This window comes from Cricetulus griseus, assembly GCF_003668045.3.
Source record: "Cricetulus griseus strain 17A/GY chromosome 1 unlocalized genomic scaffold, alternate assembly CriGri-PICRH-1.0 chr1_0, whole genome shotgun sequence".
NCBI lineage: Eukaryota > Metazoa > Chordata > Mammalia > Rodentia > Cricetidae > Cricetulus > Cricetulus griseus.
In genome coordinates, this window is record NW_023276806.1 from 240299392 (window position 1) to 240443570 (window position 144179).

The 144179-nt window shown below is 36.5% G+C and overlaps 1 long non-coding RNA gene across 4 annotated transcripts; it reads left to right on the forward strand.

Moving 5' to 3' along the window:
• The first annotated feature begins 23577 nt into the window (after positions 1 to 23577).
• On the forward strand, positions 23578 to 106468 carry LOC107979401. Of its 4 annotated transcripts, XR_004771814.1 has the most exons (7): positions 23578 to 28968; positions 33392 to 34851; positions 39148 to 39259; positions 48864 to 48926; positions 70239 to 70303; positions 82277 to 82347; positions 103692 to 106468. It is a non-coding gene; the product is annotated as an uncharacterized LOC107979401 (long non-coding RNA). The 4 variants fall into 4 exon arrangements; XR_003480919.2 differs by lacking the exon at positions 23578 to 28968 and having other exon boundaries at positions 31546 to 34851; XR_003480921.2 differs by lacking the exons at positions 23578 to 28968; positions 82277 to 82347 and having other exon boundaries at positions 31546 to 34851.
• Positions 106469 to 144179: the final 37711 nt, after the last annotated feature.

A 144179-nucleotide genomic window follows, 5' to 3' on the forward strand; every position in this document is an offset into this window, starting at 1 on the left:
GATCAACTTATGTTGAATATTTAAGATGCTGGCATTGTAAGAACCACATTATTTTTCCTTGATCTTGCTCAAGAGCTCACACTTACCTGAGGTATCATTTTCTTAAAGTATTTTAAATGAAAAGAATGGTTCCTTGCTGGCTGACCTACTGAAATCAATGCTTAGGTTCAGTAGATTTTCTCAGTGTTGTTCAGTGCTATTAAATAATGTAAGAAAGTAAAGCACAAGAAGGATTTTAGGTAGAACTATGAAAAATAAGGATAATTATTTAGTTTTGAACTACAAATGATTTTTTTACTCTTACATCTAAATAAACAAATGTAATCACATAACAGATTTTTTATATAGTAAAAGAAAAAATCTATAGACTGAGGTCAAAGTTAATTAACAAATTAGAAAGAAATTTGAAGCACTAATGATTCTTAGAATGTATAGCTAATATTAATAAACAATCCCTAGGTATTTCTAAGAACAAGTGAATATATGCAAAAAGTTAATGAATTAAAGAATAAAAAGATCTAAAAGTAAATAAAAGATCTGTAAGGAATGTTTAAGAAATTCAAATTTCCACACATGAATATTTAAAGGAAATAAGAACAATGATTTTTACCTAGTCATTTAGCAATAGTTTTAAAGGTGAAAATTAAAATCAGTGTTCACTTGGGATCCAATATCACAGTGTTAATAGAATTATATAGTATCAAAATTTCCAGGAAGGTTGGTTGTCATCAGATCTTAGAAGGTTGCCCTCTTTTACCTTAAGATACACATTGTTAAATTTTGTTTCATTGGAAAATCAAATATGCTTCTTAGTTAAGAGGAGAGAAGGAAGCTGACTCCTCCTTTTGTTAGTTTTTTCCTTTTCTGTTTTCTCCACCTTTCCTCCTTTTAAAGTGTACATGTGGACCCTGTCTCTGTGTTTCTAACTGTTAAATATGGAAACATGTACACCCATATTAGATCATGACATGTGTGCAAAACCATTATCATTTATCAATCTTTATAAGTTATAGAAGTCAGGATTTAGTGGGTGGGTAATATTAGCTGCTGTGCATATTAGGCTGCACAATCATGAGGATCATAGATGAATCTCAAGTGTGTCTGCACTTTGAACAGTCAATGTATTTGCACTACAGCTCTAGGGCATTCAGGTTAGCTTTGGTTGGTTGTTTCACTTTTGTAGTCAAGATTGGAATAACAGTGACCTCTTTGGGCTCTCAGGTGTCACACTGTGAGTAAAACCTTTAGGATAACATGGAAAATAGATTGCCACATCAGCATTCTACCTGCACCAACCTCTGCATTTAGCTTTTGATGATATTCAGAGAGATATTTCCAGTGCACAAGTGTTCCAGGAGTGAACATTCCACCACAGAGACAAGTTCCCAAGTAAGGTGGATGAGTTATGTGTTGCATTCTAGCCTTTCACTTAAGTGTGAACCCTGAGTCAATGTCTACTTTATCAGAAACCCCTTTTCACTTAACACATTAGATATGCAGGCCTAACTGCTGATACCTCTAGAGCTCCATAATATCAGTTAACCTCAAGAAATGGGGACAAGCAGAAAAACACTGGTCAAAAGTGACTCATCAGATTATGCATAGCTCAATCCAGTGAAGCAGCCAAAATTGTTAATGTATTGGAAATGCAGAGTCATAGAAGATGTCTTTGGATGTTGCTGGTCCAAAGCCCCACTGCTCTGGAGTTTTGCAAAGAATATGATCAGATTAGTCAGCTTATTTGACTTCCAGAGTTGATATCTGCACATATTAATAGTATGAAGTCATCCCTCCAAGATTTTTACCTTGTCCTGTATGTGTGAGTGTGTTGTATGTCTGTGTGTGTGTTGTATAAGAGTGAGACACAAATGCACACACAGAAACACAGAGGTAGAGAGAAAGGGAGAGTAGGGAGAGAGGGAGAGTGCATATGTATGTGTGTGTTTGTGTGTGTGTGCCTGTGAGAGAGAGAGAGAGAGAGAGAGAGAGAGAGAGAGAGAGAGAGAGAGAGAGAGAGAGAGAGAGAGAGAGAGTCTTCACTTCCAAAGTTAAGTTTACATCAATGTGAGGAGGATTCATCCACAAGAGTACTGGGACAATAGATGTGAAGCATTCTGGAAACTAAAATTTTAATCAACCACTGGAAATAAACTAATCCCAGTGAAACCAGATACACTTTAAGGTTGTAAAGGTATGTTTTCAAAGGTATGTTTTGTTTTTAATTATGTATTCCTCATGGTGTTTGTTGCTATACAATTATATTTTATATATCATCTTGGTGTCTTCCTTGTTGTTGAGTTGTTGTTATTTTGCTTACTTATTTGTTTTTATATTCCTCATACATACATGGAATTCATACCAATTACAAACTCCTTACCATCTACTCCTCCCACCTCTCCTTTCTAGATCCACTGCGCCTAGGTTTCTGTTCAGAAAACAGCTGGTTTTCCAGGGCTATTAACCAAATATGGCATCACAAGATGTGATAATACTAGGAACAAAATCTCATATCAGTGCTGGACTATGCAAACCAATAGGAGAAAAATACCCCCAAAGCAGGCAAATCAGTAAGAGGCACCAACACTCCCATTGTTAAGAGTATGAAAAGAAGTCCAAACTAAATAGTCACAACATCTATGAAAGGAACTAGTATAATCACAAGGAGGCCCAGTGATTGTAGCTTCAGTGTCTATGATCCCTGCTTAGTTGATCCTGTGGGTCGTGTTCTCTTGGTGTTCTTGACCTCTCGGGCTCTAAAATCCATTCTTCCCCTCTTCCATGGGATTCCTTAAGCTTTGCCTTAAGTTTGTCTGTGAGTCTCTGCATCTGTTCTCATCAACTTCTGGAGGAAACATCTCTGATCATGATTGGGCTAGTCACTGATTTGACCTTTGAGTATTGCAGTGTCATTAGGAATCATTTCATTGACTTTTTGCCAGCTGTGTTTGATTTTGCTAGTCATGTTTGGTTCTACACCAGCCTCTCTCACAAGTTCTGAGTCACCACTGCCCTACCACATCTCACACTCAGGACAGGGTGTAGGTCGAAGATTCTGTGGTTGGGTTGGTGTGCCAGTCCCACCAATGGAAGCCTTGCCTAAGTACAGAAGATGGACAGTTCAGTATCTGAATAATCTGTTATTAGGAATCCTAGATAATTTCACCCTCATAATTTCCAGGAAGTTTCCACTGCACTGTTTCTACATTGCCCACCAAAGTACCCTCAATTCCAGTTACCTCTCTTCCTCATACTCTTCCCCTCCTTTCCTCTATCCCCCACCTGCTCCCTCAAGTTCCCATATATACTTGCCCCCACTCTACACACAAAATTGATTCGATTTCCCTTTCCAGGAGAGATCCATTCATCCCTGTAGCATATTGGTGTGTGGTTTTATTTTTGTATCATTAAGTTTTTTTTAAACAAAAACTTGTTCATATCTTAGGAAAATGAAATGCAAGCATTCCAAGAGTGGATGAGGTCGATTACCATTCATGATGACAAACACAGAATTAACGAACTGCTTTGTGTTACAAGTAATTTTTTTCCCTCATACCCTCATGTTTTTAACCCCTGAAGGGAGTTTGAAAAGTCCTGTTAATAACTTGCATTTGTAACACTTTCACATGAAGCCTTATTGCAATGTCTTTATTAGAAGAGAATTTAGATTGTAAGAAGTCCTTTCAAAACAGGCTACCAAAATTTCATATTTCAGTTGCTAACATTTAACAGGTCATTTTTAAAGAATATTTCTTTGTGTATTTGTACCACATTTATTTTCTATATCCATTCCTCAGTTGAGGGACATCTAGATTGTTTCCAGGTTCTGGTTATTATAATTAAAGCTGCTATAAACACTGTTGGGCATGTCCTTGTGGTATGATTGAGCATCCTTTAGATATATGCCCAAAAGTGGTATCACTGGGTCTTGAAGTAGATTGATTCCCAATTTTGTGAGAAACTGCTATTCTAATTTCCAAAGTAGCTTTGCAAGTTTGCACTGCCACCAGTAGTCAAGGCCTGTTCCCCTGACTCCACATCCTCTCCAACATAAGCTGTCTTCAGTATTCTTGATCTTAGCCGTTCAGACAGGTGCAAGATGGTATCTCAGAGTCTTTTTGTTTTGGGAGCCAAATCTTAGGGCTTGGCATGAGATCCTAGGCCATGCCTGGCAGGCCACATAGTTAACCTTTACATAGCAGCTAATTAAAACCTCAGCTCAAGAAAAGAAACAACTTAACCCAGTCCTCCACCCACAAGCTCAGTCACCTAGGCAATGCCTTCCTGGACCTCTTACTCATGAACTCTTTATCTTGCCAAACATCCTCTTTGTGGCTTCCTAATATCCTGCATATAACAAAACCTGGTGCACAAACAACCCATTCTGCCCCTCCCCATATCCTGACTATATAAGCTAGCCTGAGAAAAGTAAAGTTTGCCACTTGATCAGAATCCTGTCTTGTGGTCATTCTTTCTGCATCTCTTGTCCCCATTTCTTATCCCTGACTCTCTTGGCCCAGGTTGACGTCCTGCAGGTTGGGACATTTTTGATTTGCATTTCCCTCATGACTAAGCATGTTGAGCAATTCCTTAGATATCTTTTGGCCACTTGGGATTCTTCTGATGAGAATTCTCTGTTTAATGAGATTATTTGGTATTTTGATGTCTAATTTATTGAGTTCTTTATGTATTTTGGAGATCAGTCCTCTGTTTGATGTGGGATTGGTAAGAATTTTCCATTCTCTAGGTTGTCATTTGTCTTATTTACCATGTATTTTGTCCTACAGAAGATTCTCAGTCTCAGGAAGTTCCATTTATTAATTGTTGATCCTAATGTCTGTGCTACTGGTGCTATATTTGGGAAGTGGTCTCCTGAGCAAATTTACTCAAGACTACTTGCCACTTTCTCTTCTATCATGTTCAATATAACTGGATTTATGCTGAGGCCTTTGGTCCACTTGGACATAAGTTTTGTGCATAGCAATAGATATTGATCTATTTGTAATCTTTTACCTGTTGACATCCAGTTATGCCAGGACCAATTTTTAAAGATGCTTTCCTTTTTCCACTGTACCATTTTGGTTTGTTTGTCAAAAGTCAGGTGATCTTAGGTTTGTGGATTAATGTCAGGGTCTTTGATTTGATCCATGTGCCCCTCTTAGGGTTCCACTGATCTACCTGTCAGTTTTTTAATGACAATCCCAATTTACTTTTATTACTGTAGCTTTATAATAGAGTTTGAAGTCAGGGATGATGATGATGCCTCTGATAGTTACTTTATTATACAGGATTGTTGTATCTATTCTGGTTTTTTTTTTTGTTTGTTTGTTTTGTTTTGTCTTTCCACATGAAGTTGAGTATTGCTCTTTCAATGTCTGTGAAGAATTGTGCTAGGATGTTTTTAAATGGGGATTGCTTTGAATCTGTAGATTTCTTTTGGTAAGATTGCCATTTTTATTATGTTGATCTACCTACACAACACCATGCTGTTAAAAAAAACAAACAAACAAAAAACAATAACATCATGAAATTTGCAGGCAAATGGATGGAACTGAAAAAAAAAAAAAAAACCCTGAGTTAGGTAACCCAGACTTGGGAAAAAAAACATGGTATGTGCTCACTGATAAGTGAATATTAAATGTAAAGGAGAGGATAACCAGCCTACAATCCAAAGATTGAGAAATGCTTGGTAACAAAGAGAACCCTAAGAGGGACACATGGATCACTTTGGAGAGGGGAATTAAACAAGACCTCCTGGGTAAACTGGGGTGGTGGTGGTAACAGGGAGAGGATGGGGAATGAGAACATGAGGGAATGGGATGGTTGAGTTGGGGGAGTGATGGATTGGGAGAGTAATCAAAGAAATTTCTTGATAGAAGACCCACTATGGGGTTAGGGAGAAACCTAGTGCTAGGGAAATTCCCAGGAATCTACAAGGATGACCCCAGCTAAGACTCCTAGAAATAGAGAAGAAGGTGTCTGAATTGGCCTTTCCCTGTAATCTGATTAATACCCAACCTAATATCATAGAGCCTTCATGCAGAATTAAGGGAACCAGATGCAGACATCCTCAACCAAGCATCAGGCCAAGCTATGAAAATCCAACTGAAAGAGAGGGAAGAGGGAATGTATAAGCAAGGGAGGTAAAGATCATGAAGAGAAATCCACAGAGACATCTAACCAAGCTGATAGAAACCCATGAACTAAAGACTGACAGTGGTGGAACTTCCATGGGTCCAAGCTAGGACCTTCTTATTTGGGAGACAGTTGTGAAGCTTGGACTATCTGAAGACTCCTGGCAGTAGGACCAGGATCTATCCCTGGGGTGTGAACTAGCTGATTGGAGACCATTACCTAAGGTGTGATTCCCTGTTCAAGCTTGATGCAGTAGGAAGAGGCTTGCTCCTGTCTCATTTTCATGTGCCAGGCTTTGTTTACCCCCATAGAAGCCATTACCCATGGGGAGGAGTGGATATAGGGTGGGTTAGGGTCAGGCAGGGGAGCAGGAGGATTTGTGGGAGAAAGAATGTGATTGGAATGTAAAATGAAATTTCAATAAATAAATATGTTATTAAAAGAAGAATATTTCAAACAATGGGTGAGGATGTAGTTTAGTCGGTAGGTTGCTTACCTAGCATGCACAAAGTCCTGTGTTTGATCACTAGTATTTTATAAACTGTTCATGGTGGTTCATACCTATTATTCCATCAGCCAGGTGGTAGATACAGGAAGATCAAATCAGGCTTTAGTACATATACAAGACTCTGTCTGGATTATTTAAAATATTATATATATATATATATATATATATATGTATGTATGTATGTATGTATATATATACATATATATAAAAATATTATATATATGCTTTATATATATTCATATATAGAGAATGTATGTATTGAATTTAATATGCCCAACTCCCTCTACTGTGTCTGCAGAAATGCCAAAGCTGAGAATTATCATACATGCAGAATAAGGAAGAAGTGTGACATTAAAATGTTTTACTTAAGATAGTAGAGCAACACTCCAGAGGGTTTTAGCTGTCCACTCTTTTGACCAAAATCTCTGGAGTTTTTAAGGGTAGAAACAGCAATACTGGTATACTTAGCACTTTGAAAAAGTACACTGCAAAAGACTAGGGAAATAACTAAGAAGGAGGAACAGCTGAATGTGTAATATGATTGCACAGTCACTGAAGAGACAAGTAGGAAGAAGTGATAACATGTTAATTATTTAAGACTGCTTTAAGTGGACTTGACAGGTAATTACTAATGACATACTTCAGGCTATGGCCCCATGGGAATATGGATAAGCTGATGCAAGTCATTTGTCTAAAAACATCTGGTTAAAGATCATTGTGCTTTGACCGAGTTGGATCATTATATTAATTAAAAAAACAAAAGGATGAATGTGTCTATATATTATCAAAGCAATACACTAGGTAGACCTTTCAAATGTGTAATGTGCCTCATTGGTTCAATCTCATCTTGCACTGCTTTAGTCCTAGTGAGAAATTAGCTTCAACAACACTCAAGGGGAAAAATGTCAATTTTCTAAACCAAAAATCTGTGCATTTATGATACCATGGAGGGAAGCATATCTTCATTCACAACAGTGGTTTTTACCCCTTTTGTGAAAGATGACAGACCTATCACAGAATGTGATAAAAATATGGCAACATTCTTTGTTGATTGTAATAATGTACACACACACACACACACACACACACACACACACACACCCCTTCAAAGTTTTGCCAACTTCTTCTTGGGAACCATGTACACTCTGAAACCAAGAAGCAAATACAAGTTAAAAACAGACACAAATTTTAAACTCTGGAAAATATTAAGGGTTTTTTAAACATTTTATAATGATATAAATATTATTACAACCTCAAAAAAGAATAATTTTTCAGGCAAGCCCAATTTTGTTTTTCAAAAATTCAATGAATCATGCTGACAAGAAACAAATAAATTTAGTTCAGAAAAGATAGGTATGTGTTGGTAGGATTATGGGGAATAACAAATATACTCAATGCTTTAAAATATATAGTAGAATGTATATATATATATATATATATATATATATATATATATATATGGAGAGAGAGAGAGAGAATTTGGCAATTTTAGAAATTAGAATTTCATATTTTATTAGATGTCCTCATTTGATTATATATTTTTAATTAATATAGATTCATAACACATAGAAATAGCAAGGTAAGAAGACACGTTTGTACATATTTAAAATCAAAATAGAAAACAATTATCTTCTGTTTTCTCTCATCATTGTTAATTTGATACAAAAAATATCATGGTTTCTGTGCACATATACATTTACCTTGACAATTTTTTAATTCATTTTACATAATACAGACATAGAATTTATAAATTATAGTTAGATATTGTTTTGATTACTAATATTTTATTTACAGATATTAAAGTTATTATTCTTATAATTGCAAGGTAATCAACCATACAACTAAGAAAATGTTCTAATGATTTTCCTAATTATGTTTGACATTATGTAAACAAAACAGTATTATTTTTCTTTCTATGTGTTTTACCCACAAAAAATGAAATGTTTTGTTTAATAGCAATATCTTTCCTAATAAAAGAAATAATATCTAAAGTTTAGGTATTATGAAGTTTAGGAAGTAAGACCTGAAAAAGTTTCTGAATATACAACATCTCTGAACTAATTATTCATAAATAAGTTAGTTACAATCATTAAATGATTAACAGGAAGAATTTGTCATCACTTACATATTGTTTACAAAACAGAACTCTAGATAAATGTCCAACTCAGGATTCTGGCCCCCACAGAATGCAGAGAGTACAAAGGTGAGCTGCTTTGGCCCCTGCCTTGGGCCCAACTTCTGCCTGCCCACCCTGGCAAATCCCACCCCTGGTCTGCAGACAGGACTACTCAAACCCTGAGGACCAAGCAACCCAGAATCTGCTGACATATCTGCACCAGTGCTGCTCTCACCCACATGGAGAGCGAGTGCCTCAGAGCTGCCTCCACCCAACTTGAGACCCATCAGAGCATCGGAGTCAATTGTACACACCTGAAGAGAACACCTGACCCATACACACCAGGAAAGGAAGTGACACCACTTGTACCCACTGGAAGAAGAGATGGGAAGATGACAATATAAGAACATATCCAACAACAGGAACACAACAATAAACACTGAGGGTAACAGCAAAGGGATTAAACAAGGCAGGTGGTGCTTGAGGAACAACATCTGAGGTTAATTCCTGACCTCCACACAAGCATGCACACATGTGTGTATATACCCCTAGCCCTCACATATGACCCATACAGACCCTTAATATTCTGCAAGCCAGAATAGCTTAAGGAGAGATTTTTCAACCAGTAAGCAATCATATCTCAGAAAAATCTAGGCACCTTTGAAAAACTGGTTCCACACATGCCTTTGTAAACATAAGCATACACATGCACACGCACACATACAAGAAAGAAATTATCATTATGTTCAGAAATCTCTATTTTCCTCTTTTAGTTTTAGAGGATGTAACTTCATGTCTAATAAAAATGCATTATATTTGTGAAAGCAGATATACATTTTTGTAAGGAAATTTTGTATAGTTTGTTTTTGTTGTCACTTCAACCTCAGATCATCATTAAAGTATGTCAGAGTATTCTATTCTAAGATTTTCCTTTTGGAATATAGATTATTATCATATAAATGCACCAAGAACCAGAAGATTCAGAAAATCTGCTATTTTCCTTTTCCAAACTGCATAAATTTAAGATACAAATTTCACCACTTCCATTTATAACTCAACTATTATTTGGTAAACCTCTCCATGCCAGCAAGAACAACTCACAGAAACAATATTTACCATGTGATAAATTCTCTTTTTCAGACAATTTGGCATGCATTTTTCCTCTGAAGTTCTTGTTGATTTCATCCTGTTCTACACAGACCTCCTTACCTTTGATGAGCCTACAATGCTAACTGCATTAACATCATATGTCCATCTCTAAACTTGACATTTTTGGGACTCCCTTCACACTCACATATATAATTAAAACTGCCTTTTGATTGTTTGCCTGCCTTTTAAGGATTTAATTAATGAACCTTAATCATGTACTCCAGGAAGAGAATAGGAGAACATTATGTGTGGAGGAGGGCACCTGGGAAGAGCAAATGATGATGTCAGCTGTCTTGCTTTATCATCTTCCACCTTATTCTATTGAGGATTTCTTAAGTAACCAAAAGCTATGGTGGAGACCATGAGTCCCTAGTGATCTTTTTGTCTCCATTCTCCACAGTATTAGGATTACAGGCACATGACTATAGCTAATTTTTCATGTGAGTGCTAGGGATCTGATCTCAATATTCTCTTGGAGATCTCTTATGCACTGAGCTATTTCCCTATATCAGAAGATCTATTTTTTTAACCTCCTCTAGGTCAGGTAGAAACAGAATAACCTGTCTGTCTTTAATTCTTCATTAAACTTCTAAAAACTCCAATGTGCTACAAACCTCAGACATGAACAGGAATTGCTAAGAATTCAATATAGGATGTCAAATATGTTTAGCGTCAATACCACTGATGTCTGTAATCTGTGGTCATATTGGAGACAATGTTGAGTTTCATGATTCGTGGTGCTGCCGAAAAGCATGTGGATGTCGATGGCCTGGGATGTCACCTGTCCATGATCCTGTGCTTCTGCCTGTTCCTGATATATTCTGTCCCTAGATGCCATGTTGATGTCTATGAGCCATGCTGCTGCTAGCTGCTATGGGAAGGGAGGCTTCTTTTCCAGTGGTATCGATGATGGCAGACTCATAATCGAGAGTACGAGACATTGAAGGCTGTTGTGCCAATCTGTTGCCATCGACAGAGAAAAGTATAGATATGAAGCTCTTGAAGAGAGTCCTTAACATTTGTGATAAAGATGCTGAAGAGTTTCTCTTTCCAGATGGTGGCGTCTGGTGGGGGTGGGGTGGGAAGGACTAGGTTCTCTTTAAGGGGCTGGCCACTGGGTGATTCACCAGGCTATGGTGACTATATGGACAACACAAATTGGACTTGTTTTATTTATCTTTTTTTTTTTTCTGGGAAGAGCACAAGGGTAGGAGGATGGATCTGAAAGGTATGGAAAGCAAGTGTGATCAGGGTACATGTATGAAATTCCCAAATTATTGATAGAAACATTATGCTGGGGAGACAAAAGAAATCTGCGTATTGATCCCCATCTCTAGGGCACCTCACTGAGTTCTTCAGGCTCCTGGAATTTTCATATTTTGTTACATACATCATACTGATTTGTAGATATACATTGTATCCATGAAAATTCCTGCTTGCATAGTAACTGTACCTTGGAGGAATACAGCCTCCTTTGCCTGTACACAGTGTTAGAGAAGGAGTTAGGGATGACAAGTTGAATTTTATGTAAGTCTGGTGCTACAACAAAACAAGGACAATGAAAAGACTTACCTTCTTCCAACCCTGTTTTTTATTCTAGGGGAAATCATACTATGGCCAGCCTCATCCCTGACTTTGCAAAATGACTTTGACAAATTTCATGGATGACCCCTTGTATACCAATGCATGACAGGACCAAAAACCATCAGATCCCCATTTGTTAGTTTATAAATGATTCCTTGAACTGTCTTGTACTGTTAAAGATAATTTTCATAAATGTAAGATGCTATAGGGATGACTTTATTCAAGGATCGACTGTCACATTAAGATAAGGGACCTTCATTGCAATGACCTCTTGAAGCATAAGAGAAATATTGAGCTCAATTTCAAAGGTATCATGGGCAAATAAAAGTGTGTAGACAAAGTGAAAGATTAATACCCAGGAGGGAATTCATGTATGGTACTGGAAACCTGGCATAAAAAAATACCTATGGTTAGGGAGAAGTAAGTCCTAGAGGGACTGTTGAAATTTTGCTAAATGGCCACACTTTCATATAGTTTTTTAAATATTTAAGTTAGTACCAATACACTTATTCTACTCCCAACACCAGGCAGAGACGTTTGCTTGTTGCCTTGGGTGGCAGTGAATGCAGACTCATTACTTTTAAATGTTCTGGGAACAAACATTTGTGACTCCTTTAGCCATAGACATCTACATCCCCTGTCTGTCTCTAAGGCTTTGGGGGTATATCTCTGAAGAAAAGGAAGAAAGACTGTTATAATGGGAAATAGGAAGTGGTCAGAAAATGCATGAGTATACGGGAATAGTATTGTGATCACAGGCACATGACCACACCCGATTATTTTTACCTGAGTGCTAGGATTTGAACTCAGATTCTCATGCTTGTAGAGCAAATATTTTTACACAGTGAGTCATTTCACTAGTCCAGGAAAATTCTTTTATCCTCCATCAGCACAGCAGCCTCATACATGAACTCTTGGCAGCTGCAGCTGCCAGCACAAGATCAAACCAGTCAACATTCTAACCTGAGGGGGGAGGGAATTCTGGAGGCCCCACCCACAACCCTAGGTGGTGGAGATACCCTTTTCTTCCAGGGTGTGGCCACTAGCAGGTTGCCCCATTCCTCAGTGCATAACTTGATTTAGTGAGTAATAGGAAACAAACAAGAACAAAAACAAAATGTGGGGTTAGGAGAAAGATGTGTATAGGACTGGGCAGGTAGAATGGGTAGAGGAAAGTGGGAGTGCAGATGATCAGTTATACTGTACACATACATGAAATTTTCAAGTGATAACAGAGTATTAATAAGCAAGTTAGGCACATTACATTCATTAAACAGTATGTGGATGGATCTTTATCCAGTGTGCCCCCATGAAGTAGCTCACATAGCCAGTTCAGTTCAGTCTTACCCAATCTGGACCATCCCCAGACATGTCCTGGTACTATTCATTCACAGAATTGAATAGTGAAACAAAACTACAATTCCTTAGAAATGTAGGAGAAAAAAAATGCTATGGGATCAGTGGATAGAAAGTTACTAACAGGAAACATGAGAGGAAAGAAAGGAATGAGTGACAGTGCCTTACCAGGCCAGGTAATCACCCATACCCTGGGGGAGACAGGATTATGAACAACTGTCAGATCAATTAGAGGCTCAGCTGGAGAAGCTCTGCTTAACTGAGCTGAGTGAGCACAATTCTTCCAAAAACTGTGCAACACAGAGATTTCCCCAGAACACCAAAAATTGAGAGCTAGTTCATTAGTGACTGATGACGGAGGACACCTTTATGATTCTACAGATCCATGAGAATTTGACACCTGGTAAGCAAACCATCTTCTCTGCTTTCTCCAGGCCCCACACTTGGAGCCTTGTAAGTCTAAGGTTGATGGCAGCCCATTCTCAAGCTCTCTGCAACCCTCTGCCAGAGAGCTGTCAAGGTCTCAAAACAAAGCCAGTGGCTCATGCTGCCTCAGCTACAGAGCTTCCTCTTTGCCAGTTCATTCTTCTGTGTAAAATAGTTGTAGGTCATGCTTAACAGTTATAGGTTTTATTTCATAACATTAGTAATGCAATAGCCCTCTTCTCTGTTGTCCCACCATACCTTTGAAGAAAATTCTCTCCTTACAAAATCTAAACTTGTGTTTGTCACCTGAGATGTGAGACTAGTATGAGACTGAAAAGATGACTTTCATATTAATTGTTTGTATGACATTTTTAAAGGCTGTGTAAAATTTTCATACATCCCCAACTGTAGATCTCATCAACAGCCCAAAGAGTAGTACATGCTGGTTCTGTATGTCCAAGTAATACTCCAATATTGTTACCACGAACAACCAAGAAAGCATCATTCTTGGCTTTTTATTGTTTGAAATGCAAGGGAGGATACCATGCTCAATCTACTTTACTGCCATTTGTTTTACCAGAGGAACTTTTAATCTCTTACACTTGTCCGTGGCTCCCAGTGACTGTGATGTAACACTGAGCTTTCTGTCTGTCATTGAATCACCTTGCTTTTCCCTTTGTGAGAATTAGAATAAGAAACAACAATTCAATGAATGTATTTTCTAAAACAATTCCTCACAATCCTGCACTGCATGGATTTCTTAAATATGTAGGTAGTATTGCAGATGATGGAAGTGTAAAGCAGCACATGATAGTAATGACCAATATCATTTTTAGGGGACTCAGGCTCCGGTCTCAAGCCTCCTGCACATCCTTCTCTACCTCTTTGCAGGGGTTAACTTCTTACAGCGATTTGTTTTTTTGAACAGTTCAAGGGTTTCTTAGGACTTTTACAGATTCAATTTAGGGGGAGGCCACTGGTAACAAATGTAATAACTCATTAATGGTTTTTTCAAGCAGAGATTCACTTACAGGAGGATCCCTTTAGCAACACAATGCAAGCCAACCATTTTGGAATTGAAATGCCTCAGCAAAGACAAAAGTATTGCTAATAAGCTTCAGGCCCTTGTCAAGAGATAGCCTCTACTTTAACATTCAGCACAATAGATTGCAACTTGGCATCCTTATTATATAGACAAAGTGACAACCACACACACACACACACACACACACACACACACACACACACACACACACACACACACACTGTTTGATACTGAGCAGGAGTGTTTCATTCAACTGCAGGTAACCTGCATATCTTATCAATTCTGCCTCAGGTAAATGCTTGTTCACAACTGTCAAACTATTTCTTCACCATCAGTGGTGCTCTGCCCACTTTCATAGGTTGGTAACTTCTGTTCCTTGTGTGAAAAAGGGCCTAGAACATGGGAGGATTCAAATCTTTCCTTGAACCCCTGATGTTTTATCTTTCACTGATATGAATTGTGGATCCTTGTTCTTTTCCTGAAATCACCGTAGTCTGCTTGAAGATGTTTAATATTGAGTGGCACACCCAGAGCCAGGGTACCATCATCTGCCTCTCCTAACCAAATCTTTCTCGCCAGAAAACTCCCATGAGCTAACATCTTCCTGACTTCTTAAAGTTCCGAAGAGCCAAGAATAAAAATCCTCAGGACTTTTCTCTTGAGAGTTTCTCAGCAACCCTTACTTGGTTGTCTAGCTTGGCCTCTTCTAATGCCTGTTGTCAGTAAATGGAACATTACAACTTCTACCTATACAAGGAGCATGAAGCAGAATAAGATCTATCTTTGTAAAGCGGTGTTTCTTGGCACTGGCTGTATAATGCATCACATATTTATATGTACATAATAACATACATACCTAAATGTGTTTGTAACTGTCTGATTAAAATGCTAATACACTATCTTAGTTAGGGTTATAATTGCTTTGATAAAACACCATGGCCAAAGCAGCTTGAGGAGGAAAGGGTTTATTTGGCTTACAGTTCAGTACTGCTGTTCATCATATAAGAAAGTCAGGACAGGAACTCAAGCAGGATAGTAACCTGGAGGCAAGAGCTGATGTAGAGGTCATGGGAAGATGTTTTTTACTGGCTTCCTCCCAATGGCTTGCTCAGCCTGTTTCCTTATAGAACTCAGGACCACCAGGCCAAGAGTGACCACACCCACAGTGGGCTGGGCCCTCTTCAATCCATCATTGGATAAGAAAATGACTTACAGGCTTACCTGCAGTCCAGTCTTCAGACAGCATACTCTCAGTTGAGGCTGCTTCCTTTACAGTGACTTTAACTTATGTCAAGTTGCTATAATCCTAGACAGATATTTAATAAGACAAGCAGAAAGTTCAAAATTTACAGCTCAATCTGACAAAATATTTCTTTTATCTAAGAAAGGCAGCTTTTTTCTTTTATCTAAGAACTGCAACCTACTCCTCCCTTCACTCAATACAATTTAATCTTTTTAACATTAATCTACTGTGGCCAGGGCCTGGAAAACAGGGATATGCAGTCCCCCACAATCTACTAAATTTGTTTAAGAAACTTTTGGTCTCCAGGTTTTTTTCTCCATTCATTAGGAAACAATGCTTTCTTTTTTTTATAAGGCAACCCAAAGTGTAAGTTGCTGTTACAGTGTCTACTTTCTCACATAGCACATTTTTTAACTTTATTAAATCATTTTGGAAAACATGGTACAAAATAAATGAGCATGACATTATAATAAATTTTAGTTGTGTTGTTACTTTGCTTCATAATTTCTATTCACTCTGTTTGCTGTGAAAACTTATCACTTTGCAGAGAAAAAAAATGAAGGAAAATACTAGATAGTTTCCCAAGAAAAAAGTCTACATATTCAAGCATTTGTATGTATCATGTATCAGTCTTTGAACTAATCACTTCATAGCTCATCTGTTAGAGGCATCATAATCAACTGAACTGCTGGATATGTGGGTGATACTAATCGACAGGAAAAACAGAGGCCTTATGAAGACATTACATTTTTAAAAGTCTCTCTTGCTGTCAGAAAAAATCCTCTAGAGATACATTTGACAATAATACTCAGTTCATTATGAGCTTCTTCCAAGTCAATTCTGTGAAGTCTTTCTGTATGCTGCACAGCAATTACACATTAACAAGTGGGGATGGCACTCATCAACATGGTGACAGTGGTATCAATGGTGACAATAATGTTTCAGCCTTGCAATGTTAATTTGCTGATGCAAACAGAGCTGTTTCCCCTATTAGATGTCACAGCAGACTAGCTTAGCACTGTAGATAGCTATGAGAAACAGTATATTTTCTGCAGTATTGACACCTTGCATAACTCCTGGTCTTACTCTTTCCACCTGCACTGAGGAGTGGCACAGAATATTTAAAAATAAATATGTGACAATAATCTGTGAAATAATCTAGGTCCAGACTAAACACAGAAGCTGGTGGGAGAACTGAGGGGAAGAAGTTATATAAATACAATACTCATGCATGGACTACCAACTAAATAAATAACTTTAAAGATATACAAATTGGAAAGGAAGTCAAAGTATATTCATTTTCAGACTATAAAATATATTGATGTATATAATTGTATACATAGATAAATGTTGTTATCTATTTATCTATTTAATATCCTTTAATATCCTTTATTAATATCATTATATCTACTGGGAAAATCCTATAACTGATAAAAATTTTCAGAAAAGTATCTGGACACACAATTAACCCACAAAATTCAGTAGACCTTCTGCATACAAATGACAAACAGACTGAGAAAGAAATCAGCGAATAGTAACTTTTACAATAGTCTCAAACTATACAAAAAATCTTGGGGTGACTTATTCCAAGCAAGTGAAAGACTGTATGATAAAAACTTCAAGACACTGAAGAAATTAAAAAGGATATTAGAAGATAGAAAGACATCCTATGCTTATGCATCCTTAGGATCAATATATTAAAAATGGAAATATACCAAAAAGCAATATACAAGTTCAATGTAATCCACATCAAAATGATAACACAATTCTTCACAGATCTTTAAAGGACAATTTTGAGCTTCATATGTAAATACAAAAAAATCTAAAACAACAACAAAAAACAGGATAGCATGCCAGCATAAGTGGTGCACACCTTTAATCCCAGCACTCAGGAGGCAGAGACAAATGGATCTCTGTGAGTTTGAGGCCAGCCTGGTCTACAGAGTGAGTTTCAGGTCAGGCTCCAAAGCAATACATAGCAACCATGTCTCAAAAAAAAAGGAAAAACAAAAACAAAAACAAAAACAAAACAAAACAAAACCCCCACCAGGATAGCTAAACAGAATCCTGAATAATAAAAGAGAGAAACCCTGTCTCAAAAAAAAAAGAAAAAAAAGAAAAAAGAAAAGAAAAAACCAAACAAACACATACCCACCAGGATAGCTAAAAAGAATCCTGAATAATAAAAAGAAATATGAAATCATTAATGATTTCAAGTTGTCCTCCATAGTTATAGAAATAAAAACAACATAATATAGTGCGGGGGGGGGGGGGAAGACATGTGATCACTGGAATAGAATTGAAGACCCTGACATAAAATCACCCATGGATATCTGATTTTTGATGAAGAAATCAGAAATACACACTTGTGAATAGACAGCATCTTCAACAAATATTGCTTGTCTCGTTGAATACCTGCATGTAGAAGATTGCAGACAGATCCATACCCTACAACCCCACACAAAACTCAAGTCTAAGTGAATCAAAGACCCCAACATAAAAACATGTACACTGAACTTGATAGCAAAGAACATGGGGAATAGCCTTGAAAGCATGAAAACAGGAAACAACTTCCTGAACAGAATACCAAAAATGCAAGCAGTAAGACTCACAAATAAAAAATGGGACCTCACGAAACTTAAAAGATTCTATAAAGCAAACTTCACCATCATATGGGCAAAGAATGGGAAAATATTGTTACAATTATACCTCCAACAAAGGGCTAATATCCAAAATACACAATGAAGTTAATATAAAACAACAAAAGCACAAATGCCAAAAAATAAATTACTCAATTAAAAAAATGGCATATGGATTTACAATAGTTTCAAAAGAAGATATTCAAATGTTTGAGAAACCTATAATGTTTAACATCCTTAGTTATCAGGGAAATATAAATGAAAGCAACTCTGAGATCTCATCTTAAACCATGAGAATGGTTAAGATCAATAAAACAAGTGACTGTTCATGCTGGCAATGATGGGGAACAAGGGGAATACTAATCCATTGTTGGTAGGGGTGAAAACTAATACAGATAAGATGGAAATCAGTGTAGTGATTCCTCAGGAAAATGTGAATCTATCTCCATCAAGATCAAGCTGCACCACTATTGGAAATGTACTCAAAAGCTTCACACCACCACATAGACAGTGGCTCAACCATGTGATGGGGAATGTACTGTGTATGTTTATCTTATTGATTGTTAAATAAAATACTGTTTGGCCAATTGCAAGCAAGGACTAGGAGTCAAAGAGGATTCTGGGAAATGTAGTAGAGAAGAGATGATCAGGCAGGAAGTAACATGGCAAGGAGACTCATATCTAAGTGAGGAAACAGGAAGTGTATCTCTTTTTTCCCTCTGCTCCTGCTTCGGGGGCATGATGTGATCCACCGGCAAAGAGGGATGCCAATAAGGCATCCTATAAGATAAGTTGTATAAAATATATAGGTTTGTGATAGTTAAGACTGAGCTAACAGATGAGAAGTCATTGGCCTAGCAGCTTTGAACCTAATATAAGTTTCTGTGTATTCATTTGGGCTCTAACTTGGGCAAGCGAATGGCATAAAACTCACAAGTGGCAGTGGGGCTCGGCGGCTTTTGACAGAAAGATTTATTGTAACAGAATGGTTTCAGGAATGGGATGACCCCATGCTCCAAGGTTTCCAGAGAAAGAGATAAACCTGCCACCACAGCCTGCCCTGTCAGAATGTTGAGAGGCATCGGTCAAAATCCATATGCTTGTGCCATTGTGGTGCTCTTGGGCATTGGACTTGGCACTACTGAGATGATAAAGACAGACACAGATAAAGAAAAACCTCTAAAGGTTTACACTACATTTTAAAAAAAGCCACATAAAGATGGAAAATACACAGAGAATCTGGATACTATATGCCATATTGTTGTCTTTAAATTGTTTGATTGCCGAGGAAAGACTTATTGCTGCTAAAATACATTTGATTATAAATGCTGCTAAATTAATCCAAGTTATACATTTTAAAAATGCTTTGACTTCAAAATTTAAGTCTAAGAACAGGCTACTTATAAATAAAGATTTTGCTTGTATTTCCACTGAAAATGAAAAGCTGTGGATTCCTTCCAGACTAATATGGTTTGATCAAGCAAGACCCCCTGAAGCTGAGACGATACAGCTTTACAGACTACAAAAACATGGACTTGGTCAGGTTTCTATGTTTTATCATGATCCCTATGGTGTAATGAACATTGCCCCAAAGCAGCAGGAAGCAGTTTAGAAAAAACGATGTCCATATTCCCAAATATTGTTTATAAATGTTTGTTTTCATTTAAATGGGGTTAGTTATAAATGATAATGAGCATAGTCAATCTCTTTTTAAAGAAAGAAAATGGGAATAGGATATAGGAATGAATACTTTGCATTGGTATAGATTTTCATTTATTGATACAACTTTAAGGTCAATTTTGTGATAGGTGTATGTCTCCTCTTGTTTAGGTATTGTGTTTATACAGATCTTTTACCTATAATAGTCAGACCTCATAATTAGGTTAGTTAGGTTTTCTAGATATACAGAGATATATTTGAGATGGATAGGTATTCTTCAAACCTTTCAAAGACCTACAGAAATATGGCATTTAAATGGTTTAGGGTTTTTCTTGGCAGTAAGACACAACTGCTCCTGGCACACCAATTATGTCAGAAAGGAGGATGGGCATCGAAGAAACTCCTTATGGAGTTTGCTTTCAACATGGCAAGATTAGCCATTTGGGTAAGAAACTGCTCTTGCCTGGACTGTTTGTTACTGAATAAACTAGACATGCAGGACCCACAAGAAAATGACTCCTGAACTTGCAAAACAAGAGAGTACTGAAGGGTTCCTGTTGAAATGGAGAAGTGTGCCAGATACACTGTGGCCTATGGGCTGAAGATGGATGCCCCAGAGTTACAGAGGAACTTTGGGTGACTGTCCAGGTAGCCAGATGTCTCTGTCAATTCTAGAGTTTATATATTATCTTTCTGTGGTCTTTGATAGAGTTGAAGACAGATAGTTATGGTTATAGTTTTCTTCAGTTATTATAAAAGATAAGTTATACTTCTTTTTATTTAGACAGAAAAGAGGAGATTATGGGGAATGTACTGTGTATTATTGATTGTTAAATAAAATACTGTTTGGCCAATGGCAAGCAAGGACTAGGAGTCAAAGAGGATTCTGGGAAATGTAGTAGAAAAGTGATGATCCAGGCAGGAAGTGACATGGCAAGGAGACTCATAACTAAGCGAGGAAACAGGAAGTGTATCTCTTTTCCCCTCCGCTCCTGCCTCAGCTGCACGATGTGATCCACCGGCAAAGAGGGATGCCAATAAGGCATCTGATAAGATAAGTCTTATAAAATGTATAGGTTTGTGATAGTTAAGACTGAGCTAACAGATGAGAAGTCCTAGTCATTGGCCAAGCAGCTTTGAACCTAATACAAGTTTCTGTGTATTCGTTTGGGCCTAAATCAGGCAGGGGGCTGGCATAAAGCTCACGCATGGAGGTGGGGCTCAGGCAGCATTTTCGTGGAAAGATTTATCGTAACAACCATTCTCATTGCTGCTATGTTCATAATAGTCAGAATCTGGAAACAACCTAGATGCTCCTCAACAAAGGTTAAATGAATAAAGAAAATGTGGTATAGTTACACAATGGAATATTACTAAGCTGCTAAAAAATGAAATTCAAAGTTACATGGATTGAACTAGAAAAAATGTCATCTTGAGTAACATAACCAAATCCCAAAAGGATAAATATGCTATGTATATGCTTATATGTGAATATGAACTGTTAAGACAATCATAACCAATTTACAATCAATAGAGCTACAAGGGATAGTTATAAAGTAAGTGACTATGGCAAACTATAGGTCTCATTAGGAAAAGGAAATAAAGTATTTATGGATATATGGAGGGACTGGAATGGAGGATCAACTGGGGGTGGGGAGGGTATTAAAGAAGAACGAGGGAATATGGGAAGACAGCTAAATTTTAGGGCTGCTCAAGGGTTAGTATGGAAATATAATGAAGTAGAAATTTCATAAAATATGTACAAATATGTAGGTGACCTAAATGAAGTCACCAATCAATGGGTGAAGTAGAGCCCCTTATTGTCATCTCTTGTCATTAAATGAAGCTTCCAGTCCTGGGAATTGTGTTATATCTAATTGAGTTGTTGGCCAAAGTGGTCCTGTGAGAATTTCAAATTTTCCAGGAGGTTGCCAAGACTATTGGTTGCTCTATAAAAACTGAGAACAATATCGCATTGATGAAGACAATTCCTATGCAACTCATTGAACATGGAGAAATAGAGCTGTTGCACACATTGATCCTGAAGGTGAACTCTTACATTTTAGTGTCTTTGGTACAGGAAGGTACCCTTCATGCTACCAAAGGAGAGATGTAAACATTGCCCAAGGGCCTTAAGACCTTTGGACTATAATGGTGTCCTACCTGAAAGTCATACTAGAACACTTGTGGTCCAAAGCTTTTGTACTAATTAACTAATTAACCAATATTTCATGGGACTTAAGACCCACACCACAAGATTAAATGCATGCATGATATAGTTTGGGTGACCAAGACCAAGGTACTAGGGTAAAACACAATGCTACTTTTATAAGAAAAAACAGAAAATGTATTAATAAAATGACTTCTAATGACAAACAATATGTATATGCATATAAATATGTTAAAATTTTAAACAACATGATGGAAATTAATAAAAGAGAAGACAGGAAAGTATTTGAAATAAATGAGCAAATACCCACACACTTACAATCAACAGGAAAAAGGTAACAGTGACGGTACTTCTGACAAGCTACTTATAAACAGGGTGTGATAGGATTTAGGCCAAAAAACAGAGGCAGGGGGCTGTCGTAAAGCTCACACATGGAGGTGGGGCTCAGGCAGCATTTTGTTGGAAAGATTTATCGTAACAACCATTCTCATTGCTGCTATGTTCATAATAGTCAGAATCTGGAAACAACCTAGATGCTCATGTGCTCATGTCATCACCTGGTAAAGTCACTTAAATTTTCTAGAAAAGGAGATGCCTCCATCAATGTGAACTATCAGGCCTTGCTCACTTACTTTCCCTGGAGTTACTAGCAGTAGATCAGGCCACCTGGTTCTATAGCTATGACAACTAACAGCTGTTCATCACAATACCCTGATTCTATTTGTTTCTTCAATCTTTGGTTCTGAAGTCTCTATGTCATCTAAATTGTGCATTTGACATGTGTGTATGCTTTCTCTTCCTAATTTCTCCTTTACTTGTAAGAATCTCAACCACAAATTTAGAAGGAGTGAAGGAAATATGTATTTGGCCTCATGATTGGAATTTAGTTTTTTTGAGTACTAGCTTTGAGTGGTATGACTTAACAGAGGGGTGTGTAGACACTGTTGCCCATTGTCCAGTCATAGCCACATTGACAGACATGTTCTCTATACGATAGCAAAGTCTTTGCTAACTATTTTTCAAAAATATGTAGTCTAATGTTAAGTATTGCATTACATACTGGGAACTTTGTGAACATTTTGTTTATTAATGAGTTCTCTCTCTCTCTCTCTCTCTCTCTCTCTCTGTGTGTGTGTGTGTGTGTGTGAGAGAGAGAGAGAGAGAGAGAGTGTGAATGTGTGTGTGTGTGTATGCGCGAGCGCGCGCGCGCGCTTCATCTGCTCACTTGCATGCTGTTGTATGTTCGAAGGTCAGAGTGAAATCCATGATATTACTTTCTCTCTACCACTCTAGCTACAGAACTTGAGCCCAGATCATCACTCTAGGAAGCAAATATCTTTACCCACTGAGTCAGGTCTCTGGTTCCTGGAACTTCACATTTAGCAAAATTGTTAAAGGTTTCTGTCTCTCTGATGCCTATTTTTGAATCTTATACTAGAACCTGAAACATGAAGACATAAGTAGGGTGACATAGACAGCAAAGAAGTACATGAATACACATGACTGCATGTGAAGCTTATATATATATATATATATATATATATATATATATATATGAGGAAGGCATTATTATAGAGGATGTACTCAGAATTATTAACACAGAGAGGGTGAATCAAAAGGAAGCTATTAAGGGTATTAGTCATTGTGATAGTTAATAAATTAGCATTTCTAGTCTTATAGCATTCACTTGAAATATTAAACAGCAGGATATACTAATGTAATTGTTTTCCTATAAGTAGATTTCTTTTTCTTTCTTTTAGAAATGCCATGGTTTCTATTGTTGTAATGTGATATGCTGAAATAGGTAGAACTTATTTTCAAGACAGGAATAATCATATTTAGGCATCATTAATAAATCTAAAAATAATGATTATAATATCTTCACCATTGGAGATGTTAGGATACAACCTTCAGACTGAGCTGCAATATTGGGAATATTGGGCAGCAACTCTGCTACTATCTTAATGGACTGTGCAATCTGCCTTGTTGCTGTGTTTAGATTAGGACTAACCTTCCAATTAGAATAATTTCTTATCTGTTGTTACATTCACTACCTGCAATTAGTGGTGCACTTCCTTCAATATATGTGGTTGATAAGATAACCAGTCAAATATGTAAGCCATTCACAAATTCTTAACAATTATTTCATTCCAAAAAGAAAAGGAGTAATTTTTCCACTCTAAGAAAAAGATAAAAAGAGATGGAGGGAGGATATGGAAAAAATGAAATTGTGAGGAGTATGTAGTGGCAGATTTGCAAGGAACTGGAGGTGAGAAGGGGGTGAATGATGATCTTAGTACATTGTATTTATGTATAAAAGAGAGTAAATAAAATCTTGAAGGAACAATATTTACAACTGAATGAATAATGTTAAAAACCTAGGACTAGAACATTTTACTGAACAGTTCATTTCTATCTTTTGAGTTTCAAGTGTTCCTATCATTAAATAAGCTGGTGATATATTATGGTATGGAATTGGTGACACTATGGCTGGAAATTTGATGTTCCACTTATTAGATGATGAAATGTGAAATTTCTCAGGGATAAAAGATACATTTAACTGGAAATTTTCTTGCAATTGCTGTTTTCAAAAATTTTTTAATTATTGGTTCCTTCTCTTAATGTCTGTGAAATGCTTATCAATTGCTTTTTCACAAATGGTATTTGTTAAGAGAAGTTTGACTATATATCAGCCATTTCCTGTAGGTGGAGGTTTATGTTACATCTGGTCCCACAGCTATTTAATCCCAAATAATCACACAGTGACTTATATTAATTATTATATTAATTGGCTCAGGCTTCTTATTGGCTAGCCCTCCCTTCATTATTAACTCACTTTTATCAATCTGTGAATCTCCATGTGGTTTTGGCTTACAGGTGATGTCCAAGTATCTTCCTTCCTCAGCAGCTACATGGCATCTCTCCAGCAACTCATTCTCTCTGTTTGTCTTCCCCGAATTCTCTTAGTCTGATAGCCCCACCTATACTTCCTGCCTCTCTACATCCTGTCTGTCCATTGTCCATAATAGTTTTATTCATCAACCAATATGATAAACATATATTCATAACATACAGAAGGACATTCTCTTTCAATTTTCATAACCACAGGCTTTGCCCTGAGCTCTGTGGATTTTCTTGAGGAGCTACTGAAACTTTTCAGTGTGTTTCAAAGCCAACCCCCTTTCTCTCCATGAAGGACTACTTTTATTATTTTTGTTTTTATTTGGGGTTATGTATTTGTTTGTATGAATGCAGGTATCTGAGGAAGAAAATAGAGTGAAAGATGACCTGGACCTAGAATTACAGGGAATTTTGTGAGAAGTCTGACATGGTTGCTGGGAACTGAACTTGGGTCACTGGGAATTCCAGTATACACTCATAACTCCTAAACCATCTTTACATCCTGGGGACTCTTTTAATCCAGAGGAAATAGTTGCACAAAGCAATCTGTGAATCAATGAAGGAATATTTGAAGGGGATTTTCTGACACACCTATAATGCTTTATAACAGAGAATAGAGATTTTAAAGTTGACATCTTACCAAAAGTACAAAGAACCAGGAAAAATTCAACATTACCAGTATAATATTTTACTGACAGAAAACATCGGGGCATCAATTGTTAATCATATAATCTTCAGTGAATACTAACAAGAAAAACAAACCAAGTTAGCTGCACACACATGGCATGTTTAACAGAAGCATTAAGGTTGACATGGAAAGGGAAGCTCTGTCTTTAAATTGGCATTTTCACACCTGATTTGTGAGTTACATAGACTCTTAAGAGTGGTTTCATATTGGCATAGGTAAGCAATGTCATGATGCTACCCATACAGACTTCTAAAAGAAAAAGATGCCATTATGGAAGGTATTATTTTATTATGAAAATAGTGTGATATTAGGAGCTATTTAAATCTGTGCAGGCCCTGCTAAACATATTTTCTGTAGTTAACTAGTTATACAACAAATCCAAAAATCAAATCACTACTTTTGTCATTATGCATCACTGGAAATATTTTCTAGTTTCTAGAGTAATTAAAATTGTCTCTGTACCCATTTTTTTCTGTAAGATTACACCCAATCTCAACATCAACAAACTCACTGTCAACAGCACTCATTTCAGCCACCTTGAAATTGCAATCCTAGCAGCTTTAGCTTGGTCAGCATGTAAGTAAAAGGGATATAGCTTTGTGAATTAAATTTAAAACCCCAGAACTTTGAGATATCCTTTGGCAAGGATAAAGCTACAGAAAACCCCTCTGCACAAATTCCAGAAAATAAGATTTTTTTCTTATCATTAATATTTTTTACTTGTCCACCAAGATTCAAATATATTTTCTTTATTCACTGGAATATGTACAGTGACTCTAATATATTTATTTTTGATGTTCTAATCATTTTGATAGACTGGAAAATGCTTTTTGAAATTTTGTGAAATATAAAGGCAACATGAAACCCTAGCAAAACTAATACAGGTGAAAATTATCAAACAGCTTACTTGCTATGTGCTAGGCACTAAAGATACAGAAATGGAAATTCATTATGCCCTTTTGACACACAGCTCACATGTAAGTCTACAAACAAGGATTACACTACCAATCCGTAATATCTCAGTGATTGGTACCTCAAGATAGATGAACAAATTCTGCTTTATTCAATAAGTTCATGTTTTAATATAATAGTCAAAATCTGTGAAAAATACAAATTAATCATTATTATGTCTGTTTCAGGTACTTAAAATGCTTTATCTCTAACAGAAAGCAATGATAAAAAATAGACAAAGAGATAGCACATGGGTGCTGTCAGGATTAGTCCAGTTAGAGTGAGTGCAGTGTAGAATTGAAAGCCTGGGAGCCTGGGGATGTATGTGCCACCTGTCACTCCCTTTTACCAGCTCTGAACTTGGTCAACTGCTTAGAATATTATTGCACCATTTTTCAATCTCTGCCTGTGGCAGCTTAACATAGTCACGAACACTCTCTTCCATTCCCATTTTACCCCCCCTTTCTTTTCAATTTAAGTTAATATAGACTACCATTTCTGAAGGTAGCCCTGAGGCCAAGGAGAATATTTATATCTGCTGCTACTCAGACAATAACGGAGCCAATAAAGAATGTCATAGATTTTGCACTCTCCCCATTATGTTTCCTGGCTTCCTGTGGGTATTCTATGAAAGACTGTGGGTGTTCTTAATCAAGGAAACATCATATTTCTTTTATCATTCTGTCCTTGTAGTGTTTTCATTTAAACAGATTTCTTGTCAAGTGATACTGAAGTTTCAATAATATTTTCTTTATCCTCTGAAACATGTACAATATCTCTAATAATATAGTATATTCATTTTCAGTATTCAAATAATTTTGATAGACTGGAAAATGCATTTTGAGATTTTCCCTAATATAAAAGCAATATGAAACTCCAGCAAGACAACTGCAGGTAAAATAGCAGGTATCTTTCAAATCTCCAGTGTGAACAGAAGAAAAGCCACTGAGATGTTAAAGCTGGTTCAGTGCCTATGGTTAACTGGATTTCTTACACCTTGGTATAGAGAACTCTTTCTGTCTGTGGGTCCAGGAATCTATAATTCTTGGTGCTTCTAAAACTGACAAATGGTAGGCATACATACATACATACATATATACATACATATATACATAGATACACATAATAGGGAAATTGAATAAAGACAGATTACATACTGAATATGTCTATATAAACACAAAGTAATGACTATTTAAATTGTTTCCACTGAATCATTTAAGAATTAAATATAGGCCAGTGAGGCAGCTCAACTGGATCTAGATGTCAGCTCTTCCCTCCATGTCTAGTTTAGTCAGAATTTTTAGCTGTAGTTGTTACCTAAGTTATTTTTTAGGTGCAAAGCTAATGGGGGACAAAGATAAAAATGGACACTTTGATTTGCTTAATAAAGTTGCAAAACTCAGTATGGTACATGGTATCCCTTTCCAAAAATACTTGACTTAAGTTGGGTGATGATTAAGCTCTTCAGTTAAACTTTCTAGAATGATGCATGAACTATTATTCTGTGATTTTGGGGCAAGCACAACATTAACACAGAGAAACACATATCATTAAGTAGAGTCATTAAGTGACTACACCAGTGACAAACCCTTTATGTGGGCATTCTTTGATTGATGTTGTTCATGAGTGGTTGATCAAAAGATATGCAGGAGAATATTAACAATATTTTCTATTTTGATTTTAATAGTCATACATTTACTCTCATGGAGTAGGCCTTGAGACCAGTCAGAATGCAGTTGGTTTTGTCCTTAAGATGGCTAATATTGATTGTCAACTTGACATACCTAGGAATAGAGAACATCAGTGGAAGAACTGCCTTAGTTGGATCTGCCTGTTCTTATGTCTGTGACACATATTCTTATCTTTACATTTTATGTTTTTATATTTAGAATTACAGCAGTTCTCCCTTCCCTTTCCTCCCTCCAGAGCCTCTTACACAACCCTCCTTACTCTTTCAAATTCATTGCATTTTCTTTCATTAATTGTTATTGCATGCATAATTATTCCTAAATATAGCCTGCTTAGTCTGTATAATGCTACATGTATGCATGTATTCAGTGCTGGCCATTTGGTATTGAATAACCAATTGGTGTGCTGATGTATGCTTTCCTGGGGAACTTCACATCTCCTCTCAGCATTCCTTAGTTGCCTGTAGTTTTTTGTATAGGGTTGAGGCTTTATGGTTTTTCCCCATCTACTTTAATGTGTCTGTTTCTGTTGTCCTTGTTCAGCTCATGTTTGAGGAGTCATGTTAGTATAATTTTATTGCATTATTAAGAGACACAATCTCAGAGCAAATTCTCCAATCTTCTGATTCTTACAGTTGTTAATTCAAGTAAGAAAATCCAACCTATTATTAATGATGTCATCCCCAGAGGGATGGGCCTGGATTGTGAGAAAGGTAATTGAATAAAAACCTGGGAGCAAGCCAGTAATCAGTGTTCTTTTGTTGGATTTTGCTTCAAGGTTGTTGGCTTGGGTTCCTTCTTTGGCTTCTCTCACTGACGGAAGTTAAAATAAATACCTTAGGCTCCACATTACTTTTAGTCATGGTGTTATTACAGCAACTGAGGGTAAACTAAGAGAAAATACCTAGGCTCCGTGTTGAGTTACTGTTGTAATCTGTCTTTGTGGGGCTTCAGTCAGATCCAGCTGACTTTACCCGATCGTATCTGAGAGGGAGAGTGTGAATTGAGAAAACTCAGGTAAAAATGCTACGAAAATGCAGAGACACAGGATAGAGTATGGCAGGCACTCCAGTGAATACTGGAATCCCCAAGTTTATTTTTCAACTTTCTTATATGCGTCGAAAATGGGGGAAAATGGCAAAAGGGGGAAAATGGCAAAAGACATAGCCATGACTTAGACCTTTAGGTCTTATGAATTTAACCTTGGAAAAGTAAGGATAGTTTTGAACTTTCTGACATTAACCCAAAATGAAATGGAGCAATCTTATAGGCCCTGAAAAGTTACTAACCCAGTATATCTCAGTATGATCTGAGAACTCTAATATCTAGAGTGTTTCTGAATGGTGACCATGGTCTACAAAACTATTTTCAAAAGTGAAAAATTGGATGTTAGATTTCATATGCACCGTTTCTTTAAAATTTGAATGAAAAATTATCTGTGTATGTTATTGCACAGATTCTATCTTCTATCTCACTTTTCATAAATGCTTTCATTTTAGTTGCAAAAATGGGGAAAATGTCTTGATTCATCTACTTATGTGTCACTCAAGGTTGTAACACACAGGGTTATGGCCTCACAAGATCCCAAATACTGATGTTGAGAAACCAAGTGACTCTAATTTATTCCTAAATTACTTTTGTGAATAAGAAAACTTGAAAACTTTACTTTTAATAAAATGAGGGGCAAACTAGTGAAGATTCATCTGGAATTAATTTTGTTATATGGATTACTCTGTGAATTCAGACAGGAGGAGTTCAAACTCATTTAGTGACATTGACATAAGACATTTTCCTTCAGTAAGTTGCCATCAAAATGTGTCAGTCTTTATTACAATGCACAAGAATTGTAATAACATGGCAGGTACTGAAACCTGTGTCACTCCAACAAAAGGTGTCCTCTCTTCATAAACAAATGGAACCATCTTAGAAAGGGCAAATCTTTTCACCACCATTATCATTCAATGTGCCTGAAATAGATCTGTATTTATGCTAATATTACAACTATTTTAAAATCCCTACTGAGTTCAGACTACTTGGAATAATGGTTATTACAAATCATTTTCAGAATAATGTTCCAAGGTAGAATAAAATTTGTTAGTACTTAAATTCATTTAGTGACAACAAAGTTAAAAAATTACATAATCATTTATATCTTTAAATTGTTGAAAGAATGACCATCAAGCATAAAATGGCCTAATTAGGTTAGAAGACTGTGAAGTACCAGGAGGTCTGCAATACAAGTTCAGGAGGAACAGAGAACTGTAAAGTTCTTGAAACTTAGTTGTTGTGTTTCTAAAGTGAAAGTCAGATACATCCATATTTGCACAGATAAGCACATAATGTGACACTTTGATTTTTTATGTGTTAAAGTGTGTAGCAAATGATGTTGATAATTAGATAGATTTTAAGTGATTTTATAGTTATACAAATATGCTTGAATATTCATCTGATTTAAAATCCTTACTTTTCTCAAAAATAGTATTTTCTGTCTTGTAACAGAATATGTCCTTAAAAAGTAGATCACATAGGATGATCTTGAATTAACATTTCTTACAAAACAAAGTCTGAATACCTTATGAAAGCTTAGTATATACTCTACAAACTATAAAAAGAAGGTAGAAAGATCTCAGTTGAATAAGAAAATTAACTAGTTACACATATAGGAAACAGTATTCTGGGAGAGATGCTTGGAGAAGCTTTTATCCTTAAAGAGTCCCAGATAAATGTGAAATAATGATAGTACAACATTTTAAGTGAAATCATGATAGTACAACAACAATAAAATTTACACATGGGAAAATTATGTCACTCCTATACTTATAAAGATTCTTGTCAGGAAACCCAGTGAAAGTACGAGAAGAAAGTGTGACAGAATCAGCAGACCACAGAAGAGTGCTGTGAGAGTGTGTCTCCTAGTAATAACAGAAGTTACACCCATAAAGTCTCATCAATCTGACTGCCCAAGTTTTCCCTGAACAAGGACTACACCTATGGATGCATGGAAGTGGGTAGGAAAAATCCCAAAAGGCCTCAACACAACACAAAGAACTGTGGGCAAGTGAGGAAACTGAGAGCAGGAGAGGCAGTCTTCCTGAGGGAATAACATCACAATTGGTTATCCAATTACAAATGACCAGCCCTAAAAACATACAAACATAAATACATACATGCATGCATACATACATACATACAGGTAAAATTATATGAACTCAGTGGATATAATATTTATGTTATATATATATATATATATATATATATATATATATATATATATATTAGGATGTAAAATACTTATATGACTGAATACATACCATTTTTTTCTTTTTGTGTCTGGGCTACCTCACTCAGGATGGTTTATTTTAGTTCCATCCATTTGCCTGCAAAACAATTGAAATATTCTCCTAGTCCTGTAAGTGACAAAATCAGCAGTGATGTCATTAGAACCATTTGGTCCAATGTCTGGTATGCTAGGGTACTGGATGGACCCCAAATCTAGACAGCCCAAAGGGGGTTGAAATACTTCCATTCAAAAGCCTGGGTAGTCAGTCAGATTCAAACAATTTTATCTGTTACAAATAAGAAATACTTAGTGGTTAAAGTCAAGACTTACAACTCACCAGGAAGTGATTACTCTCACCAGATTTTTAGTAGTGTTTGGCTGCATTCACCCATGTTTACCACGACTTCGTTCTCATACTTAGAAGAGTTAGGTAATCTGTTTCACTTTTACTTCATATGTTAGAATGGATGTGTCTCCCTTTACTACACCTTATCACTTTTATCTGAGTAAATATAAGTCATCATACTAAGTTAGCACAGGTACATCCAACTATTGATAACCCATGACTAAACTGGCCTTGTGGCTCAGTATGAAAGGGGTATGCTAAATGTGTCTGTTGATTGGAGTTTAATTCCTCAAAAGTGGAAGGCGGTAATGGACTCCATAATGTTGTTCTCTGTATTCCACATATCACATATGTATCTTGGCACATGTACAAACAAACCACTTCCAACATCACACATGAACACACACACACACACACACACACACACACACACACACACACACACACACACAGACACCTGTACACACATGCACACATACAGAAAGAGAGAGAGCAATAACAATACTAATATTAACAACGATAAAAGAGAAACCTGTTCCCATCTTCCTGTTCCTATTACTACTTTTAAGCTGCTCATTAAAAGGTGCCTTTCATTCAGTATGGAACCAGTTTCCTGAATATTGCCTTTCTCAAAAAAATACATTACCTGAAATAATATTTGTTTTTACCAAGTAGGTTTATTGAATTCATTAATGCATTTTCTAACAGATAAATTTTAAGGAGGAAGTAGTAACCGGAGTTTTTTTTTTAATATTTTAGCCACTAAAACTGGCATATTTCCTTTTAAAAACCATTAAAATTAATGAGTGAATTATGCTCAAAGTTTGAACATAAGTGATCCTGAATATAATGGTGTCATTTTAAAAATTAGTAAAAACAAATTAGAAACCAGATGTCTGGACAACAAATCTTATAATCAAGCTCTTCTTTAGACTATACCTTTAGTTCAGCACAAGTAATTCATTTTCCACAAACACATACACAAGTGCACAGAAAATGCTACATGAGCAAACTGAAGAATGTACTATGTATAATTAGGTATATGATGAGAGTGTTCTATATAGATTGTGTTTATGATTCAGAAATGCTTCTGGTATTAGGAACTATAGACATGTTCGCTTTGGTGGAAATCACCTGCTGCCTTGAAATAGATGGAGCAGACTTGCAGCTGAAAATTCAGGAAGCAGGAGGACTTTCAGAGACCAAACCATGTGAGAAAGCATAATCTGTTTTAATGAGTTGTATTATTGAGTGAAAACTATTGTCTGGCCCAAGCTTAAAGGTCATCCTCCCAAAGTGTGCACAAAACTTATGCTTACCAGGGCTAAAATGTAATAAGCAAGAACTCACTACAAAAGGGATCAGAAATTGTATGTAGGAAATATCTTTAGGCACTTTCCCATTGTTTTCAATCCTGCTATTTTTTGAAGTATTAACTATTGAAGCTGAAGACATTAGACAATTTCTGTGGAAATGTAGTTAATGTTTAAAATGACCTTTCAACTTTCAGGTCTGGAATGAAGATGCTTGGCAGCCTAGTCTTCATCCTTCTATGAGAAATGTAGGCAACACTGGGAAAATTGCTGGATATTTCCAGATGTGTGTGAAAAGAGAGAACATGGAGGAAATCACTGCCCAAACCTGAGGCACAAAGAGGTAGAAATGTCCACTGGAAACAGTGTTAGATATAAATACTTGACCTGCCTTCTGTGAATTACTAGGGCTCAGTGCAGACAAGTCTGAGAATGACAAAATCCAGGAGAAGCAAGATGTAGAGGGTTTTTCATATCTTCCTTTGTAGCTTTACTTTAAAGTGATTCAGCCATTGTCATTGTCAACAGTTCAAGACAAACAGGGAAACAAACAAAAACCTCCCTACCTATTTTTGGAGCTGACTGGCCATCTAGACTTTTGAGTGAAAGTAAGCAGACCCCTTTTTTATGGGTTGTCTGGTTTTTGGTCCCATCAACCTAGAATCCTAGACAATAGACTCTGAGAACATTTCAACTGCTAAGAACAGTGGGAATGAAACTATGACTCTTGCACCAGGGGGGCCTTGATTCATCCACAGTCATACCAGGAGAAGGGAACCACTTGAAATCTGCCAGAGCATTTTGTTATTTCTTTTTAACAAAACCTGCACTCAGCAGAAGCTGTTTTGCCAATTGTTCAGACCCAAATCTGAACCTCAGTACAAGGCAATCTCAGGTAAAGCCATCATACCCAAGTTAGATGCAAATGGCTGAATTTGGGTAGTGCACAGACCAGAGTCTCAAGCTTACTACATGACAAAGACTTTGTCATCTCCTGGAATGCATAGTTTTTGGCATGTCTTACCCACCAAAGGTCTATTTACAGAAGTTCATTTTCAGTACTATTTCATTTTTAGCTATCCAGGAAAACTGGGAGGCAAATTAAAAGGACAATAATATCATCATCATCATCATCATCATCATCATCATCATCATCATCATCGTCATCATATTTATCATGTTAATATCATCATCAACAACAGCAACAACAGCAATTGTTAAGGAAAGTGTAAACATTAAAACCAGACTCAAGTATAGCAGAGCTGCTACAATTAATTTCAGAGGCATTTTAACATTCTAGTTAATGAGCTAAATTCAATAAAGTCAATAAAGAGCAAATGACATGTAAGAAACAGAGGAGCAATGCTGGTAGATTAATGGAAATTATAAGAGATGTAAACACAAACAAGCAACAATGACAACAACAAACCTACTGAAGATCAAAAATATAGTAACAGAAATGAAGAATGACTTTGGTGGGCTCATGTGGTAGAAGAACATTGGAATGGAAGGAAGAGCTTCCCTCAAGAGAAACTTCCAGATTTGAAACACAAAAGGAAAAAAAAAAGACTGAGAAAGCGAAGTCAGTACAAAACAACAGCTGAAACCTGTGGGACACCTACGGAGTAGAGCATATGTGCGCCGGAAACACAAAATGGTAAGAAAAAAAGGAAGAAAAAATTGAAATGATGATATGAAAATTTCCACAAGTTATTATTTGGTACTAACCCACCAATCCTGGAAACTCAAAAAATACCAAATATTCATGCCTGGAGAGATGGCTCAATGAATATGAGCACTTGTTATTACAGAGGACCCAGGTTCAAATCTTAGAACCTACATGGTGTCTCCTTACTGTCTGTTACTCCAGTTCCAGGACATTTAATGCCAGCTTCTAAATTCAATAGGTACCAGTAAACGTGTACTGGTATGAATATCCAAGAAGAGAAAACACTCAGGCATACAAAAAAGTAAATAAATTTTAAAAATACAGAGTAGACTAAAAGCCTAATATGTGAAGCTTACTACAGCATATTATATTCATAGAGGAGAATACCAGCAATAAAAAAATGCTGAATGAAGACAGTGGAAAAATAAGCTATTGTTTCTTCAGAAGTAAAGGCAAATCACAACATTTAAGGTCTCCCTAGACGCCCCACAAGGCAAGTTGACTGAAATCTTTTAATGTTCAGAGAAAGAGGGGTTGAAATTCTATACCCTGTGGAATTATTATTTAAAAGTAAAAGATAAATGCAAATTTTCAGAGTTAAACCAAAATAGTGAGGCTGTTGTCAGATCAGTCCTGAAAGAAATGCTATGAGAACTTCCATAGAGGCAAAAGTCACAAGCTGAGATCTACATAAAAAGAAAAATACCAGAAAAGGAATAAGAGAAAGTAAAATAAAATCATGTATTTGTAAAGATCTCAATTGATATAGCAATTTATTCAAAATAGAAGTGGGCCCGAATTGGAAAGTGTATATGTTTACTAATGTATTTTTTTGAAAATTCTTTCTCTTAGTCTTTGTTGTTACAATATAATTATGTAATTTCTTTCTTTTTTTTCCTCCATGAAATCCTCCCATATACTGTCTTTGTTCTCTTTCATGCCCATGGCCTATTTTTCATTAATTTGTATTGCATACATATGCATTCTTAAATACATAAATACAACATGTTCAGTCTCTATAATGTTACTTGTATCTGAGTCTTTGAGGCTGACCGGTGGGTATTGGATAACCAGTTGCTTTCATTCACCTTGGAGAAGACTTTCTCTTGGTTTTAGCACTCTTTTGCTGCCTGTAGTATTTTGTATAGGATTGAGGACTCCTAGGCTCCCTCTACTCCTTCAATCCTGTCAACTTTATTATAAGTATTGTTTTTTTGCATTCTCACCAATAATTGAAATGAATGACAGTGATGATATAAGGAAGAGAAGGAAGGAATTGGAACTATTTGGTTGTTATAATAATAGGACTCTAGTCACAAACCAATGTATTCTCAAGAAGCAGTGTGGTGGTACTGATACACTTTGAAGGCATGGTGTCACCAGGATATCACTTTGTGATTCCCAAGCCATTCACTTCCTGGTAACTTGACATAGGGTAAAGTGATCTACACTACAGAAGTAAGGGTGGGAAATGGTCAAAGGACCTCTTTACCGATTTTCATTTTAGGCTGATTTTATGTCTCTAAAAGTAGTAGTTTTTCCCAAGAGGTTTCACTTTGTTTAATTGACAAACCCATTTGGTTTTCCTTTTAGAGGTGGGGCAATAGTATGCTTTTTTCCTTACCAGAAATTATCCTTCTAGGTAGGAATCTTATAATAGACAGAAATCTGGGAGCCCCATGTGGTTATCTGATAATGAACCTGTTGAAGATGCATGGGTGTCAAGACTCCTCCCAGGGCCAGATATATGACTCTAGTCCCTTTTCTCTGATTAGCAAGTAAAATTCTGTGGATCTCATAATTTAGTTTACATGTTGTTATAGCGCAAGGGAACAGTCCAGCCTCAGTGTCCTCCAAGGTTGCTAAAATCTAAGTAACTAACTAACAAAGAGGCATTACAATTAGTCACATCAATAATTCAGTAACTTTTATCTCAATATCTGATTAAATTCTTAAGATATGTAAAATGATGTTGTAAAGCCTGTGGTATAACCCACTGGGAGTGGAGCCAGACCTAGGATACGGTCATGGGATATATAAGATAGCAGGCAAAGCCGTTTCTCAACAGGAAAGTAGTTGTCAGTAGATGATGGTAGAGCCTTGCTCCAAAATCCCAGAGGTCTCCTCAATGCTTGTGTAGCCAGGTTATGATAATAGAAATTAAGCAATACTTGAATCATATCTCTGATCATAGGAAGAGGGGTCACACTCCCAAATTGTTAGAAGTTCCTTGACAGAAAACTAAGAAAGAGGAGATTTTTCATCATTAAACCTGTTTATAAAAACATGTGGCACTGAATATCAAATCATCAGAAAAATGTTAAGTCCTGTTCAGATAGTTCATATGCAGCTTGCTTCTCTACTAAGCTTTCTATTCTATAATTGAAATTTGGAATCACCTACTATTCTAAAATTTCAAATTAATTTTCCTTTTCCACTACTTCATGTTTTTATTAACAAGGAATTAATTCATATAACCATGAAAACAAATGAAATTGGGACTGGAAGACAGCTAAGTGTGTAAATTGATGGATCCACAACTGTAAGGACACAACTTTGAAACCCCAAGAGTCCTGTGTTGTCAGGTGTGGTAGTGCACATCTGCAATCCCAACACTCCTATGGAGAGATGGGAGGGAGAAGCAGTGAATCCCAACAATACCCAACAATGTCCTCTGACTTCCATACATGAACATCCACACACATATCCATGCACATGAATAAATGACAAGTAATGGCTACTCAAATATTTTTGTATGACTACCTAGTACTCATAAAGCCGCAAGAAACAAGCAATTTCATGGAGTTGGAAATTTACTTACTGAGAAATGTCAATTCCTAAACGTGAGGCCCCCTCACCTTGTAGGAAAATAATCAGTTCACTAACTTCACACTCTTATTTTTCATTCATCTCTTAAGAAGTTTTTCAAATACCTATGAAATCACTGCATTGCCTTTCTCTTGACACTTATTTAATAAATCCTGTACCTATTTAAGGACTCAAACCCCAGCCCAAATGCTCCCTATGCAGTGTTTAAAAATGTTGCCATTACCTAATGTTCATAGTGCCCACACCTATTAGATTAGTTCAAACTTTTTTTTCTTTTTTGCTTAGCTGCTCTGATTACCGTTTGCTTATAGTTTATTTTTAATTCTCTTCATTTGGACTTTATTTCCTTTGTAGGCTTTATTTTTTGATTGTTATCTTTTAAAATCTGTCTTTTATCTATAAACTACCACCTTTTTATACCCAAATTTAGAAACTTGCTCTTGAGTGGTATCCCATAAATGCCCTCTATTGTTATTTTTCTATTGTATTACTTCAAGGAATCAAATATTACTACATCTTTCAGTAAATACGATAATGGTCCACTGTAAAAATTATGAGTCTTATCTAATTTGAGAGGGTCAATTAATGAAACAGTCAGGTAACCTGGGAAATAGTATCTGAAATTTTGTGTACAGAAAGGAGTTTCACTTGAGAAAAGTCAGGAAAGAAGAATTAGGAAGTAAAGAATTGGAACAGGAATGTATTATATTAGACATTGACTATCATGAAATTATATTACAAAAGTAATTGATTTTTAAAAAATGCAAAGCCAAATATTAGACTCATTGTCAGGAACATGGGTTGTTCGGAAATTTGATGTAAAATAATTTTTGTATTTTAAAACTGAGTGCTAAAGTACCCAATAAAGATAATCCTCAGTATGTTATCTTAAGTTCCCCATGTGTCTACTTTTTATATTAACATCTCATGATTATTTTGCTTTAGAATAGATTTGTGTTTCATTAGGCTGAAAACTAAAAGTGAAAACATTAGAAAATATGAGAGATGCAAAGTTTAGTTCCTCAAATCTAATAGAACACTGACAAAGAAACTCTAAAAAAGGGAAAAAAATCTGAGTGCAAATTAAGACAAAATGCCTTGTTTGTTAATGACACCAGTAGGAGAGACACATAATATATAGCTCTTATACATGAAGCTTACAGTGCATCTTCTAGTCAGAGGTAAGCAAATTATGTATTTCAGCAGCCTTCTCACATGCCTCTGGCATTGGTGCAATTTATTGGAATATTTATTGGAACTTGTCTGTGGCCATGTGTCTTTGAAATCTATGGCTTGTATCAGAAGATCCAGCAAATGCTAAAATATTTCCTCTTTGGTGCTTTGCATATAATACTTTTGCCTCATGGTCAATTCTAATGCAATGATAGATCCTTTGTTTTTTCATGGGGGTATATGTTTAAATAGAAACTTTGAGGATTTCTATCTTTCTTCTAGACATCTGATTCAGAGAATTATAAAACACATTTACAATCACTGTATCCCAACCTACACAACTGGCAGAAGGCGTCTTTCCCACCAGAGGAAAGGCCAGCTCCCTCAACCCAAGGTAAGACTGCCCCTCGATGCTTCCCAAACCAGCTAAGCCTAATCCCAACCACTCCACTTCTCCTTGTCATGTTATCCCAGGACATTCTTTCAACAGAGATCCTTTACCCCATCAAAGGCCAGGCCAGATCCCTGAGAACCAGATAATCCACCATTCCACCACACACCCACACTGTCTGAGGAAGGAGAAGATTCCAAGCTCAAAAGCAAGAAAATATTTTTAGTGAAATCATAGGGGAAAAATTTCTTAACATAACAAAGGACATGCTATAAATTTTTGAGAAGTTTACAGAAGAGCCAACAAATTAGGCCAGAAAAGAAAATCCCCTCACCACATAATGAGCAAAACACATGGATCAAAAAAAAGCTGCCAGAGAAAAAGTCCAAGTAACATATAAAGGTAGACCTATTAGAATTACACCTGTCCTCTCAATAGAGACTGAAAGACATAAGAGCCTGTATAGATGTAATACACACTCTTGATTCTGGTCTAGACTACTATGCTGAGCAGACGTTAAATCACCATAGATGTAGAAAACAAGATACTGCATGACATAGTCAAATTTAAATAGTATCTATCCACAAATCCAACTCTGCAGAAGATACTAAAAGGAAAACTCTAACATGAAGAAGTTTACTACACCCACGAAAACAGAGGCAGCACATAATCTTACAATTCTAAAACCCAAAGAAGGAAAATGCATACACACATACATACATTCTCTCTCTCTCTCTCTCTCTCTCTCTCTCTCTCTCTCTCTCTCTCTCTCACACACACACACACACACACACACACTACCACAAGCTACAACTACAACAAAATAACCAGAATTAGCAATAATTGGTGATTAATATTTCTTAATGTCAATGAACTCCATCCCTCCCCTAAAAGACACAGGCTAACAGAATGTATCTAAAAAGATCTATCTATCCTTCTTCTGACTACACAAGCACTGCAGCATCAAACATAGACCTCACCTCATGCAGCAGATGGTGGAAGTAGCAGCAGACACCCACAGCTAAACCTTGAACTGAAAGTAGGAAAACATTACAAAGAATCAATGAAACAAAGAGTTATTTCTTTGAGAAGATTAACAAGTTAGAAAAACCTCTATCCAAACTCACCAAAAGGCAAAGAGATAGAGCATGTTAATTAACAAAACCAGAAACGAAAAGAGGGATATAACAACGGACACTGAGGAGATCCAGAGAATGATCAGGTCATACTTTGAAAACCAGTACTCGACAAAATAAAAAAAAAATCTAAAGTAAATGGACAATTTTCTGGAAAAATATCACTTACCAATATTAAACCAAGAACAGATAAGCAGATTAAATCCTAGAAGCAGTCATCATAAGCCTCACAACCAAAAACAGCTCAGGGCCAGATGGCTTCACTGCAGAATTCTACCAGAAATTGAAACAAAAGCTAATACCAGTACTCCTCAAATTCTTCCCCACAATAGAAGCATAAGGGACATTGGCAAACTCTTTTTATGAGGCTACAATCACTTTGATAACCAAGCCACACAAAGATACAACTAAAAAAGAGAACTACAGAAAAATATCCCTCATGAACATCCATGCAAAAATACTCAACAAAATATTGGCTAATGTAATCCAAGAAACATCAGAAAAATCATCCAATATGATCAGGTAGGCTTCATCCCAGGGATGCAAGGATGTGTCAACATATGAAAATCCATCAATGTAATCCACCATATAAACAAACTGAAAAAGAAAAACCACATGATCATCTTACTACATATTGAAAAAGCCTTTGACAAAATTGAACATCCCTTTATGATAAAGATCTTGGAGAGAACAGGAATAAACATATCTAAACATGATAAAAGCAATATACACCAAACCAACAGCCAGCATAAACTAAATGGAGAGAAACGCAAAGAGATTCCTCTAAAATCAGGAACAAGACAAGGCTTTCCACACTCTCCATATTGCTTTAATATAGTACTTGAAGTTCTAGCTAGAGCAATAAGAAAACAAAATGAGATCAAAGGGATACAAATGGGAAAGGAAGAAGTCAAACTTTCACTATTTGCAGATGATATGATAGTCTACATAAATGACCTGAAAACCTCTACCAGGGAACTCCTACAGCTGATAAACACTTTCAGCAAAGTAGTAGAATATAAAATTAAGTCAAAAAATCAGTAGCCCTACTTTATACAGATGATAAATCCAATGAAAAAGAAATCAGAGAAATATCACCCTTAACAATATCCACAAGCAATATAAAATATCTTGGGGTAACACTAACCAAAAAAGTCAAATACCTGTATGGTAAGAACTTTGAGTCTTTAAAGAAAGAAATTAAAGAAGATACCAGACAATGGAATCAAATTAAAAATCCTGATATTAACCCACACACCTATGAACACCTGATTTTTGACAAAGATTCTAAATCTATACAATGGAAGAAAGATGGCATCTTCAACAAATGGTGCTGGCAGAACTGGATTTGCACATACAGAAGACTGCAGATAGATACATATCTGTCACCATGCACAAAACTTAAGTTCAAATGGATCAAAGATATCAACATAAATCCAGCCACACTGAATCTTCTAGAAGAAAAAATGGGAGATTCCCCTGAACGAATTTGCACAGGAGACCATTTCCTGAACATTACACCAGTAGCAAAGACATTGAGATCTGCAATTAACAATTGGGACCTCCTGAACCTGAGAAGCTTCTGTAAGGCAAAAGACACAGTCAGTAAGACAAAACAACAGCCAACAGAATAGGAAAAAATCTTCACCAGCCCCACATGTGACAGAAGGCTTATTTCCAAAATATACAATGAACTTAATTTGTATTACAAACTCAATTTGTTTGTAATAGCCAGAACCTGGAAGCAACCTAGATGCCACTCAACTGAAGAATAGATAGAGAAAATGTGGTACATTTATACAATGGAGTACTACTCAGCAGAAAAAAGCAATGGAATTTTGAAATTTTCGGGCAAATGGATGGAACTAGAAGAAACCATCCTGAGTGAGGTAACCCAGTCACAAAAAGACAAACATGGTATGTACTCACTCATATATGAATTTTAGACAGAGAGAAAAGGATTACCAGCCTACCGTCTTCTTCACCAAAGAAACTAGGAAACATGGAAGACTCTAAGGGAAAAATGCATGGACCCAAGGAATGGGAAGGGGCAGGAACTCCTGAGCTAATTGGGAGCATGAGGGTAGGGGAGAGGGAGCTGCCAGAATGAGAACAGGAGAAAAGGAGAAGAGAGGAGAGGAGGAAATGGAGGAGCAGAAATATTGAGTTGGGGGAACAATAGAGGAGAGCAGGATGAGAGATACCATATTAGAGGGAGTCATTATAGGTCTGAGGAGAGATCTGGCACTAGGGAGATCTCCAGAGACCTACAAGGATGATACTAACTGAAAATCTAGGCAATGGTGGCAAGGATAACCTAAATGCCCTTCCCATATAATGAGACTGATGACTACTTTTTATGCCATCCTTGAGCCCTCATCCAGAGGCTGATTGAAGCAGAGGCAGACACCCACAGATATACACTGAAGTGAACTCTGGAACTTAGTTGCAGAGAGGGAGGAATGAAGATCAAATGGTTTGGTAGCAGGCTGGTGCAACCCACAGAAACAGCTGTCCTATACAAGGGATAGCACATGGACCCCAGACTGCTGTCTGGAAGGTCAGTACAGGACTGATCCAGACCCTTGAACATGGATGTCAATTAGGAGGCCTCTGCACTCTATGGGGCCCTGGTAGTGGATTAGTACTTTTCCCTGGTGTTAAGAAGGAATTTTGAGAGCCCATCCCACGTGAAGGGATGCATTATCGGCCTGGACACATTGGGGAGGGCCTAGGCCTGACCTAGGATGATGTGGCAGACTTTGGGGAGCCCCTGTCTATGGAGTGCAGGGTGGATGGGGTGGGGGGCAGGTCAGGGGTAGGTGGGGAGGAGAGGGAGTGACAGAAGTGATTGACATGTGAAATAAGCTTGTTCCTAATTTGAACTAATAAAAAAATACAAAAAAGAAACCAACACAAGGAATAGACAGCTGATAGTATTCAAACTGAGGGCTGAAATCAATCAAATATGAACAAAAGAAACTATCTGAAGAATCAGAGATACAGAGTTGGATCTTTGAGAACCTCATCAAGGTAGTCAAATTTTATCCAAACTAAGAGGAAGAGATAGAATATTCAAATAACAAAATCAGAAAGAAAAGAACCACCAATGGTCAGGGAATATCTAAAGAAATAACCAACATCCTTAGCCACTAGGGAACTGAAAATCAAAGTGATTCCATCTTATACCTGTCAGAATGGCTAAGATCAAAAATACCAGTGACAGCTCCTGCTGGTGAGGATATGGATCAAGTTGAATACTCCACCATTGCTAGTAGGAGGTCAAATTTGTACAGCCACTGTGGAAATCAATATGACAGTTTCTCAGAAAATTGGGATCAATATACTTCAAGACCCAGCTATCCAAATTTTGGGCATACATGCAAAGAATCCTCCCTCATACCACAAGGACACTTGCTCAACTATGTTCATAACAGGTTCATTTGTAACAGCCAGAACCTAGAAACAACCTAGATTCCCTTCAACTAAATAATGTAGTACAATTACCCAATGGAGTATTACTCAGCTGTTAAAAATAATGGCATCATGAAATTCAAAGATAAATTGATGGAACCAGAAAAATAATTTTCTTAAGTGAGATAACCCAGACCCAGAAAGACAAACATGGTACACACTTACTTCTAAGTGGATATTAGCTGTAAGGTAAACTACAATCATGCTACAATCCACAGACCCAGTGAATCTAAGTAATAAGGAGGGCTCAAACAGGGACACTTTGATTTCCTTGAGAAGGGGAACTACATTTTATAGGTAGACTGGAATGGGTGGAGATAGTAGCAGTAGGGATCAGGTGGGGTGGTAGAAGGGAAGAGTACTTGAAGAGATATCTGGAAAAGGTAGACAATTGGGGGTGAGGTAGAAATCTAGTAAAATCAAAACTCCCAGGAATCTCCAAGGTTGACCCCTACCTCAGACTCCTAAAACTATGGGATACGTTCCCTGAACTAACAATCTCCTAAGGATAGTGGAAGGAGTGGGGGACCAACACAGCCACATCACCTTCAACCTACAGTTAGTCTTGCCTACAAGATGTGATGGGGTAAATGTGGCACAGAGTTTGTGGGAGTAGCCAAACAATGACTGGATCAACTTGAGATCCATGGCACAATTGGACTCCTACCCCTGATGCTTCCTGGATCACCAGGACTCAGATGTTGGATATAGCATAGACCTAGGATAGAGGAAAACACGGCTGTTAAAAAAAGGAAAAAGAAAAATAGGAAATGTAATTAATAATGCTTACTATCTGCAATAGTCATAGATTGGTACATATTATGAGAGAGGCTTCACCCAAAGCAGATGAAAAAGCCCATGGTCAAACATTAGGTGGAGCTAGGAGGATCCTGTGCAAGACAGGGAGCAAGGATTTCTGGAGCCAGAGGGTTTAATGGTGCCACAAGAAAACCTACAGAATCAACTAGCCTAAGCTCATAGGGGCAACCAACAACCAGAGAGCCTACATGGGTCTGCCTTGGCAATCTGTATATATGTTACAGTTATCTAGTTAGAACTTCCTGCACAACTCCTAATAGCGGGAGCTAGAGCTATCTCAGTTTTGCTTGCTGTTGTTAACCTTTTCCTCATTCTGCATTGCTTAGTTCAGCCTTAATAGGAAGGGAGGTGCCTAGTCTTACTGAAACTTGATATCCATGGGAAGCCTGCCCTTTTCTGAATAGAAATGGAGGAAGAGGGGATATTGGGACAGGCGGAAGGTTGTGGGGAGGCACTGGGGGGAGAGAGGAGGCAGCAAAAAACTGCAGGCAGTATCTTCATAATGATGATGATGGTGATAAATCATTAAGAAAACACATTTGCAAGTTATGAGTCAAATTCTCAATGGGAAACTAGATAACAGAAGATTATTCCAAGGACATTTTATACAGAAGTATTAAAATGGTTCATGTAGAATTATGAATAATGAGAGCAGATATTGGCACCATAACAGAGGGTCAGGTGCTACCACCCTAAGGCCCAGATGCAATAAAAAGAAGCAGCTCCCAGAACTCTAATGATGGAAGACTGCCTTGCATCAAGAGTACTTAGTCCTTAGACATCAGGCTTGGTTGGAGGAAAAGAGAGTAACTCTCTGCCCTTATTTTCTCCATCCCTCCAGGTTTGATCAGTGGTTCTCATTGGGAATCCAAATGGAAGCCTGAGGGCAGAAAATCTAGGTCTTTAGATGTAAACCAGGTCAGTCTCTTAGGGCAGAGGGCACAGTGAACAGTATAGAAAGTGGATCAAATAGAAAGAGAAGAAATAACAGGAGAAAATGGCTAGAATATTATGTCTGTTTTCAACAAGTGGGACCTCCAGCTCCAGCTATCTATTAAAGAAGAAAATAGTGAGTGCCCTAACTCAGTATAGCAGATGGTGTATGTGTAAGTGTGTATGTGTGTGTGTACGATGTAGGAATGCCTTAATTTACCATAAAGTCTATGAAAATACATTTGTATATGTACACACAGCAGATTTAAGTATAACATAAAATTTCACCATTCTCTAAATGTGAAACCTCCTAATATGATTTGCTCTAGATTGCCTATTGACTTTTATTTATTATATTCTTACAGCAAACAACAAAGACATCAACAATCATTTATATTCTTCTCAAAATTTTCATAGAAAATGTTTGGTGAATGAATTTTCAATGGGTTTAATGACCAAGTTTGAATGAGAGAATTACATTGTATAGAATAATCTCCATCCAGGGTTACCTATGTAGGCTACAGCAAATAAATTAATAATGCTTACTATCTGCAATAGTCATAGATTGGTACATATTATGAGAGAGGCTTCACCCAAAGCAGATGAAAAAGCCCATGGTCAAGCATTAGGTGGAGCAGTCGCCTCTAAAATAACACCCTTAGTTTTTGTATTTGTGTACACACACACACACACACACACACACACACACACACACTGTTTTTGACTTGCAAATGTGTATTCGGCCTAATCATTATCTATCTCACTCATTACATCACAAATTGCTCACATTTCTGATGGATAGGGAAAATTCTGATCAGATTTGACCTAGGAAAAACTATCATGAAACAGTAGTGTTCTCCCTGAATTTTCCTATTGTTTTCACTAGGATATTTTACACATCTTTAAAATTGTAGAAAGAAAAGAAAAGTTGTATAGTATCACAATTTGTTTTGCCTATGAATGTGAAAATGAACTCTGTCCAGTGTAACCAATACATTATTACCTGCAGTTATTGATCAATTTTGCATGTATAAAATCAGGTCAGCATTTCCTAGTGCCTAATATATGAGTGGTTCTATGAATTCTTAAAATCAGTTGCATCATTTTATTTTTGCCTCAATAATTGATGAGTTGTACAAGACTTTTACTATGTATTTATTTTGGAGATTTTATATCTGTTGTGGTTTTACCTTTTTTTTTTTAAGTGTCCCACACTGATAGCATGACTAAAAGCAAGGGTCATGATTTACACTGGAGAAGACATTAGCTACTCAATAGGCTTTGAAAGATGGTACCAATTCCCTAGAGGGTGAGAGAAGAATTGCTCAGCAGCACTTTGAGTAAATAACAACTTAAGCACCATGGGCTTTATACGTCAAGTTGATAAAGGAAACAACTTAAAAAGACAAACACATACAATGCTTCTTAACCTGATCTGTGATTTTTATGATCAAGTGCTGTACTTACACAGCTTGCCATGTAGTACTTTGGAAATACCTCAGAGAATGACAGGGTATGATTTCCATTCTTTTTATTGTGGAGGAAAAAGTAATTTTATTGTCGTTTGAATATTTTTATACACATCCTTCATGCACGAGCTCCCATCTCCTGAAAATTGTGGGTTCCCTATGGTTCCAGGCTGCTAGCAGGTTAAGGAGGAAATGTTTACATCTCATGCAAGATTAATTAGGTTTCTGCAAGTTTCAAAGAAAGCACCTGCTCTCTAAAGTTACAGGGAGAATTTGGCAGCAGTATCAATCACTCCCCAGCTTGTCAATCAACTAGTATATACAAATAATCTAAGCACACTTGCTTTGCAATTAGCTGCAGGAAATATTATTTTCCATGTAGAAATTAACCAACAATTACATTTGATAACAGTCCAAAAGTTCAAACTATATGCAATGCCAATATTAAAATCATATATACACACATGCACATACTTACACACATATGTATGCTTATGTATAAATCGATATACTTGTTATTTGAATTAGAGATTATATGATGACATATATTATACTTGTGTGAGATCAATATTAGAAGTAAGTTTGCAAATGTACTCAGAGATTTAGTTAATTGGCAATTTATGGCTTAAGAAAACACATATAGTATGTGATTTGAATTCAGTGAACCAATTTGTATTGAAAAGTGTGTATATTTAGGAAAGTTACATATATTCTTGTTTATGATTGTCTTACAGTTTCTTTTCTGAGAGGAGACACCATGCCACAACAACTCTTACAAAGGAAAACATTTAATTGGGGGTTGCTCACTTACAGTTCAATGGTTCAGTCCATTATCATCATGGAGGGACATGGTGGCATGTAGGCAGACAAGGTACTGGGGAAGTAGCTAAGTGTCCTACATCCTACAAACAACAAGAGTGGTCTGTCCAACAATCAGTAATCTGTCTCACTGAGCTTGGATTGAGCATATATTAAACCTCAAAGCCTGCCTCCACAGTGACACACTTCCTCCAACAAGACCACACCTACTGTGATAAGGCCACAACTCCTAATAGTGCCACTCCCTTTGGGGGCTATTTATTTGCAAACAACCACAATGACAAATTTTGTTAAGTGGTTTAGATGATGTAGACTCTGTGCCTTCATTGCTGAAAACCAGGGTAAGTCTCACTTCCACTAGAAACTGGGGCTTTGGGTTATACAATGGTAAAATAAACATAATCCCACACATCTATCACTTAAATAAGTGGTAACTTGTTATAATACATAAACAAGAAAACATCATCATCAAAATATAAGAGAGGTTGATCCAATTAGTAATGATCTGGTGTGGGATTATTTGTACTGTGGATTTCAGTGATTTCCATCTGACCTGTAATGTACAAAAGATTAAGAGTATTCAGAAGTAATAAACCAAGATTGAAGAAAAACTAGAGCTGTTGACTTTCATGCTAGTTTTTCTGCCATTTATTTACATATGTCAGACTCACAGATTCTCTCAAAGTCAAAGATTATCATTCAAAATGATTCATAGACACAGGGCAATCCAAAATTGTGTCTCATAATACTTGCAGGCCAATAACATTACACTTGTATATCAGCAGCCAGTTGAACTCCAGGAAACAAAATAAGTCTGCTTAAATTTGTGATCAGAAGAGAAAAATTAGTACAAAAACTAGGGACTGATAAGGTCACAAGTAGAATTACTTGAAATAATATTGAAATCATAAAAGTCTATTTTATGTTGATAACTTTTTTTTTCCATTTTCTTTTCAGAGAGATGGCAAAGACTATTTCTGCCATCAGGGAAAAATATATCTGCCTTCACAAATATTTAAGGTATGGAAATTCCAAGATTTGGAATAAATGGTTGAATAAGTTCTAGCATCAACTATAGATACATTTTAAGTATTTTTCCTTATCTGAGTCACACACACACACACACACACACACACACACACACACACACCATCCTGAATACTGTCAGCCTCATATTGTGTTATTGCCTTCCCATCCTATTATCCCTTCCTCCCTACAAGTCCCTTGCCCACATTCATATCTGTTTATTTTGTCTTGTCACCCACTGATTTTTGCTGTGGCTGTTTGTGCTCCTTTGGATTTGTCATTATTTCTTGATGGTACACAGTCAAAGACAATGTCTGCTCACCCCTCCCAGCCCTCACTGAGTCCATCACTAATCCATAGCTCAACATGAAAGGATAGGGCAAAAGGAACCACTTCCTGATCACTGACTCACTGTTGACAGTCCCAGCTTTGGTGGGCCCATTGTTAGAAGCCACTGCTGCTACAAAATCAGGATTGAATTGACTTTGCCATATGTACAAGATAGTTTTACCCAGCTTTTTCTCTATCTCTCAGCTCTTGCATCCTCCTCATTGTCTCTTCTTCTTTAGTCTCTGAGCCTCAAAAAGCTCAGTTTCCTGTTTACTCATGAGCACATAACTACCCCTCGTTCTCAGTATCATGAGAAGCCACTTGTCTCTGTGTTCACCATTTTCCATTAAAAAGAAGATTTGCTGATTAATACTGAGAAGAAAATTTGTCTATTACCACAAACATTTCTTTAGATGTCAGCTTGGAATTCTGTCAATTTAGCTAAACAGCAGTATTCATTCTTTAAATTCATTCTTTTTTTTTTTTGCTGATTTTACGGTTTTTTTTTGCCAAAATAATTACATCATTTGCCCTTCCATTTCCTCCTTTCAACCCCCACCCATAACTCCTCACACTGTTTTTCTCTAATCCATGGCCTGAGAACCAACTACCCTGGGGTCATATGGGCTCATGGAGTCTGAATCAACAACCAGGGAGCCTACATGGAACTGACCTAGACCCTGTGCTTATATGGGACACTTGTATAGATTGGTCTTCCTGTGGGACTTAAAATATTTGGGAGCAAGGGCTATATGTTACTCTTTTGGTGGCTTTTGGGACCCTAGTCCTCATACTGGATTGCCTTGCTAAGCCTTAATAAAATGGGAGGTACTTAGTCTGACTGTAACTTGATATGCCATATTTTGTTGATATCTATGGGAGGCCTGCCATTTTCTGAACAGAATTGGAGGTGTGGATGGATGTTGAAGAGTGGGAGAAGAGAGAATAGGAAGATAGAAAGGATGGCAAACTGCAGTCAGGCTGTTAAGTGGATGGATGGATAGATAGATGATAGTCAGATGATAGATGACAGATAGATGATAGATAGACAGATAGATAGACAGATCGATAGAACATAAATAGATAGACAGATAGATAATATGTCCAATGATAATTGTATGTATGATTTCAGGCCTGAACATTTGGTATTGGTTAGCAATTAGTGTGCTCTTTCCTGGGGAATACTTCCACCATCCCTGCTCTCAAACTGTATTTTGTTTGTGAAGCCCTGTGAGTTTACCTCCTTCACATTAGCATGTCTAATATGGTGCCGCTTTTGTTCAAGTCATTTTGTGGTAGCCATGTTGAGAAGATTTCAATGGGTCTAGTTTCTGGCATTTCTAGGAGATTCAATTCCATATCAAACTCACTGTTCTTCTAGCTCTTACCCCACCCCAAACCTCCTGCCACAATGATCCTCGAGCCTTAGAGGTAGGTTTTTAGTTAACTGGTTTACTGAACCAGGCATGAATTCCCTCTTGTGGAGTAATACACAAAACCAATGATAGAGTAACTTTTTGTCCAAAACAGTAATGGTATTCTTGTACCAGGGAATCAATCTTTCCTGGCATGATGGGATTATATTTTACTTTGCTGGGTGTGATCTTTGATGTTTATTTTCTTAATCACTATTGCATAGTGACAATACAGAAAAAGATAAAGCAGATATGAATTCTGTTTTCTGGTTCAAGTTGATATCAGGGAGGCAGTGAGCCTTTACTCATTTATAATGTTATTAAACATAAACTTTTCCAATTGCATTGTCATCCCAAGTCTTGCAAATACCTTGCTTAGTAAAAGAACTAAAATCATCATCTAATATGTATTAATTTATTCATTTCTCAAGTGTATTAATTTGTGAAGAATTAAGCAGTACCATAGATTTGTCTGTGATTTTTGCATGTTTCTGTCTCATTAACTTCTGTGTGTCTCTCAGGACTGGTTTATTACAATGTCTATCTTTTGGCTGAGAATGAAAAGTTTGAGCAAATCTTCATAATGATTGCATTTAAATTTGATGGCAAACTGCCACATTTTGGTCTTTTTGGTATGGACAGATAACATCATCTATAATGAATATTGTGGTTGAAAAATGCTTGGTGGTTAATATATAACTTTAGCTAGTGACTTTCCTTGAGAAGACACCCCACATGCTTCACTTTCAACAGTGCTTCCTTCAGATGCCTAAAGGTTGCTTTCAAACTTCCCCAAGGAAGAGTGCTAAATACTTCCATTTATATGTGTGTTCTTTACTGACACTTCTCATAATCCTCCTGTGAGTATATGGGCCAAACTGCAGAGCTGCTGCCCTGGGAAAATGATACTCACGTGGATCTAGTTTATCCCATCATGTGAACATAGTTCATTTCAAATGGGAAGCATTCTTGCTACACAGTAACCTCTATTAACCAGTGTGCTTATCTATTCTCATATCTGATTAGGTAGTGGTATGAGAAATTAATTCCTGCTATTAATGTATAATGCCCTGAATACACAACATCTTCCATATTGAATGTAATTAAAAGGTTCAGGAGTTATTAATGTTCAGATTGTCTACTTTCTGATGTGCTATCCTTTTTGTGAATAAGTTTATCCTCAGTGTTCCTTATCTACAAACCTGTCAATTACTATGAATAATGCTGTCTCCTGAGCAAGTATGTACCAAAGTATAAAAGGTTTCATGGATCCCTGTCCACTTGGTCTCTCATTCTCCATGTAACAGTTTTGTACCTATAATATTCTTCTATGAGCTTCAGATAATTGAATGATCACTGTAACGGTTAAAGAAAACTGGAGGATACATTATGACCTCCTGCATTTTTATCTAGTCACTTACATGCTTCCATTTATAAATACTATATTCTCTCTTAATCATATTGTCTGTTTGAAATGACACACACAGTAGGATGTTGCTCCCAAGCTATCACTTCTCCCACTTGTACACATGGCTGTAAGTCTTTTGTAAATTTTTGTAGCATTAATTTTTCCTTTCCAGTTGCTCATTAAAGTGAAGAAGAACTTTGAAGCAGAACTGAATTGTCTCTTGCATTTATGTATGAATGAATGGGCTGTAGACACAGTTTAGTGGGTGAAGGGTTTGACATGCAAGACTGTAGACACGAGGTTGGATGCCCCAAAACCAAGCAAACACCAAGCATAGTAGCACATATGTCTATCTCTTGTCTCAGCAAACCCCAACTGGGAGACAGGATGCAAAGGCAGATGAATCATGGAAAGATGATAGTTAGCTGGGCTGTGAACTCAGTAGAGAAATGAGAAGACTTGTATCAAACAAAGTAGAAAGTGAATACTCACACCTGATTTTGTATATCTGAGTTTGTTCACTGATTGCCACACTTGTGCAGTAAATAACACATGTAAACTCCATCTCATGAATACAAAACACACACACACACACACACACACACACACACACACACACACACACACACACACTCCAGTAAATGAATGAATAATGAATCTTCCACAAAACTTACAAACTTACATGTGCTTCATAATTTCACCCCATTCTTCCACTTCTCTAGACTGTCAGTTCGCTGTAGCAATTCTGTTATCTCTGACATCCACAGCTATTCAAACTCTATCCTTGATAACTAAGTGAGCTTGTTGTCTTTTTTTTTCCAGAGCCCCAAATAACTTTTATTAATAAATGAAAGCCATTATCTTACCATTTTTGTGACTTGTTTTCTCATTGTGTTGGTCTTTTGGAACTCTTTCTTTTCCGCATTTCTGGAAGAACCATGCCATAATTGATAAACATGCATGAGTGGCAAATGTAAGACTGTGGAAATGTAAGAGTAGATTTTAAAGGCACTTATATACTGCATTATGAATGTCTGAAAATTCCTTGGAGATAAATATGGATTTGACTTTTTAATATTGATATACTTATTATGTGTTTTTGTGTAAATGTAAAAGCCATGATAAATGTATGTTGTGGTTCAAGGAATACTTGCAGGAGATAATTTGTTCCTCCAATCCATGAGGGTTGTGAGGTCTGTACTCATTTCATCAGGCTTGGCTGAAATGCCTTTGTATAATATCCATCTTGTCAGTAGACTTTTAAACATACGTGACAGAGTAAATTTGAGAAGGAGGATTAGAGACAGAGACAGAGACAAGGAGAGACAGACAGGGAGAGTGAGAGGGGAAGAGAGGAAGAGAGAGAGAAAGAGAGAGAGGGAGAGAGAGAGAGAGAGAGAGAGAGAGAGAGAGAGAGAGAGAGAGAGAGAGAGAGTTTTGAGAAGGCATGATAGGGAAACCAAATATTTTAACTATTTTCCTATGAAATGTGACTACTAGGGGCATCTCTGTTACTACATCCTGACCTTTCTATTTGCTACAAGTCTTTTTGGACTCAGTATATGCAGACATTTTACACTAATAGATATAGTGCATCTCTTGGATGTTCTTGTTTCATAAAATGCACTTAAGAAACTTGATCAATTTCACTACTGGAACTGTAGTTATAAATTAGTGAATTTGGAAAATGTTGGTGGCCACACATTTTTGATATTCTTTAATGCAAGAGAATGAAACCAATAGGTATAAGAAATGAAAGAAAAGAGCCTGGGAGGCTTTTGTCCATGTTCCAGTTGTTCCTACATTTCCCGGGGCTTGTTTGACAACATTTTGGAGAGCTTTTATCTTAATTCAATGATGTTATCTCTGAGACATTTATACATGCACATTGCAGGTGCACTCTCAGAAATTGCAGGACAGTGGTAGGGCATTGTTCATTTTACATTTTCTAGAAGGAGGTTCAGAGACTGCGTATACACTCAAAATTGGTATGAAAATAATGGTGAATTCTGTATTTAGTTAGTGGCTGGATTTAACAAACTCCATCTTCTTCTAAACATTTACTCCCAACCAAGGATGAAGTACCTTGTGTAAATGCCTAATGTATATCAAAATGAAATTTTGTGTCACTTTCGCATAAAATGATATTAAGACCCAGAAAGCATGACCATATGATAGCAGATAGTAACCTCAACTGAAAATTTTCTATTAAATATAGCTTTTGTATATTTATGTGTGTGTATTTGTGTGTGTTCTACATGAATATTTTAAATTTTGATGCTCAACTATAAAGTCCTTTGTCACAGCAATTTAACTCCATTTGTTTTCTTTTTTCTTTGAAGCTCAATAGGAAAGAAGGAAATTGCATATTTGTGTATCTTTTGTCCACAACTATATCTCTAAAACTTACCATCTATTCCATACACAGACTAGGTATCATTAATGAAGAAGTCAAGAAATCATCAGATTCTATCACTGAAAATAGAATTCAAAACATTAAAAGGAACATCTCTAGAAGCAGAGCAATAATAAATGAAGCTGTGTTATTTGAAAATTACCCAAATTTCATCAAAGTCAAAATGCCATACTTGAATTTGTCAAGAAACAATTACAAAATGTGTGAAACCCTGATGGGGGATGTTCTTCTTTATGGTGTGAATATATGTCTTTCATATTGGTTAAGGAATAAAGCTGTTTCAGCCAATGAACAGGCAAAATATAGCCAAGCAGTAAGTATAGGCGGGCATACCAGACTTACAGAATGCTGGGAAGAAAGACACAGAGAGAATCTGTAGCTAATGAGAAGACAGGATGCTCAGAATTCTCCAGTAATATAAGGTTACATGGAAAAACACAGTTTAATAGAAATCGGTTAATAATTAAAAGAGAGATAGCCAATAAGAAGCTTTAGCCATTCACCAAACAGTTTAAAATTAATGTTTGTGTGTTTATTTGGGTCCAAATGGCTTTGGAACCAGGCAATGCAGAACCTCCATCTACAAATCCCTATAATGGGGAGTTCATAAGAACAATAAAAGTCTCTGTGTCTCTGGAATATTAAATAAGATTTTATTGAAAAAAACCAAGTATTTGAAATTTATTTCCATCTTAATATTAATATATTCTAACCAATCTGATGTCATGGTCAGAAGACAAATAAAATCAAAACAAACATATTAATAATGAAAAAGTATCACCATCCTGGAACAATATGGGCAGGGGCAATTATATAGGTTTTGAGTGATACACTGCTGTTGCAAGATTAGACACAGGAAAAGTGCTAGTGTTTAATATATTTTCATTGTTTCCTACTAATATATGTGAATTTCTAAAGTATTTCACAAAGGAAAAGAGAAAAAATTCTCCAATAAATATTCATTGGTTTAAGTCCTAAGAAATACATTTTACTAGACCAAATAAAGAAGGTGAGAAACTGGGGGTGGAATGGGGTTGTACTTCTAATCCCACACTTGGGAGAGGGAAGCTGGAGATGGCAGTCAAAAGTCTGCCTGGGTTACAGGAGAGAGAGAGAGAGAGAGAGAGAGAGAGAGAGAGAGAGAGAGAGAGAGAGAGACAATAACTAATTGTTATCTGTACCTATGAGTAAGATTGATTAATGCAATGGAATTTGTTTGGGGAATGCAATTCTAGTTCTGGTCATACATATATATGTATATATATTATACTCTATGTGCATATCATCTCTATTTAAAAGAAGGAAAAAAAAAACTGATGCAACGTGGAACCAAATTTGAAAATTCAGCAGAGAAACACATTTTTAAAAAAGGTATTAAACTGTTTCCACCAAATGTTTGAATATATTCCTGATTCTTCCTGCTACTAGGATAAACACCATGACCAAAAACAACTTGGGGAGGAAAGGTTTTATTTTACCTCACTAATGACTGATCATATCAGGGGAGGCTTGGCAATAGTAGGCCACACACAGTCAGGAGGCAGGTAATGAAACGAATGTGCACCCAGGCTATAAAGCTTAGGGTCCCCCACCAGTGACTCCAGCAAGCCAAAACTCTTCCTCCTGAAAGCACATCATCCTTCCCCAGAAAGGTCACCAGTAAGGTACCAAGTATTCTAGCACACAGTCTATGGCAGGAAATTTCACATTTAAACCATAAAGGTTCTATTTTAATTACAGCATTGGTTCTAAAGCCTAGATTCCCATCATCTAAAATTAGGTACCAGTATCAATAAACCTCCCAAGGTATATATCTGGCTATACAGTTCTTAGAATATAGTTAGTTCTTCTTTAGATATAGGAAACTAGGAACAAGAAATTTGTTTCTCATGTTCCAATAAACAGTTGAATAAGCATAGATTCTTTGTTGCAGATATCCCTTGGGGATTATAAATGTTTATGGTGATGCATATGCTAATTGCTTTATTTGATCATTGCACAATGTACATATGAATCAAAACATCACATCATACTCTATAAATATTATGAAAGAAATGTGAAAATTGGCAGAATCAAAATGGAGACATTTTTGCCAATCTTACTTTAAAAATGTAAATCAACATGGGAAATTATGAAGGAAGGGCTTTTAGATGTTACTGCCTTATAGAAATGAGCACAAAATACTCCGAAGCACACACAGAGGTCAGCACAATCACGTTCAGAAATCACTGCTACAAGGACACCTGCCTCTAAATTATATTTTCTCATTTGAATTGACTTTACCCTTGTTATTATGATTGTGGTCATTGAGTGTTATTTTATTGTGATTTATTGATTTGATTTTTATAAATTTCTCATTGCCTCATATATTTGAAGGGGTGTATACACTATAGTGGCATACAGCTTCCAATTGTCAGGCATTGATCTTTCTTTTTCATTGTCTTTATTGTTGTTATTTTTGGAGACAGAAATTACTTGTGTAGCTTTGGAGCCTGTCCTGGAACTTGCTCTGTTAGACTAGACTGGCCTGGAACTCAGAGAGATCCACCTGCCTCTGCCTCCTGAGTACTGGGATTAAAGGCATGCACCATTACCACCCAACAGCATTGATCTTTCTAAGCTCATGCCGTTCTTCGGAGAATCTACCTTTGATTGATTTTTGTTAAATAATTAATAGTGCCCATCAAAAATTCAATTAAAAAGGAAGTTATTTAAGTCACAAACAGTTTACTGGTTTCTAGCAGTTTTGAGGTCCAGGCTGGAAGCACAGGGAGTTCTTTAATTATGTTCTAACAGTGGCAGGAGTCTCACTGGCCCAGGGCTCTACATAATGGCTCTAATTTTTGTTGTATGGAACATTCAACCTATGCCAGGATATGTTCGTGGGTCAGCTCTTTTGTCATCCTGTTTTCTTTCAGTTAAATTTTAGGCTTCTGTGAATTTTCTGCCTGTTATATTGTCTCTCTTCCTTTTGGTCAACGTTTTGTATACATTAGTTACTTTTCTCGTCTTTGATGGAATACCTGATGGAAGCACTGTAATCATGGAAAGGTCTGCTTGTCACATGATGTGAAGACATACAGTCTATTTTATTGTGGAAGGAATTGTGGCTAGGGTCAACACAAGCCTACAGAATCTTGTGGTAGGGCTTGTTATCACTCTGTGGAACAGGAAACAGAGCTCCCAGAGTTTCCTACTCCCTAAAGGTTCTATAACCTTTCAAAAACAGTGGCACACTTGGAATCCAAGAGTTGGAATGCTGTGAGGGATATTTCACATCCAAATCATGACACTGTGCATACAACTCTTTCAAAAGCATCATGGCTCTTCTAAAATTCCTCATGGGGATTCTTCAATTACATTTCAAAACCACAATCATATCTGTGAGAATTCTTTCTCTTCATTGAGTTTCTAATGAGACACTCTAGGGAAAACAATTTGGAGCTTCCTAGGAGACCAAAAGTTCTTGAGATGACTTTCATGAACACCTGTAATCTCCTTAGGGAACCTTTGGTTGGCCACCTTTTGACTTTCTTACATCCTAACAAAGCCTTTGCAGTCACACACTTGGCTTCATCTGCAGGCCATGCTTTTTTGACAATGCTCTGTTTTCAAAACTGTTTAGAAGCCAATTCTCAATTCAGCATCCTAAAATCACCAGGTCTCTTCACATTCTGTTTAGATCACTTTCTCCAATTTATTATCTAGTTTCACAGTTTACAGTAAATAGTACAAGTATGTGTTTTAAAATATCTTTATCTAGAATACTAAGGTAATTAAAGCATGCTAACTTGTGAGAACTTCATTGCAGGTGATGACATTACAAATCTATCTGTTATTGTATGAGGCAATTTTTTTCATTCCAGTATTTTATACTAACATGGTCCTCATCATCATTGTAACCTCAGTAGCATTGTCCTGAGTGTCCAACATTTTAAGAACAGTCTGGTGAAGATGATTTAAACTTGTTCTAAAATACATGTCAGAAATGTTTAGTTCCAAAGCCATACAATTTATGTTATCTTCAGTAGTATATTATATTCTATATACATATAGATATGTGTACATCTATACAGTAGAATGTTATATTCTTCTAAGACTCCTAGGATTCTCCTGAAACATGATACCAATAAATACTATGTACGATGTATTTACCAAGCATTCATATCCATCATAAATTTTGATTTATTTTAGAAAATGTATTTAATTTTTTAGTATTAATCTTTAATTTAATTTGAAGTTTATTTTTATTTAATTTAAAAGTTTTAATTAATTATACTAAGATATAAACCAACAGCACCAATTAATAAGAAAATACATTATCATAATGATATACTCAACATTATATGTATATTGTCTATTGTTTCTGAAACTTAGTGTACTAAACTATCCTCTGTCTTCCTATGATAACACAATGTTATACAACACTCTTGTTATGAAAGAATTATGATGAAAGATATTAATATTGTCATGTAGCATTAGCCTAACAGTCTGGTATTGCTTAATATGAAGATGAAGGCTGACATGAATTCAGTTTACTGATACTGGTTTGAGACAGGTATTACCCTCCATTTTTGATTCAGGAAACAAGCTTCCATAAAACTGGGGCAGGATAATGTGTTAATATCTAAGTGGAGTGAAATACATTGTTTTTCAAACTTCATTTTTTGGCTGAACAACTATTTGGTTATCATTGGTTATCCTACTTTGTTTGTTTTTGAAACATTATCCAACTATGTAACCATGTTTATTTGGAAATTATGATTCTGCCTCTACTTTCTGCATGCTAATATTAAAACGGCATACCAATACACCCAATTGGTTAACCAACTTCTAAGGCTCTGTTCTTTTGACAGATGATATCCGATTTTAGTTGTTCCAAATTTCCATGACCTAGAAACAATTAAAACTCTTCCCACTCATTTTAGTCTATTTATGTCTTTGAATACAGACAAAAACTAAAGCCTCACATAATTACCATTCCAGAAAATGTTCTATTGACATTAATAGTATTTTTTTATTCTGGTGTTACCTTTCAACAAAACACAACAAAATTCAATTAATTATGTGAAGCTATTTTCCACAGAGTTTTAAGAGCTCTTTATGTTTTCTCCTGGAACTTGGAAGAATGCCATTATTCATTCTGTTTCCAACATGTCAGTCTAAATGGAGGAACACCTGTTTATCCTGGAGCATCGCCTAAGTCTTGCAATATTCCATGCACCAGAACGAGAAACACCTGTATTCATAGTCACACAGTCAGTGACCTTATGACAAAGGCAAGATAGCATAGCAGAAAATTTCCTACTGTGTAGCATAATCTCAGTAAATGTTTATATAAAATTATTAATACTTATTTACAGGAATATTTGGAGACAGTGACCTGTTTATTCATATCTGTATTTACTTCCAGGATTCAGCATTTTATTGGTAGAGTTCAGTTATAAAACTAGGGAACACTTTAGGCTTTCTGGGGAAAAGGTATGGGCAAGCTAATGGGTTTGCAAAGGCACAAGTAAGGTGGATAAATGTACAGAAAAGTTTTCATAATTTTTCTAATTGCAGTTGTCAGAGAAAACATTGCTGATGCATTTAGTGTCCAAACCTCAGGAGAGTACCTGCAGACTTTATATAATCACCAAAAGCTCAGTCTGCCATCAGCATCCCAATGGCATTACAGAATACTGTTGCCTAAATTTTACCTAAGAACAGATGAGAACTGATGCCATCTGATTTCATGGAGTAAAATACAAGGGATAATTTATGAGGGTGGAAATCTGTGGAGTCCATTTTTCTTCAGGTTGGTAACTGAGACATTGTAACACTATAAAAAGATACAGAACACCAAACACATAGGTTGCAATTATGATCAGATGATATTTTTCCTACTCTTGTTTTCTTCTTACTAAGATTATGTTAAGAAGTCCACCATCCATTGACTACTTGATTTATAATGGGGTTTTAGAGTGCTCATACTGCATGTTTATAAAGCACTGTATCATCAAACTCAACTTGTATTTTAAAAATACATCCCAATATATAAGGCAAAATTTAGGGTTCATTGGCAAAAATGAAAAATTTTTAAGTAACTTTTTGTGAATTACTTTATTATTTTCACTATGATATGATTAATTTGTTAACTATAAATTCTATGTGGAACCTTTTAATAACACAGAGAGTCTTCAAAAATTAGTGTGTAAGTTTATCAGAAGCATAGTTTGTTGGTAAATAAAACATAATTTCAGGTTATATTAATTCAATTGAACACAAATTACTTCCCTTTGCTTTCTGGAAGAGAACTGTCATGACTTTCCTTATAATGGACATTAACTTAATCTTCCTGGAATATGGTCATTTAGGGAGGTAAGGAAATTAGAGGAGAACAAGCCAGACTTCACAAAGTAAATTCTTTATTATTGAGGCTTTGCATAGTTCCAATTACTACTTAATTTGTTGGATCACACATTCAACAAGAAACTAAAAAAAAAACCTATGTTGGGAGAAATATGTGGAAAGTTCTCTAGATAGACTGTCAAGTGCCTTCTCTGGCATAGAGTTCTTCATTGTTTAAGAGCTATTCTGTGAGCATCACTCTTAGAAAAACATATTATATTGGCTTATTTTCAAAGATCAATCCACTAGAGTTTTCCTATGTGTCAGTTACCAGCCTTCTTATTTGTCTTTCCAAGTCCTGGTTATCAGAAAAATTATGGGTTCTTCATGCCCATTCATTTTCATTTATAAAGCAAAAAATATCAAACTAATTTAAAACATTTGCGTTCGTTTTATTTATTTGTTTTCAGCATCACACATTGGAGGTCATAGGAAATCCCATAGGGGTTTATCTATTTAACACTTTGGGGATGATAAATCTTCCATGTTAAAAAAATGTGATTCCAGACCAGCAAGGAGGCTCAGTAGCCAAAAGTGCTTGCCACCATATCTTATGACCTGAGTTTGAAACTTGAGACCCATCTGTCAGGTTCTGGAAAATAAACCACCTAAAATTTCATAGGAGTTATTTTCAGATTCGAATGGTTGTGCTTCCAAATTTTGTGCATCCTTGTGATTTCTTATCACGGGTAATCACCATCACTACCTAGTGTCTCCAGTGACCATAGATACATCAAGCATCATAACATACTGAAACATAGGTTAATTGAAAATGTTTAATCTGAAGACTTGATGCCAAATGTGTAATTACTTGTGCATTTACAACCCCATGAATGTTGACAACATTAGTCAATAGTAAAATTATGTCAAAGTGGAATCTCTAAACCATTAAAAGTATTCAAGGGAAAAGTCTTGCTAATAAATTAGAGAGATAATTACACTAACAAAGTTAGAAAGAAGATAAAGAAGATGCTCAGAAAGTTATTTTGTTACCATAGAAGGCAATGCTAGGGTCAGTAAAAAAGTCTATGAAAACCATGCTTAAGCAAATCAAGTTAAGTGGGGCATAGCTAACATAAAGAATAGCTAGATATCATGACATTGATTAGGAGAATTAAAATGGATATTCTGCAGATAGCAACTATGCTTTGTACTTCTACCAGTTATCAAATAGTTTCCTTAGGAAAAAAAATGGAAAACAGAATAAAGAGAGTTCCTGAAATAAAGGCAAAATAGAAATGCATTCATTTATTTAATCTGCTTCATTTGAGGCCTTATAATCATACTAGCATCATTGTCAGGCAAAAGTGAAAGGAAAGTTTGAATAGAATAGCATGACACTCATTAGTTTTTAATTGTTCCTGCTTAAGTCCAATGTAGTTAACACATGAGTATGCAGAGCTAGTAACTACTGACATAAAAGTTATTGGAAACTCAAGAACTATTGTTTTTTTTTCATTTTTGGCAGTAAGTTAAGTAAAGTTTGAAATCAAAAGCCTTTAAATATGCTTAAGGATTATGTGTATCAGATATTGAGTATGATTCCTGTGAGAACTTGCTTGAGATCTGTGGACGTTTCCCACATCTATTGGCTAGAGCATTAGTCAACTAAATGCGGTGATGACATCTAGGATAGCTAGTTAGCATGGCTGCTGGCCAGAAGCTCTATGGCATAGGGTGCCCACTCATCGCCTACCTTGTGATATAGTCTTTACAACAGTTGGACAGACATTGAGGTAGCCAGAATTCTCACACAATTATGAAAGTCTCTCAGCCTGGATCTAGATACACATTACAGAGTCCTGGTAATTTCTCTTTCATTGAATCAGGCTTCATGAAGTGGCCTCTCCTTTGTATATTGGTGCTTTAATAAATAAATCACAAATTTTAACATACATTTAAGTGAATATTATAGAGAACTTTGTAATATGAGTGTTCATTTTCAAATTGATAGATTCTAGAGCAACCTGGAGGATGAACTTCTGAACAGGACTGTAGGGAAAACTTTTAACTTGTTTAAAAGTTTAATGAGGAAGATCTGCCTAATATGAGTGACACCATTACTTGCCAGGAACCTTGAACTACTTATATGGAGATAGGGCATAAACAGCAGCATGCATTCATTGCTTTTTTTCTAATTGTTCATAGGATGTGAGTAGCTGCTTTAATTTTTTGCAGTTTTCAGCTCCCTGCCATGATGAAAAGTAGCCATGAACTGTGCCAGGATAAATTGGTTATCCCTTAGTTATCTGTCATCACAATAGGAAAGGAAACAAAGACAAATGTCAACCATTTGTTGATGTCTTTAAAGTTTGTGAGTTTCCATGTGAAAATAGATTCATTGTGGCTGCTTTGTACTTTTTTCATGGCACTTATTTGACAAATGGCAAAAGTCTTAGTAGCCTAAAACATTACAATTATTCTTTTACTGTAGAAAGTCAGAAGCCTGAAACAGTCTTATGGAGGTCTCATCAAAATCAGTGTTTGTTCTGGAGGATCTGGGATTTAATTCATTCCGTGTCTTTTCTGGCATCTAGAGGCAGTCTGAACTTTGGTTCTTAGTCATATAACCATGACTTTTTTATTATGATTATATGCTATTCTGTGACTTTGATCTTTCTGGTATTCCCACATATAAGAATCCTGGTATATGTTAGCTTTCTAGATAATCCAGGAAACTATTTCCAAATTCATGAATATTTCTAGTGCCCATTTTACTATACAAGGTAACAACTGTATAAGTTTGGTGGTTCAGTATATGGCATACTTTGGGGTCAGGGGCATTTACTTACCACATCAGTTGATAAGACCTTAGCACATTTAGACAAAATGGATTGTATGTAAGCAGACTGAATTCTGATTTTCTTGGAACTTTTGTATATTTATATCCATCATTTTAAACAGCAATAAAGTATATATAAGCATACTTAGGAAAAGTTCTGCTCACATTCATATTTTTCAAGTCATGGTGACCAAGATGACACATAATTTGTACCCTAAGGATAGCAGAAGAATGGCTAGACCATTGACTGACTGATCTGTTCCTGAGCTTACATTATCTGTGACACTTTGCTTATGCATTTGGCAGAAAGTCAGTTTTTTCATAGAGTCCCAGAGAAGCAGGGAAGAACTCAGTGTCTTCTTATGCTCAGTGCTACAGAATGAAACACTGTTACAAAGACAATATCCATGATCATTGCACAAAAATGCAAGCTACTGCCCCATGCGTGCATCTTACCATGTAGCTAAATTATACACATCATGTGTTGTATTCATTTTTCCCCTGTGGACTTGTTCATTTTCAGTCTTTATTCTCATATATACATAATCTTACTTTCCATTTGGAGTAAACTTAAGTGTTCTGTGCTTAGAATAAATGGATACATCTTTTACTTTCCATCTGTGCTCATTCCTACAAGATGAATACATTTGTTAAAGCTACAGAGGAAAATACAAAATATATTTAAGTTAATATATTGTCTACAGATGCAATTTTATATGTTCTTTTAGAAGACCTCTTTCATGCATCAGCATTTGTATTAATTCAAGCTAATTTTTCTCTCTTTGTGGAAGAAATTATTAAAAAGTTATGGAACTTGAGCTTCCCTTTATCAATTCACAGAGAACATCAAGGGTAGGTCCTTAATTATATAGAGATGTTTTTGTCATCATTTCACTATATGCTTGGAAAACGAGTTTATAATCTGAATAATGATTTACAGACAGTAAATACTAAGAAAAATACTACCTTCCTTATAGTTTTCTTTTGATGCCATATTTTTTGTTTAATAAATAAAACTTCTTATTATCTGTAGTTATTAATCCTTTCTCAAAGACATTAAAGCTCACTATTGAAACCTCAACACACAGAGAGAAAGAGAGAGACAGAAAGACAAACAGCAAGCTAAAAGGGAATTATTCTATAAAAAGCAAAATTGTGCCCAGTAGATACTATTACAGGGAACCCACCATAGATGACCACTCAGACACAGTTTATAGCCAATTGAAAGTCTTTATTCAGGTTGGTTGTGACTATACTCAGAAATATGGACCCAACTGTAGTCCTGGGTGTTTAGAGTAAGGGATTTTTAAGGGCAAAACCCACATCCTTATATCTTGCTTGGCAGCTGCAGGAGGTTTGGTACAAACAAACATTTTAACAAAAGCTAGGGTAAGCGGTTAGCTGGAGGGGAAGGTTTGCACATATAAGAAGTTGAACAGAAGCCATTAGCTTGAGAACATGACCTCTGCTTCCTAGAATATAGTTTCTACAGGATTGTCCACTAAGGAGGCAAATTTCCTGTTAAAACTGAAGTGACCTCAGCAAACATAATTGCTGGAAGAACCTTGCACTGTCTTGCTTTGTCAGGTGCTAAAACATAGAAAACCTATTTCCATGTATGAGTTTTTACAGTTGTTGGCTTTCAAAGCATCAACAATCCTGACTTTAAGGTCTATTATAGAACTATAGTCCTGAAAACACCTTGGTATTGGCACAAAAATAGACAAGTAGACAAATGAAATCTAATTGAAAAACCCTGATATTAACCCACACCACTAGGAAAACCAGATTTTTGACTAAGAAGCTAAAATTATGGAAAAATAAAGCCATCTTCAACAAATGGTGCTGGCATAACTGGATGCTGGCACGTAGAAGATTGCAAATAGAGCCATATCTTTCACCATGCAAAAAACTTAAGTCTCAGTGGATCAAAGACCTCAACATAAATGCAGGCACACTGAACCACTTAGAAGAGAAGGTGGGAAGTACCCTTGAATTAATTGATACAGGAGACTGCTTCCTGAACATAACACTAGTAGCAAGGACATTGAGATAGACAATTAATAAATGGGACCTCCTAAAATTGAGAGGCTTCTGTAAGAAAAAGGACAGAGTCAACAATACAAAATAGTAGCCCACATAATGGAAAAAGATATTCACCAACCCCAAATCTGACAGAGGGCTGATTTCCAAAATACACAAATAACTCAAGAAGCTATTCACCAAATCACCAAATAATGCAAATAAAAAGTGGGGTATAGAACTAAATAGAAAATTCTCAATGGAGGAATCTTAATTGGCTGAAAGACACTTAAACAGTCAAGGAAATTCAAATCAATACAACTCTGAGATACTATCTTTCTCCTGTCAGAATGTCTAAAATCCAAAACACCAAGACAGTTTATGCTGGAGAGGTTGTGGAGAAAGAGGAACACTCCTCCACTGCTGGTGGGAGTGCCAAATTGTACAGCCACTTTGGAAATCATTATGGAGATTCCTCAGGAAAATGGGAATCAGTCTACCACAAGATCCATCAATTCCACTCTTAGGCATATACTCAAAGGTGCACTTTCATACAACAAGGACATCTGTTCAACTATGTTCATAGCAGCATTATTTGTAATAGTCAGAACATAGAAGCAACATAGATTCCCCTCAACCAAAGAATGGATAAAGAAAATGTGGCACATTTACACAATGGTGTACTACTCAGCAGAAAAACAAAACAATGAAATCTTGAAATTCGCAGGAAAATGCATGGAACTAGAAGAAACCATCCTGAGTGAGGTAACCCAGTCACAAAAAGAAAAACATGGTATCTACTCACTCATATATTGATTTTAGACATAGACTAAAGGATTACCAGCCTACAATCCACACCTCCAGAGAAGCTAGGAAACAAAGAGTACCCTAAGAGAGACTTATATGGTCCCCCAGGGAAGGGGAGAGCGACAAGATCTCCTGAGCAAGTTGGGAGCATGGGGGAAGAGCAGATTGAGGCAGGAGAAAGTGAATGAGAGAAGAAGAAGAAGGGGGAGGAGAACATGAGGAATCAGAAGGACTGAGACAGGGGAGGAATACAGGAAAGCAAGAAAAGAGATACTTTAATATAGGGAGCCATTATAGTTTTATCTGGCACTAGGGAAATGTCTAGAGATCCACAAGGATGACCCCCAACTAAGAATCTAGGCAATAGTGAAGATAGTATTTAACAATAATGAGGTTGATGACTACTTAAATGCCAGTCTAGAGCCTTCATCCAGTTGTGATTGAAGCAGAAGCTAACATCCACAGCTAAGCACTGAGCTGAACTCCTGGAATCCAGTTGTATGTAGATAGGGAGGAGGGAGGAGCAAAGGAGTCAAGAACAGACTAGAGAAACCCACAGAAACAGTTGATCTGACCAAGTGGGAGCACAAGGACCCCAGTCGTAAAAGCATTGGACCATACCAATCCTTCTGAATGTGGGTGTAAGTTAAGAGGCTTGGGAAGTTTATGGGAACTCTGACAGTGGAACCAGTATTTATCCCTAGTGCATAAATGTACTTTGGAAGCTCCTTCCCCATGGAGTGCTACTCTTTCAGCCTAGGTACATGGGGGAGGACCTAGTCACTCCCCCAAGTGGTATGACACACTTCAATGTTCCCCCTGGAAGGCCTCAATTTCCTTGGAGTGTGGATGAGGGTTTGGATGGGGGAGGGTTTATGGAGATCATGGGAAGATGGGAGAGAGAGGGAACTGGGGTTGATATATAAAATAAGATTGTTTCTAAAGAAAAAAAAGGGGGGGAAGAAAAGAGACATTATATTCCCAAGAATCTAATTTTTTCCATGTAGCTAATAAATTGATAGAATTTCCTTAGCTGCAGAATGAAAATGTGATTAGTGTTTACCATTTTTTTGTATGTTGTGTGTGTTTGTTACTTCATTAATTATTTCATAGGAAATTTCAAGAAATACATCATTTACTTAATTTTTATTTTCATTTACAAAGTCCATGTTTAATTTAATATTGTATTAGCAAAAGGTTAAACAATATCTTGCAAAGTGTTTCAAATTTAATATGTCACAATCCTTCTATGAAGGAGATACCATTGGTCCAATGCTACAAAAGAATATTTCATTAAAATTTTATTGTATTGACAAATTTTATATAAGTATGTCAATTTATTACTCTTTCTTACTGAATGTAGCCTGGGTGAATATATGTGATTTGGAGGCAGGCATTGGACGCAACAAGCCTCTGTAGTGTTCCCATTCACTTCCTTTTCTCTGTTCCTTCTTCTTTCCTTCCTTTCTTGTCTCCTTGCTTTTTTTTTTTTTGAGTCATACAACTCATGTACAAAATCATGTAACTACTTAACTCTTAGAAGAAAAATAATTGTATATGTGTGACAGAAACTTAAAGAAGGATAGCTGTTTGGGCTTCCTCTATTCTCTTAAATAACTTTCCAGGAACAAACACATACTGTTGGTGGTGGTGGCGAGAATGCATTACATCATACAACAAACTCTTGTAGGGAGTTTACTACAAGGGTAAGGGAAGAGAAAGAGATCAGAAGGCATGGAGGCCTGCCTAGGAAGGAGAATTGACAGGAAAGAGGGAAGGGGGAACGGAGGTGCTCACTTTTAAATGGGGCTTTGTGTATGCAGGCAGAGACTACATAATTGCATAGCCAATGCACAGACAACTACATATCATAGTATAGGACCCTGGGTTGGCCAATTTGCCTGAATGTTGACAACACATGCACAAAGGGGATGCTCTTAGTGTGTACAGCTGAGGACCCTGGAGGTAAGCTAGAGTTATGCCTGAAATGCTATCAACTTAATGTTCATAGGGACAGATTGTGGTTGATGGCGCCTCCTGCCAGGTCCCCAAGGGCAGTCCAGCATAATACCTGAATGCTATCACATACCAGTGTTTTTCTTTAGTTTTAATATGTAGCAGAGCCAAAATCCGAAAAGCTTAGTGTCTTTGCAATCTTCAAGGTAACAAAGCTATGAAAGATGGGATTTTAATTGTCTTTAGTAATAGCTATCTTGCCTCTGTAAATGCTAAAAGTTCTAGAGAAAGATCTGATGGAGAAAGCACCAGTGTCACTGGATTAAAAAAAAATAGAAATGGCAAAAAGCAAATAGCTTGAAAAATATTGAAGTCCCTGAACTATAAAAGAATTAGAAAGAACCATGCAATTTGATATATCTAGGTGGAGTCACAATTTGAAATCAATTCAGAACTGTGGAAAGATTGGTTTTTAATTCAAGTCTGTTATACAACTCCTCCCAAAACTTAAAAGAATAAAACCCAAGCATTGACATTTGCTAGAATACAAGACACTTAAATATTTAACTGACAGATCTTTTTCATTAACTACAAAAAATGAAAAGTACAATTTGTAAAATGTGGAGGTAGCGAAATTGAAGATATTAGCATGCAATCCTGAAAAATCAATTCCACAAAAGGAAACAAAAAAGAAAATCAGTGTTGGTAATCTATGTATGCTAAATATTTAACAGTTCCTAGACTAGTGAGCTGTATCTGAATTAAAGTAAAACATGGTATGCATTGTGACCTTTCCTATCACATTTTATCATGAGACTATCCTAAGTGAGATTTCTCTGATGTGCCTACACCTTTCAAACTGCCGAGAGAGGTAGAAAAACCTTACAGAAAAGGTCAGAGCGCTGCGTGGTGTGCAGCCTCGATTTCAAGGGAATATAAAATTCAGTCACTGAGTGGCTCTGGACGGCTTCCATGAAACTGTCAGTGGAAAGCAAGGCCTTTAATGATCACAGTCCTCTCTGTTCAATTGAGTGTGACTAGATGAAGCAAGAATTCAAACCGAGTCTCTGTGGCAAATTGTCTACTGATTGAGATGTAGCTCAGGGAGAGGAAAGTGGTCCCCGGGGATCACAGATCTATTGAGAAAGCAAAACCTGCTCAGGCTTGGCACCAAATTTCAGGCTGGTGCAGTGCAGAATGCCAACACAGTCAGTGAGCAACAAGAGGACTGATGCTCGTAGGCCTTCCTGTCAATAGATCTTATAAGTGTGGTTTCAGAAATGGCTTTTACTTCTTCAATTGTCAACATGATAATCTTATATGATGTAATCATATAATCTTTAGAAACACAAGTTCTATGTACGTAGATGTCTATTAATACTTATAACTTGGGGTCAACACAAATCAATTTCATTGGAATAGATGTCTATTAATACATGCAAACTTGGACAACACAAAGTGATTTCATTTGAAATTGAGAAATAATGAAAATGGGCTATAGTTGTGACTCTGCAAGTAAGGGCCCTTGACCTTGTAATAACCTGGGTTTGATAGCTGGGACTCACACGGTGAAAGGAGAAACTCAATTTGTGCTGGTTGTTTTCTGGCTTTCACATGTACACCAGGGAATGTTCCTTCAAACAAACAAACAAACAAAGTAATAAAAACAAAAAATGTGAAGGCACCAATAATTTCCAGCTGACTTTTGTGCATATTGTTGTTTACATGAAATTAAAGTCTACTATATATCCTTACATCTAATCCTCATATTTTACAGGTGAGGGACCTGAGATCTTAGAAGACCTTGTAAGGAACAGGCACATTGAAGATCAACACTTTCCTGTGAGTCTAAAGCTTTTTAATAACTGTGTCATCTGAAAATAATTTGTTATGCTAAAAGTAAGTTCACACACCCATTATTTCCTTTGAAACTGTAGTGTGTCTGACATGTTATCAGGATTCCAAAGAACTTAATGGAATCACAAATTCTGGGATCCCTTTTCATGAGGAGGTCTCCCAGAGTTAAGGGCTCAGACCTAGTCTCCACACCCTTGGTGACCAAGACTCACACAGGGAAGGATGCTAAAATAATAGTGTCCAGGAAAGGATTGAGAGGCACTGGTAAATGTAAGAAAGCCACACATTCTTTAGCCATGTACTCTTCGTTTACAAAAAAAAAAAAAAATCAGCCCCACAATATTCTAATAAGAAGTCCTGCTTCAAAGATTACAAAGTGCTATTGTCCCCAAATCTACACACTAATTAGACAAAAGAGACCTTTGGACTTGTTCCTTCTCACCCATGAATAAGTGAGACCTCATTCACTTAAATATATTTGTGTTTTTAAAGCAAGTTACATATTTCCTCCCATAATATCTGTGCTCATCTTGGCATATTTGTGTCTATAAAATGTGTTCTTTTTTGCTTATCATTAAAATATAATATCATCTCAATTTTCCTGATTTACTTAAATACAGGCACATGTGTAATATTTAAATATTTCTCTAGCATCTTTGCTAATACCTATAGGACCCTGTTCCATTAGAAATGACAAGAATGAAAATGGTATTCTGATCCTGTCTTCAAGAGAAATATTGAACTGTTTGTATAAGTGTAAGTGAAATACAATTTGTCAGTTAAACCTAGTTCCCGTTATCATCCAATACTTTCAGAAGCCGTAATGTCAATGGTTGTATACTCTGCTTTTGTTCCTTTTAAAATGCCTCAGCTGGATTGCTTTGTTGCTTAGGGGGAACTTAATAAAGCCATTTGATTTCAGTTCAAGTTTTAAATATCACTAATTTTTGAAGTCACACAGCAGGACAATGTATTATTAGTGTTCTTCTGCCTTCTCTGTAGATGACATGTAATTGGAGTCAGCTAATTGTTTAAAAACTTTTATGCAGTCAATGTTCTTTCTCCCTGTTCTCCAGGGAAATGATTCTTTTCTCTGTATTTTCCTACTATTCAGGGGAAGTATATTTTCTAATGCTATACATTAACTTTGGAATTTATTTCTATGGAAAGAAATGAAAGGTAAAGAACTATAATAATTTTTAATCAGTATATTTTCTTTAGATTTGTAGAACATGGAAAAGTTAACAAGATGAGGTAGCAGCAGTCTGTATATCAGCAAAGGAGATGGTTGGAGTGTGTAGTTACCTTAGAATCTGTGACTACTTTGGTACTCACCTATTTGGAGTCTCTCCAACTTTACATGTGTAGTCATGTTCTAGAGACCCCTTAAAAAATAGTCTGTACCTTCAGGCTTGTTAGCATTCATGTATAATCCTTGTCTCAAAGCTTTTCCTTGATTCATTGGGATTCTAGAACAGTAAATGATGAAGTTTGTTCATCATTACAGTATTACTAAAACAAAATAAAACAAAAATAAACCAATAAAAAACATTTTCTTCTTACAACTATGGAGCCTACACTACCAAGATATAGTTGCCAGTAGTGATTGTATCTGATGAAGTCCCAGTTCCTGATTCACCATATCTCTTTAGGTCTTCACATTACTTATTCTCAATATGTAGAAAGAGAGTGTACAAAGTGGGGGAGATAATGAAAAGAGAGAAATAATACTTTGACACTCCTCTTATTCTTATAGGTACAAATCCTACTGTCTTAGGGACCTGCTCTTATGATTTCATTTAACCCAACTTGCCTATGAAGGCTTTACGTCCAAATACAGTCACATTAGGAATTAGGATTTGATCCTGTAGATTTTTGGAAGACACAAGTCACCTCGTAAACATCTACCCTCATATTCATCTAATATATATCTAATATCCAAAAATAGGCTTATTGTATCCAAATACTTCCAGCACCTTAATTCATTTCAGCATCAATTATAAACCAGATCACATAGAAATTAAGCATACGTGTTCTATGTTTCTCTGAAATAATAACAAAGGAGGAATAGGCTAATCATTCCTACTCCAAACATGTAGCAGTGAAAATACAGCAGGAGCATAGGTTTCCTGCATGTTCAAAACATAGCAAAATAGTTCCATTTGACTTTCCCTTTATTTTGATAATGGTGTCTTCAAGATATTCCACGTTAGACATTGAAAATGTTCTCCTTTCCTATGGGTTCTAATTTTTTTTCATTTAAAGTTTTACCCGTTCTCACATCCTCAGGCTAGATAGCATCAATTTTGCCTTCAGTACCAAAAAAGACATGATAACAATTTCAAAGCCTGCATATATCAGACCTCTAATTGGTTTACTTGTTTATTCAAATGATTAGGCTATTCTGGTTCCCTTGAAATCTTCCATGTTAAATTTATGAGCAATGTTGGTTTGGCCAGCAAGTGAAGTTAAAATTTGTTAAACATGAATTGGTTCTGCTGGTCATGTTCAGAAAGTCTGTAGTTTCATCACAAGTAAGCCTCTGATTCATGAATAGGAGATACATTTTAGTTTTTAAATTTTATGATTTATACAATATTGTATAGTAATCTTGTAGTTGAAGTTATTCATTCAGATTTTAATGCTATTTTATAAAATCATTTTATTTCCAACTCCACTGTTGTTTATTTTTTATATATAGTGCATTTTTATTTATATTAGAAACAATCTTATTTTACATATCAATCCCAGTGCCCTCTCCCTCTCATGCTCCCATGCACCCACCAACTCCTCCCCATTCACTCCCCAGGGAGTGGGGGATCATCCATGAGGGATCATCAAAGTCTGTCACATCATATGGGGCAGGGTCTAGGCCCTCCCCCATGTATCTAGGCTGAGTGAGTATTCCTCCATGGGGGAATGGGCTACCAAAGTCCATTCATGCACTATGGATAACTACTGATTCCACTTCAGGTCCCATAGACTGCCCAGGCCTCCTAACTGACACCCACATTCAGGTGGCTTGGTTCAATCCTATGCTGGTTCTTCAACTGTCTGATTGGGGTCCATGAGCTCCCACTTGCTCAGGTCAGCTATTTCTGTGGGTTTCCCCAACATGGTCTTGACTCCCTTGCTCATCATACCTTCCTGTCTACAACTGGGTTCCAGGAGTTTGGCTCAGTGCTTAGCTGTGGATATCTGCTTCTACTTCCATCAGCTACTGTATGAAGGCTCTAGGATGGCATTTAAGGTAGTCATCATCCTCATTATAATGGAAGGGCATTTAAGGTAGCCTCTTCACTATTGCTTAGATACTTAGCTGGGGTCATCCTTGTGGATCTCTGGACATTTCCTTAATGCCAGATTTCTCTTTAAACCTATAATGTCTCCATTTATAGATTTAGAGTGTCTCTTTTCTTGCTCTCCTCTATTCTTCCCCTGACTCAATTTTCCTGATCCCTCCTGTTCTTCTTCATCCTCCTCTTCTCCCCTCTTCTTTGTCCTACCTCCCTCCCCTGCTCTGTGTTCCCAATTTGTTCAGGAGATCTTCTCCCTTTCACCTTTCCAGGAGGGTGGGGGTCCATGTATTTATCTCTTGGGGTCCTCCTTGTCTTCTAGCTTCTCTGGAGGTGTGGGTTGTAGGCTGGTAATCCTTTGCTCTATGTCTAATGTCTAATATAAATATATGAGTAAGTGCACACCATGTTTGTCTTTCTGTGACTGGGATACCTCATTCAGGATGGTTTATTCTAATTCCATCCATTTGCCTTTGAATTTTAAGATTTCATTGTTTGTGTCTTCTCCCCCTCCCCCCCCCCCCCCCCCCCCCCGGCTGAGGCTGAGTATTACTCAATTGTGTAAATGTGCCACATTTTCTTTATTCATTCTTGGTTGAGGGACATCTAGGCTTCTTCCAGGTTCTGTATATTACAAATAATAAGGACATCTGTTTGACTATGTTCATAAAATCCTTTTCAACAACGTTTGTTGAAATGCAGTTTAGTTGTCTCTGCACTTATCTTGTGATCTATAACTTGAATGGACTTATGAGTGATAATATGTGTTAGTGTTTTCATTCACTTCTTAGACTTCCTATACAGAAAAAAAGCAATTTTATGTCTATCTTTCCACGGAAGTGAAACCTGGGTTGTGGTAGTGGTTTGAATGAAAATGCCCCCAAGGGAAGTGGCATTAGTAGGAGGTATGGCTTTGTTAGAGTAGGTGAAGCTTTGTTGGAGGAAGAATGTCACTATGAGGGTATGTTTGAGGTCTCCTTTACTCAAGATAATCTCACCATGTGACAGTTTATTTCCTGTTGCCTTTGGATCAAGCTGTCGAACTCTGGAGCACCATCTGTGCCTGTATACCACCATGCTACCCCCTTATGGTAATGATGGAGTAAATCTCTAAAAGCAACTACCACAAATAAGTGTTTTCCGTTATAAGAACTGCTGTGGTCATCATGTCTCTTCATAGAAATAGAAACCAGAACTAAGGCAGGAGTTGGTACCAGGGACTCTAATATTTCTGTGATAGTCCTGACCATGATTTTGTTTGAAGGAATATGGATCTTGGAACTGTGGAATAGAGAAGCAGTTGCATGCTTAAATGTTGCTTAATGGTCCATCATAGTAGGATCATGGAAGACTGTGGTGCTGAGTATGATTTGATGAACTGTGTGGACCTTGCTCAAGAGGTTGCAGAGGAGAAGGATATTAATATGTTGGCTAGATAACATTCTTTTGATATTTTTGTAAAGAGTGTGGCTTTTTGTCCTCATCAAAAGAGTCTGCCTGAGATGAAAGTGAAGAGTATTGGATTAATTCCACTGGCAGGAGAAATCTCAAAATAGCCTAGAATAGACTCATGTGGTTTTTAGTGGTAACTCAAACAAAGGTTTATAATGAAAAGGAGCAAGCTAAGCAGAGTATATAACAAAATGTAAAATGTGAGGGAAAGAGCATGAGGAAGTTGAGTGCCGTGTTCAAGGAGATTAACATATTAAAAAAATGGGAAAAAAAGAGTGGTGATTATAGAGCAAAATCCCACCTGGCTAAATTTCCAATTTGTGAAAAGGAATTAAAAAGCTTATAGCTAGGTGTGGTGCTGCACACTTTTAATCCCAGTACTCTGAAGTCAGATCTGGCAGATCTCTGAGTTATTGGCCAGCCTCTCCTACAGAGCAAATTCCAGGATAGCCAAACTTAGGCAAGAGGGAAACTATGGGAAACAGAAAGCTGCTAAAGATGTAATTGAATGAGGGTCCAAGTCCTAGTCCCAGTAAGCAGCAGAACTTGGCAACTTCCATGATGTATTTCTGGGTTTAGAGTCAAGGATAGAGGAATGTGTTGATGGAAATTTCCTCTGCAACTAAGTAAAGCTGCTGAGGCCAGGCTTGTACCTGGAGTTTGCTGCATGATTGACTAGAGAGGACATTGGATGAAGTTCAATCCTGGTTTACCTTGGAAAATCCAAGATGTTGTACAATGCCAGAGGTGTGGGTTACCTACTCAGGAAAACTGATAAAATGGAGTGAAACCAGTCCCAGAGAAACAAAGCTGGAAAGAGTTGAATATCTGAAGAGCACTTTGATAGACACAGAGATATAGAGTTTGGAGTTTTCCCAGTTGATTTTTGGTCTTGCTTTAGCCTAGTATTTCCTCACTATTCTCCTTTCTGTAAATTTTGGAATGGTAATGTATATCCTATACCATTATCTGTTGAATGCATGTGATCTGTTATTTGAGTATTACTTTACAGGGGATTACAATTGAGGGATTGCATGAGTCTGAGAAAAGAGTTTGAACTTTATACTTTAAGTTTGAGAATGTTATAGATTATGGGGACTTTTGAAGTTGGACTGAATGCATTTTTTGCATCATGGTATGTGCAGAAGCATCTGGGGGAAAGGGAGTGAAATGTAATGGTCTGAATACAAGGGCCTCTAAAGGGAGTGACACCATTAGGAGGTGAGGCTTTGTTGGAGTGGGTGTGGCCTTGTTAGAGGAAGTGTGTCTTTGAATTCCCCTTTAACCAAGCTTCTCTCAGTGTATGGCACGAAGTTCACTTTCTGTTGTCTTTGGATCAACAGGTAGAATTCTGCAGCACAATGTCTGCTGCATGACACCATGTTTCCTGCCATGATGATAATGAACTAAACCCCTAAAACTGTAAGCTGATACCTCAGTTAAATATTTTCCTTTATAAGAAAAGCCATGTTCATGGTGTCCCTTCAGAACAATAGAAATCCTAACAGTGATTTTGCCTAACTGACTATGCTAAAATATACATGACAGTATTCAACTATGTGAATATATTTGATCTTTTACCTTTAAATCAGGAATGCAACTCATAATAATTAGCTTAGTGACAGATCATATATGCAACAATGTTCCCATAGATTATAGTAGAACTGAAAATATATTATTATTTTTGGTATAACCACATATAATTCATACAATCAAGCTACTGTATTGCTAGTCATAAAATATGTGGGAAAAGAAGATTAGAAAAGCAGAGATTATAATTCTATATTTTATGTGCACAAATCATTCTAAGAAATACAGATAAACACTGATTTCTCATGTTTGTAAACAAGGCTATTTATTACAGCATGTAAGATGTTGGAAAAGAACATGTCATGAAATAATTCATAGGTAATACATTAGCAGTAAATGTTTGGTATATGCCCATTTTCATGTTAAGGGGGTATGTGTTATTTTCAGCTTGTTGAAAACGGGAAAACATGTTTTGTTTCTTGAGAATACTAAGATGAGTATGTGGATGAATAAAGGATCTTGTACTGTTTTGCTTTTATAGGTTGAAATATGCCTGCATTTGTAGATTAATTACCACTTAGCCTTGTGTATAAGCCTCGGAATGCTCTTCTGTTTAATTTCATGTTATTTGTAAAGAAGGATATATTGATCTTCATTGATGGGGGATATTGTCTAGTTGTATATTCTTAAATGATTTTTGGTGTTGATATTGGATTGCTGGTTTAAACACTCTGAATGCAATTAGTCACTGAAATATATTTTGGGGAACAAGTTCAGAAGTATTAGTATTAATTACTGTTTTTCTACAGGAATTCTTTATTGCCTGAGTATTTTTTGAGAGGGGAGTCCAAAATTCCATTTCCTTACTCATCATGCTCATTTTCCATCTTCCTTCCCTTCTGTGTAAGGTGTTTAAGTATCCCTGGGAGTTTGCCTATCATGCCCAACTCATCTAGTATTAGGGTCCTATGGGTATTCATAGTTTCCATACATCCATTTTTATTTACATGAGGTTGATGATGATGTTCCCTCTCCACTCTTGATTTTGATAAGCATTTTATTCAAATGAGTTTTCTCTCATCTTATTGGACAGTTTATAAGGATATTTTATAGCATTAAGAATTAGTGTACTATCCTCCCTCCTTCCAGTTCCTCTCACTTCATTAGTTTAATCATTCTTTTAATATTCCAGACTTTTGCAGAATGCTTTATCCTCTTGGGTGATATGCCATAGACTTTCAAAGTAGCCAAGAAGCTATAGTAGCTCCTTTTCATATTTGATATGGTTAATTTCCCTCTAGGTTTTCTGTCTCCATGGATAAATAATTTAGCTGGAAACTGTATTTAGCTTGTTGTTTCTTATTTACAATAAGAAACTTTTCATTAATTTTCTATTAATTATCTGATAGCATTATCAGTTATCAAAATTTTTCTCTTTTTCTCACTAGACAATACTGAGACTATCATATTTTCTGTCCTTCAGTATTCACTATGTAAAGAACATGGGCACAGGATAGATCCTAGGTTTATATGTGTTCTGTGTAAACGTCAAGACACAATGATCAATAAAAAAAACCTTTGCTATACCAGCTAGACTCAGTAACCCCTCTCCTTTTTTAAATCAAATCATCTTTGAAGTCTGGACTACATATTTTCCAAAAATACTTCTGAGATATCAAAACTGAGGTGATAAAAGCAATGCTATGCTATTATGATTCAAAATGTACATGAAAATGTGAGTACAAATTCCACGTTCTTTAGTCAAATTTATTGTGAAAGAAGTTATTGAAAATGTGATATGGTGTTCTGTTCCATGCAAGCCTTATCACAAGCATGCATCTTCATACTAGCAGTTTTCTAAATGGAGTTTCATAACAGAGTAGTAAGAACTGTATGTTAGGTTACTTAGTCTCATCTCTCCATTAAGAGTGATAAGACCATTATCATTAACAATGTATGAATAGAAAAAACAAAGTTTTTTATATCTGCAAAAATATATTTATTGGTATTTGTACATAACTATAAAATTGGCACTGTGAATATATTCATAAATTTAAAAAATAAGTGTCTTAAATTGTTTGTGTGTTTAAAATACAAATGAAAATTCCAGCAGATCTGAAATGCATACATAGTTTTATGTTTAAATATAAGGTAGCAAGCATGAGATGAGTGTCGTTAAACCTACATACACTCTGTCCCCTTCTTTTGAATATCCTTGTACTTTTATCTTTAATGTGACTTTTATCTGTAGGGATTGACATAAGAGGATCCACATACTTCAGATAGTTTTGATTTTGTAGTATTTGCATATTCAGTAATCCATCCTGGGAATGGAACCTAAGTGTGAACTCAAATTAATTTGATCAAAGTTCTATTTGATATATTTACTATAGCTTGGGATATGAGGAAATGAGGTCAAGTGCAGACTTTCTAATTGTGATATCATGTTATAATCCAAAACAGTTCAGATCTTAGTGAATTTCATATATGAGGTATTTTGTATAAGATTTTATCTTTTATTACTTCCTATATTTTTATATTTTGATTCTATTTAAGGATACTCACAGAGCTAGTTTAAGAAATATATTTTATGTTTTCTAAGTTGTATTTATTCATGCCTATGCATATGTCTTCTTCATGTATGTTACCATGTATGTGGGTTCCTGTGGAAGTTAGAAGAGGTCATGGTCTCCAGAAGTGAAAGTCTAGTCCTCTAAAAGACCAGCAAGAACTAATAGATGTGTAAATATTGTAATGATTTATTAATATGGTTATGCAGAACACACCACCATTAATAAACTTAGCTCCCATGTTTGTTAGGAATGTTTGTTAGGAATGTGATTCCCCTACTAAAATTGGGAAAACACATTACCTGAATAGTTTACTAAATCATTTCTTAATTATTTTTTATTGTCTCATGTATTACATATCAACCACAGTTTACATTCCCTCAGATTCTGAAAGTCCCTTCCCCTCAATTCTCCTCTCCCCATGATCCATTCCTCCTCTGTTTCCCTCCAGAAAATCATGTTTTCCAGAGATATTAACTGAACATGGCATAACAAGTTATAATAAGACTAGCCACATATCCTCATATCAAGGCTGTGCAAGGCAATCCAGTAGGAGGAAAAGGATCCAAAGAAAGACACAAGAATCAGGGATAGCCACATTTCCACTGTTAGGAGTCTCTTCACAGCAATAGAAAAGATCTGTGTAATGGATATATTGGCCAAAAGTCAAAGTTTCTCACAGCTTCATCCTTCTTTTTGTTTTCTGTCCACCCCTTCTTCCACGATATATTTTGAACCTTGGTTAGGGCAGTATCCATATCCCATTTACCACTGGGAACTTAGCTGACATTTCTTTGCATTACTTTGAACACTTAAGACTCTTCTGTAACAGCTGCTCACAGTAAAAATAAACTTTTCAGACAAAACCTGAAAGGAGGATTTAAATTTGGATGTAAAAAGATACTTTCGATGTCTCCAGAGAGTTTCTTCATTTGCTTTACATTTAAAACCCACTTCCCCATGTTCAGGTAACTACAATGCTGATTTGTATAATTTATTCATTGATTTCAAACATGCTCCTCCTATCATTTCCTCCCCTCTCTCATTCTTTGTCCTTTTGTCTTTTTGTCTCTTCTCCTTTCATTTACTTTCTTATCTATCCTGCTTTCTTACTTCTTGTCTTTTTTCCTGTTCCACAGAGGTACTAATATTCTTCATTAAAAGAAAATAGAGAATGACACAGAGATCAGGGATGCCAGCTTATCTGGGAAGGACAGTAGAGTTGACCGTGTTGGCAGAGGGTGCAGATGAGCCAGGCCTGTGGGCTTAAGAGCAGGAGAGCTGACCTGCCCACTCCCTCATATTCCATGGGGTGCTAAGGATAAGGGGAATATTCCCTCACTACCATCCCTTGCTGACTGAAATAGATGAAAGAGCTGACCATGGTAGCATGAGAACAAGATCTGGCCCTGCCCCTCATTAAGTGCAGCAATTCAGAAAGTGGGCCACACACCTTGCCAGGGAAAAATAGTAAAACTTGTCCTGGTGGTATTAGTATAATCAAACCAAACTCGAGAATGTGAGAACAGAAGAACTGGTTTCTCTCCTTGCTGTCTGCTATACTGAGTGAGCTAGCCAGGGCAATGTTGAAGAACTCACCTGAATGGTGACATTCAGGGAAATCTGGCCAGCTGACCAACTCAGCTGTCACTCAGAACCAGGACTAAGAGGTAGCCCACCTCCACACTAACCTCATCTCTGAACTTCTCAAGCATGTGAAGGGCCCAGACCTGAAGATCCAAAGCCACAGGGTTTCCATGACACAAGGCAACAATACAATATCCAATAATAGTTCCAGTGAGGGCCTAGTATTGATGGTGTATCAGGGGGCTGAGGCCTCAAAACAGACAACTAGTATTTCTTCCTTAGGCTCTTATAATAGGTTTTAAGTAGGCCTGTTTCTAACTTTCTCCTCCATTTTGTGAAGGTTAAATAGGCAAATGTTGCCAAATTGTGGATAACATTCACTCCCTGAGTGGATAAAGTTCATTTTTAACCTAACTGCCAAAACTCTCCATGATCCACTTCATTATTTGTTAGTATTTTCTCAATCACACTGAAAAATCTCATTAAAATTATTACATAAGTAATATAATGGGAACCAAGATTAAAAAAAATAAAAACACAGTGATGTTACAATAAATCTTTCTGCCAAAGTGCCAGAGCCCTTCTGCCACATGGGCAGTCTCCACCAGTCGCCCAAGTTCTGCCTAACACGTGGATGGACAAAATAATACAGAGATATATTAGGTACAAAGCTGCTTGGCCAATGACTAGGATTTCTCATCTGTTAGCTCAGTCTTAATTATCATAAATCTATATATTTTACAAGACTTATCTTATAGAGGATGCCTTTCACTGGCACCCTCTCTTGCCAGTGGCTCACATCCTGCCACTGGAGGAGACGAAGGGGCAAAAGGGACACTTTCTGTTTCTTTTTGGTTAAATATGAGTCTTCTTGCTATGTCACTTCCTGCCTAGATCACCACTTCTCTACTACATTTCCCAGAATCCTCTGACTCCTAGTCCTGTCTAACTTGCTGTCTCATTGGCCAAACAGTATTTTATTCAATAATCTATAAGATGAGCATACACAGTACATTCCCCATCATGGTGAAACTTTAAGATTATAAAAAAAAAAATACATGACATGTGAACTTCTCCTACTGTCATGTGCACATCCTAAATAGTTGCTGCTTTTCCTGGTGTCTGACTTTCTTGTTATGTATATGATGGTACCTGCTACAGCTTTGCTGCTGGTAAATGGTTTTTAATTCTGTATTTTCTTTGGGGAATGTAATGATGTAAAACTTGAAGAAGTTTTCAGACTGAATTTTTTCATGAAGCATTGTGATTGGCCCAGAATGTGGAAGAAGCCTAGCTGTAGTAATTGACTTGATGAACTTTCTGCAGTATTACTAGATGTTCTGCCAGGAGAAAGATGCTGACAGTATTGTAGCTCATTGTAGCTATAGGAAGTGTTTCCTGGAGAAAATAACAAACGTTGCAATACAGAAAAACAAGACATAGGCTATCTATTGGACTATGGTATCTAGCTTCTGTCATTTAATTTTCCTTATTTTTTCTTTCTTTATTCCTTCTTTTTAAAGTGATGAGCTGATATGGAAAAGATGAGTTTATGTTAAAACAGCTTAAGAAAGACCAAGCAACATGTCTCTTTGTAAGTAAACTGTCTTCCCAGGTGAGCCTACCATGCCTTTGATAAATTGATCTGTTAGGATTTCATGAAGAAGACATTAAGGTTATTTACACACTTTGTCCCACATTTCCCTTGTAAAGTTTTCCTGAAGACACAACTAAATAACACCAGCACAGATGGCCTATTATTGCTGTGTAAGTCATGTTGACAGGTATGTTCTCAGCTCTCAGGCTCCTTGTTTTCATTCTCCAGACATGATTGGTAAATAAAGAATTAAAATTTGGAAACATGATTGAGCTTGATTTTTTCTCATATTCGAAGAATCTCATTTGAATATCAGGACTCCATGCCACTGTATCAATGCCACATGTGTGAAGCACTCCTCAGGTTCTATGGAGATGATTACTTATGAATATAGTTTGACTAGTACTGCAAAACGCACAGGAATACACACACATCATACATCACACACACAAACACACAAATACACATACAAGCATACCACATAGACATACAACACACACAAGCACACACATACACACTCACAACAAACACATAAATACACACAAACACACATAATACATTCACAAAACGTCTTCATACACACAAAACACACAAATACATACTCACAACACACACCCAAACTCACGAAGCACACAAAACACATAGATACACATATGGAAGATTGAGTGTAGAGTTTGTGTCTTTGTTTAATTTAGTAGCCATCATAGTCAAGGTCAAACTCAGTGAACACATTTTTCCCCACTGTGATAAATTTTCAGAACCAGATATGTGGTTATTAGTTAACGTATTTAATTTCACATGTTCAGAGTTTTATTCTCATACTATAGTAATATTTTAAATCACAAAAGTCTATAAGAATAAAAATATGATATTTTTCTTCCAAATGAAACATACTATTTCAAAAGGTCAATATATGATTTCAGGCTGCTCCTTTTAAACATCAAAAATAAGTCTGCCATTCAAAATGCCAGAGGTCAGTAAGTCTATGAAATAAGTGAAAATGGATGTGAGTTTTGCCATTGTCAGATCATCTAATCTTATTTCCACTTTTATGAATGCTTCTTAAGTATGTTACAAAGAAATATATCTCCATTAATTGATGTGATTAGATCTATTCACTAAGGGTAGCACTGTTTCTTGCCTGGGATCCTGGACTTCACAAATACATAAAGAGGACTGACTGAAAAGTAACTAGCATTCATCCCTCATTGTTTCTTGATTATGGATATGATGTGACCAGATAAGTTCCTGCCACAGTCACTTCTCTTCCACTGTAGAAAGTCCTCTTGAGCTGTAAGCCAAAATAAACCCTCTCATCCTGAAGTTTTTGTTGTTGTTGTTGTTTTTGTTTTTTTGTTGTTTGTTTTGTTTTTTTGTCAGTGTAGATTATCACAATAGGAAGAAATAGGAAAACTATGTAATATCAGTAGGATAATTATTAGGAACCAATATAATTTGGTCTCCATTTGTGATAAAACTAAGATATTTCTTATCCTACTCTCACATTATGTTAGAACAAATCCAGTTGAACAAATCCATGCTTGAATATTACACACCTATGGGCTTGTTTGAATAATATTAGCAAAATTATATAATTGGTATATCAAACTGGGGTTAGAGTTACTATTTGGTTTAATTTGAAGTACTCTAAAAAATCTGGCAAATACTTTCACAGCTGAAGCTCCACTGTGTATTAAGATGAACCTGTGCATCACTTACTATCATTGATAGGAGCTGTGTCCATGCATGGCTCCAAGGACTTGACCATGACTAGGGGAGGTGAGGGAATGAAGAAAGACATAAACAAATAGAAACATGGGCTTTGGATGACCTGTGATATCAGATGGAAAATACCAGAAGCACTGTGTTTATTCACTGTTTACTTCACTGTTTCACACAGTGAAACAGAGGGCCAGGTTTATTGTACACAGCTGAACAAGGAGGCAGACTTATATACAGATAAACAAGGAGGCACGGTTTATGCTATACAGCTAGATCAAGGGGAAAGGTTCTGCTAATCTCTCAGTAGGAGCAGTCTCTGTAGGAGATTAGTTTTCAGACAAAAATATCTGGATAGAAAAAGTGATAGGTAGTTATTTCTGCACACACTACCAATAGCCACACGTGGGCCAGAAGGGAAGGTTTTGTCATTTCTCTCTGAGTCTCGCCTCTGGAAAAAGGCTGCCATTTGTCCAAGTATATGAGGCTATTAGGATCCTTGACTTGGCTATACCCATGCCAACATCATTAACTCAGCCAGAGCTTAATTCAATCATGGTTTTCTATGTTCCCTACTGATAGAGCTATCATGGACAGACAGAATATGAATAATATCTTAAAACTATGTCATTTATAAAGTTTTATAGCTGGATTTTACAGGAGCCAGTGATGAGATCAAGATGATACCATGGTTAGCTTCAACTGTGGGCTTGCTACAATCTAGAGTCATCTGAGATGATAGCCTCAAGCAATTAATTACCTAGAATGGATTGGTCCCTGAGCATGCATCTGTGGACCGTCTTGTTTTCTAATTAAAGTAGAAGGGTGTATCCCACTGGAAGCAGCACCATCCGTAGGAATTCAGTCCTGAACTGTGTAAGACACCTTATACAGTTAGTATAAGTCGGTCTGTAATCCAGAAAGAACTTAACAAGTTTTGCTTAACAAATTATTCTGTGCTGTTCTCAGAAGACCTTTGATTATATCTTCTTCTTGCTAAGACACAAGACTCCAGCTTCTTTGGGATAGGAACATATTTATTGTTGAAGCCAAATCCAGCAAAACTGTCCATTGTTTACTTTTTACAGCAGGGCATTAAGTGTTTTCTTGAAGGGGAATCAGTACAATATCTCTGTGTCTCCTACATATACTTTGTTTTTCCTGACTTAAAAGCAGTTGATTTCTTTTTTTCCAACTTTTTTTATTTGAATTAGAAAGAGGATTGCTTTACTTGACAATCCCATTTCCCTTCTCCCACCCTTCCTCCCCCACCCCCCACAACTAAAACCTTATCTGTCACATATCTTTTCTGCTCCCCCTGGAAGGGGAGACCTTCCATAGGGTGTCATCAGAGACTTTCATATCCTTTGGGATAGGGCCTAGGCCCACCCCTGTGTGTCTTGGCTCAGAGAGTATTCCTCTATATGGAATGGGCTCCCAAAGTCCACACCTATGCTAGGGATAAATACTGGGCCTCTACAAGAGGTCCCATAGATTTCTGAGGTTTCCTCACAGAAACCCATGCTCCTAGGGTCTGGATCAGTTCCATGCTGGTATTCCAGCTATCAGACTGGGGAGCAAAAGTTCCCGGATGTTCAGATCAGTTGTCTCAGATCAGTTGTCTCTGTGAGTTTCACCAGCCTTGTCTGGACCTCTGTGCTCTTCACTGCTCCTTCTCTGCATCGGGTTCCAGTTCAGATCAGTGATTAGTTATGGGTGTCTGCTTCTACTTCCACCAGCTGCTGGATGAAGGCATATAAGTCAGTCATCAATCTCATAATCAGGGGAGGGCTTTTAAGGTAGCCTCTCCTCTGTTGCTGAGATAGGTAGCTGGTGTCATCTTTGTAGATCTCCAGACATTTCCCTAGTGCCTGATTTCTCTGTAAACCAAAAATGTCTCCCTCTGTTATGATATCTCCATTCTTGTTATCGTGTATTCTTCCCTTGACTCATACTTTCTGCTCCCTCATGTCCTCGGCATCCCTCTTCTTCTCCCCTTCTCATTCTCCTAGCTCCCTCCCCCCTCTTCTCGTGCTCCCAATTTGCTCAGCAGATCTTGAACCTCTCCCCTTCTCCAGGGGACCATGTATGTCTCTCTTAGGGACCTCCTTGTTTATTAGCTTCTTTGGCAGTGTGGATTGTATGCTGGTAATCCTTACTCTATGTCTAAAATCCGTATATGAGTGAGTACATATCATGTTTGTCTTTTTTGCAATTGGGTTACCTCACTCCTTGTGATTTCTTCTAGATCCATTCATTTTCCTGCAAATTTCAAGATTCTATTGTTTTTTGTTTTCCACTGAGTAGTACTCCATTGTGTAAATGTACCACATTTTCTCTATTCATTCTTCGGTTGGGGGTCTTTATAGATTTGTGGGCTCATAAACTAACTGGGATAAGGGTTCTGTCAATTTTTAAAGGAGTAAAATCCAATAAATCTACTCAATTAAAACATTACAAGGTATCTATCTTTTCAGGAAATATTGTTGAATGAATTGTATTCAAATATGAATATGTGAACATGTGTGTATGTGCCCATTCATTTGTGAATGTATTCAAACATCACAAATATACAGTACTGTTCCAGATAAAACCTGAGTAGTCTCATTTTAGTGTTTTCTTTCTTATTCCTGGTGTCACTTCACCCTGGAAGTGTGTGAGTAGAAATATAAATGATTCCCATCCCTAATACACTCAATGACTTAAGACCATGTGCTATCGTTAGAGTTAGTGTAGGGGTATCTTGTCCTGACAGTAAACTTGTGGTTGTGGCTACATGTGATTTCAGGTGAAGACTTGACCCCTTATAAAGTAGAGAAGGGGCTGGCACAACCTCTCTTGGGTTTTAGAGAGCATCAGAAGGGCAGAGACTGCATCTTCTGGAGCAGGAAGACCGAGGTGGTTATTTACTCTTATCTGTGTGTTTCCCTAATAAATACCTATTTATCATTTATCTTAGATCTGGTGGACTCATTTAAACCCTGCCTTCAGATTAGTTTTGTTAAAAGCAGCTTGGGGAGGAAAGGTGTCATTTCAGCTTGCATTTGCAGGTAACAGTCTATCACAAAGGGAAGCCAGGGCAGGAAGACAAATAGTGCAGTAAGTCAAACCTGGTAGGAATCTGAAGGCAGGAGCAGACACCATGAAGGGATGCTGCTTACTGTCTTGCTCCAAATGACTTGTTCAGCCTGCTTCTTATAGAAGCCAGGAACACCAGTCCACGAGTGGCAGCACCCAGAATGCTCTGGGCTCTCTCATTTACTAATTAAGAAAATTCAGAGGCTGATTTTATAGAGGAATTTTTTTTTAGGTTTCTGCCTCTTAGGTGACTTCAGGTTATATCAAGCTGTCATAAAACTAGCCAGTGCAACTGACCCCTGTTACCTTGACACACAAATACAACACTGTTAAGCCGCAACTTTCTGTTTTCAGCTCCAAGATCACACATTAATAAGGACATCATAATATAAAACATTTTGTAAGCTTAAAATGTCCCAAAGATGTTTAAAACCCAAACACTTAAAATTTAGTGTCTTTAAAATATCTAGTATTTTAAAATCCAAAGTCTTTTAAAATAAAATATCTTTCAAGTGTAAGCTACTATAAAGTTGAAAATAACCTGTAAGCTAAACATTTTTCTTATTTCAAGAGGGAAGGACTAGGGCTTGATCTAAATCAAAACACAGTAAAATCAAACCAACTGTGTAAATATCTTAATGTCCAATGTCTGGAATCCTTTTAGGATCTTCCAGGCTCCTCCGGGGTACTTGGGTCAGGTGTCAGGTTCTGCCCCCTGCAGTGTACATAACTTTGTCTTTGGAGCTCCATCTGGCTATCCACCACTAATACTGCTCTTGGTGGTTACCCTATGGTATTGACAGCTTCAAAAATCCTGGTGTCTCTTGACACAGCTGAGCTGCCCTTTTACCAATAGCCTCTCTTGGGGTGTCTTTGAGGACTCCATCCTTGCCAAAGTGTCAACCCTTACCTGTTCTCCATGCCTTCAAAATTAGTACCACTCAGGTGACTTTTACACTACCAAATTAGTCATATCTGGAACACAGTTTCTTTGTGCTCACCCTGAAGGAAACACTTCCCAGAAGACTTTATCTCAGTGGCCTCCTCCCCTCAATCATAGATGATTCTTCAAACCCAAATGATTAGCATCTTTTGACCCAGCAAAGCAAAGGTTTTTGCTGTAGTGGTTCTAGTCTCTTGCTTGTTACATCCAGTTCTTCAGCACCAGCTAACCAGCCACTACAGAACATTCTATAAGAGGCCCTTTAGTGCTTTTGCTTCCCTCTGAAACAACACAAGCCAGGCCTTCATCATCTGCACTGTTCTTAACATTCTTATTTTCCAAGATCCTGCAGAACAGCTCACTGAGCTCTCAACACTCAATGGCATTTCTGGCCCAAAGTTCCAAAGTCCTCCACAACCCTCCCCTAAAACAACATGGTCAGATCTGCCACACCATTATGCTGCTCTTTGTACCTACTTCTGTTCTAAGTAGGGTTACTATTGTTGTAATAAAACACCATGACCTAATCAACTTTGGGAGGAAAGGATTAATCTCAGGCAGGGCAGAAAATCAAACAGGGCAGGAACTGATGCTCACAGACCCATGGTGGAGATTGTATATTAACTTGTTCCTCATGACTTCTTCAGCTTCCTCTCTTAAAGAACATAGAGCCACCAGCTAAGGCACAGCACTACCCAGAACAGGCTGGTCTCTCCACCATTAATCACTAATTAAGAAAATGCTGTATAGGCTTGCCTATAGGATGATCTTATGGAGACATTTTTTAAATTGAGCTTCCCTCATCTCAGATGACTTCACTTTGTGTAAAGCTGACATAAAACTAGCCATCACACCACTAAATCTGAGAATGTTGGAGGGGAAATACCTATTTTAGTGGTGATTTAATTACTTTGTCAACTTCTGTATCTATTGTGTGGGTTAATGTTGTTCTGCAGATATGACCTTGCCTTTGAAACAAGATTCTCTTTAGGTGAATTTCTTTGCCAAATGACAGAGATTGTTATAGAATTTGTGATGATCCACAATGTCTCAAGTCCTAAATAAAGTGAATGTCAAGGTAGACATCTCATAGGTGAATCAGATACTGTTGACTGGTGATTCTACTTATAACACACACATGTCAACATCCACAAATAGATTGTGTCTTGCACTTTCTCTCATGTAGCTTTAAGTGATAAAGGTTTATCTCCGGAAGCCCAGCAAACAAGCAATTCCTCTGAAATAAATTTAACTCTTTAATTTCCATAATCCTTAAAGAAATTTTATTTATGTTCTTCTAATGAGAATCAAATTAAAGGTTGCCAATAAGTTTAAAGCATTTATCTTCTCTAAGTTAGGCAATGCAATACTCATTTAACTTTATGTATCTGGACAGGTGTTGCCAAGATGGTATGACAAGAAAAGTCTCATTAAATATAGAATCACATTGGCTTCTGTCAATGGGAAACATCACAGTCCTCACATTGTCCATCTTCATGTGACAGAGGATGATGTTAGGAACAGAGAACACAGGATTTCACAGAGAATGGTCACAAGTGAAGGGACACTAACCTACTCCAGCATGTGCCTATGGCTGGCCTTACCCCTCCTCCAGTTCCTCTGCCTTGCTATAAACTCTCAGGTTACATTCCTGAAGCTGGCCCCAAAGGTCTAGTCCATTATTTGGCCAATTCCCTTCTCCTCATGTTGACTACCAAGGTCCAGCTATCAAAGTATTGAAATCCAGCAATTGGAGTTCCCCTTTGGTTCACCTAATTAACATGACCAATTAAAATTCAACATTTCAACAGGTAACCTAATTCATGATATAAGTAATTAACTTGGAAGTACCATGTACCCTTCATTTCAAGGACATCATGTGATTACAAATTTAATATCTTTAAAACAGAGTGCTTTGCTCTATCTCATCCCAAATTTCTCTGCAAATAGCATCTCACAAATCAAATTTTCAGGGAAGAAAACAATGACTTGTATTTGGTACTTTTTCACCAATATTAAATGGAATGCTATGTTTCAAGTTCAGATTCATTAAATCCCATGGGCCATTCACTTGCAAGAACAGTTCTAACCAGTACTTACGCAGTTATTATTTGCATCTATTAGCAATAAAGAAAAATCATTTAAATTCATATTTTATCTATTTGTGTTAATTTATAATTTTATTGGTTTTTGTTTCTTTTGCTTATTTGTGTTGAAACGTAACTGCTATGGAGCCACTAACATCACTCACATCATTAATTTCTCTTCAAGAATTATGTTTGGGTTGAAAATATTACCAAGATTAAAGAAGATGATTTAGATATAACAGAAGTGATCTCAATAATAATGACACTGCAATGTAAGCATTAAAACATAATTAGTTTCCACTGATGAAACCCCCCCAAAATGTACAACCAAATGCATATAAAAATACAGATACATGTATATGACATATATCTATATGTATTTTGAGAAGACATCTACATAGTTTCTTTTGTATGAGGAGCTTAAATATAGCATTGGAAAGATAAAAAGGATGTTAAAATAAGAAGGATATGGTGGTACTGTCACTAAAGACAAACACACTAAAAATGAAGATTTGAGTGACTTATAAATATTAAGAAAAGTAAAAGATACTTTTCACAAGATATCATGTTCCCTCTTAACAATGGCAATTAGCTGATATTCAGTTGTTATATCACTGTCTATCCAAATAAGCATTTGTGACTCAATAGCTACATATTATGTCCCTAATATGACTTATGTCTTTAGGATCCAGACCCTAGGAACATATCAGAAAACACAATATAATAAAAGTACTGGCATGTGAAAGAGGGTTCTGTTAGTCATTTTAGGGCTTCACCAGATTTTAAGTGGGATGAGAATTTCTGTTAGAAACTTCAGATTTGTTGATGCTGACAGCAGATTCTAAGGCAGCTTTTAAGAATTAATGAGTTCCAGATAAAATATGTATACTTCCTCTTTATATGGATAATATAAAATATCATCTTAAGAACCAACAAGAGGGCTTCATGGTAAAGACACTTGCTAAACAGGCTTGATGACTTGAACTGTATCTCTGGAACCCATATGAAGTTAGAACAACAACAAAAAACTGACTGTATAAAGTTAACCACTGGCTTCTACATCTGCCATGGCACACATGCCCATGCACACAGCATTCATATACCTTCATAAATGATATACAAATTTGAAAAAAATACTTTTAACAAAATGTCATTTAAACAAGAGAAAAAATTTATTGATAGAGCTATTTAAGTTTGTAAAATGTAGTTTAGTAAGCATTAGTTGAATAATTTTATTCATCATATAGCTCTTAGTATGCTTACAGTGCCTAGAGTATTTTCATAAGGAAATGCTTCTAATTGATAATATATAAACTTTTTATTAGTTATAATGCAAACTTGCTCCCACAGTTTTGAATTTATGTCATAAAGATTTTTGGGCTCACATCTATGGTCACATCCTTTGGAAGGCTATAGCACAAACCTGCTTTAAGTTGAAACTAGTTTGCAATACTGAATGAGACTCTGTCTTAGTCAGAATTCTGTCACTCTGAAGAGACACATTACTATGACAATTCTTATAAAAGAAAACATTTAACTGGTCTTGCTTACCAGTTTCAGAGGTTTAAGTCCACTAACATCAGGCTGGTGAGCATGGCAGCATGCAGCCAGACATGATACTGGAGAGGAGCTTAGAGTTGTACATCAGACTCAGTATGCAGCAGGAAGAGACAGACACTGGGAATGGTTTGGGATTTTGAAACTCCAAAGACTACCCACAGTGACACACTTCTTCCAAGTCCATACCCCTTAATCCTTTCAAATAGTGATACTCACTGTTGACAAAAATCTTCAAATCTATGAGACTTTGTAGGGTATTCTTATCCAGACCACCAAATGCCCTGTTAAAAAGTAATAATTTTGTTAAATGAGAGGAACCCAGGCTATAGATTCTGTATAATTTAGATAAATGAAAGAAGGTATTAGGAGTTTAAGTAATCTGGGGAAGAAAATGATGATTTTGTGACTAGATAAACAGCTAGTTATAAGTGCAACAAATACAAGAGACCATGTGTCTAAAGCATACCTGTTATTCTGAAAAAAAGGGGTTACTAATATATATTTATATAGCAGATATCAAGAAATGATTTTTAGTTTTCAGGGACACTTACTGTTGAAAACATTACAAGGTCAAGAACACATTTCTTGGTGCATGAAATATAGAAAAGTCTGTGATTAAGAGAAACTCAATGATCATGTTAAGAGAGTGGAAATAGAGATTAGATGCAGGCAGGTAGGAGACAGAGAGTACAGGTTAGCAGGCAGAATGCCACAAAAGTGATGGGTGACAGAGGGCTCAAAAAGCAGCCATGGCATTTCCAATTCGTCTAGGTTAATGACAGGAAGAAGAAAGAAAGCAAGAATTGAGTGGGATACAAGATTGCAGTCAATAAACTACATGGACCAAGGGCTGAAACACAAGCAATAATTGTTAAATACAATGTGATTATTGGGAAATAGTGAATGATTATCCCAAGTACTTTGTTATTACTTAAAGTGTGGTTGTCTTTATGTTAATACAAAGTCAATACAGAGTTTTAATATAAACAGGAGAGTAGCAGAGACTATTGAAATAGCTGTCAGAGATGGAAAACTTGTCAAAATGCAATCACCGTAGAAAAAGGAAACAGCCTTCTCTTTTTGGAGGACTAGACAATGTTTTTGTGTCAACAGGGATGTGTACACCATTTTAAAAATACTTAGTAAGATTTGAACCACTCAATTACATGGGCCTTCTTTGTCCCTTTACTATAAGGACACGATGTTTTTGTTTTGTTTTTTATACTAAGGCTGACTCCTATGAAGTTTCCATTGCATATTGTATTCAATATATCAAATTTATGCATTAATAAAAAAGAAGCACATGACATTAAAGGTTTGTAACCAAAACAAAGGTGAGTGAATAGTAATTGAAGAGTAAAATGAAAAAAATGAATATATGTGGGTGTTTAGTAGAAGCAGAAAATGTGGACATAGTTTTAGATTTTGGTATAAGTGTGCTTTTCCTGGGAATGTACTGTAGTTCAGAGTTTTGCTTTTCACATGTACACCAGGGAAATTCTGAAAATAGTGTGACCCTGTAAGCTGTTAACCTGAAGCAGCTTCTCTTTTGAATTTCCACAAATTATATATATATATATATATATATATATATATATATATATATATATAGTGTTATTTCATGGCATTAGATAAATGCAAGGAATACAATTCATAAAACAAATTTCATTGTCTTAAAATTCCCAGGGTTCAGGTGGCAAGATGTTCCAACAGATATGGGAATTTGCTATCAAGTCTGATAATCTGAATCCAAGCCCTAACACCCACAGCATGGGAAAAGCGAACTGATTTCTGTGAGAAGTCCTCTGACCTTAACACGTACAGAATGACATGCACCCCCACACACATACACATTCATATACACCAAATAAATAAGTGCATTTTAAAAATTCAAAATGTCTAGGAAAGCTTTTAAACGCAACTTTCCTTCCCCTAGCAGCTTTCCTAGCAGAAAAAGTCTAATTTCATTTCCCTGGTGATTTTTGTATGGTCTTGAAGAGCTATGCATTTCTAGCCAACTGTATGATGTGGAAGTGGCACTGAAAAACATCCGTTAGGCCCTAACAGGCTTCCTCTGGTTTCTTTTCTCTGAATGGAGCGGTCACAGTTGAAATACAGCCCCCACACTGGGTGAAGGTCAGGCAGGCACAAGAAAGTTGTTTTGGTATTTCATTGCCACCACCAGCCAAGGATCCAGCTGACAAGCAGATGATACAACTCTGAGCCACAAAATCCAAGGAGGCTAAAGATGATTTCAGCCTCCAGCCTTTACACACCCAAGCAGCTCATGTTAAGTGAGCTGTTTCTACCAAATTGTCAATTGAATGTTAGTGAGCAAAAATAAATGACACACTTCAAGTTCTGGGGTTTTAGTGTGCTGTCTTATTCAATAGTGTCTGTTAGAATAGCCTTCCATGGGATGATACAATGAGGCTTACAAGAGATAACTTTACACAAAACTATTTTCTCACTATTCCTTTTCTAGAAGTATATCGCAGGACTGGAATCCTCTTCAAATATTTAATCATCTCTAAAACATTAGAAGACAATATTGTTTTTTTAACTTCTCAAGTGTTCTATAGATTATTCACTTTATTTTTCAGGCATTTCTCCATGATTTTTTTGTACTAGACTATCAAAATCTTTCTTTCTTCCAACAGACACCTACTTCCATTCTACTGAATACAACCCACACCCTTCACACTAACAATCCAAAAGAACTAACCACACCCTTTCTGGTAATGCAGAATCAGTTGTGAACTAGAAGTTTTCCTAACTTATGATTTCTTAAGAAAGAAATGTTGGTGGGCAGTGGCCTTAAATACCAGCACATCAGAGGCAGATCCTTAAGTTGAGCCTGGTCTGTAGAGTAAGGTTTAGGACAGCCAGGATTATTTAGAGAAACATTGTCTCAAAACAAAACAAAAGCACCCAAAATCAAAACCACCAATAAAACAACAAACAATAACAAAAAACAAAAACAAAAAGAAAAGAAATTTTGACGAAAGAATTCAAAAATTGCTAAATCACCATCCGGAGAGATAATTCAGTGCTAATAGCTCATATTAGTCTTCCAAAGAACTTAAGCATCACTTCTATGTTGGAAGGCTCAGACACCTAACTGCAGGGTCTGGGGAGACATCTTCTTCTGGCCACTGAGAGAACCCATACTTAAATGCATATCCTCCCACATAAACATATATAGTCATACCTAATTTAAGTGAAATGAAATAAACTCAGTGATCTCTGATACTATTTATTTATTTATTGTGTCTGAAGACAGGGGTTGGTATGTGTACCATACTTAGGGTACAGACATCAGAGGACAACATCTAACTCAGTTCTTTCTACCATGTGAGTCCTTGGGAATTGAACCCAGGTCTTCAGGTTTAACAAAAAGCACCCTTACCCACTAATCCAAATGGGGTACTTTATTTTATATGAATTGAGTAGTTTAATATGAGCCTCTACTTGAAACTTCTATGCAAATATTGTATTCTATAAAAACATCTTTTTTCATGTATATATATTATCATGGAACACTTCCTTAATAGTACCACTTCAGTCTTATTCTCTTTTGGCTATCAGCAAGTTTCCAACTTCAGTTTTATGGATTTCCACAAAACTACATGATTTCATGGATTGCATTTCCTCATGCCTTTCTGCCTAAGGGGTGTATATCTTTGGGCTGTGGAATGCTCATAGCACATTGCCATTTTCCAATCTTGATTTCCACTTCACAAAGTCACAGTGATAATAATAAGATTATATTTGCTGTCTTGTTTGAGAATCTCAATTTAAGTTTAGTTATTACCCATCCTCAGTATGTTGGTTTATAGATACTGAATCCATAAATATACAGAAATGATAGGACCTTAAGCCATAGTCCTGAAATCCAATTTCAACACACAGATGGCATTTTCAAACACAGATGCACTCTTATAAATTTTATTTTCATTCCTGTAGTCCCAAAGCTCTAGGATAATCTGTTATAAAGTGGATATAACACAAGGTTTCATTGAACCTTTCATTGAACCTCATTTAAGATTCAGAATAATGAAAAATAAACTACTAGTTGTTGTTTGTTTGGGCATTAATTATTCATATTCCAATCATTAGCACAATATTTCCATATATTTTAGTATATTTTATGTATAGGATATTCTTTAACATAAACATGCAATGTTTTTTTTAAGTTATAGATTTAGAACCAAAGAACTCTAAGCTAGTATCAGGGAAAATTTTGACTCCATCTTGTTCTTTAAGATACCCACAACTGAAATAATAATATAACAGAAGGAAGAACACAGAAGTTATTCTGCAAAAATTGAACAATATGTGATAATTAATAATAACACAATAGGCAGTTGGCTAAGTGAATAAGTAACAGGACAGATAAGATCATAATAGAACATGGACAATAACAACAAAAACATAGATAATATACTAAAGTAGCAATCCTACATGATCTTTCATCTAGATCCTAAAGTAACCAATACTTATTTTTTCTAGAAGTTTGGTTATAAGTCAGCTATTTTATTAACCAAAATATCTGTATTATATATTTTATAGTATTTGAGATACAAGAAATAAACATTAATAGGAAAGCAGATCTCACCATCTTTAAAATGTATGCTACTAAGAGACATATAGGAAAAATATATAAAGAGAAAGTAATTTCAGTAAACACTGAGTACTGAGAGAAAGAAAATGCTTTCAGTGAATGAGCAATTGGAGCCTGCCTTAGATGTTCTGAATGAGTGAAGAGCAGATATTGCCTATATATACATATACATATACATATACATATATATATATATATATCAGGACAGGGAAGATTATAGTCAAATATGGACAACACAAGAAAGTAACAATCATATATGATCCTTCTCCTAGATCCAAATTTAACTAAAACATTTTTGTAGAAGTTATTTGGATTATAAGGCAGGAATTTAATTACTCCAGCAGCAATATGTATTATATAATACAGATAATATATCATATAATAGTCAGACATATACAGTATTACATAATAGTATGGCTTACAGGCTGTGGTCAAAGCAGTCCAACAATGCTCATCTATTGGTGGAAAAGTCAAGGATACAGTAGATGTTAAGTTCACAAGACTGGATGTCTCAGGAGTCCCAATAAGTTTCTGGAGTTCTGAAGAGCTTGTGGTTTTTGATCTGTATCAGAATCACACAGAAGTAGATCCTAACAGCAATGAAGACATTCCTTAGCAACAAGAGAGATGAACTTATGGAGTATGCAGGCAAATAGGCAAAAACAAAATGGTTTCTTCTCCATGTCCTTTTATGTGGAATGACACAAGGTGTGGTCCAGACTAAGGGTGCACCTTTCAATATGAAATGATCCAGATTGTTTTCCAGTTATTTGCCAAAATGTTATTTTTTGTATTATAATTTGATCACATTTTTCCCTTCTATTTCCTCTTTCCAAGCTTGTCTCTCTGTTCATTTTCAAATTTTCTCCCCACTTTTTATAACTGTTATTGTATGCACAATTATCCCAATGTTAGGCGTGTTATCTCACCAAAAAATGATATAATCTTCAATGATTGAATCATTATGATTAGGCATGATGGATTATCTAAAGCCCAGAGCTGAGAAGCACTACATCTGTGTTCTCTGTTGTTTACCTGTGGGAAATGAGCTCAGAAAGCAAAGTCTTGGAAGCACATGTCCATGCTATCCCTGCTAGGTTATGTTAAGAAATTTGGATTTGACCCTAGTGTAATGAGAATATTAGAGAACTGTAAATAGGTAACAGGTATCCCTTGATGTCACTTGGTTTGTGTGACTGGAAAGAGAAATTTCCCTGTGAGGCAGGAGTAAGAAGTCAAAGAAAGGAGAATGGGGAGGTGGCTTGGTGGGTAAGACCTTTTGAATTTCAAACATGAGTTCAAATTATCAGTACCCAAATAAAAAGCCATATATGTAAGCCCAGTAGGTGGAGAACAGAATGGAGGATTATCAGAGCTTGCTTGTTGTCAGCTGAGCTCCATGTTCAGAGAGAGAACCTGTCTTAAGTGTATATGGTGAAAAAAAGTACATGGCAGGATGCCTGATGTCTCCTCACCCCATGGCCTCTACAAATTTGTGTATGGAAACATGTGCTGGTATAAAAAACATGTACATACATATACCACACAATAATTATATAATATGTAGAGACACATAAAAGAAAAGAAAATAATTTACTGTAAGAATAGAAGCATGGAGATAAGAGACCCAGTAAACCTCACAAGAAGACAATGGCTTATTCAAACATACTTTTAGTTCTGACTTTGTTGAAAATGATATTTTTTGTAGACATAAATAGCAGTCTCCTGAATTTAGAGACCAGGTCTAAGGAGACACTGAACGAATATGAATCATTAGGGGGCAGAAAAATTATCTTGCATTTTAGTCAAACATTTTGCTAGTGTAGCATAATAATACAGAAGACTTACTTGACATCTCTGATATCATACTTACTCTAGGTCCATCACTCAACTGTGTGACAAAGGCAGATATTTTGGCTAGTAAAATTCTCTGATACAAATTTTACTTGGAATCTTCAAGCAAATCTCAATAGGAAGAAAGGAAGTGTTATATACCTTCATATCAAAATAGCCTTTAAAATTATTGCTACCGATAAATTTAGCTTTAATTTCCAATAACGTTTTATATTTGAAATGGAAACCTTTTAATTTCAAATAATCATTCTCCGTGGCCAAATAATTTCTTTGTGACTAATGAGGCATGCATAATTCATTAATTTCAGTGTCATGGATTGAGATAAAACACAAAACATTTCCAGAATTTGCATTCGCCAAATTGAATTGTTCAATTATTTTCAGAACTAGACATGATTACATCTAAAAATATTTTCAGGATAAAAGCTACTCAGGCTCCCACATGAATGCTGATTTAAGTTTATTCCTGTGGTTTACAGCCACTCCTGACATTTGTAATCCATCTCTGCTGTTCCTAGCCAGTTTAGCCATCTTGCTTACTGCTGCCTTTCCTACTCTCTGCTTGCTTCTCACTTCTCCTCTATTCTTGTCAGAAGCCAAGAATCTACATCATTTTCCTCTCATTTGCACCTAATGCATCCAATGATGATGACAGAAGAATCCTTGGCACTTCACAGAAACTCATAATGTTGAACTTTAGTCATCAAAATAATTGAAGATCTTCTGTGTCTTGGAGCTGAAATTCCTACTGAAGCTTTCAATTTCCTGGTTTTGTTTTTCAGTTATATCTTTGTAGTAAGGGTTTTTACATAAATCATATTTTTTTAATTTGGTTGTCTTATAGCTTAAAGATAATTACTTTTAAAATGTGACTACAAAGAATTTAGTAATCACACACTATTTGAATGACTTTCTTTCCTGTTTGACTAAATTGTAGACAGAGGCATCAAAATGGAGGAAGGATTAACTTTGGCTTTTGGGTTGAAGTTGGAGTCATGAGCATGAGGTTTTGACCATCTTGGGTCAGCACCTGGAAAGCACAAAAACATGAATTCTATTGTTAAGTTTGTTTTTTTCCCTTTATTCAGTTTAGAACTGCAGACCAGGGGATAGTGAAACTCACATACAGGGTAGGTTTTCCCCTTAAATATATCTGGAAACCATCAGGCATGCACGAAGAAGTGTGATTTCAGTATGGTGTTATTTCCAGTCAAGTTAACAATTACAAATTACAATTGAAATTTGGTTTTCCAAGAAGCATTTAGGCAAAGAAATTAGATAAAGAAATAATATTGGGCTCTCTGCCTGAGGGTTATTTAGTATTTTCTTGTCTTTAGTCTGTGTGTAAACTTTCCCAGTAATTTCCTACATGATAATGGGCATCAGGCAGTACCCAGTTCTTAACTTCATGTGGACCCATGTAAATGTAGTAAATTTTGCTTGTTTGCTTCCTGTTTTCATTTTATTAATTAATTCCCACTGTGAATACAGTTTTTAATTGTTATCAGGCACAGTATTAGGAAAGTACCTTCAAATTTTATGATATTTTTATCTAAAACTTCTCATAACAATGATGTGTATCTTTAAAAATGATTATGAAATAAATGCATGAAAAAGCATAGGGCTAAGGGAAGTTTTAAAACTATACTTTATAAACTTTGTGTCTCATTAGAATAATTTTTACAACAACGGAAAGAAAGAATAATCTATTTTGAAGTGATGCTGAGTTAAAATAATACCATTATTGTAATTCTACATTGAAGCTTTGAATTTAGATGTTCTTGGTAATTTCAATATATTCAAGGAAGGTTTACTTAAGTAGCATCTATTATCCTGTTGTCTTGAATGTGGTGAGGCGATTTTGTTTCCTGTCATGAATTGAATATTCTAGTGTGTATAACCACTACTGTCTTATAATGAGGGAAAATGATCATCCATGCTATTTTATGTTTTATTTTGTTCTTTGTTAAGTTAAACTACTAAATGGTTAGGGAAGAGAAAATCTTTACGGCAATTTTGTTAATTGCTCAAAGAACAGCATCCATTATATGGCCACGTTTTCAGTCCTATGATAATATGGAAGGATAGCAGAAAGATGTGATTTAGTCTAAAGGCTCTGGCAAAAGAAGAGTAACAAGATGAAGGCACAGATTTTTTCTAGGAGGGAAGTAAAGTAGTAGCCACTCAAGGTTTGGGAAATTGGCTACAGAAATGAATTTCAACCTTCAATAGGGGCACTTTTGTTAATCTTTCTGTAAGGATTTTAAATGTTGACTAACATAATTTAGTAATCAGCTTCGTTTCTAGGCCTAAAGATCAGTTGAGATTCATGAAATTATTAATTGCACTTTTTGATGTTTTTATTTTTTTGTTTTGACATCCCCACCAAACTTTTCTCTCCCTCATCTCTTCCCATTACCTCCTCACCACAACTCCATCTACTCTTCCTCCACTGTTTCACTTCAAATACAGGCAGGTTTCACAGGGATATCAGCCAACCATGATATATCAAGTTGAGTTAGGCTAGGCACCTCGTCTTCTATTAAGGCTGGAGAAAGTGATCCAGTAGGAGGAATAGTTTCAAAAACTCATGCAACACAGTCAGAGACAGCCCTTGTTCCAACTGTTAGGAGTCCCACTAGATGATCAAGCTATATAATTATACCTTATTTGCAGAGGGGTCCAGATCAGCCCCATGCAGGATCCCTGGTTAGTGGTTCAGTTTCTGTGAACCCCTAATATCCAAGGTTAATAGATTCTGTGGGTTTGCTTGTGGTGTCCTTGGCACCACTGGATCCTTCAATCCTTCCTCCCCCTTCTTCATCATTCATGGAGATTCACCTAATGTTTGGCTGTGGGTCTCTGAATCTGTTTCCATCAGTTGCTGAGTGAAGCCTCACTGATGAAAGTTTGGATGGGCACCATTCTATGAGCACAACAGAATATCATTAGGAATCATTTCATTGTCTTCTTTTCCATTTGTGTTTGTTTCTATCCTAGGTCTCTGGGGCAACCTGCCTCTTTCTTGGTCCTGGACCTCATGGTATGTGTCTCAAGTTGTTGCAGTCATTAGTTGATCACTCCACAATTTCTGTGCCATCTTTACCCCAGTATATCTTGTAGGCAGGGCATATTGTAGGTACCAGGGCTTATGGTTAGGTTGGTGTCCCAGTCCATTCACTGCAAGTCTTGCCTGGTTATAGGAGATGGCTGATTCAGGCTCCATATCCCCTTTCTAGGAGTCTTAGCTAGGCTTACCCTCATAAATTTCTGGGCGTTTCCTTTGCTCTAGGTTTCTAGCTCATTCCAGAGACCCCAAGATTCGAGTTGTCTCTTCTAGTATTCTCTTCTCCATCCTCTTCCCACCTGATCATTCCTGTTCCCATCCACAGTCTCCCTTCCAGTTCCCTCCCCAACTCACTGACATTGTCCATTCTATTTTTTCTTCACAGTGAGATCCATACGTCCCTTTCTTGAGCCCGTGTTACTACCTTCTCTGAGTCTATGGGTTGCAGCATGGATCTTTTTTACTTTACAGCTAATATTCACTTAGAAATGAGTATTTACCATGTTTGTTTTTCTTGGTCTGGGTTACCTCACTAATTAAAAAATGGGGTACAGATCAAAGCAAAGAATTCTCAAAAGAGGAATCTCAAATGGATGATAAACACTTAAAGAAATGTTCATCATTCATAGCTACCAAGGAAATACAGATCAAATCAAAATCAAGATTCCATCTTATTTATACCTGTCAGAATGGTCAAAATCAGAAACACTAGTGACAGCTAGTGCTGGAGAAGATTTTGAGCAAGGGTAAAACTTCTCCATTGCTTGTGGAAGGGCAAACTTGTACAGATACTTTGGAAACCAATATGGTGGTTTCTCAGAAAATTGGGAATAGATCTCCTCAAGACCCACTGAGTGATATCTCTCTCCTGGAAATATACCCAAAGGATACTCTAACCTGCCTCAAGGACACTTGGACAACTATGTTCATTGTGGCTTTATTCATAATAGTCAGAAACTGGAAAGAACCTACATTCCCCCCATCAAGGAACTGATAAAGAACATGTGGTACATGGAGTATTATTCAGCTGTTAAAACAACAACATCATGAAATTTGTGGGAAAATTTCAATCTTAATTATATATAAAGTGACAAAACAATATAAACAGTAATGTCTTCATCTGCCCATTCTCCACTGGTATTAAATTAGAGATATCTAGCATTTTAGTAGACAATGTTTTAAATCAGAAAACTATAGATTCAAAATCGTGTAAATGAATATGTTCCACTTCTCTAAATTGGTACTTTATTATATAAAAATGAAACTAATTTTATATAATGGTTTTTATATCCTCTAACATTCCAGAATTCATTTATTAGTTCTGAATACTTTTATTAGTGACCTTTATTATTTTCTACATAGAAGTACATATTTGAAAACAAAGCAATTAACATTTTCCTTTACTATTTAGATACTGTTTCATTATCTCACCCAATTATTATAATGTTATGTTGGATATTAATACTGAAAACACAACTCTGCTTTTTTCTACTCTGGTGTCAAAATAATAAAATGGAAAACGGTAGTCCTCAATCTGAAAAATCCCTTAAAAATATGTCAAATACTTGAATATACAACCTGAAACTCTGAATTTGCTACAGGGAAAAATAGACAAAATATTCAAGACATGTACCTAAGTGTGACTTTCCAGGGGAAAAATACTTCTATAGCATAATAAATTGCCTCAGGAATTGACAAAAAGACAGAACATGACATTTCAAAGCTTCCATATAGCAAAGAAAACCAGTAACAAAACCAATTGGACAGTGTATTAGTAGCTAGAATACATAAAGGACTCCAAAAATTAAGCACCAAAAAATTTGTTGGGTCACAAAACAAGTTACTCAACAGAATACACAGGTATCACCCTCCAAAAAAGCCTTCTGGGAAGTGCAAATCAGTTATGCCTCCACATTTCCTGTCACTCAGGTCAGAATGATTATCATCAAGAAGACATTATAATAAGAACTGACAAGATATGGGGAAAGAGGAATATTTATTAATTGTTGAAGATAATGTAATATGGTGAAATTATTGGAAGCCAGTATATAGATCAATAATAATAATAATAATAATAATAATAATAATAATAATAATAACACAGAACTACTATGTGACTGTTTATATTACTGTTGGGTATTTTGGGACAACTCTTCCTCAGTATTGACAACAGGTACATTTTTATGTTTATTGCTGCAGTATTCACAATTGCTAATACATGGATTTTTATCAGCAAACTGCTTGATAAAGAACATGCTGTGTGTATTTACAGTGTAGCTCTATTTGGCCATAAAGAAAAGTGAAATAATAACATAAAAGTGAATGAAAAAATGAAAGCCATTATGTCAAGTAAAATATGTAAAACTAAGAAAACTAATATTGCATCCTTCATTTCATGTGTCCCTGTAGATGGGATGAAAGTACAAAGGGGGAAAGAAGAGATCATAGGGTAAAAGAAGTGATGGAGTACATGTGTCATGAAAGCAGGAAGAGAAGACTTCTCAGAGAGGGGATGAGTATGGACAAGAGCAGCCCACAGGAGATGGGTACTGAGCAGTGCTGTGAAGGGTGTGTATATGAATAAATAAAATTATCAAGAATTAAGAAATTGTTCTTGACCCCTGAAATGAAATGTGAAGTGAATCTCTATTTTTTAATTTTTATTTTAATTGACAAATAATACTTATATATAGTATATATAAATATATAATACTTATATAAATTTTATGGCATACAGTGTGATGGTTTAATAGATGTATAAGTTTGGAATTATTAAATCTGGCTAAGCAATATGCATAAATAGCTAAGACAGTAGGGAAAGTAATTAATGATCTTTCTACATGTTATATCACTCAACAAATTTTTGTAGCTCGAGTTATTTTAGTTCTTTTTACACCTCCATGTTAGAAGTAACACTGTTTTACATCACATCTTCATTGTGAAAGAGTAATGTGAATTTGAGTGTTTACTAACACACTTTTTAGTTCCAGATGTTTTCATGTCTGTTGTAAGTCCTTTTGTTTTTAAATGAAGGAATCTTTTTGGTGTTAACGGAAAACAGGTCTATGTGTGATGAGTTCTTCCAGGTTTTGTTTACCTGGGGAAGTGTTAGTCTGTCCTTACATCTGAAGGATAGTTTTGCTCATAAAATGCTCTTAGCACTTAGAATTTTGTCCTTTCACAATCTGGCTTCAATGTCTCTGCTAAGAGATTCTCTCAATTCAGGGGTCGTTCTTGTGTTTGATGGGAAGTTCACATGATCCTTGGAGATATTATATATAAAAATCCTCGAAAATTATTGTATTGCCTAATTAGTGCAAATTTACTTGTTTTCTTACTTATATGTTGTTGTTTTGAACTCTTCTATTGCAAAATTATTTTCTTTTGAAGAATTGTTGATTTCTTCCAGACTCAACTGATTAAATATTTGGGGAGGGGAAAATATAGCTAGCAGTTCCAATATCTTGGAAATTCTCAGATCTTTGCTGTGGATTCATGCACTCTATCCCTCTATTTTCCTTGGTAGAGCTTCTCTTTTTATTTTTTTTAAAGCCTTATTTTCCATACCACTCCCAGTTACCTCTCTCTCCTGTCCTCTTTCACTCCCCCACCATCTCCCCACCCCACCCCCATGCACTCCTCAGAGAGAAAGTGTGGCCTCCCACGGGGAGTCATCAAATCTGTCGCATTATCTGGGGAAGGATCAAGATCCTCTCCTGTATCTTAATATTTGGTGTCATTACCTTTCTTTGTAAAGTCAAGATACATGCAAGTTATCTCCCGATAATTTTCAGAGAAGGTATCTTGTAATTCTCTAGGACCTCTGACTTTTCCTAGCCACAGACATGAACTACCAGGTTGTACCCTTTGGGAGTCATGGAGAAGGCACTCACTCACTGTACAGTCACACAATAAAACAGTGAGAAGGAGTAGGTAAGACAAGTGAGTTGTGCAGGACATTAGGGATGTCCATAGACCTCGGACTAGTGTCCACATGCTCAGTGGCTTGTATCTCCTGATATAGTCTCAAGGTGATTAAGATACTTATGTCTTTGCTAAGTTTGGAGACCCAGTTGAGCTTTTGCTTTCCAGCCATTTAATTAATAATGCTCACCTTAGTGTTTTTTCTTTCTTCTTAATATATATTTAATGAATTGTTTGAGAATTTCATATATCCATACAAGGTATTTTGATTATGTTCACCCCATTCCTTCCCCTAATTCTTCCTATATATAGCCTTCAACTCTGTAGCACTTCCTCATTTTGTTTTCTTTTTTCTTTTCTTTTAAGTAAGGTGCAAGTCCATTTTGTGATGCATGTACAATCATGGGTATGAGGTCACCCATTGTTGTGTCCTTTGCCTACCAGTGGCTGTAACTTTAAAGGAAACTATCTAACTGCCAATAACTCCTCTACAGATAAGGATGGGCCTCTTCAGAAGCTCCTCCCCCTACTCATTCTGGACATTGACTAAGTTGATCTTCTGTAGATAATACACGGGAACTACAACAGATGTGTATTTATCAGTGCAGAGGTGTGAGTGAGCTGACCCTCTTGGAAAGCCTTTCCCTCATATAGGAAGAAAAAACTTGTTCACTATATTCTCAGATTCTCCTGTGCAAGATGCAGACCAAATAGATCTGAGAACTGGGCTAGGTCATTTATGGGAAGAATGCACATCTATACATTGAAAGGACTGTGTACTCTCTTCAGTGTATCATGTTTTTTATTTTTGTTTTTCATTCAAAAGTAAGCTTAACCTTTCCTCTGGCTACTTAGACTCACAAAAGTTGTTTTGCTCAATTGTGGTTGCCAAAAGTACTTTTTTAGAGGAGGTTCTATTCTTCTACCAAAATTCATTGAGAATTTATCTCTGACTTAATTTTAAATAAGCTTGCATTTCAAAGAGATGGTAGAAGTGGCCCTGTGTAAAAGAGATGGCCAACAATAAACATTCTGTATTCTATGTGGGAAGTCAGTTTTTAAAAGATCTTTGAGTGTGTTGTTTCTTTTTTCCAGTTTAGCACCAGTGGCAGCTTAGCTCTATTTTTCTTTTCCAGATAAAAGCAAACAATATTCCTTAGACTCACAGGGATGTTTCCAATCAGATATACATCTTGTAGGAATAATATGCTAGCAACTTTAATAAAGACCTGGGAATAGAGACTGAAAGTCTCATTACTGTACTTCTATTTGACTTTCAAACATTATATGTATTTATCTGTGTGCATATGAATGTTGACAAATGTGTTGTACATAATTGTGTGAGTGTGGACCCAGAACAATAGAGTGTGTGTGATATCAAAGAACAATCTGCAGAAGCAGCACTTTACACTTGGCAACAAGCTCTTAAATCCACTGAACCATATCACTGGCTCCATATTGTATTTCTTTGTAAATGCTGATAAAAATATTAAATCAAATAAAACCACAAATTTTCTTATGAATAATACTGTACTGGTTAGTTTACTGCCAACTTGACACAAACTAGGGTCATTGGGGGGAAGGAATCTCTATTCAGAAGATGGCACGAGCAAATTAAACTGTAAACAAGCCTGTGGAGGAAATTTCTTGATTAATGATTGGTGTGGAAGGGCCAAGATTATTATGTTTGATGCTGACTCTGCACAATATAAGAAAACAAATAAGGAAGATATGCATAACAAGCCAGTAAGCACTATTCCTCCACAGTCTCTACTTCAGTTCCTGCCTCCAGGTTTCTGCTTGAATTCCTGACCTGACTTCCCTTCCTTGATTATGCACTTTATAAAATGTAACAAGTCTTTCCCTCTCAAAGTTTGTTTGAGTTGGTGTTTTATCAAATCAACAGAGAAACTAACTAGGACAAATATTTTGTATTTAATTGGGTAATTTAGCTTTAAGGCTGTGTAGTTTATACATGCATTTACTTTTCATGGTATGGGAGCTGGTATAGTTACTACTGTTCAGTGCACTTACACACATTTCTTTATTATGAAATAATATCATTAAATGCTATGAAATGTGGAAATATATTTATTTACACCTCTAACCATTTTCAGTTTATAATAAATCATGTGAAAGGTTTTGGGAAGTATGTTAACAGGTAAGAATAAATTTTAAAATGTTTTATGACCTCATTTTCAGTCTTGGCACAGGCAGGATCAGGTTTAATTTTATGAAATCCTTTCTGCTTGATACCTATAAAAAGGTTTTATAAAGATAGCTTGAAGTTATTATGAAATTATAGATCACATTCACTAGTTAAAAATCTTAAACCTTGAAGAAATCATGGTATATGACATTTTTCATGACTTTAGAAGAAGTAAAGAGCAATGTGTATTTGTGTTAAACATATGTGTTGAAATTTTGTATGTATAGGGTGTAAAGTTTCTATACTGGTTCTAGCTCTTGAGAGTTAAGGCAGAGGACAAGTAATAAATAAGTTTTTTAACCGTTTTTAATACTTTTAAACTTTTGAAACTCTTGATGCTTATAATTTATGAAAAAAGTCTACAGAATGACACTTCAAGCATGTGTCTTCACAATAATTTAGTTTCTCACAAAACACCAAATTTACAATATTTTTGTAATAGATATTTTCATAGGAACCAAGGATGTGGTTATTGTTTATTTTGATTTTTGTTTTTTGAGACAGGTTTTTTTCATGTAGCCCTGCCTGTCCTGGAACTCTCTGCTGATCAGGCTGGTCTCAAACTCTAAGATCCACCTGCATCTCCCTCCCAAGTCCTGAAATAAAAGGCATGAACCACCACATCCAGTTGAGTAGGGTAATTTTTATATTTTGAAATCCTAAACAAAGGGATTAATGAATCAAGTTTGCTGTGAGGTCATTAGTCGTTCCATGTTGTTCTTTCTTACTGCAAAGAGAGTTGTTAGTTAAGAATGTGTGATCAATATTTAAAGCCCACCAACTATTCACTGTTTCATCCTATAAATATGCTTCATTTCAATGATTTTTTCCATCCTGCCTCATTTCTCTGGATAGAAACTACAGAAAAAGTTCACCTAACATAAACTTGTGATCAAAATTTGCACCTGTTATGAAGCCAAGGTAGATTATTGCTAAGGGCATGAAGTCATGTTTTCCCACAACATTTCATAGTCATATATGGGCTAAAACCATCCCTGTCTGCATCTTTGATTCAGCACTTTGAGTTTTCACAGATGAGAACTAAATAACAACAGTTCCCAGAGGCAGCAGACATGCAGCTACATGCTGGATGGAAGGCTCTGTAGTCATCAGTGCAGACAAAATATCTGTGAAAGTTGTTCCTCTTTAATTTGGAGGTGCTTTGGCATTGTGTACCACAGTCACACACAATTCCAAAACAGCCAGTTTTCAAGAGCATGCTGAAAAACAAAGGATAAACTTGATGATTCATGTGTTTTTCTACATATCAGTGGGCAACACTGGCTCAGTTTTGTGTTAAGAATTGGAAAGGAGAAAGAAGGTCAAAATAAAGGTTAAGGACCTAGAATGGATATGATCAATTAAAACAATATACTTGCATGAAAATGCCATCATGGTTCCCATTGTTTTGCATATTAATCTAAAACAGTAATTAAAAAGAAAAGCATGCTGTGTAACAATTTTCACATATTTGTTTTAAGTCTATTTATTGTATACTTCTTTCCAGGTTTCTGGCCCATCTGGGGCAAAGGTAGGCCAAGGAGTACTGAGGAAATAGATGAATGTATGCTGATAGTGATAAGTGTCAGGAAACTCAGAAAATAGGATGGAAAATTGATGAATGTCAACATGTAGAAATAGGTCAGACTGATAGTTGAGGATATCTAAGAGAAAATACATACATACATATATATTATATATATATATATATATATATATATATATATATATATATGAAAAACAACCTCTTGCTGTATTTAAAATTTAAATTTAAATCTTAAGGGAAATGTCCCTGACTTTCAAGCACTTGACTTTCATATATAACCAAAACTTTCACATACTCGACTCTGATATCGAAAATTTGCATGTTTATGCAAAATGTTGTTTTTCAGACATTGCTTGATAAATTCAACCCTGTTTCCCTGCCTCTGCTGCTTGAGAAAAGATACAGGTCTCACTCTAATTGAAAGAAGGTATTTGTCAGCTCTCCAAACGCCCAGAGGCTTGTGTATGGTGAAAGCGCCTAGGTGTCACATTTGCTTTGTGAACTGCATTTTTATGTTATATTTAGGGATGATTTTTGTGCCCCTATTTATAATTTTCCTCATAATTTCTTGAGTTGTTTTTTTTAGAGAATCAGTTTTACATTTTCATAAATGCAGTAAATAAAAGCTTGAAACCACATCTACATATGCAAATAAACCACAGCTAATTTAATTCTTATGTCTCATGTTAAAGACATTTGACCATATCCTTTTCTTTATAAACTCCATCATAATATTTAAATACAACATCAATTATATCTATGCTTTATAATGCTAACTGCTTTTCTTGATTCTAGCCATCTGCATTCATCCGAGTAGTCAGGTAATAATGCCTACAGAGCATCCAGGGACTTTGTCTTGACATCAGTAGTAGTGTAGGATATTTTGCAAACTGTTACCATTGCTATTGGGTGGAGGCCCTACAAAAAACACTGCTTACTAAATTTTCCAAATAAGCACTCTCCCTAATAGGAGGTTCAGATCAAAGTATTCCTAACATCACTGTTCCAGACATTCCCAGCTGTAGTATTTATGGAAGACAATGGATTCATGGAAAAAAGTCACTTCAATATTATATTATCTTAACTGTAATGCTTATGAATCTGAAAACTTTGTTTTCCAACATTGACTTTTGCCTACTCTGTGTCTGTTTATTTTCTTCAATTTCAGAATTGAGGTTTTTCCTCCAAATCTATAATAAAATATTGATTCAACTACACATCTCTACAGTTTTTTGAAGAAGTGAAGTTCACAGTTACTGGGTAAATTTTGTCTGTAATACTGGATGGCAAAGAAACTAATAATACGAAACAAAAGAACTGTGATCCCTAGAGGGAACATGGTTTCTCATGAGAAGTCGTGGATGCTACCATGGTGTGAAGGTTAAGGAAACTTCCACCCCTTGAGAGTGAAAGGGTTCCATACATCTATACTTTTATCTGTGGAATTCTTGTCTAAAGGCAAGGTCCTTGAAGTTCAGAAGAAAATCAGTGAATTGCTTGTGTTTGAAATGAGTGGACCCCTGTAGGTAACAGTGCTTGGGAGAAGGGTGTTCTTATCTTTTCATATTCCTGTTATTTATCTGCCACATGGGAACAGAGAACCATAGAATAGCCCAAACTGTAGCTTTATTTGACTTGGTGTTTCTATGATTTCATATTATTAAATCATCATCTATATTAGATAGCATTATGGCATATTCAAACAAAGTGTGTTTTCTGGATATCCATCCCTCCCCTCCCCCCATACTCTTCATACCTCTGTTCTTGTCTTGTACCCCCACCTCCCCAGCTGTCTGCCAGTTTCATGTCTATGTGTCTCTTTGTCCATCTTCTATGATTGTTCATCACCTATGATTGCCCTTTCTTGGACCTGTGTTAGCAGTGAGTGAATCTGAAAATTAAACATTGAAATTATGGAGTTTTAAAAACAAATGAAAGAATTATTTCAGAAACCGAGTGGAAGATGCTAAGGACCTACACATGCAGTGGTAATGAGAACAGACTTACTGGAAGCATCAAGATACAAAAGGGCTAAGGTGAGTTGCACATCCCAGGCACCTGACTAGGAGATTTTGTATGGAATTTCCTGAAGTGCTGCCTATATCAAAGCAATTTTATTTACATAGCTCTAGTGTGAGAACATTTTACATGTTCTTGGAGGAAATAAAAATATAGTCATGGAAGTATTTTGTTGTTGTTTTTGTTTGTTTCTTGTATGTTTTCTGGAGACAATATTTCTTTGTGTAACAGCCCTGGGTTTCCTGGAACTCACTCTATAGACCAGGATGGCCTTGACTTCACAGAGATTTGCTTGTCTCTGCCTTCAGAGTGCTGGGAATAAATCCATGCATCACCACTGCCCGGCTAGATATGAGAGTGTGCAGGTAATTCTGTGTGTTGGTATATAGATTGTGCTATGCAGAGCTGCATGCAAGCACCATTACCACCTTTCCAGCAGTATTTTCCATTCTTCTCAGCATACCAATATTTCTGGGGTCACTGAAAGACCTTCCTTCTATGCCGCCACTAATAATGGAGATCTCCAGCCAGTCAGAATGGTGGTTTGTCAAAAACGGAAAGCCTGTGAGCATCAGTATCAGGAGTTAATTCTATGTTGAGATAATTCAGAGGACCTGAGCTGAGTCCTTCCTAAACTCTACAAGCAGAAGTATCCTAAGACATTCTAGGTCCTTTCTTTCAAGTATTTGCCTCCTATTCATATGCTCTATTTGCTTAAAAGGACATTCTAATAATCTTTTTTTCCATTTTGTTTAAATTAGAAGCAAAATTGTTTTACATGGCAATCCCAGGTCCCTCTCCCTCCCCTCCTCTCCTGTCCCCCACTAACTCCCTATCCTATCCCCTTTCTGCTCCCCAGGGAGGGTGAGGCCTTCCCTGGGGAATCTTAAAAGTCAGTCATATCCTTGGAGAAGGGCCTAAGCCCTCCCTGTCCTGTCTAGGCTGAGAGAGTATCCCTCTATGTGGAGTGGGCTCCCAAAGTCCATTACTATGCTAGGGATAAATACTAATCTACTATCAGAGGCCCCATAGATCTCCGAGGCCTCCTCACTGACACCCATGTTCATGGGATCTGCATCAGTCCTATGCTGGTTTCCCAGCTATCAGTTTGGGGTCTATGAACTCCCCCTTGTTCAGGTCATCTGTTTCTGTGGGTTTCAACAGCCTGGTCTGGTCCACTTTGCTCATCATTCCTCCCTCTGTGCAACTGGATTCCAGTTCAGTTCAGTGTTTAACTATGGGTGTCTGCTTCCACTTCCATCAGCTGCTGGATGAAGGCTGTAGGTTTGCATCCAAAGTAGTCATAAATCTCATTATCAGGGAAGGGCATGGCATTAAACGTAGCCTCTCCACTATTGCTTAGATTGTTGGTGTTATCCTTGTAGACCTCTGGCCATTTCCCCAATGCCAGATTTCTCTTTAAACCTACAATGGCTCCCTCTATTATGGCATTTCTTTTCTTTCTTTCCTCTATACTTCTGACTCAATCTTCCTTTTACCTTATGTCATCCACTCCCCTCCTCTTCTTCCTTTTCCATTCTCCTAAATCCCTCTCCTCTCCCCTCATGCTCCCAATTTGCTCAGGAGATCTTGTCCCTTTCCCCTTCTCTGTGATACCATGTATGTCTCTCGTAGGGTCCTCCTTGATCCTAGCTTCTCTGGCAGTATAAATTGTAGGCTGGTAATCCATTGCTCTATGTCTAAAATCCATATACGAGTGAATACATACCATGTTTGTCTTTTTGTGAACTGGTTACCTCACTCAGGATGGTTTCTTCTAGATCCATCCATTTGTCTGTGAATTTCAAGATTACACTTTTATCCAATGTGTAAATGTACCACATTTTCTCTATCCATTCTTCAGTTGAGGGGCATCTGGTTTGCTTCCAGGTTCTGGCCATTACAGATAATGCTGCTATGAACATAGTTGAACAGATGTCCTTTTTTGTATGAATGTGCTTCTTTTGGGTATATGCCTAAGAGTTGAATTTCTGGATCTTGTGGTATATGGATTCCCATTTTCCTGAGGAATCTCCATACTGATTTCCAAAGTTGCTGTAGGAGGTGGCACTCCCACCAGCAGTGGAGGAGTGTTCCACTTTCTCTACATCCTCTCCAGTATAAAGTGTCATTGGTGTTTTTGATTTTAGCCATTCTGACAGGAGTAAGATGGTATCTCAGAGTTGTTTTGATTTACATTTCCCTGATGGCTAAGGATGCTGTAAGAAAATGAGGTCAGGTTAGTACAGGATGAACCTTACCTTCTTTGCCCATACTAGATCATAATGACCACACCTCTCTGTCCTAGCTGCTCCCAAATCACTTTATAATTTAATTTAGAGTCATTTGTGGGATAGATGTCAAGGTCCGAGGCACAAACACCCACTCTTCCTTTTCAGAGACTCAAAGCACACATCTTTCAGTGCCTCTCTTTTCCCAGGGCTTATACAGTTTCACCAGTGATCTTAGTGCATTGTCTAAGTACATTGACAAGCTCTTGTCTCAACCCAGAGAACGGGACTTGTTTATAATTGCCACAGATTTTAAAAATTGAAACAACTGTCTGAGATGTAAATTTTTCTTTCTCCATGCCCAATCAAATACTTCATTCTCAGAAATCATTCTGTTTAGAGAAGATGGAAGCTGAATCAATGTATTGATATCCCCGTTGTGGAGAGAAAGTGACAGTAAATCTAATGTAATCAGCCAGCATAGTGAGGCTTAGGCATGTTCTCAGTTATGAAGCTTTGAATTCGGGCTCCTCAAGGAGGTTTGCTGATTAAACTTTTCTTATATTTTAACTTTGAGGGAGTTCACTCATCTATTAGACTCCTATTTAAGCAAATGCCTCTACAAATGTTTTATGTTTTAAAAGACAAAGTTGGACACACAGTCACACATAAACCCATTTAAAGTCATATTTCTAAAATCTACTTCCAAATACCTCAAATCAAATCTAAAATACATTTGTACAGACAATTGATGACACAGCATGAACCTTTTTTAGCTGTTTAACTCTGTCTATATTTATTTCTAATTTCCTTTAACATCCAAGAGGCCAACCTCTCTATAAGAAGGATATAATCTTATATTTAATGTTATAAAGTTAATTCCATTTTGCCAATGTGTATAAGTCATGTACAAAGGATTACATAAAAAGCTTTAAACTTAAAATTTCAACTTTTGTTTATTAATTGTTAACTCCATTTCCTCAGTTTTCTGTACTGCTTTTAGAAGAATACTTGCTGTTATTTAAATTTCAGGTTTGTGAAAATAAATCATTTCCTTTAGCATAAGACCTTATGATATCTCAGAATATATAAATCTCTTTAATATATGAAAGGGATACCATTGTATTTTCCTTAAACATCCACATTGCAGCTTTGCAATGAAAAAAGAATTTCTACCTACAGATATTCCTGTTATTAACATATCTTCTCATGTCAAAGCAATAGAATGGTAGACAATGGTAAACCACAGTTCCCTCACACCCACGTACCTCCCCCTTCCTCTTCTCAGAATCCAACAGGTATGCTATAATCCAAGAAGCATGTTAGAAGGCAATCCATTCAGATGTTTCAATTGAATCAAAACTTTAGTGTTACATAACTAAAAATCTTCTTGCTTATGAATTTACAAATGCTTTTGATGGAAATTAGAAAAATCTGTCATTTTATTTATTCCTTTTTATAATGTGGAAAAATTGATCATAAAGTCATTAAATGAATAAAATAACTATTTGTTATCCTGAACTATCCTGAACTATCCCGAACACTTATCCTGAACTATCAGGATAAGTGAAACTTCTCAAATAGTGTGAATTCTTCATAAGGCAGTCTTTAACAGCTGAATACATAAGATAAATACCAAGCTGCTGTCTTAATTGCAGACTATATGTTTATTGTCATCCACAAGCATAAGCATTGTTATTATGAAAGAGTAAAAATTTAACACAAAATCTAAGAGATCTGAAAATTTACTATTAACAGTGGAATAAAAATTATTTTCCTACTTAATAATCAGTAATGAGTATGCACACTTTTCCTTTCTGCAGTTTTCAGTCAGACATGTAAAGTTCTATCTGTGTCTTACCTAATTTGATTTCAGAATACTGTAAAATACCAACTTAAAGAAAATATAATGCCAAGGCATGAAGTCAAATGTCTGGACAAATTTGAAAGGCAATGAAATATTTCAAATTATTAGTACACGGTAATATCAGGAATTAGCCAAGAAAAATCTGTTGGGCAAAGCAAGTAAAGAGAAATCTTAAAATTTTGCTCTGAAAACAAACAAACAAACAAACAAACAAACAAAAACAAAAGAAACCTTCTTCTTTTAAGTAGTTGATATCACTTTATTTCAAAACATTTGAAAAAAATCATAGTGACCACCTTAGAACATAGACAATGACTATCAGTCAGTGTTCCATTGCTTGAAGAGATAACCTGATCATGACAACTCTTACAAAGTACACTATTTAATTAGGACTTGCATACTTTTTTAGAGGTTTAGTCCTTTGTTATCATGGCTGGTGCATGGAGGTGTGTAGGAAGACACGGTACTGAAGAAGTAGCCAGGAATTCTATATCTGAATCAACTGGTAGACCTCAGGGAGAGCCATTGGGCCTGGTTTGGGCTTATTAAACCTCAAAGCCCATACTCTGTAACATACGCTTTCCAAAAAGGCCACACCTAACAATAAGACTGCACTGTCTAATCCTTCTTAGTTGTGCCACTCCCTGGTGACTAAGCATTTAAATACAGGAGCCTATGGGAGCCATTCTTATTCACCCACCTCAGGGGCACATTCTTTATATCATATGCATGACCATATGAAATAAAACTTAAGAGTTGAGTGTAATGGGTTGTATGTTGTGGAATCTTTCTCTAATCATGGAATATGTGTCAGTCAGACTAGTTTAATAAAAAGCTGACTGGCCATTCACTATGCAGGACTTGAGAATTGTCTTTATTTTATATAGTACCATTTGTTAAAGTTAATACCTTTCCTTTCTATTTAGCTAATACTTGAAGGTTGTTGTTGTGTATAGGGGGAAATATTGTAGAATAATCATTGTACACTGTGTAGTTGTGTCTCTCGATTTGGCTTAATAAAAAGCTGAACTGACTCCTAGAAGTAAGAGTGGAGTTCTCTCTTACTGTTTTGCCTGCTCTTGTGACCCTTTTCTTCCTACTTGGTTGCCTGTTCCACCCTTGATATGAAGGTTTGTGTCTAGTCCTATTTTAGCTTCCTATGTTGTATTTACTGAATATTTCTGGGGGTCCTGTTCTTTTCCGAAGGGAAATGGAGGAAGAGTGTATCTGGGGTACAGGCAATGTGTGGGAGGAATGATGGGAGGAGTAGAGGGAAGGGGAAGTGAGGTCAGAATGTACTCATACTGATTTAAAAATGGTGCAATTTCATTTCCCAGTTTTTCTAGAGATTGCAAGTTGAAATTGAAATGTTTTGGAGTTGGATCCTTCTGAAGGCTGTGAAGAACTGGTTTTGTCCCTCGTTCCTACAGAGTGGTAGTTGATAGCGATCCTTGTTATTATTTTCTTTGAAAATGCTATGTTACTCTGTGTCTTGAAGGAGAGAGCGTCATAGCACAGACTACAGGACTATTTCGGAGGACAGAGTCCCAAAAATTTTCTGTCAATATCACCACAATGTGTCATCTACTTAGTCCCCAAAAGCTGCCCTCAAATGTATTTTCTTTGCCTATCACAGAGAGAAAAGAGAATCTTGGGAAGGATGTATGATTCCATGTATATAAATGGAAATATGCATGCATATTTACTGTTTTACATAGATATATGAATTTTGATAAAAGTTTTGTTTTCTAAAGATGACTTCACACACTTGATATCAAGTAGATTTGTCTACTGTCCATTTATGTTTTTATTGTTTTAATTTGCCCTTAGTTCATACAGACTGAGAGCAGTGGCCATTTTCCTACTTTGATGTCCTAATTCTATAATATGGTAAAATAAAGCAAGAGTCTTCTTTCATCTTTCTTTCTTTCTCCCTCTCCCTCCTTCCCTCATTTACTTTCCTTTTCTATATTTCCCCTTTCTTTCATATTTTGATAATTTATTAGTATAGGGACCAGACTCGCATTCCTTGCAATAAGCTACCTTTCTCTCTCTCTCTCTCTCTCTCTCTCTCTCTCTCTCTCTCTCTCTCTCTCTCTCTCTCTGTGGTGTGTGTGTGTGTGTGTGTGTGTGTGTGAGTGTTTGTGTGTGTGTGTGTGTGTGTGTGTGTGTGTGTGTGTGTGTGTGTGTGTGTGATTTGGAAAAATATATATATATATTGTACCACTTGTTTTAAGTCATATTAAAAAAAACTATTCTGAAGCTAAAATCTTAACTATATGTCTTTGCAAATGATGAGCATAGTTAATATTTATTTGTATTAAACATAAGTTTTGTGCAAAAAAATAATTTTGTATACTTATTTAACAATGCCCCAATAGAGGAGCACATTTTTTATAATGCTACTTTCTCATAAGAAAGTAAGGTTCAGAGAGATTAAGGGTGTTGCATTGCTAGTGAGCTCAGCAGCACATTCAGAAGAAGGACTTTGTATCTGATTTTATTTCACAGATAAAATACAGACATGAACTGAGTTACAGACCTGCCTTGCACCTTGAAAAAGCAATTCAAGTTCCCAGCCTGCCTTACAAGTACCATTTACAGGTACAAAGAGAAAGCATTTTAAAGTGCTATTAAGATCCTGACACACCTAGTAACAGATCAAAAAATCCTATGCATTAGTTAATTAGCAACTAAATAAAATTCTTCAAACCTTCTGCCAAATGCATGTGAGTTAGAAACTTGCAAAACCAGTGCCAGATATTGGTTTCTTTACCTGAGCAGCCAATTTCTCCTATTAATAACTTGTGTCACTAATACTGAATTCCTTTAAAAATCAATGACTATTGCCTAGTTTTAATTGTCAGGCTTCAAACCACAAAATGCTACATTATAGATTTTCAATAAGGTGGTAATTGTGAACCAAACTGAGAAGGAAATTTACTCAATAGTGGTATATTTCCATAATGTCTGTAATGAATGTGAACAGTCCCAAGCTCCATTTTCTTTCTAAGGTAGGGCTATAGAAATAGGAAACTGTGTTGGATCTAATGGGCTATTAAAGTTTTATGAAAATGATAAGCCATGTTCCTATTTAAGGGGCAGAAATTTCAATATTCACAAAGCCATTCACCTGGGAACTGTGATTATATTCTTGGATATGCTTCCTTCTAATTTGAGTTGAACATCATTTCTGACCTGTCTTTGTGGGATGTGAATTGTGAGCTGCTGTTCCCAATAATTTCAACGAGATTATATAGTGTGTGGTGTTGGTAGTCACTGGGACCTGTGATAATTTGTCAGTTTAAGTTATCTCAAGCAGAAAGACAACACATGTAAAAGATGAGAGAGGAGCAGCTATAATTATAAAGATTCTGTTAGTATTTATAATTATTTGTCATGCTTTCAAAACATTTATTACACAGGAATAGTGAGTGATCAGAGTCTAAATTCAGCTTATTTTCCATGTGATCTTCAGGACAATAACAAAGCCTTCTTTAAAAAAATACTATGCCTCATTATATTAGAAATAGACAATAACTCATATTGCCTGTTCTGTTAGATTTTTTCTCTCTCAGAGTACCTTTTACTTAATCACTTTTTGTTTTTTTTTACTCTTTGAGACAGAAATTTAAGTACATTTTCCCTTCCTTTTACTCCCTTTCAATCCTGACATATACGTTTTCCTTCTCTTTTTCAAATTGTTGTCCCCTGTTTGCATTCATCGTTATTGCATTCATGTTTGCATTTGTATTTACATATAATTCTTAAATGTAATATTTGGAGCCCATAAAAGGATATATATGGATTACTGTCACTAGACAAGCAATTTGCTCTTCAGTTGGGAGGGTTGTGGTTTCTACTACCAGTTTTATTCACTTGCTTATAATATATGTGTGGGGTTGAGACCTCATGGCTTTTCTTCATCCAGTTTGGCATGTTTATAGGTTTTATCCTGGTTTAGTTCACATTCGGGTGGTCATGCTGGTGAGACTTTATAGGTATAGCTTCTGATGTTACAGTGAATCTTGTTCTATTCTCCATTGAAGATGTAACTTACTTATTTCTTTTCCATGTGGCATCTTTCATTCTGTTTTTATCACAGAATCACTTGACCTTCCTCTCAGAAATCTAGATGATTCTTCCATTTTTAATTTACCACATGTGGTTATCAGGTTTCAACATGTAAAATTAGTGTTCTAGAATTCCTTTCCATTTTACTTGGTTTTTTAAATCAAAATTATTAGTCTTTCTTTTTCTCCAATTTTTATTAAATTAGAAAGACGATTTTTTACATGTCAACCCAGTTCCCTTTTCCTCCCGTCCTCCACTGCCCCCCCAAACTAACACCCTACTTGCCCCATACCATTTCTTCTCCCAAGGGAGAGTGAGGCCTTCCTTGGGGGGCCCTCAGAGTCTGTCATATCCTTTGGGATAGGGCCTAGGGCCTCCCTCATGTGTCTAGGCTGAGGGAGTATCACTCTATGTGGAATGGGCTCCCAAAGTCCATTCCTAAGCTAGGGATAAGTACTGATCCACTACTAGAGGCCCCATAGACTGACAAGGCCTCCTCACTGACACCCACATTCAGGGAATCTGGATCAGTTCCATGCTGGTTTTCCAGCAGTCAGTCTGGGGACCAAGAGATCCCCATTGCTTTGATCAGCTGTTTCTGTGGGCTTCACCAGCCTGGTATGGACCCCTTTGCTCATCACTTGTCCTTCTCTGAAACTGGATTCCAGTTAAGTTCAGTGTTTAGCTGTAGGTGTCTGCTTCTACTTCCATCAGCTGCTGGATGAAGGCTCTACGATGGCATATAAGTTAGTCATCAATCTCATTATCAGGGGGTGGCATTTAAGGTAGCATCTCCACCTTAGATGTTAGTTGGTGTCATCCTTGTAGATCTCTGGACATTTCCCTAGTGCCTGATTTTTCTTTAAACCTATAATGGCTCCCTCTATTATGGTGTCTCTCATTTTTCTCTCTTCTCTTCTTTCCCCTATACAAACTTCCTGCTCTGTTATGTCCTCCTCACACCTCCTCTTCTCCCCTTCTCATTCTCCTAGCTCCCTCTCCCGTCCCCCATACTCCCAATTTGCTCAGGAGATCTTGTCTCTTTTCCCTTCTCTGGGGGACCATGAATGTCTCTCTTAGAGTCCTCCTTGTTGTCTAGCTTCTCTGGCAGTGTGTATTGTAGGCTGGTAATCCTTTGCTCTATGTGTAAAATCCATATATGAGTGAGTGCATGCCGTGTTTATCTTTCTGTGACTGGGTTACCTTGCAAAGGATGGTTTATTCTAGTTCCCTCTTTTTGCCTACAAATTTCAATATTCCATTGTTTTTTTCCCACTGAGTAGTACTCCATTGTGTAAATGTACCATATTTTCTCTACCCATTCTACAGTTGAGGTGCATCTAGGTTGCTTCCAGGTTCTGGCTATTACAAATAATGCTGTTATGAACATAGTTGTACAGATATCCTTGTTGTATGAATGTGCTTCTTTGGGGTATATGCCTAAGAGTGGAATTGCTGGATCTTGTGGTAGACTGATTCCTGTTTTCCTGAGAAATGGCCATACTGATTTCCAAATTGGCTGTATGAGTTGGCACTCCCACCAGAAGTGGAGGAGTGTTCCCCTTTTTATCTATACTCATAACAACAGTGTAATACATGCCACTATACTGTTTAAACTTCATTTTCAATTTAGGTGGAATTTGGAATCTGTTAAGAGGATATTGTGGGTAAGACAGTTTCTGGGTGTGTCTATGAGAAAAAAATGGAGGAGAACTACACAGCATCACCATTATTCTCTGCTTCCCATCCGCATCAACAATGTCTCAAATGATTTCACACTGCAGCTTCCATACTTTCCTCCACCACACTGATTTGTTTCCCAAACACTGTGGTACAAAGTAAACCCTGCCCTCTCTATTCTTTCTTAGACACATGCTGTAATCACAGCAGTGAGAAATTGAACCAAAACAACTGGACTACACATAAATGTTCATCCTAGGCCCCAAATTTCTTAATACTAGGGAAATTTTAAGATATTAGACCTTCTTTCTAGATATGATTTCCCAAATTATTCAGAACTAATCAAAGTCTAGCATTTCTATTATGACTTTATCTCGCTTCAAATGTTCCTTAATCTCTTATAATATTCATTTCACATTTAATTCTGTCACTTGATATTATTTTAAAATATATTTATGGTATTTCTTTATTGGGAATATAGAGGCACATGTGTCATGCAATGTATTTGGAAGTCAGAAGACTACTTGCTGGACCAAGGTTTTCTTTTCTACCATCTTGGTTCCAGGAACTGACTTTGATTAGTAGCATGAAATAGCTACATCAGCTAATGATCCTTCTCACCAGGCAACTTGACATTTTGTTTTCCTACTGACATCATATTCTGCTCTGTGTTTCTGTTTCTATGACCATGAATTTCATCTAACCAAACTGTCTCATTAACAATTAAAATACTCTCCAAACAATTAAATCCAAAGTTTCTTCCTTTAAGTTCATAACTATGGAGGCATCAACACAACAATTTTAGAACAAAGGACAAATGATGACTTAACCTAGGTAAATGTCCTTCAATAGGATTTCTGTAGGGTCTATTAGGTCAGACGGAAAGGGCAGAAAATCTCTAAAGTAGAAATTCTTTAATATGAGAAAATGATTACTGCGGTGGTGTAAGGTAGTCTCAAAGAACAAAAACAAATGGCTGGCAGAAAGTGTTAGACTTTGGGGGCTCAGTGGAGGCTTATGCTGGATTCATATTGAGGCACTCAGAGTGTCACATGGCTGGGGAAATACTAAAGTCAGAACTTTGTGACAGAGCTCCAGAGCTTTGCTCCCATTCATATAAAAGAGAAAGAATGTTTCATTTACTGATTTCTTGCTTCCAAATGGCTTCCAGAGTACTTTTAAGTACATGTCTCCAAAGACCATGCAAAAAGATTGTGTATGTGTGCTCACATGTGCAAACATACATGCATGTGCATTCATGTATCCACATACATACACTTCATAGAAGAATAAAAGGTAAAATCATATTGTCATGATGCAAAAACCCTTATTAAAAACTGAAGTTTCATAAAAAGAATGAATAGAGAGATTTTTTTTGTAATTTTGACCAAAATCTGAGTGCTGTGAGCACTGTACACGTCTGCCTTTTAAAATCCTTTTACAAATCATTTATTCTCCACAGCAGCTACAAGTTAAGACTTGAAACGATAAATGTAAGCCCTATTGCTTGCCATGGTATAATTCTGAGAAAGATTAATTGATCCACAATGTTCCAATACTGAATAATACTGAATCTAATAATTAGATTGCTGATTGCTTTATTTGGGTTTGAAATGATGTTTTCTTTTCCTTGGTTACCACTAGGCAAAAAAAAAAAAATGTTAGTTATTGAAGGATGCTATTAAAACTGTAAATTGGGGATGTGGGTTTAGAGAATTATAATACATTCATTAGAGAAAGCACTGATTACTAGATACAAAAGTTAAATTGTTCCAGTCTAAAATTTTGCTTGATACTCCTCAAGATTAATTAGATATTCTTAAATATATATTTTTGTTGTGGTGTGTGTGTGTGTGTGTGTGTGTGTGTGTGTGTGTGTGTGTGTGTGTGTTATGGGCTTTCTATGTAGCCTTTGTTGGTCTCATGCTACCAGCAATCATTCACCCTTAGTCTCCTAAATACTGAGATTACCTATTTTTTGCCATCATTCTTGGTTTTAGGGTAAATTTTCATTGTGATAAGAAGCAAAAATTTTGCTGAAAAATAACTTTTTTATTTTTTAAAAGTTATTTAAATAACTTTTAAAAGTTATTTAAAAATAACTTTTTAAAATTTATAAATTTTAAATAAAATTTAAAAGGAAAAAATCAGAATCTCATGAGATTATAATCAACATAAAGACATACACTTTAGCTATTGCATCTAGGAACCATAAAGATATAGATCAATTCCACTCAACGAAAAAAGTATCAGGAGAAATCTTTATAAAATGGATGTTTTTATCTTTAGAGCTTACTTTTAATGAAGGGTTAGGGAGAAATAAATAACTATGGAAATTCAGTCTGAGAATAATTGTTTACACAGAATTGTTGATGATTTAAGGATTTGAGGACTTAAGTCATTTGGTTTCTCGAGTGTATATAGACTGCTTCATAAGATGCATTAGCTCTGTATTTGAGGCATTAAGGAACCAATTGCCAAACAATTTTCAGTGTCCTGCAGTTATATTCATGTTTGCATTTGGATTTTGCAGCTTAAAACCATTTATTTACAGCCTGGCATTGCTGGTGCATGGCTTTAATCCCAGCACTCGGGAGGCAGACACACGTGGATTTCTGTGGGTTTGAGGCCAGCCTGGTCTACTGAATGAGTGCCAGGATAGGCTGCAAAGCAATAGAGAGAAACCCTGTCTCTAAAAACAAAAACAGAATTATTGACCCTATTGTAATGAAAAACATTCATTTCACACATTTTATACAGCATATAAAACTACTGAGGATGTGATTACTTTAAGATTTCTAGGAGATATTTTTTTCTAATAACCCCCACTCTCAGCTTGTTTGTGTATTTCCTCTCACTTTTGTCAGCACTTATAACAATGTGGATATTCATCACTGCATTTTATTTTGAGAAATTGCTAAGCACTGAAGGCTTTGCCATTTGCCAATGATGTTAATTGTGGTCAGGGTCTGAGTTTTTCTTTTTTTTGCCACAATTCCCTCTTTAGAAATAGGCTTTTTAACAGAAAAGGTTAAAATAATATGGGTTTGAATACTTAAGTATGCATTAGATATTAAAACGTTCAATCAATTAAGAGAAACTTTAAATGTAGATTGAATAGTTTGGTGACAAGCACAGTATTGAGGACATGGGTACTATAATAACTGGAGTAGATTCAATAACTTAGTTTCATTAGAAGTCATGTTTGTTGTTGCTGTTCCAAGTTAACAGTCCATTCCGTATTTTTTTTCCTTTGGTTTTTCGAGACAGGGTTTCTCTATGTAACTTTGGAGCCTATCCTGGCACTCCTCTGGAAACCAGCCTGGCCTCGAACTCACAGAGATCTGTCTGCCTCTGCCTCCCGAATGCTGGGATTAAAGGCGTGTGCCACCAACACCCGGCCCATTCCGTATTTTTATATTCATGCCATTGTTATTTGGGAATGGTGGACCCTTTTAGCAGAGGACACTCTGTTTGCATTTATCAATTTGTAAGATTAATTTTATCTAAGCATGACACATCTGCAGGCTGTCTTCTGGGCCCTCCAAATACCTCCCCAAATCACCCCAGACATATTATACATCTGCCATCTTTTGTAATCCAAACTGTTGCAAGAAGGAATGTGTATTTTCCTTTCTAATGAAAAGGAAATGTCTGAATGCCAACTAGGATGCACAAAAGATTACAATTGGAATTTCCAAGTTTGACTTGTCTGACATTGAATGTTTCAGTAGCTAATTCTTATGAATTATTGAGATTCTCATCATTTAGCAAATGGATCCTATCCTGCAGTAATTAGCACCATGCATCTTTTCCTTATCATAGATAATGTGTCATGAAAGAACTCAGAGTAAAGCTGTAAAAAGCAAATTATGGTCTTTGTATGTTTTCTACTGATGAACAGAAGATGGTAATAACAGACACGGGATACTGTTTAAAAGGCTTCAGGCTACAACAGGAACATAAAAATGAGGCTTCTATTTACCTTTCATATGTTCCTTTGGAAGACTGATATGTTCCTATGGGAATATTACAATTAATTGTATTCTTTAATTGTCAAAAATTGCAAAATTTCTGTTAATGCAATTGATTTGTTAGGAAGAGGAAAATAACTTTTAAAATAGTAACAACTTTGTGATTTCAGCATCATTTCTCTTATCAGTCTATTGCTCTTAGCTATGATCAGAACAATCTGAATAATTTATTATGCAACATATAACATTACAATGTAGTTATTATACATGTTAATTATAATATATGCAATAATGACATTTAATAAAATGTTATTCATGTATAAAAATACTAAATAATAAGGGTAGTTGTACATGTGGTGAGTCATCATATACTCCCTTTGTTTACTTTTTGTAAAGAAATTTATAATGGATCATTTGAGAATTTCAGGCTCCAGAAAACAAAAAATGGAGGAGGATATAGTTCCATAAGCCTCCAGTAGTTCTAAGAGGCAAAGTCTATTGTATTGTATTCATACTTCGCATTGTACTTGATTTAAATCTAATTTAGTTTTGAAGAAGAGGAGTGTTTTGCTAACTATTAGCATCTTGGCTTCTGACATTCTCTATTAAAACAGTGCCTTAATCTTGGGATAAAACACACACACACACACACACATGTATGCTACTCTTAATTTTATTTATAATTGAACACCAGAAATGAAGGTACAGAATTTTTAAACAAATAGCTCTCCAGGAATTTATCTATCTCCTCTAGAAACCAAATAATATTTGAGGATTAGCCATAGCCTTGATTATCTAGGTACCCATGTTCTAGGAGCATGATAAATCACAGGCCAGGGAGGACACTCAGCGAACCTCTCCTGCAAGGCCGCATTCACCTCTTAGTCTTGTGTGACTGCAAGGAGCACTACAGTTGCCAACATTTGTACTCATCTATGCTGGAAGAAAAGTCAGAGCTGTTGGAAGGGGAGCTGTGTTAGCAACTGACACTAGTTACTTCCCCACTGGCCTGAGGGAATGAGTGTAGCCGTAGAACAGCAGTCCATGGGGCTTATATTTGCCCTATCAAAGCTGAAGTGCAGAAGAACAAAAATTATCCCTGGAAGTCAAGGAAGACACAAATGAACCATAAACACAAACATTGAGGAAGATCAACCAAATTCATCTGTGCTTATTGAGAATAAAATATTCTCCATGAATCGAACCGAACTCTGTTTCTTCTTTCCAGAGGGTATTCTGTAGCATTGTTCATCACTTGTTAGTAACCCCTGAGAGGTTTTTCTTTGAGCCAGTCCTAGAACACAGTTCACTGAGAATCTCTAGTTGTCAAGTAGGCTCTAAGGTTGATGTGTGATAGAGTGTTTAAGAGACTAGGCGCTGTATTAGCTATGGGACAACTGGGAAGAATGACATTTAAGAAGAAAGTAAATAGGTACATCAACATGCATATGAATCTGTTGTGTTAAATGATTAGAAAAACAAGTGGTCCAGTGACAGAGGCAGTCAGGAAATAGATAAGTATTTCAGGGAGATAATGTTGTGATTCTAGGAGCAACTATATGGTACACAGTTGATGGGAACAAGTTTGGATTGACTTCTGCAATTGGTGTGTATGTTCTTTCCCTTAAGACACAGAGGAGGTACAGTTGACTCCTCAAAATTCTACCCAAATGTTTAAAGATGAAATTCTAACAAAAGTTACTTCCCAGAGGAACAGAAAATGAACAGGGTCAGTAGTGGACCTGCAGGACCTCCTCAGGATTTATGTCCATTTTTGTTCTTAACTCCTGGGGATTGATGCTAAGCCTGCCCCTTGAACTTTTCTCTCTTATAAGTTACACATAGAATTGCTGATGAACTCAAGTAACAAGAATTCATAGGTTATAGTATATAGAGCTTTCACAGTAGAAGCACAACCTGCAGAGCATAAAATATCAGAAGGGGGATTACCAAAAGAGAAAAAAAAACAAATATAAAGTAAGCAAAAATAAGCAAGTAAACCTAAAGAGAGGTGTTAGCAATATAGATTAACATGGGGACTATAATAGATGACTACAGGAAAATATTAGCTCTAGAAGACACATGACAGATTAACATAGTATCAAAAGATAAAAGTAGAATTGATTCACCTCAGTAATCAAGTAGAAGTTTAGAAGAGCAGAGTGAAGAATTCTCTTAGACATAAAAATAGAAATATATCAAATTTGAGGTAAAAGACGGAAACATAAGACTGAATCAGGTCCCCTGAACGTGGGTGTCAGTTGGGAGGCTTGGGCAGTCTATGGGGCCTCTGGCAGTGGAACCTGTATTTATCCCTAGTGCACCAATGGACCTTGTGAGCCCATTCCCTATGGAGGGATACTCTCTTAGCCTAGAGACATGGGGGAGGGCCTATGTCTGCCCCAAATAATGGGTCACACTTTGATGATACCTCATGGGAAGCCTCACCCTCCCTCAAGAGTGGAAGAGGGGGTATGATTGGGGGCTGATGGGTCGCTTGGGAGGACAGGAGGGAGAGGGAACTGAGATTGGTATGAAATTTGTTAAATAAAAAAACTATTAAAATTTAGACTATGTTGTAAGTGATACAGAAAATGTGTATATTGTATATACATTATAGATTTAGCACTGAGATGTTCTGTAGCAACTGGAAGAGAACAATGATGATATTAAAGAAATAAAGCATACTGAAGTGTTTTTTAAATTCGTGAACATGTAGATAATACACTTTAAGATGAGCCAGGAATATATAGTTTAGAATAAATAATAATAATAAATAACCAGGGTAATCATTCTGCTGAATGACCTGCATAAAAGAGGAAAAACAAAAAGTATATTTATTGGACAATAAGAACAGTTATACAAGATTAAATGTGAACTATCATGATAATTAAAACAGTGGAAATACAATGAATCCCAATCAGAAACCAAACCAGAAAAGCTAGATTATAAACATAGATATAAGAACAAAATGTTGCTGGGCAGTAGTGGTGCATACCTTTAATCCAAGCACTCAGGAGGCAGAGGAAGGCAGTTCTCTGTGAGTTCAAGACCAGCGTGGTCTACAAGAACTAGTACCATGACAGCCTCTAAAGCCACAGAGAAACCCTGTCTCAAAAAATTGTTTTAATGGACCCAGACTAATGTTTGGGAGGCCAGCACAGGACTGATCCAGACCCCTGAATGTGGATGTCAATGAGGAGGCCTCTGCACTCTATGAGGCCCTTGCTAGTGGATCAGTACTTTTTATTTATTTATTTTTTATTAGTTCAAGTTAGGGAACAAGCTTGTTTCACATGTAAGTCCCTTCTCCCTCTCCCTCCCCTCACCCCCATCCCTCCCCCCACCCCCAACCTATCCCCAACCCCATCCACCTACCACTCCCCCAACAGGGTAGGGCCCTCAACGTGGGCTCTGCAGTGTCCACCAAATCTTCCTGTGCTGGGCCTGAGCCCTTCCCCATGTGTCCAGGGCCAGAGTGTAACCCTTCATGTGGGATGGGATCTCAAAGTCCCTTCTTGCACCAGGGAAAAATACTAATCCACTACCAGAGGCCTCCTTATTGACATCCATGTTCAGGGGTCTGGATCAGTCTTTTACTGTCCTCCCAGACACCATCTGGGGTCGATGTGCTCTCCCTTGTTCAGGCCAACTGTTCCTGTGGGTTTCTCCAACAGACCCCTTCACTCTTCATTCCTCCTTCTTTTCAACTAAATTCCAGATTTCAGGTCAGTGTATATCTGTGGATGTCTGTCTCTGCTTCCCTCAGCCACTGGATGAAGGCTCTAGGATGGCATAAAGATTAGTTATCAATCTCATTTTAGGGGAAGGGCTTTTAGGTTGTCCTTTCCACCATTGCCTGGATTGTCATATCTTGTCATCCCTGTGGATCTCTGGAGATCTCCTTATTTATCCCTGTTGTAAGAAGGGACTTTGAGAGCCCATCCCACATGGAGGGATGCTCTTTCAGCCTGGAAACATGGGGGAAGGCCTAGGCCCTGTGTGGATGATATGACAGACTTCTGGGAACCCCCATGGAGGGCTTTAGCCTCCCTGCGGAGCAGAGGGAGGATGAGGTAGGGGTCTGGTGGGGGGTTAGGGAGATGGAAGGGAGAGAGAGAAGGGATTGACAGGTGAAGCAAGCTTGTTTCTAATTTGAACTAAAAAAGAAAGAAAGAAAGAAAGAAAGAACACAGTGTTCAAGTGATACACTTCCAAAGCTTGAAAATGAGTGGCAGGAGAAGTTCTGAAAAAGAGGGAATGAAGGGATTCTGCAATGGTAATATCAGCATAAGAAAGGAGAAATGCTGATCATGATAAGTACATTATGACAGATAATGCTAAAAAACCAGAATTATTGATGATGACTATGCATGCCATAACAACAGAAAATGTAGTGTTTTAAGAAACTAGCACAGTTGAGATGACTCAGTGGGTAAAACTCCCAAGCCTGATGACCAGAGTTCATTCCCCAGGAACCACATATGAGAATTGCAGAAGGAAAATATTCCCTCTCTGGGTTGCCACCTCACTTCTTTTGGTATTCTTGGGTAGCAAGAAAATCAGGCACATGCACAATCACATGTAAATAATTACTTTTTTAATGAAGCAACTGACAGAAACATAGGAAAAGCAAGATTAAAATAACCCCAACTATAACATTTAGCACACCACTTCCAAAGATGAATATGGATTGTAAAGTGACCAAGCTAATAAACTCTCAGTGGTAAAACACTGAGTAGAGGTAGTGGATATGTGCAAACACATGCATGTGAAATCACACACAGGTTAATCTCCAGCATGCTGATGCTTATGAAAGCATTACAAAATGAATAAATTCCAAATGATTAATTTTCCACGAAGTAAACAAAATTTCAGTCTATCTGAATGTTACAAAGAAATCGAATATTTTAGATATATACAAATAATTTGAAGCAATTCAATACAAAAGACTGTTAGTAGTAAATGAATGTAAATATGATAAATTTTGAACTTAAGTTGAAAAAGATCAACACATAATTACCACCTAATTATGTAAAAGAATAAAGCTTTACGTCTGAAAGGGAGTTAATTGAGGGTAAATAAAATATCTAGACTTAATCGAGAAGTAGATAAAATTTGGTCTATTCTTAATATCAGAACCAGATATATAAATAAACTAAAAGTGAGGTCAGAAAAAATATATTCATTTCCAATATCCATGAAAATCACCGTAGAGTTTAATGAGCAGAAGGTATTGCACATTGCTTTTGGATAAATTAAAAAAGAAAGAACTATTAATTAGCACAACAGAAATGAAAAAAGAAAACAAATTTAGAAACACTTTCTAAGAATTCTGTGGAGTGAAATGTCACACAAAGAAAGAGAAAACCTGCATGTCAGTTAACTGGGGAGATTTAATTGGACAGTCATCTTGTAGTACGTAAAGTCATTTGATTTTACCACTTCACATTTGTAGCAATAACAAATATAAATATGTGCAAAGTAACCTCCTAAGAAACAAAAGGAAATTTATTGAGAACATATGTGTAGAAAATAGAAAGAAATATGTTTCATTTCCCTTAACATTTGTGTGATGTTGACCTTAGATTGTGTTACAAATCCCATCCGGTTTATTGGTCTGGTTGGTGGTGTGAACCTGAGAGAAGAGGAATTAAAATGAGGCCTTCTAAAGTAAACATATTCAGAACTTCATACAATTTATAATATAAGGGTTATGAATCACACAAATAGGCCAGGCGCTGGTGGCACATGCCTTTAATCCCAGCACTTGGGAGGCAGAAGCAGGCAGATCTCTGTGAGTTCGAGGCCAGGCTGGTCTCCAGAGCAAGTGCCAGGATAGGCTCCAAAGTTACACAGAGAAACCCTGTCTCAAAAAACAAAACAAAAACAAACAAAAAGAATCACACAAACAACTTGTTCAGTCACAAGGACAAGCCATGTGAGGCAAAAAACATAGTCTTTTTTTTATTATTATTCATAGAGTAGAGGTTCCCAACATTTTTAATGCTACAAACCTTTAGTACTGTTTCTCATGCTACAGTGATCCTCAACCATCAAATTATTTTTGTTGCTACTTCATAACTCTAAATTTGTTATGAATTGTAATGTAAACATCCGAGATTCAGGATGGTCTTTGACAATTGCTGCTGTGAAATGGTTGTTCAACCCACAAAGGTGTTTTGACACATAGGTTGATAACTACTGCCCCAGATTTATAAAGGATAGTTTTAATATTTAATAAAAAAACATCAGCAAGCAATAATAAACAGGTTCCCATTTCTGTTGTTGCTCTGACTTCTCTCATTGATGGTGCTTGTAAGCCAAATAATCTCTTCCTCCCTAGTCGGATTTGTCCATCTGTCTATCATAGCAACACAGTAAGAAACCTAGGACATAAATATATATCTGTGGAATGCTCGGTATGCATTTGAAAGTTTGTAACTAGATAGAAAGATACTGTTTGCGACTAGGTTTATAGGAGTAATATAGGAGTAACAACAAGAGTGCACTAATTAAAGGAGATGCTCAAATATAATCATCTCACATTTATTTATGCACACATGGGGGATGATAAGTACATGCGTGGAGGTTACAGACAACTATTGGATTCTGTTTTCCTTCCATCTGTAGGTGACTCTTAGGGCTAAGCTCAGGTCTGCTGCATGACAAACAGTTTTATGCTCTTAGCCATTTCACTGGCTTTGAGAACATAATCTGGATATTTGTTTCATCTAAGGACACATAGATAGAAATTTCACAGCTGGCAATGGTTAAAAAGTTTTTCATGAACAAACTCAGAAATTGCCATGGAGAGTTTAATGATCAAAATGGTTCCCATTAAACTGACATAGGATGAAAACTGAAGAAATTAATGTGTAATTATATATTTCCAAGTAATTGTTTACTTTAAGGAAATAGTTTCTAAAAGTTATCATTAGTATAGACGGTGAAAATACATTGTGAGAAAACTGATCATTTATGAAAGTATAAGGAGAATGAGATTTTAAAAATTCATTTCACTACTTAAGACAGTGCTCTGCACAGAAGCTGGTCACATTGCCTCCACAGCCCAGAAGTAGAGAGTGATGGATCTTCTATCCAGATAATGCTCTCCCTCCTTTTTCAGGAAGTCATGCATGCAAAATCAGGAAGCAATGTTGTCCTCTTTCAGGATGATTCTTCCCAATACAATTAACCTAATCAAGATTGTGTTTCATAGACATGCCCAAGGGATATCCTAATATAAATAGTGTCCCAAGGTGTGCCTTGTCTCCTAGAACCTGCTACTTTTACAACACTAATAATTACAACCACTAACCTTTCTTTGTTCCCCTGTCACCCATCACATGACATTTTTTCTTACACATGCAGGAAATTGTCATATAGAAATGAACTCTGCATAGCACAATCCTTACAATTCATAATACACTGTGTGCCATTCAGAACACTGAGACATATCTGATAGTTCCATCTGAATTATTAATTTAGCTCTTTCTCTAAAGTGATACTGTCTTTTGTGACTATAAAAAATGCACACCTGGGACCCTACTTATTGGTGGTTTATTGGCAATAGCTTAATTTTCCACTATTTGTTTGATGAATATTTCATTAGTTTTCTTTTGTTTTTATTTAGACAGTTTTCAGTCAGTGAATTCTAAATTTAACTAGATTTACTTGGGGTTTTTGATAGGATAGGTATGTGTGTTGGTTTCGCTTCTTTTCTTTTCAACACTTTAATAGTTGATGTAATGTGGCCATGAGGTTTAACTGTAGTTGGCAATAATAAATCTGTATTATATATCTGGAACCTAGAATTTATTTTTCAGCCTATTTGGTAGTAATTTTATTAAAGTAGGTCAGGGTGGTAGAAAGTCATTTCCAGGCTGTGACTCATGACCCAATTTAATCAGTATATGATATATTTTATTAAGATTATTATGTTTAATTCACAGATGTCTAAAGTCTGTTGTATCCTGGGGTTCCAGTGGTCCATTCTTTGCTTTCTGGCTTCTCTTTCTAATCTATAATCTTTTCATTTAATAAGTTTCTATATTTGTCTTCTTTAGGAAAATTGGGTTATTTTCATTTTTCTATTTAAAAAGTTTCCCTTCCCCCAACTAATGATTATTCTCTAAATGCCTTCAAAGGATTTGGAAATTACACAGAATTTTACAGGTATGTGAGAATAATGACTAGTTAGCTCTTTTCTTGATTGAAAAATTCAGAGATAGGAAACCAGGGACCCACTGTTCTTTTGTTAATATGAACAAAACAATAGATTTGAGAAAAGAATGAGTGTCATAGATGGAAGAGACTGAAAATGGCAGGTCTTTCAAAGACACATAATGATAATTTGTATGCATATAATATCAGAACCTTTTCTTTTATTTTGTTTTTTTCTGGACAAGAAATGTCCTGGGACATGCTCTGTAGACCAAGCCGGCATCACAGACATCTGCCTGCATCTGCCTCCCATGGGTTGGAATTAAAGGCACGAGCCACCACAGCCTGATGTAATATTGGAACTTTTCAATTAATTAAGTGAAAAATTAGTGAAGTTGAAGAAATGGGCAAAGCCGTAATTATTGTTGCATACTATAGCACTCTGAGGATGTGATGGATATAGTAATTCAGAAGTTCTGAACAGAAAAAATTACCACTATCCATGATCAGTATACTTAACATTTTCAAAGTCCTGTACTTAATGAACTCATGATAGAACATCTTCTTCATTATTTCTTGTGAATAAAGTTTTTTGAAAATATGTCCCTAGATTTCACCGCAAATCTTATATCTTTACTGCGGTATCTTTAGATTTTCTTAAAATAACTGGAAATTCTTGTTTAGATTTTTATATTTGTTTTAAAGAAATTCTCTTGGCCATCACATTCTTACACTACATATATCTGACTGTAATTAAAAGGTATTTAGTTAAGATGTCTTCTTGTTTTCTTTAAACACATTTATGCACAAAATCTTAAGTGGCCCTGTGGCATGAAGAGTGGAACTGTGTGAGGGGAAACAAATGGAAAAAAATAGAAGGAGGGGGTACAGAGAAAGGAAAAGCCTAGTATGTCAAAGCATAAGGCATGTTTGTAGGACAGTTGTTTCAGGAAGCTTATTGCTATAAATAATGGATGTATGGAATGAATGCATTTGTTATAAGTGGATTGACTCACCCCTTTTACTTCTTTTCTCATAAGAAGTTGTAGTCGAGTACTTTCTGAAAATTCATGAAGCCTATTATTTGATCCTTAGCATCATGTGGCCAAGTTGTGGCACATAATTGTGATCTGAGCACTCAGAAGTTAGTGAAAACATTAAATAATAAGTTCAGACCATCTTGGGAATAAGAGTATATCCTCATAAAAGGATGATGTGTTAACACACAAACACAATGGATATTAAACACAGCAAATTGCCAATTTTGGAAATAAAGGCTATAAACTGATGATAAAAGTCTTAGTAAATACTTTCAGCAGGAGAATTACAGAATGAGGACAGAATCCCTGAACTGAAGATAGATCGATAGTCATCAGACTGTACAGCAGACAGGAAACTGAACAAGTAGAGGAGACTTTTAATACCTTAGTATATAACTTATTTGGGGGACTAGACATGACTTCTCATTTATGTCAAGGATCTAGAAATATTCTATGTGAAGGCAAAGAAAATGCAGGATAACACAGGTGGTCCTGGTTCATCCCAGTAGATCACAAATAGAACAAATAGTCACAAATATATGTGAGAGAGATTTATTGGGGCATAGGGATAAGATTGGGGCATAGGTACTATAGATGACATACATATCTGAAAGAGTGTAATAAAAGATTTCATCAATAAAAACATAGAAAACGGAAACAAAAAATGGAAGGTCCATTATTCCAGTTAGGTACAACATTTCTTTCTCAGTTATCCAAAGGATGACTATAGACTATCATCTGTGACATTGCATAGTTGATCATTAAACAGCATGAAATAATTGAAGTGTAAATCACATCCTGCCATAAATCAGAAGAGTAAGTGGATGGTCATTTCAGGTTTCCACATATATGGAGCCAGATTATAACATTGGCAAGGACAGAATCATAACATATTTACAATTATTGAGTTCATGTGTGTGTGCTTAGATTCAAGTGATTCAAATTGGAAATGAGTAATGAACAGTAACAGAATAATCACTAACCAGAAATCCAATGCCTCAATTTAAAAAATCTGAGTTACCTAGAAAAATCTCAGTCTTAAACAAAGGCTTAAAAGTATAGGAAATGAAAGTGAAAATGTAACATGAAAATTGTGGGACATAATTAAATTGTTGTTGAAAAGGAAGTTTTCAGTACTAAATTAATAGTACATAGCGGAAAGGAAGTCTGAAATCAATCATCTATTCATGACCTCAAATAAAAAATAAATTAAACCAAACATAAAGGAAGAAACAATGAAGTCATGAACCCAAACACTGAGTTTACAATTTAGTTTGTTTCCAGAAAATCAAAGTAGTCAGCAGATATGCAAGTGAAGGGAACTAGGAAGACGGTGGAATAGCCATGAATTATGAGTTAGTGTAAATTTAAAACTGGAAAAGGCAGAGGAGAATGCTATGGAGAGGCAGAACTACTGCTGTTCCTCTCCTTTCCTTACACCACAGTTTCTAACTACTGTTAGGAAAGAAAGGAGACAAGATGATTTAAGCAGTATGTTCAGTCCCAACCACTCCCTAATAGTCATACCAACAAAAAATCTATTATTCCAAAGAAGCCTTCATTTAAGCCATCAGAGGGAAACAGAAGTCATCTTTGGTTTAAACATTTTCTTACCTGATGTTTTTTTGTGATTCAGATTCAATTCTGACATGTGGCAGCATATTTGAAAGGGAGAGATTCAGATCAATGAGGAAAAGAAATTACATGAACCTAGAAGAACAGTACATTTTCTTTCCAGCAGACCTGCCTTTTATGTTAAATATATAGTGATCTCCTCTGGCCAGTATGTTCTCAGGAGGGAAGAGCAAGCAAAGGCTGTGCGGTGAAGAATAGGCCTCAGTAACAAATTGTGAGCCTGGAGGCCTCATTGTAAGGAGGCAAACAATGCCAGGAGATGGTTTCTGGCTTTCTGTATTAATTTATTTTTGCTCTATATTAGAAGCCCTTCTGGCAACACTTCGAAGAACAACAACATTTAATGATGTTCATGTATTAGCTGTGACTGGAGAATTTTAAATGAAATCATTGTCAGTGCTGAGAACAATGTTTCAGAGAAAGGTTGGTGCAGTTTGTTGTGAGATCATCATATGTGATAATGTGAGATTAACCAACGGGAGGGTGAGGTGGCAGTCAAGACAAGAGGTCACATGCAGCACACAGAGATTATAAATCATTTGTGCTCAAGCATCTTCAGGAATAACAGAGCTAAATGTACTGTATGAGTCTGGAATAATCAGTTCCATATTCAGTGAGTCATCAGTGCTTACAGAAGAGAGTTGATGGCAGAAGGGCTTGGGTTTAACTATCCACAGAAAACCCCCAAAACATAGGTTGCATAATGCTTTATTAACACTAAAGTTTCTTAATGCCCATAAGAAAGGACAAACTGCTACAGAAAGACACTGAACTATGGAGAAAACTGCTGAACTCAATCAGCCGATATACTTCAAAGATGTACTAACCTCTGTATGGAAACCAGGACCTGTGTTACGTTGGGGTAGGGGTTTTACATTGGTTTCCACAGGAAACCATTCAAGACTTTCACTATACTAACATTTTTTTCCTATAGGACCTCATGAGGCTATCGTCATCCCATTTCAGCAAGAAGTAAGTTGGAGGATGCTACGCCCCCTTTCCCCCATTGTTGTCACTTAGGATAGTGTATATATCTAGTTAGGGATAGCTTCTATTGTTTATGGTTGGGATTGGAAGGAGGCATTCGGGCTTGGACACCTCTTTCAGATGACTTTAGGGTTTAGTTAAAATAGATAGTTAGGATGTGACATAAGCAGATTGTTGTGTCTTCTTATACTTTACACTGTTAAGTTTTAATCCTCTTTTAGACTAAAAGGGGAATTGTAGGGGATGCTGTAGCCATGCCTGCTTAGGGGCTTGTTACAGGTGTGCCTGACCACCCCTGCGAGGGTGTGGTCAGGGTGATATAGGTGACAGGTTGCTGCTTTCGGTTTCTTTTTCAGCTTGCTGTACAGACTGCTTCCCCGCTGGCTGGCTAGGTCACTCTGTAAGTAAGGCTTTTCCCTATTAAATTCCCTTGGAATTTTACCTGGCTCCATTTGGTAATTTTCCCATATTAACCAGATTCTAACACCGACAGAGAAGTTTCCCAAAACCGTACTCAACTCTGTATCACTTGCTGCAATTTCCTTCATATTTTAATGTCCAGTATTCTAAATATTACCATTCTTTACAATGACTTACACATTTTATTGAAGAAATACTTAATCATTCTTAGAAATATAGATATTTAAGTTATGAATTTTGTGAAGGACCACCCATGGAGCTTATTAAAACACTTGCATACAAGTGATGAATACTCATATTCACACATTTATGTCAACATATACATATACTACATACATATATGCAAAGTAATTAAAATGTTATTTATAGTTAAAATGTGAGTCTGATATACTAAGAAACAAACAGCTTCCAATATGTTTACTTTTGTTAATATTCTAAGAGTATTTCTGTTTCTCAAAATGCAACTGATAACTGGCCATTAATTCATTATATGGTTAAGTTAATTTTTAAATATTTTATATATTGTTTTGTGTGGTACATATAATGTCCTACAATGAAGAAAATGGTGGCACAGTGTTGAAATGATGAAAACTATTTACTATGAGCTGTATTATTTTGTGACATATCTACTTATCTACATAAGGGATTGTGTAAAAATTTTACAAAGCCATTTAGTTTAAATGGTGCTCAACAAATTTTAGTAACTCTGGCCAGAAATATATAAATTGTTATATAATCCCAAGAAATACAAACGATACTCCTTAAAATAAATGATTTGAAATCTCGGGGGGAGGCTCTTTAAATATAATATCTTAATGAGGAAAAAGCCAGAGTCAACACACACAGTTCCCCCTTTCCACAAAACTGCGATGATGCATGTAATAAATGGTTACTTATAAAAGCTGTATGTCAGAAAAACTGCAGTATAGAGTTTTAATAGAAGGAATTGTGGCTCTTAACTAAAGAATGGCTCCAGTTTATAAGATGATTCCAGAAACTGAAACCATTAAATCATTATTCTACATTTTAGATTTGTGTGTGCCTGTATGTGCCAATGTGTGAATACATGTGTGTATATGTAATATATCTTCTAGAGATGGAGAACATATGTTGAACTGTTGATAAAATCCATTCTTTGTGGGAGATGTCAACAATGCCTAAGCTTTCCTGTTAATGTTCCATAGATGAACCAATGTAGGATTCCATCACAAAGCCCCCATGGGAATGAATGAGTTTATTGGATTTGCTTACATAGCATGGACCAGGGGAAACTGATGGAAACATATATGACCTCAGAGCAGAAAGGGAAAGCCTTTAACAAGCATGGATGTTGGCTTCCCCATTGCTGCAAAGGTGGAGTCTGCCTCAGGCTCTCCCAGACTCTACATTGTTGTATAAACTGAGACCAGAAGACCAATGTTTAGGCAGAACTGGACACAAATGACAAGCATGAGACAACTGGAATATCAGGTGAGTCTGATATCACCATTTTCCCTGGAAGAGTCTATCAAGTTCATATGTCCAGTTGAATGGACTCTTACAAGGTGGTCCAGCTGATCACATGAAGATACTTATAGTTTGATTTAGAAGAGTGAAATGGCAAACATGATCAAACCATATGTGCTTGAAGCTGGTCATGTTTGCAAAGGAGACACTATTGATCAGGTTACTCAACTGCTACATATGAAATTCCAAGCATGATAAATACTTTGAGGACTAGTTTCTGAGGTTGTTACTGCTTCTGGGTATGCGTGTGGTGTCCTCTCCCATTTATGCTCTCATAAGATACATTGGACTGGGTAATTTATAAACAAAAGAAATTTGTTTCTCACATTTATAGGATAATGGAAGTCAAACATGAAATCTGTGCTAGGATAGAAGGTCTGGAAAGGGCCCCATTTGTGCTTGGAGACACTTCGTGAAAGGTGTCTTCTCCTGGGTACAGTAAAGAGATGATGGCTAAACAGGCCCTGCTTTTTGATGCTTTTATCCTCTTTACTTTATCATTGCCTAAAGACCCTACCACTTAACTGACTAAGTGTCAGCATATTGGCAATAATTCTGAAGAAGCTTCATACATACTTCTTTATACAAGATTTTAGGATGTTAAAATCCTAGTAGTCTAATAGAAGAATCTCTGCCCTTGCATCTCTTAACTCTGCGAATGAACACTTAATTATTCTTCCCTTCAGGCCCTCCCCACTACTCACTCACTATTGCATTTTAAGGAGGTTGTTGCTTAAACTTTTATAATAGTGGTTTATGGTGTTATCTCATGTTTTATGAATTCTAGCTCAACATGAATTTCCTTGACTTCACCATGCCTTTTTATTGCACTGTCTGTCCTGTCACAGATATTTCTTCATTTGATTTGAATCACTTTCTCAGAGACATGAAATAAGGGTGCTTCACCAAACCTAATTGTGCTTGTCAGAAGAAAACTGCATTGTCGCTAAGAAAATTGTCAGAACAAATTAAGTCATAAGGAATGTGGTAATTCATTTGCGAAATCATGTTTTACAATTTGTTTCATTTTGTGTGACTTAGCGTAGTTCTACAAGAATAGGAATAAAACATTTACTCTCTTTAGAAACACATGAACACCACAAGGAATGACAGTTTTGTGAAAAGCTGTCTCCAGCTAAATGATACCTGCTTCTACACTTGCAAACAAACAGTATATTAAAGATTGATATACAATTTATTATATTTGACTGCTATATCAACATCTTAGCAATGTTATTTCCTTAGAACATATGCTGAATCTCTCTGCTAGGAATGTTTTGGAGAAAATATAGCTAAAAATATGACATCTCTCACAAATTCCATATTCACACTCAGCATGAACAGAGAATGTAGAGAGTAAAAGAGGAAAGAGGGACTTCTCCCTTTTAGTGACTAAGTCATTTTTAAATTTCAGTGTCCCAGATCACACATTAGGAATTGACAGTATGGGTTGAAATTCTTAGACATTCCTGACCTAAAGCCTAATGAAAGTTTTGATGGGTTTAGAAAATTAGATATCTATAAAAACTGAAGTTAATATAATACTATCAGGAAATATAAGACAAAATCAGTGATAGAAGCTTTCTTTCAAATGCTTTACTCTTTTGCTGTCATTCATTGCTTTTAGTGAGAAAAGCATAACTAAAATAACTAAAAAGGACACATGGAATATGAATTTGGGGATCAGGAAAGATTGTTGAATTCTGTCTTTAATATGTATTGGCATATTATATCATTTATATGACACATATTATATTATATCATATTCATATATTATATATTTCAGATACATAAAATATAGTTATTTATAAATATTTGGAGAACAAGTAAGCAAAAATTATGGCTGTTTGTATCTCCCTGGGAAGGAGAAATTGAATAGACTTCTCAGGTGAACTTGAGATGGATGGAGAGGAGAACAGGAGGGATTAGGTAGGGGTGGAGTGAGAGAGTACTGGTAGAGATGACAGACATTGAAGGCTTTTCTGGGGCCAGATAGAAACTTAGTGCAAAAAAACTCCCAGAACTCCTTGGTGGTAACCCTAGAAAAGAATCTTCGTAATGGGGGATATGGAACTTGGAAAGTCATCTTCTAAAACCAGAAAAGACTTCCAGTGAAGGGATTGGTTCATCAACCCAGCCACAAAACCTTCCACCTATAATTTGCTCAGTCTGCAAGATGTTCTGGGGTAAAGGTGACATAGAACTTGTGGGAGTATCCAAGTTGAGACCTATGTAATAAGAGGTACCCCATACCGGATACTGGCTGGAGGGCCAGGAATCAGATACTGGATAGTGGAGAGACCTAAGATAGAACCAATCACAACCTAGGAGAAAATTCAGTTAAATAATTCCTAATGATGCAGTGCTTTACTCAAAGAACTGAGCCTCACATAATCATCATCAGAGATGCTTCATCTAGCCACCGATGGGAGCAGATGGAAAGATACATAGTCAAACATTAGACAGGGCTGGGTAAATCCTGTGGAAGAGTGGGAGGAATGATTGTAGAAGCCAGAGTTCAAGACACCATAAGAAAATGGCCTTAAGAATCAACTAACCATGTTTCACAAGGTCTCACAGGTACTGAAACAACAATAAGGGGGCCCATAGGAACCTGAGCTACATCCTCTGCATAGACACTATTTTGTGTAGCTTAGTGTTTTGTGAGACTCTTAAAGTTGGTGCAGGGCTGTCTCCAACTGTTTTGCCTGCTCTTGATACTCTTTTCTTCCTACTGGGTTGTCTTATCCAGCCTTAATATGAGGGGTTGAACCTGGTCTTATAATAACTTTATATGCCAAATTTGGTTGAAATTACTGGGAGGCCTGTTATTTTCTGAATGGGAAGGAGGAGGAATGGATCTGGGGAGAGAGGTGGTGAGGGAAGGGACTGGCAGGAAAGGAAGATGGGGAAATGGTATGTGTGATGTAGCATATAAGGGAGGAATGAATAAAAAAGGAAAAAGATGAATTATGAGTATGCCACAATAAGTATAACCGCTCTTTGAGCTTCAGGAACAAAATGAAAATGAAGTGTATTGTTTAGAGTTACTATGAGAATTTAATAGACAAAGGCTTTAAAGACCCAAGGTAGAGTATCATACATAGTTAATGGAAAAATAAGGTGAGATTTTTATTAGCCAGGGACATTGATCAAGCCATGAAGATTTTAGTATCTTACACATTGATACATAAAGATGCATATGGTAATGTATCTTCATTATCATATTATTATTATATCATATTATTTTCACATGTCAAGGAAGCATTAAAGAATTGAACTTTGAACACCTTAACTCAGATGTCCTGACTTCATTTCTCCAGATGAAACATTGCTACCTCTAGGCTGAAATAGACAGTACACAGATGAGGGTGCTTATGAGGAAGCAATTGTCTTCCAACCTTAACACAGCATTTTCCTTACTGCATTGTGTAGCTTAGTGTTTTGTGAGACTCTTAAAGTTGGTGCAGGGCTGTCTCCAACTGTTTTGCCTGCTCTTGATACTCTTTTCTTCCTCCAATTGAATTGGAGGAACATTAAAGCCGAACGAAATGTGGAGTCAGAACTAGATTGATCACAGAGAGTCTTTTTTAAATTAGTTTTGAATACTTGGCCTTAGCTTTTATTATTTATTTATTTATTTATTTATTTTTACTGTCTTTCAAGGATAATTTTATATATCTTTTTCAACTTTTTTATTTGAATTAGAAACAGGAATGCTCCACATGACAATCCCAGCTCCCCTCTCCCACCCTCACTCCCCTACCATCCCCCTACCAACTAAAACCCTATCTATCACATATCCTTTCTGCTCCCCCTGGATGGTGAGACCTTCCATAGGGTGTCATCAGAGTCTATCGTATCCTCCAGGATAGGGCCTAAGCCCACCCCTGTGCCACCCGGCTCAGGGAGCATTCCCTTATATGGAATGGGCTCCCAAAGTCCACACCTATGACAGGGACAAGTACTGAACCCCCACAGGAGGTCCAATAGATTTCCGAGGTTTCCTCACAGAAACCCATGTTCCTGGGGTCTGGATCAGTCACATGCTGGTATCCCAGCTATCAGTCTGGGGAGCAAGAGTTCTCCGATGTTCAGGTCAGCTGTTCCTGTGGGCCCCACCAGCCTGCTCCAGACCCTTAAGCACAGATAGTTTATTAAGAAAGTACTCAGGCAATGGAGCCAGTAACCAGATTTACACTGCCTGCTTGTTCATTCAGCCAGGCAGGAGAGGGAAAAGAGGGGGCCATATGTCTGTGTCTCTGATAATTAAACCCTTGCTACTTCACTCTAACCATGCCCAAGTGGGCATGGTCAGCAGTGCCTGTGCCAGCCGCAAGTGGGCAAGGTCAGCATTTCCACCTACAGAACATTGATATTTATCTTTAGAAAATGTGGGCTTCATATGCTGAAACACTATTTTAAAAATTGGACAGACTTTCAGCAACCTATTTTAATTCATCTTTCCATGTTATATCCTCTCAATTAAACTTGTAAAATTTTCCACTTGGCTCCTGGAGAGATGACTCAGTGGTTTACAGCATTTGTGCTCTGGCAGACAAACCTTGTTTGTTCAGTTCACAGCACCCAAGTGGAGGTTATCCATATGTTACTAGTTCCAGGGAATTCAACACCCTCTTCTGGCCACTGTGGGCACAGGAAATATATGCACTGCAGTTATAAACATGCAGGACTATATATATATATATATATATATATATATATTTATAATATATATTATAAATATTAAATAATATATGTTAAAAATATCATTTTAGACTTCTACCTCAAAAAATGTAGACCTTCCTGAAACATCATGATAAAATTGAGATAATTTGAAAAATGAAATATTCTGTTTGTAATAGCAACATTGCTGGTCAGATCATAGCAAACACATGGCATTTCAAGTGTTCAGGAACTTGAGTCAGGAGAATTTTATAACAAGACCTCTCTGTCTGTCTGTCTGCCTGCCTGCCTGTCTGCCTGTCTGTCTGTCTGGCTTGCTTGCTTGCTCTCTCTCTATCTCTGATTCTGTGTCTCTGCCTGTCCCTCCTTCCCTCTCTCTCTCTCTCTCTCTCTCTCTCTCTCTCTCTCTCTCTGTGTGTGTGTGTGTGTGTGTGTGTGTGTGTGTGTAAAACACATCCACATCCCTGAAAGTATGGAAGAGCCTTTCCATGAAATCTAGCAATATATACATGGCAGAGGATAAACTTGAATTTTAGAAACAGGGAAAATAATTCCTGATGTCATTTTTAATGCACGTGTAGGCATAGTAAGTCATGGTTGTAGAAACTTCAGTATTCTGAGGTTGCTAGGTCAGGTTGAGCAAGCAGTGGTCAAATTAAAATGTCAACAAAGGGTCTGAAAATAAGAAAGATTTACAAGGGTCAAATAAATTATCTAAAGAGTCATTACTGACTAGAAAATTATGTATGTGTTCCAAAAAGAACTATTAGTACCCTGAGAGAAGTAAAAGTAGCAGCAGGCTTAGAAAGCAGCTGAACTTTGGATGCACTCCCCAAACCAAACACAAATCCATGCACAGATGGTGTAGGCTTTACAGAACTGTGGGCTCTAGAAATAACCTATGTGCAAATAACTACCTGACCATTAAGTGAT